The sequence below is a fragment of the Dysidea avara genome, chromosome 13 (genome assembly GCF_963678975.1).
Source record: "Dysidea avara chromosome 13, odDysAvar1.4, whole genome shotgun sequence".
In the NCBI taxonomy this organism is placed as follows: Eukaryota; Metazoa; Porifera; class Demospongiae; order Dictyoceratida; family Dysideidae; genus Dysidea; species Dysidea avara.
Genome location: NC_089284.1, coordinates 9,704,218 through 9,846,250, shown reverse-complemented (window position 1 = coordinate 9,846,250; position 142,033 = coordinate 9,704,218). Strand labels below are relative to the sequence as shown.

Sequence of the window (142,033 nt, the reverse complement as noted above, 5' to 3'; positions counted from 1 at the left end):
AGGCACACTGTCAAATGCTTTACGAAAGTTCAAATAGATAATGTCAGTTTGATGGTTAGTATTTATTACTTGGTTGAAGAGGATAAGCAATTGTTGAATTACAGATCTATTTTTGAGGAATCCCAATTGTGCAGGTGAAATAAATTTGTTGAGATGGTCAATAATTTTATCATATATCAATTTTTCAAGTACTTTTGAGGTGTTACATAACAATGATATAGGATGGTAATTTGTAACTGATCCTCTGTCACCAGACTTAAATATGGGAATTACGGTGTGAGTGCACCATTCTAGTGGAATAACATGTTTGCGAAGTGAAAGGTTGAACAAATAGTGTAGTGGTCTATAGAGAAATGAAGCACAATTTTTAAGAAATTTTGGCCCAATTCCATCAATACCAACTACCTTATGTGGGTCCAACGAGTTACGAGCGTAAAAAGTATCTTCTTCAGAAATATCAATTGAAACTAAATGTTGTTGGGGGTGCTAGAGTCTAGAGGCTTGTTAGGAGGGGGTTGGTTAATATCAGTAGTAGTGAACACGGAGTAAAAGTAATTATTAAACAATGATGCCTTTTGTTTATCATTGGTTGTGCTGTTAATCATTATAATACACAGTGTGTGGGATTGATTGGTAGTAGCGAAGTCATTAATAAGCTTAGATTCATATGCAGATCGAGCAGCTGAGGCTTCCTCTGCAGTTTCAAACTCAGCAGCCTGCAATCGATATTTGATATGAGGTGTGGGAGATTTTGAGTACCGCTTTCTAAGTGAACAAAGACATTTGAATTTATGCTTTAAGCTTGGGGTAAACTATTTAGGAAAATCATTGAGTTTTATCTTGATTTTTGGAACAAACAGGTGAATTGCATCAAGAAGAATTTCTTTAATTAAAGTCCATACAAATTCTACGTCAGACGAATTTAAAGCAGGGAGAAAAGTCAACATGTTAAAGGTATTCATTTATTGAATCAAAGTCTACCTTAGAGTAATCACATAAATTAATAGAATCACTTACTGTTGTGGCATTGCAATTATGAAGCAGGTTAAGATTAAACGTAACAGGGTAGTGGTCTGATTTAAGCAATGGGTTATCTTCTGTGTGAATTTGGGGACTGGAAATATTTTTGTCACAGTTAGTAATTATGAGATCCAATATTTCCTTGGACATGAGTAGAATATTCAACAATCTGGGTATAGTTATACTGAAATATTAGATCACAGATTTTAGAAGTGTTCACGATCTGTTATTCCGTAAATTTTGTAATTTGAAGTAAGTATAAAACTATTAAAGTTCTTCAACTTGTTGACAAGACTTCTAGAATTCCACAAGTACACTGGAATTGCATGGGTCTGGTTTTACTAAATGTCAGTTAGGTTCATTGATACCTTGGTTAAACTCAGGGGTATCAGGAATTCTGATTACCCGCATCGATTGACATAGCTGATGAGAATGTTTGAGCAAGTGGGGAAGTTTGGGCAAGATTTGGTACACTTGCATTCACATTAGTTGTGTTGGATCTTCTTAGTTGTCTTTGTACAATTGAACCATTCTTTATGATCAGGTTTGTTTCACCTTGTTGTCTACGCTGTTTTAATTCATCTACTAGTTTCTTGTGCTTGGCTCTTTCGAACTTTGTCATGTCGGGGGCGATAAATACATGGAAGCAAAGGTAGGGAGCATTAGATAAAACTGTCAATTTGGAATCTTCTGAAGTGAAGCATACTAGCAGAGGTCTTACTCTAGTACTGTCTTTGCGGCCAATACGGAAGATTTTCTGGATATTGAGGTCAACTTTAACAATACATTTGCACAGGTCAGCAAAATTCTGTTCTTCTGAAGATTGTTCGGGTGCTTCTGGGAGATTATAAACTACAATGTTGTTTTTCTTGCGTTCCCGTTCAGAAAGCTCATCTGCAATAGATGAGGCAGTTGCTGCTGTTGAAACTTCTGGTGGTTTTATAAATTTCTGTGTTTCAGATTGAGTGCTTAATAGATCACTGAAACGCTTCTGCAAGGCTACGTTGGCCTGGGAAAGAGCTTCAATTTGAGTGCCAAGTTTGGAGACAGAGTTCTCTAGGACGTTGTGATTATCAATGAAGGTTTGGAAGCTGTGGTGGTCAACATTTTCAGTTGGAGGATTATTTGCCACTGAGGTTAACTGGCTTAGATGGGCATAACATTGGTTTAAATTGCAGCAGTAAACTATGTTTGGAATTAAGGCAGACAATTTATTGAACATTTTGTAATTATCATTCAATACAGGGTTTTGCAGAGTTCTTGCAACTTTAAATTTTAAGCGCATGCGCACTTAAATTGAGAAAAGTCTACTGTTCAAGTATTGCTTACTTTTCTAACACTTTAAGTAAACACACAACCGTTTTGGATAATGGTGGCTATCCAGAACATTGAAATATACAAAATAGGTGTGCTTTCAGACTTTTTAACGTAGTCATTGTGACGAATATACGCATGCGCTAAAATTTTCCGAGTGCAAGAACTCCACAAAACGCTGTACCCCTTCACATGATGCATGTACCCAACTGTAACAAACTTCACATTGGAATGATGTACATTCTTAGAACAAAGTTTATTACAATGTTTACATAATTATTTCACCTGGCAGCTTCTGCACCTTACTTAGCATCTCGTCGGGTGGTGAGACGCCTGGTCTAGGGGGGAGCTTCCTCTTCCCTTGACTAGTAGGCGTTGACATGGTCCTACTAAATTAATCTGCGCAGACAAAAAGCAGAGAACACACAGATTAAAGTTTGGTGATAGTCCAACCTTTACGGGTACCGTTAGAGAGGAAGGCCACGGTACAACAGCGTTAGCGGTTTTGGCGGATGTAGTTCGCTGTCTGGGACTACTGAGATTCTTCCTGCTTCTGGCGACAAACGTTTCCTTGCTGGGAGGTTCGTCTAAAGTGAGGATTGTACAACTGTTGTTGTTATTTGAAGAAGGAGAAATCGGACGAGAAAAATAAGCTGTAATCCTAATCGAAAAGTCATAGTGATGCCTTCAGGGATTTATGGGACTATTTAATCATTCAGTTTTGTTCTGGCATTAATTGTAACACCTAAGATTCGTTAAATGGTCAGGTTATCAAACAATTTTGGGTAAAACTGAAACCCACAGAAGCTATTTTGTAAAATTTGTATGGTTGCTATGCAGTTAATTAAGCTTTCATTGCTATGGCAAAATTCCCAAGGCTGACACTTGTCCAGCAGGTGGAATATTGTTTTAGGTGTACAGGACAATCCAAAAGTACATTAAAATAAACTATAGACCATTTTGCAAACTTCACCCTGCTGTCTGCCTGACTATAACTAATTCTACCGGCTCAGTAATTTTTTTTATGGCTGAAAGCTATTCGGGAATGTTGAGTAATAATTACAGGACTCTTGTCTACATTACTGGTAACTGTAGGACTATAGACAATTACTTAACTTACAGGACTGTGACTAGATTCAAAAAAATCAGAACCATAAAATTTTATATTTTTGTCTACATTACTGCCGGTAACTTGGTAGCTAACTTTCAAGGCTAAATGCACAAAGACTTTATATTTTTGCCTACTTTACTGGTTACCAACTTGGTAACCTGCTGAATAATAAAACTATAGTTTTACCTACAATACTGGAAACTAGTAACTTGGCAATTTTTTTCATTAAGGCTTTACGGCACAAGTGCTGAAGGTCTGTAGGACACCTGGTCCTACAGCCTGTTTAAAGTTATTACAGAAAGTATGTTTGAAAAGGTGGAGAAAGGAGAAGAAATCCATTACTGGACCTAGGCGGCCTCGAACCTGCAGCCATCTGATTAACGCTTGAACACTTACAGGAGTCTGCCAGGCAGTCAGGATGTTTTCTCCTTGTCAGTTTCATGTATATGTATCCAAGGAACTCTAGAGAGTGGCCTATTATCTCAAAGTACCCCATGTGGAACCAAATGGATATTAGTTTATTTATTAAGGCTTTACAGCACAAGGATAGAAGCAGAAAACTTTACATTTTTGCCAACTTTACTGGTAACCAACTGACTTGGTAACCTGCTGAATAACAGAACTGTAAAACTTTATATTTTTGCCTACATTACTGGTAACCTGGTAACTTGGTAACTTACAGGGCTAGAAGCAGAAAACTTTACATTTTTGCCTATTATACTGGTAACCGACTTGGTAACCTGCTGAATAACAGAACCTAACATTACTGTAACCTGGTAACTTGGTAACTTACAGGGCTAGAAGAAAAAAAACTTTACATTTTTGCCTACCTTACTGGTATATTGACTGACTTGGTAACCTGCTGAATAACTGAACCATAAAACTTTATATTTTGCCATAGATTTTGCCTACATTACTGGTATTAACCTGGTAACTTGGTAACTTACAGGGCTAGATGCAGAAAACTTTACATTTTTGCCTACTTTACTGGTAACCGATTTGGCATACTGTATCTATGATTGAAGCAAATAGAAGACCGATCGTTGCCCGATCATTGCCATGGCAATGAATGACATAATTTACAGTTTGCACCAAATTTACCACAAATTTGTATCATCTTGTGCAGAAAAATGGTATGAATAACACTTTAATTCAATCAAGTACCATAAAGTTATGAATACTGGTTCATCAGTATGGAAGTTTATGGTGGCCTGCACTACACACACTTTAAAGTAAACACCAGTGAATACCTACCATCCAACAGTATGTTTTTAAAGTTTCCAACAACATGTACAAGGCTTTAACATACACACAATTTCCATAATGATCAGCATGTGGACAAACCCCATAGCAATTTTCATCCCCGCTGGACTGAGCTTGGATGGTAGAGCAATCCCATGCAAGTTAAACAAGCACCATGCATGCATTATTTTGTGCATGGGGTTCTATTGGGAAATAGCTATATACTATATGGAGAACTTTTGGTGAAAAATCTTGGATGTTGGAATACCTAACTACAGCAAGTACCAACTAGTAAACATGTTCAAATGCATGATCTATTGACTGTGTCACAATGAAAAGTTTTACTGTGGAAAAAATTACCTCATATCTCTAAACATTTCTTGACATTTAGATGAGCAGCTAAAGTTACTGGAGCGCAGGGTGACTCCAAATAAACCTTTCAGAATTTCTGTACAACATGAGAACTTCTATTGAACAAATTATTAACACTGAAAAGTCAAACACATTGTTTGCATTTACAGAAACATAATTAACTAGCCATGCATATGAAGGTAACCATTAAAAAATCCATGCAATGCTAATAATGCCGGAAAAGCAGTCACATAAAGATAGATACTGAGAAATCATGAATCAATCACATGTATAGTGTATGAATAACATGCAGTGATACCTTTTATAGGCATGTAATTATGGAACATCCAGGGAGTACCAATAATGTGAATTGCAGCTGAAAATGTACAGTAGACGATGTGACTCTGTTGGATGACATTTTGCTGCCATGCATATATAGCTGTAGTGATGATCTGATAGACATGCAACAAGGGGTTTTATATGTATATCCTTCATATGTTTTCCTTTGTAAATTATTCCCTTATGTATATAGTGCATTGCATGCATGAATATATATACATTATAGTAAATTCCAGTAACCCATAATGGCTGCAGGTTCGAGGTTGACCAGGGCCTGTATCTTTTCAAACATACTTAGTATAATATCTTAAACAGGCTGTATGACCAGGTGTTCTACAGACTTTCAGCACTTGTGCTGTAAAACCTTTAAAGCCTTTTCACCATTATTATGTATATTATAGAACTAGATATCTGGTAGTTGTGAATAGCTTATGGTATATACTATATGTATATACCTCTGTATAGCTTCACCTTCACAAAATAAACATAATCATACACTGCTAAAACTTTATTTGCTCAATTAATGCCACATGCAGCACATTTGCAGTGGTGATTCTAGACCTGACCTATACAGGCAGGGCCGCCCACAGGGGGGGGGGGGGGGGGGCAACTGGGGCATTTTGCCCCGGGCCCCAGCCAGGAAGGGTCGTTTAAAAGATCGATATACTCTAATAGAGCAGTCAGATCTAAATACTCTAATAGAGCAGTCACAGTATTCTTCAGAGGAGCAGTGTAGCAAGCTTATAGATAAGAAGATATGGTTGGTGATGGGTAGTTATTGTCATTGCCAGCAGATTGTGACCTTTTTTTTTTTTTTTTTTTGGTCTTCACCTTACAACTTGGGTGAAGGGCCCCACTTTAACTCTTTGCCCTGGGCCCCTTAATTTCTCTGGGCGGCCCTGCCTACAGGGGGGCCAAGTAGGGCACAGCACAACTTTTGTTGTATATATATATATATAAAGTAGAATTTCAGGAGAGTCTGGGGGTTGCAAAGCTGCAGGATTTTCAATTGAAAGCTTGAAAACAGCCTAAAATTTATAATAAAAACATGCTATAATGCCGATTAATGCTAATCACAACTATAGCTAGCTACTGCAACTTTTCCCCAAGATTTTTCAAAACTTATTTTTCAGCAGGGAGGGGGGCATGGCACCTAGTCTATGCACATGTGTACATAATAGACCAAAAGTTTGTTTGATGCATCATGGCTCCTTAACAATTTAAAATGTGACATGCATATCACAGCAAAACATTTGTTTTAGCTAATGCACTATATAGTCACAAGTATAACATGTACATAGCTATACAGTCAACCTTTACACGTACATGCACATTTGGTAATTGTTTATAGTGAAGAGTTGTAAACCGACATGCATGTATGCAGGTACTATATACTGAAACAAATGTGCTGAAAATTTTATTTTTATTTTTTTTGCTGTGATAGTATGCATGTCACAGCTAGGAATCATTAATGATGCAGCAGTATAAGTCATATAACTACTAGACTGAACTATGTACAGAACCCTCTTAACTATATCTGAGTAGCTATCCAGTCATCCCCAACTATAGACGTACAAGTCTAAGAAAAATTAGGAATAGAGTAGGGATAGTGTATAGCGCTGCAATAAAAAGTACTGAACCAAGCTGGATCGGAGTAGTATGTAATGTCTAAATACTGCAAAACAATAAGAAGTGAATATCCCTACTGTGCATTGAAGCACAGTGCATTGGATCGGAGTAGTACGTTACGTACTACTCCGATCCAGCTTGTTTCAGTACTTTTTATTGCAGCACTATATACACCACACCGTCCCTATATACTCTAATATAAAATTCCTAATTTTTCTTATACTTGTTTGTGAAGTTTTAAGTTTTTTGCAAGCTCATGACCACTAAATAGCCTGCTTTTCACAATATAGAGTTAATCACAGTACTATAAACTAGATTATGACTCATACAATAACAACTGATCAGTGGGTGTGGCTTTACACAAGCCTGCAGACAATGGATTCGTTCTAACCTATACAGACTGCATAATGAATGGGCATGACTACCATATGTCTACATACGTAATTTACGTAAGTGGGCGTGGCTCACGAAAGAAGCAGGGCTACGCTATGACGTGTTACCACACCTCCACATTGTTATACTAATTAATTTAGCACGTGTGGTCGGTCTGCCATCATGTGCCTGAGGGGACATCGATCTTCTGTACATCATCCCATACCTTCTTGCGTTGATCTGGCCTATTCCGAGGGCAGGCTCAATGCTAATGCCCTCGTGCAATTTATTTTACTGTCGCCGGTGTTATCCAACTGTCCAGCACTCGACAGCCAGTGCTGGGTGTGGTGGCAAGGGCATCCCATCTATAGCCCGGGAAAAAAAATCTGCTCTTGAACGCCGTAATTGTGATTTCAAAGGCAAACATGCAACAAAGCAAATAATGTCCAAGCATTTCTGCAGCGAAATTTAAAACAATGTCCAGCAAATGTAAGGAAAAGATGTTATCTTTCTTTAGTGCAACCCATATTAGAGTATGCTTGCATATGTAGTTTGGTCACCCTATACTATGACTATAATATTGATAAACTAGAAAGAATACAAAGGAAAGCAGCAAGATTTGTATGTAATGATTACTCAATGTACTCTAGTGTCACTAACATGTTTAAATAGCAGGGGCGGATCCAGAGTTTCGAAAGAGGGGGGGCACCTTTCTGAAAAACAGTTGAAGACCAAAAAAACTTGCTGAAAACCAGTTGAAGACCAAAAAAAAAAAAAAAAAAAAAGGTCACAACAATAATAGCTAGTTATCCTTACCAACTATATCACGTCTGTTATGTAAAATAAAATCCTATTTGTAGCTTCATAGGTAAGCTACACTGCCTCATGAACATTGTGACTGCTTTATTAGAGTAATTGACTGCTCTATTAGAGTATCTCGCACAGTAAAAACAAAGTAGTGAACGTCACTACTAATTAGTAGTGAAACCTCTGCCACAATACTCACTATTTTTGTGTAGTGACGTTCACTACTTTTTTGTAGTGAACGTCACTACAAAAAAGTAGTGAATGTCACTACTAATTGTAGTGAACGTCACTACTAACTGTAGTGAACGTCACTACTTGCAGTGCCATTAGTAGTGAACTTCACTACTGTTTTACAGTGAACGTCACTACTTATTTGCGGTGATTTCACTACATCGCATTTGCATCCAGTTTATGCATTCATGCACCATAGAATTCCATTAAAAATAATACTGCATACAAGTAAAAATACATGTATACAAAATGTCAGTTTTTTTGTATAGGTGCATACATGTTAGTCCAGAAATTTCTTGTGAGAAGATTCTGCAGCAGCAAAGATGCATCAGATACTGTGCAGTGTATATTGCAAGTTTTCTCATTGAACTGCAAGATATAACAATATAATACAAACTATGGTAGCTAAATAAAACTTACCAGCATAGCTACAATAGAGCAGATGTACATGATTTATGCTGTGATAAAATAATTGTTGATATGTAATATGAGATAAACATATATGCACTTACCAACTATTGCACAACTGTGCGTAAGGGATGGGTGCATGGTATAACCATCTGATATGTTAGATCGGTTCCTATTAGTAACCACAGTATAGTGGTAGCAAATTGTTTCATTTGCTAGTCTTGCAGTATTCGCTATATCAAGAAACAAAGATCATAAACAATCTCCAATGTAATAAGCTAAAGCATTTACCTGTTTAAAACTGCTACCAATGGAAAGTCATTATTACCTAAACTGCCAAACAACATTTTAACTGCAGAATGGTTGTTTAAAGCTACAAACCTTAAACACTTGCAGACACACAGCAGTACCCCACAGGTATACACCACTGCAATGAATATCCATCGACTACTGCATGGAGAGAGAACCATCATTATTATAAATGAGAAAACATAATAAGTAGAGTTAACTTACAGTATGTGCGACCTAGCTCAGTCTCGTGCAACCACAATCAGATCGTAGTAAAAGATCTGCGTGGGCACGGCAAGGTAAATACAAGAACAAAACTGACAAACATGCATACATACAGAAAACAAAAAAAAAAGTGATTAGCTAGTAGTGGTAAAAATGTGAAGCTCAGATATGTCAGAAAGCTAAAATACATCAGTGTACCCAATCCAGTTTGTAAGCAACCGCCAGTCACACCATAAGTGTCAGTACTCCATCACTCAATTCAGTTACTATGTGCTATACCTTATGGTATATTAAAATGAAAGCCCCAAACTTCATCACCTCTCGGCTCTGGTACTACAGTGCCGGCGCCGGGAAATTGGCGGGCAGCCAACTTTGCTGGCTGGGGTAGTCTACGTGTGCAAAAGTGTAAAACAAATAATTACAATTTTAAGACTTACTTTTCTGGATTGTTAACCACTTGCTAAATGCAACAGCTACTACGTACGCCGAGAGGTACGCAGTGCTAAGCTGCCTAGCCTACTCAGTTGACTCGGGAGACCACTCTGCGGCCACCTGACCGCACGTCACAGTTACGAAACAGTCTCTAGTGAATAGAAAACAGAAGTAAAAGAACAATTATTAGTCTTCCACTTACACGACTACTACAGCACGTAACTAAGTGAGCAACGGTGTTACCAAGTAGATGACGTCATCAATTATATGTGGCATTATTTAGAGTTTCCTTGACATGATGCTACTCGAGGTGCTACCTCTGGTGCTACTGCTTAGTGCTATGCACTCTGTATCTGAAGATCTATAGTGTTTATCGTCTGTAATCAACCGTTCCTGATTAGTCTGTTTAAAATCGTAAGTAAACAAGCTGTAACTGTAAACACACATTTGAATTAATCGGCGTTAGCCAGCCCATAGATAGTATATTCTACGTACAATATACTGTCTATGGCCAGCCTTTCATAATTACGAAGGTTTTAAGATGTTATTACCAGGGCTAATAGCACTTTAAACTGACAAATTACCGGTGCTTTGACTGATTACCAGGGCTCTAACCCTGGTCATCGCCATCCCTGGTATGGCTATAGACCCTTCGCAGGTGAGCTGCTGCCATAGCAGCATCCGCCATCTTGGAGTACAACCAGTTTTGCGAACCTGATAGCATTGCTTTTCATAAGAGTAAAACAATACCTAGGGCTGCTTCTCCTGCATTCCACAGCAAAGGTTGACCATGTAGGTTAAACGTACACTCTCCCCTATGCTATCAGGGTTGCAAATCAGGTTGTACTTCAAAATGGTAAATGTTGCTATGGCAGCAGCTCACCTGCAAAGGGTCTATATGCTACTGACATTATTTATTGATGGCCCGGGGTCAATAGTCTCTCACTATTATTATTATTATATATATATACTTGCATGGCCAGACTACTGACCTGGAAAATGAATTTATGGCATTCTTTTCTTTTCTGAACCCAATGACACATTGCGACTGTGCCAAAGTTTGTGGATGTGCAGGCATTAATTAGGATACTAGCTGCCAGTCCACTGTGCCACCTGCAACTGTGGTCAATGTCAGCCAGACCTCAATATTTATGGAAAGGTTTGTCCTCACTATTGACTGATTTCATGTACTATTTATTCATGTGCTATTTTGGACATTTTGGGACCCAGAATTTTTATCCATTTTTTGCAGGTTTTCCTCTTTCAGAGGTAAAAAATGTATTAACCATAACTGTTGAAACCAAAATTTTTGTTCTTCCCTTGTTATCTAAGAGTTCTTTAAAGGGTCAGAAATACTACTGAGATCATTTTGTGATAACTTTTTTTATGGAGCTCACTCCAAAGACATCCTAAAGAGCTCACTGGTCTTGTAATGCCATTCCCAGAATATGAAGCCTCGACTTTGCAAGTGCTAGAAGATTTTCATTTCTGGTCGAGTTATTTTAATTCAGGTACTGTATAATGTGCCGGTGCCCATCCTGGTCCGGTTACTCTAGCATTCAAATCAGTAGCATGTTACAGAAAACAGGCTGTGCCAATCAGATTATGTTGTTGGTAATCACAATTTTTTTTTAAGTTACCATGCATTGATACTATAGAATTATCAAGAGTTAATAATAGCTCTTGGAATTATGTAATATGTTTTGTGAAGATGTAATGGCTGCTTGTAGTCAACAATAGGGTGTTCTTTAAAAGAACAAAAGATAGAGGTAGAGGGCCATGTAGTTGGAGCTGGTGTACTCGTGATGCCTAATCAATATAAAAACTATTTTTTTGGTTGTGCTTTTTGGTTGAGTTTGTTTAACCTATAACTATGCTTACTTCGTATGGTTGTTAAACATGCCATTCTTGCTGCCATTGTGATCTCATTGTTTATAATTATCTTCCATAGTTGCAACTCTGTAATGCTATAGTGAGAGTGACCAGACCCTTCCTCTTTTTGTGAAGGAGTGGGTGCTGCCAGGGTAGTACTCTTTCTAGTAGGGTATGGGTGGAATCCTTACATTGTGCAACCCCCAGAAGTAAATTCAGAAGTTGTTCTGTTTAAACAATTACTATATTCTCCATATGCTGCTGATGGGACCAATGCAAAAGGGGAACCAAACATCTATTCATTGCTTGACTACGGAGACCAGCCATTGTTCTTGTAGTATTGGTATGCTCTATTAGAGTATCTTGCACCTTCATTGTTTACTGTGAGACTGTCAACCATAGTCATATCACTAGGGTGCTTTTCAAGAGAGAATTTATAGAGAGCCATTTGGAGCATTTTGGCTTCTTGGAATGGAACCAAAGCAATGGCGGATTTAGCATGGGGAATTTCCAGAATGAGGTTCCATGGAACCCTTTGAACTCCCTGGATCTGCCCCTGTGTTTATATTTGACCAGCCGTATTTCCAGTCTGTATTGTATCACTTCCAGTAAATGCAAGTGCTGAGCAAATATTTAACATTTCAATACTGCAAGAAACAGGATGATGCTAAACCTGTTATATGCCATCGGCTTTTATTCAATTCAATTCCATGATCGCTTCTGTATGATAGCGATAACCATTCACAAATAATTGAATTATGCATATAATATGTGATTGCCTGCTGCCATGAATACTCTCACCACCAACCCTACATGAAACACTGCCAAATGATAGTGTCACTGAGACATTACCAGCTTTCTCAGAAGTCTTAAGGGTAAACTCGGAGGTACCAAGAGTTACTTAATACTGTAGCTAATGGAACTCTAGTAATCAGATATAGCAGAGTCAATTATCCACAGTTATAATAGTGAGCGAAAACCAGCTGTTTTTGTATGGTTCTATTTTGCAGTAAAAAAGTATTGAGTATAAAAATATGCATGCTACGTAAAAAATTGTGCATGTTTTAGTTTTTATGTACTGAAACAAAGCACGAATCAATAAAACCTATATAAACCATCAGATTTGCCTTTTCATGGGACAATTTTTATTTCATGTATATACATCAGAAGCCATATGAGTTATGGGTGATGCGGTAAAAATTAAGTTTACCATGGTCACTTCATTGTTGGAATGGTCTTTTTCTTTGTCCACTCCTTTGTTACTATAGATAACGGAGAAGCAATAAAATAGAATCCAAGGAATGGGCGAAAATAACCGGTCTTTGCTCAGCCAATCACATACGCAGTCACAAAATATTTGTAATTATTTCATTATATCTTTTCAGTTTTAAGTATTGTTTTCTATTGCAGATCTGTAATGGCCACTGCATGATGAAAGATAAAAAAGAAGTTGTAACTTGGAAAGAAGCTGGCAAAGGATGTGTCTTCAGGGTGGCTACGTTGCATTTAAAAACAAAACTAGATACTCAGTATTATTATCTTAGATGTTAAGGTACTATAATTTTAGACTATATGTGGTTTATTTACGTAGTATATATTATGGAGCATAAAATACTGTATATTCCTTAGAATATGTTAGTATGAAGTTTACATGAGTACTGTACATTATTACTAATATGAATACACTATGAAAGTACATGTAAATGAATACGCTATGAGAGTGCATATAAGTATGCTATGAGTACATACACACAATATGAGCATTGCCATGAGTACACAGTACTGCACGTTTGTTTATAGAGTTTAGTATCATTCTTCATTGGAGTAGCCTAGTCTCCCCAGAAAAGCAGCCAAACGAGTCTTTCTACCTGGCTTATTGCAGCCAAGGAGAATGGATTCAAGGGCTGCGTAGAAGTTGCTGCAGCCCTCTGTGTAGTGCATATAAAATATATAAAATGCACCCAATAGATGGATGGCAGCCAGCTCTGGTGGCACCACACAAAGAATTGATCTCTCAGCCACAAGAGCGGGCTGTAGTTTGTCCTCCTCATCCCTTTTTAGAACAATACATGGTTGTGCCATGGGCAACTGTTTTACCACATCTTCTGTGCTTCCATCCTTTCAAATGCAACAAAAAATGTCAATAAGTTGGTCTAGCATACTTATGCACATACAAAATACTGAGGGAATGCATTCCAATGTATTTGTTGTAAGACATGTGCTCTAAGTATTAATTAAAATTCCAAAATTATGATTGCATGAAATCTTGATTGTATGTCATCACATGCAGTATTATTGCTTGTGTATATAATTTGACTTACATCAACTACTATGCCACCAATCAAATAATTTGCCATGGTCATATAAAAGAAAAAAATTAACAACCTTGTTTTATTACTTTTCTATATTAAAAGCAGCTTTGAAGGCTTAGCTGCTTGTAAAGGACCAGCTATTTGTTCAGCTGTGGGTTGCAACTCATAGGTCCTTATTAGCACTCTGGATCAACAATAAGCCTAACTAAATTCTGGAAAACCAAAGACAACCATTTAGTTTTGTTGTACAACATTTCAAGTCTATAGATATTCTAGTATGTCTATATAATGCACCCCATCCCAATATAAAACTATAATATACAATTAGTCCGCTGTAGGTTTAGTCCCATTTTTCCTATCCACACACAAAAGAAAAGTACAGTGACCTGGCTATGTGAGACTGTATTGCTAAGGGATACTGTACATAGTAAAGGAAAGGCAAAACTGATTAATACTGTTTCACAAACTCACTAGACATGTACGTACATGTTTTTACAGAAATACCAAAATTACAACTGATGGAGTAAGATATCACAAAGATAAGGCTGTTATACTTGAATTTGATAATAACTTACCGTCCTTTGGGAAGATAATGGAGATCATCGTAACATGTGAAGAAGTATTATTTGTTACATCAGCTTTGCATACAGTCATGTATCATCATTTTCATGGCTATGAAGTCCTTGGTACATCTGAAATAACAGTTCGGCGACAACAAACACACAGCACTTATCATTCGTTGGCAGTATCAAAGCCCTATGGAATGCAACGCAAAACAATGATCTGCTTGAAATATCATGTATTTGACAACTAGTTGTGAACACACATATTCAAAATATTATACGTATATACAACAACTATGACAACAACAATAGAACACATTATAGTAAAGTTTACTCTCAAAAAAAGTCATTACTCTGAGGGCTACAACTATAGTATGTTCACGTTGAGCTGAATCCTGAAAAACGCCTAAAAATTAAAAGTGGATTTTTTCTCAACAGAGTTAACATTTCAGCCAACTAGATGATTATTGGTAACAGCAAAGGTGTCAACAACAGACACGTACGGTTTGGCTCCATTACAAGTTTGGGAAAGGGCTGTATTGGACACTGTACTTATATGGCTTCCCCATAGGAAATGTATTGTGAAAATTTTGATTGACTGTAAATATTATGTCTAACATTTGAACAACAAGATTTTGAAATATTTTTAGCAGGTCAAGCAGTACTACAAATGAGCCAAATTTCAAGATCGTGTGTAATTACATCCATGAGTTATTAAATGTTTTTGAGGGTTCAGCTCAACGTGAACATACTATAGTAGTTGTAATTTGTAAACAGGGGTCCACTCAGTAACTATTATTATACACTTGTTCACTATAAGCTTTAAACTAAGTGCAACCTTCTGACACCTATAACTACAAGTGACACCAGTGAGCCACACTTTCTCTGGTATAGTTCAGCAATAAAAACTTCTTTGTTATAGAAGGACACTCCCCATACACTATATCAGTGTTGTCAGGCCCAAATGTAATCAATCATGTGCTGGATACAATGCACATTAGAAGTAATGCATTACAATTTCCGGATGTAATGTCCATTATAAATTACATTACTCATTGCTTTGTCATGCAGCACATACATAATTACTGCAGAAAGTAATATAACGTAATGCATTACCCCCAACCGGGCTCTGTTAAATGGATTTTGTTGTCTAGAAGGAGTTGAAAAGCAATGGGCTGTTATAAGATAAACAGTAGGAGCTAATACTGAAAAACATCCACAGGTATTTATTTTGCTGATCAGATGATGTCTCTCCAAGGATGGGCTTTCAGGTACATGTACAAGTTCGCTCTTCGATCAGCTGCTGGCACCGCACGTGCCACAGTCCATTTAGCCCGAGAAAAAAATGATTAGTCATACCATGCAACAGTTTATGAGTTGACTTTATATTGTCTCGAATCAATGTGTTAACTATAAAGCTTAGAAATGGCAACGATATATGAGAGGCAAACTCTGCCCAGTCCTGGGACGATACAGTTACATTTACCGTGCTATGTAAGTTACTGAGCAAACTGCACACGTAACTCACGCTTGCCAGTTTAGTGATGGTAATAAACTTCTCGGTTCATACGAGTCTACGTCTAGAGATTCACTGATCTGTTGATACATGGATCCTGTACGAGTATTCTAATACTTTCGTACAACTTTACTATTCTAATAGTTCAGGGCGCAATTGCTGACTTTGGGACATATGTGGCGCCCAGACACGATGCTGGACGGATGATGGGAAACTACATGGGGTGGCCTTATACAGAATCATCATGAAACTTAAGTGTGAGTGTTAGGTGTGTTCCTTCATAGATAATTAATGGTTACTCGGTATGTGACTGGATTTATGAAAAGGGGTCTTCTACACACATCCAATTCTATGAACTCAGAAGTCCATAACTCACTGCTCAAGGAATGTATTAACTTGAAAATTTGTCCATCCACTAAACTATGTTAGTGCTCACTACTGTCCAATTTTGTAATCAATAGCCTTTTCAGTCTAAAGTTATGACAGACCTCTCAACCTGGAAGCAGATCTGGTTGTGAGAAAGCCAGCCACCCATCCCCATGCAGCTGTGAATCCTACCATCTTTGTGCTGGGGCTCATGCACATAGCTACATTTGTTTTAACAAAAAAATGTTTTAAAAGGCACAACTAGCTAGCTATGTGAGTGCAGTACTGCTGTTTACCGCAGCTTATAATATCTCTGTACTATAGTGTAGCCTACTATATGAGAAGAACCTACTATTTTGCTCCATCGTTGAATCACGTGATATCAGTCTTTCAACTCAGCTGATGTACTGGTTCACCAGTGATTCATTGTTGAAATCACCACCCATTTCTTGAGTAATCAGTATCCAGCTGTGGATTTAGTGTTCAACACAGATTTTCCACACAAGTACACCTCACAACAACCGAAATTAAGCAATAAACATTTGTAATAACACAACTGGTAGGATTTCACCTAATTCTTCGCGGTTTCCCATACTTTTGAATATGTCACGATCAAGTCACTTTGCTGCCAAACTCAATGAACTGAGCCCTATTTAAAGGTGAAATCCTTTGAGAAAAGACTCAGCACACTAGCTCAAAATACAGAGGCGCCCCACTATTCTAATTAACTGATCACGTGATACCTTTTGGGGCTTAAATCAAGGAGATTTAGTGTGCCTTAGAAAATTTTATTGGAAATCATGAGATCAACAAGTGGTCGTGATATGAAGGCTGAAATCGTGTGTCTCATGACCAAATTGTGATAGTTAAGAGGTCTGGTTATGAGTCATTAAATTTGGTAAATTAGATGTGTGTGGAAGACCCCTTCTCGCAAATCTGGTCACATATATGTTGTTTGCGGGCACTTGTTCTATATAGTCTAAAGCTGGACAGAAAATACTCCACACACATGCACCTCCACCCAACATAGTTTCACATGCCCAGACTATCTATCTGTGTCAGCTACATATTCTCAACCAGGGAAATATCAACCCACCTTCACAAGTGAACTATTTCACACAGCCTGTTTGCCCCCACCTCACCCCGTATCAGTGGTAGTCGGGGATTACACTGATAAGTGCATAACTCAAGGCAATACAGTATCATGTACCACGGTAGTGGTACATAATAGGGATCAGGCAGAAATTTTTCAAAACACTCTAATAGAACGCACGCCAAAAGCAGCCTTCCGGGCTTTAGATTTTATTTCTAAAACATTCTAGACCTTTCTTTTGTGTTTACAACACTAGCCAACAAGTATTAAAAGTAAGGGAAATGGTTTTAGGTGTTTTTTAAAATTTTGAAAATGGTTAGATTCTCCATCTTCTTTCTTTCTTGTTTCGCGCGCCTACAGCTCGTAGGAAGTAGATATCAGCCCTAAAAACGTATGGCGTATTTAAAAAACATTCGTACCCAGGTCTGTGTGGTATTAAAATCTTCCCTCTCTAATGCGATTGCGAGATATAGAGCAAGAATCACTCTTCGAGACGCCATTCGATCGAGAAGCCATACAGATGATAATATAGAATTGTTTAAAATTCCATTGCTTTAGCTCACAGGACTAAAATGCATCAAGTTGTATCACACTAAACATTAAACATAACTATTGTTCACTGAAACTCGGGTTTTAGACTTCCTTCATTACGAGACAGTGAAGGGGGTGTGGCCCGCACCTCGTCACTTAAACTATTACTGTACGCCTTTCGTGTATACTTTCTATTATATTCTTCAGCTGTTTACCAGCTAAGAGTCGACATAACAAGGTTTGTAAGCTATTGGAACACACTGGTAAATTTCGAATTGAAAAGGGGTGTGTCCCTTCCGTACACGATTGAAAAATAAAAAGCGGGATACTCCGTATACTCAGCACTTTAATTGGAGTTTACCACGTTTTGTCAAGTGTGTGTTTTACTCGTGTTGAGATTTCGCACCGCTTCGTTGCAGTAAACGGTCACACTAGTGGATTTATCTACTCGTCAAAGGAAAGTGGTATTGTTTACTGTATTGTTAACTGTATTGTTAACTAATTGTTTATTAAACTTATTTATGTAATTGTTTATTGCCAGTTGATATTACAATGGGTTTCTTTATTAAACAATCATGTATTGTTGAACGTATATTTAAGAAGTAGTCCATGTGCATGGACATGAAAAAAATCATGAAACTAGTGGGGCAAAAAAATTATTAATTTTCAACAAGTAGAATAGGGATCAAAGATTTGATTTTGAAAAAAACTGCGTAAACAAGAAGTAATAGGGATGATAATCCACAAAATTCTATGCATCATCAGTTCAAAGCAAGTTATTTGAATAGTGTACACTCAATTTGCGATTCCTATTTCAACTTGTGGTTAAATTTTGTTAAAATGTTGAAATAGGAATCGCAAATTGAGTGTACACTATTCAAATAACTTGCTTTGAACTGATGATGCATAGAATTTTGTGGATTATCATCCCTATTACTTCTTGTTTACGCAGTTTTTTTCAAAATCAAATCTTTGATCCCTATTCTACTTGTTGAAAATTAATAATTTTTTTGCCCCACTAGTTTGTATTATAAATTAAAGCATAACAGTTAGACTCTGAAACATTGCATAATGCAAAGGTTCTGGGTTACCATTTGCATGGCTTGCCTTTCAAGTCAAAATCAGGACTTGCAATTAGAGAAGCTTTACATTTTTATTGCCTGGCCAAGGTGGGGATTTGCATCACTGAAAATTATAGTTTCCCACCTACCGGGTAAGTACTGACAATGTAAACCCTGACCATGTCTCGACCTGCAAACCCTAGGAATACTCAGGCTAGAAGGGGATTTGTATGGTCGTGTGACATAATGAGCTAGTTTGAGTGGATTCTAGAAAGCACACATCTTTACTGTCTGAGTGAATTTCCTTAGCGAGTAAGTTTTTCATCCCTAATAAATACAGAACAGGCACATTTCACAAAATGTCTATGTTTCCAGATACATGTACATGATATATTGTTTTTCATTTACAGGCTCGTTCTGCCCGCTGCTGGATGAAAGATGAAAAGAAAAGCAGAAGCTGGTCAAAGATGTGTTTTTGTTACGTATGTACATTATACATATACATATATTCCATTGTTGAACTTAACAGTACGTATAGTTGATGTTATATAATATTTTACATTTACCATTTTGATTACATGAATGTGAAAGTTTAGTGGTTTCATAAATGCAGGTATTTATAGCATTTACATACTAAAATTTATGAGTACAGTTTGACATCAGATTTGCCTAGTTTCCCCATGTCCAGAAAAGTAGTCAAAACTTTTTTACTTGGCTTACTACAGCCTAGTAGAATGTCTGCAAAGACTTCATTGACGTTCCTGCAGAAGTGCATATTGAACCTAATCAATGAATGAAAGTCCTTTGTGAAGTAAATCCTAGCTCCTTAGCATTGACAGCAGCATCCCATACCATATCCCCTTCAAATTTCTAAAGGTTGTCGTGATCTTTCATGTGCAAACTCATAGTATCTTCTTATAAGCATCCTTTTCACATCAATAAATGGCTTCGGGTGGGAATCTTAATCTTCAAATTAGAAATTTATCAAATGTACTTGTAATGAACTCAGACTTTTATTATTTAATCATGTTGTAATTATCAGGTTATTATGTATGACATCATTAATGGTTAACACTTGTATATATAGTGTCTATTGGACTATTTTAGTTTAGTTGTCATATGGTTGTGTTATCAGTCATATTGAACTATTAAGAGTTGTTAACGCGTGTTGTAAGTCAAGGGACTTGCTCACTTAAGTACTTAGAGGGTACATTACACTGGCGACGAGGATAAACTGTTACTACTTATATACAAGAAGCACAACCTGTGAAGATGGCAACTCATGGTGAACTCTCAGCATTTAATCCGGCTAAGGAGCACTGGACAGCATACATAGAAAGAGCTTGTTACTACTTTATAGCCAATGATGTAAAGAGTGATGAGAAGAAGTGTGCTATTTTGTTTTCTGGCTGTGGACCTGAGACCTACCAGACAATTCGCAGCATAGTGGACACAGAGACTTTGAACACTGCTAAATTTGATACTCTGGTGGAAATTATCACAGCTCATTATGATCCTAAGCCAAGTTTCATAGTCCAGCGCTTCAAGTTTTATAACAGAACCAGAGCAGCTGGTGAGCCTATTGCTGCATTTGTTGCTGCACTACGAAAGATAGCTGAACACTGTGAATATAAAGACACTTTGAAAGACATGCTGAGAGACCGGCTGGTGTGTGGAGTCAATCATGAAGGTATTCAGCGCAAACTGTTAGCTGAGAAAAACCTAACCTATGAAAAGGCTTTGGAAATTGCTTTAACCATGGAGACAGCTGAAAAGGGAACAAAAGACCTGAAGGCCAATGACACAACTATGGCACAAAAGGACATCCACTACACACCAATCCAGAAGTCACAACAGCGTTCCACAACAGGAAGATCCAAGACCCAATCTGCAGTCACATGTTACAGATGCTTGGGTGAACACTTAGCAAATGTGTGTAAGTTTCGTACTACTGAATGCTACCTTTGCAAGAAGGTTGGGCACATAGCTAAGGCTTGTAAGTCAAAACAGAAAGGCAAGAAGAGCCAACAAGTTAACCAAAAGTCAAACCATTATGTTGAGGAAGATGATGTAACCACTGTTGCTACAGGGCACAACAGAGACTCTGATAGCTCATATGGCATGTTTACAGTTGAAGGCAACAGCCCAAACCCTATTATCGTTCAAGTAGACATCAACCAGGTTCCAGTAGAGATGGAGGTTGACACGGGTGCATCATTATCTCTCATCAACAAAGCTACCTATGATAGAATCTGCAGCAGAAGCCATACTCAAGCCTTGCAGAAAACAGATGTGCATCTCAAGACATACACAGGAGAGACTCTGTGTATCCTGGGAACAGCCAAAATACAGGTCAAGTATGGTGAGATAACACAGCAATTACAAGTGTATGTTGTTAATGGGAGAGGTCCAAATCTCATGGGAAGAGACTGGTTAGGAAGCCTTAACCTAACTGTTGGTGTAATTAACAGTCTCTTAACACCTGCTGGTTTACAAGAGATATTAGACAAGCATACCACAGTATTTTCTAACAAACTTGGTACCTTGAAAGGTGTAAAGGTCAAGCTACAAACAAAACCAGATGTAGCACCACAGTTCTTTAAAGCCCGTACCATTCCTTTGGCTTTAAGAGAAAAGGTAGAAGCAGAGTTAGAGAGACTTGAGGGGCTAGGAATAATAATTCCAGTACAACATTCAGAGTGGGCAGCACCAGTTGTACCAGTTTTAAAGAAAGATGGCACTATGAGGCTTTGTGGTGATTATAGGGTTACTATTAACAAGGCAGCCAAAGTAGATGCATATCCACTACCAAGGGTGGAAGACTTGTTTGCTGCTTTATCAGGTGGAAAATATTTTTCAAAACTTGACATGTCACAAGCATACTTGCAAGTGCCACTAGATGAGAATTCCAGAGAGTTAGTTACCATTAACACTCACAAGGGTTTATTCCAATATACAAGATTGCCATTTGGTGTTTCTGCTGCACCAGCAGTTTTTCAGAGATGCATGGAAAACCTTTTTCAAGGGTGCAAAGGCGTGTCAGTTTATTTGGATGACCTATTAGTGGCGGGGTCAACAGTGAAAGAACACCTTGAAAACCTAGACAAAGTTCTTGGTATAATGGCAACAGCTGGGTTAACATTGAATCTGACAAAATGCAAGTTTATGCTACGTAGTGTTGAGTACCTTGGTCATGTAATTGATCAACATGGGTTACACCCTTGAGTACCTTGGTCATGTAATTGATCAACATGGGTTACACCCTACCAAAGAAAAAGTAAAAGCCATCAGAGAAGCTCCAGAACCACAAAATGTTAGTGAATTGAGGTCATTTCTAGGCATCATCAACTATTATGCCAAATTTTTGCCAAACCTGTCAACCAAGTTAGCTCCACTGTATGCTTTACTTCAAAAAGAGTCCAAGTGGACCTGGGATCACAAGCAAGTCAAAGCTTTCCAGGCAGCAAAGAATGCACTACAAGGTGATGCACTCTTGGTACATTATGACAATTCAAAACAGTTAGTGTTGGCATGTGATGCCTCTCAATATGGGCTAGGAGGTGTTTTGTCCCATATCATGGATGATGGCCAAGAAAGACCAATAGCATATACCTCCAGAACTCTAACAGCAGCAGAGAAGAATTACAGCCAATTAGAAAAAGAAGCCCTAGCAGTTGTGTTTGCTGTTGGAAAGTTTCACAACTATCTTTATGGTAGACAATTCATGATTGAGTCTGACCATCAACCACTGTCTTACATTTTCAGCAATTCTAAGGCAATTTCACCAACAGCATCCTCTAGAATCAAGAGATGGGCACTCACTCTAAGTGCTTATTCCTACACTATCAAGTACAAGCCTGGAAAGAAGCTTGGAAATGCAGATGCTCTTAGTCGCTTACCGCGAAAAGCTACCACTGATTCCGATTGCATTCCAGGTGATCTTGTACATTTGCTAAACCATCTGTCAACCACCACGACCAGTTCAGAACACATCAAACGATGGACAGACACTGACCCAATTCTTTCAAGAGTTCGACAATACATCCTACAAGGCTGGCCAACCACACAACTAGTTGAAGAATTCAAGCCATTCAAGTCACGCAGAGGTGAACTTACTGTTCTAAATGGCTGCATCTTATGGGGAGCTAGAGTGGTGATACCAACCCAAGGTCAGAAATCTGTGTTGGATGAGTTACATGAAACCCACTTAGGAGCAAGCAAGACGAAAGCTCTGGCCAGATCCTACATTTGGTGGCCAAAGATGGATTCTGAGATTGAAGAAATAGCTAGGAAGTGTTGTAACTGTCAACAGACCAGTACAGCTCCAGCCAAGGCTCCACTTCACCCATGGGAATGGCCTGCACAGCCTTGGAGCAGACTTCATTTGGATTTTGCAGGTCCTTATCTAGGGAGGATGTTTTTAGTGCTAGTAGACGCACACTCTAAATGGTTAGATGTACAAGTTATGGATACAATAACCAGTGAAAAGACCATTGCAAGATTACGCTTAATCTTTTCAAGTACTTAGAGGGTACATTACAGTACTGTATAGTCCCTACCAATAGAAAATCTGAGGCTACAATACATGACTGCTGTTTTCCAGTGTTATCACATACACACACATGCACACACACACCCACACTCACATATGTACAATCGGATATTTTGTTTGGTTTTGCTACATTTAGCCTATACTACTGTGAATACACAGCAAGTTTACATAGTTGTGGTGAAATATGCAGATGATACTTCTAGTGGACACTTTGTGACCATACTGTTATAAAGAGGTTGTCATTTTTCAGAGGTAACATTTTATTTAAAGAAGTCTATCAACCTGCAATTTTGGTTTATAGTCTGTTATGATACCTCAGAAACTGTCCTTTATATACCAATGTTAAATGTTACTGACAGTAACAGTGTTCTTGACAGTAACAGTGTTCTTGACATGCTGTTATATTGATGTATAGTAAAAATTTATAATGTAGTGAAGGTCACTACTTTTTGTAGTGACCGTCACTACATTATGATTTCACTACAACGTAGTGAATTAAAATGTAGTGAAGGTCACTACTTTTTGTAGTGAACGTCACTACATTATGATTTCACTACAACGTAGTGAATTAAAATGTAGTGAACGTCACTACATTGGTAGTGACCTTCACTACTTTGATAATTCACTACGTTGTAGTGAATCTAAAAGTAGTGAACGTCACTACATAAAGTAGTGACGTTCACTACTTTGTTTTTACTGTGCGATCTTGTATGCAATTTCTTGAAGGGGGGGGGGGGGGGGGGGGGGGAAACATTTGCCCCAAATGCCCCATCCTGGATCCGCCACTGAATAGGATGCACTGGACAACATGCACTTCAAGTTAATTAGAAGGAAAAACCTGAGACTGATAATGATCTACAAAATTGTTAATAACTGAATCTTGTTGAAATTGAATGGCAGGGAACTCACTTATTAAGAATAATTTACCCACCAGAGGACATTCAAATAGATTCAAGCAACCATTTACCAGAGTTAATTCATTTAAATATTCCTTCTATCCTGATGTAATTAAACTGTGGAATAAAATATAAATTACCATGCAGACAGCCACTATAATTAATTGTACAACATTACAAAACTTTAAAGCGGACCTAATTAACTGTTAATATATACTGATTTGCACACACACTATACATGCACCTTTATGTACGTTTACACTCGCTTGTCGAGTCCTGTACATTATATATAATTTCCAATTTCAATATTGAGAGGGGGCCCTTCAGCTAAACCATTGCAACCCCCCTGTAGCTATCCGCCACTGTACTGTAATTGGCAGAATCGCACGGTTCCGTTTCCGCTCATAGCTTAGTATTTAACCAGACTGTTTTCAGTCTGTGCATGATCTGCTGTGCCACAGAAGCGTTGGAATACTGCATCGGCATCTTAATTCCGAGTCGCCTGAGAATAACGCGGAATTCGCCTTTCCCGGCAGTCTATAGCCTTAATTTTGACACGGTGACGGAGATAAGCTATAGACTATTAGCTATTGCGGAGTAGCTACAGTTTGACACTGATTGCATGGATGTTCAGCTATAACTCAGGTAAATAACTGATCAGACCTACATGAGTTGGTGAGTTCAATGGTCTTCGTAAACACTGCATACAGGTACGTAGCTAGCTACACCATAATGAGATATGTTGCATGGGGGCATTATAGCTATACAGTACTGAAGGTCCGCTAGCTCTCAACTAGCGGCCTTTAAAGAAAAAAATTGGCTTTCGAAAGAAACTATAGCAATATCAGTCATAAAAAAATTTACATTATTTAAAGGAGTTGGAGAGTATTGAAGCGTTTATGTACAAAATGGTATGCAAGGGTTGTCATGTCTAAATATGTGTCCATAAAAGTTGTAGCTATAGCCTAGAATATCGTAATCCATGGCTACGAGGTGTATTGCATTATATTAGTCTCGCATGGCCAGACTGCATGCTTCTTTTTTTTTCTTTTTCATTTGGTCGGGAAAATCAAGACAAAAAAAGCAGTCTGGCCATGCGAGACTAATATTGCAACCTGACTTTGATGTCAGGCTATCAACCTACATTTTGTTTGGGTGATCAATCACATGTCACCTACCGTGGACAATTATCCTGCAAATAGGCATGACGTCACATGCATCAAATCATATACTAGCGTAATACTCACTTAATTGCAGGTGAGAGAGAATAAACGTCTTAATGATTAAGACAAAATATACATTACAAGCATACAGGGGCCTAGACACAGGGGTACCATGTGCTGATGGATCAGTACAGGAGCCCTGGCAAGACTTACATTAACTAAAGGTAAATTAAATTACAATACACAAAAAAAAACAAAAAAACTATATCTACATATATGTAATACTTAAAGTTTACCTAAGGTGGTCTAAAAGATCCCAGCCCGGGGAGGCTCTAGAATTAAAAATTCTGTAAGAACAGGACACAGCAATGCGAGCTGCCTGCTCAAACAAGGATCTTATGGTTTTCTTTGGCACTTCACAAGCAGTAGCCATTTGAGCAATTGTTTCTGGCAAAAAGTGGCCTAAACAACCAATTTCAATTGGAACAAGATTGACAGTTAACCCAGAAAGCTGGAGGTCATATTGCAAGGAGCTATATCGATCTTCCTTTCTAGCTCTGGCAGCAAGAAGATGTTGCTGGGTATTAGTTGGTACTGTCAATTCGAACAAACAAATGGAATCATTAGAAACCAATACCAAGTCAGGCCTGCTGAGGGTGGAGGAAAGATTGGTTGGGATGGTACTAGGGGGGCTGGAACTAGCTAGATAACCAGGAAGGTCAGCGTAAAGTTTGAATGTTTCAGGTAAATGCTGTTGGAGCCCATGAACAAGGACCTGTAAAACTGAATCATGTCTCCAGGTATACCTGCCTTGATCTAGAGCAGCAGGACAGCCAGTCAAAATATGGTTTGTTGTGGGTTGAGGAGCTTGACAAAGAGCACATCTAGGGTCAGTAATGATGTTCCATCTGGCCAGGTTCATAGGGGTTGGTAGAGTGTCACAACCAGCACGTAGCAGGAAGGACAGCTGTTTTTCAGGGAGGCCATACATCAGTCTCTTCCACAGAGGGCAAGCTTGCTCCAGAGTTACAATATCTAAAAATTTATTTTGAACAGTTAATGGTTCCAGTTTTGACTTCCAATATTCAATGTGAGCAGAGCGTAAGTTGTGGCGAGCATGGTTCTTGAAAGTTGCAGAGTGAATGTTGGCAACTGAAGCCTTAGCAGCAGATAAACAGTCAAGGACAGCGGAAGAGATATCGGATCTGTTAGCTAAAATAGAATGTCGCAGCTCTATAATCAGTGGATCAACTGACCGTTCAATAGCCAGAATGTATGAAAGTTTGGCTGATTGCTTCAGGTGTGGTAAAAAGGGGAGATCCAACACATCCGGGTGGAAAACAGTTCCAGGAGTACAATTTCTGGGGAGGTTCAACCAATTTTTCACAAATTTCAATACTGATGACTGTGCTGAAATAATAGAAGACACGGTAAGCCTCTCAACAGCTAAATGAAAATGTAGAACAGAAGACACAAAGTTTTTTAAGATCCATATCTTATATTCTCCCCGAACAGAACACTTATCGATGGATTGTAAAAATTGTAAAATTTGTTGCTTCATGTTAGCAGAAGCTACCGATCGAGCAATAGTTGGAGAAACACCAATAGTGCGACCCAGAAACTTAGTACAATCCACATTACAGATATTAATGGTATTCCCAGCTGCCATTGAAAATACAGTAGAGGAAAGCATACGATGACCATTAAAGTAAAGGGAAATACACTTTGGAGGTTGAAATTCAAAACATATGTCTATTGCCTTTAGGACAAGTGATGATAAAGCCTGCTGATGAGACTTGACATCTTTGGAGATGACAGTCAAGTCATCAGCAAAACCCTTTGCTCTATGCATTGATGAATAACAAATCTTAGGTAGAGCAGCAGCTGCACTAGTAGAGGTTGATGGTTGGGTATTAGGTTTATCAGAGCGATAAACTTTGCGATATCTGCCTGCATAGCACCATTCCACAGTGTGAAGATCCACAGACTGCTCACTATCACCATTATCATAAACTAGATCACAGGAGCCATCACAATGATAAGAGGTCACGATTGCTCTGTACCAACCAGATGGTGAATCATCCGAGGAATCAGACCATAGCACATAGATTGCAGTCTCAACAGGAGGCAGCCCAACAGAGTTGGCAGCCTGTAGTTGAGCAGAGTAGCCACAATACTCTGATGTGGAGAGATAAGCTAATAATGGATTAATGGCTAAGTTGAATAACAAAGGTGATAAAGTATCACCCTGGAAAACTCCTCGTTGAATAGAAAATACTGACGTGTTCCAGTTCTTGGTAGACACATATGCTGACAATTTTGAATAACAGCTAGTAATGTACGAAATAACAGGAGAAGGCACCTTGATGTAATATAAGATATCAAAGAGGTATTGATGACATACTGACCCAAAGGCATTCCTCAGGTCAAGAAATGACATAACAATAGGATTCGTAGTAGCTCTGGCATTCTCCAATAGTGATTCAATACTGAATATATGTTCCATAGTGCCGTTCACTCCATAGAGAAAGCCTTTCTGGAGTGAGGGGTCTAACAATTTGTTGTTCAAAGCGAACTTCTCCAAACGGAGAGACAGTAATCGATGAAATAGCTTGCCAAAGACTGAGGTCAATGTGATGGGACGAAAGTTCTTGGGATAGTTTGGATCCCCTTTCTTATATTATACACATAACTTACCTGTGGTTTGGGGTCTACATGCTAAATATATACACCTGGTGGTTTGTTTGAAGTTACATGATCATGGTATATTAACAACTCTTATAATGTGGCCCGGAATGCTTTTATGGAAGAGCATTGGGCTTTGCTGAATAATGTATAGGAGTTTAAAACCATACAATCAATCAATACAGGCACATGGATCAGGATCATTGCATGCACTATAACTAGTTTTGCAGCTTAATAAATAATGATTCTGTCATTAACATTTTCCAAATTAAATAAGAAATCATAATTTTTGGGTAAAGTGCAGGAAGGAATTTTACACTTGTGTAGAAACATGGTTCCTACATGTGTAGAGCTTTATTGAGAATTTTTGCAGAATTTTGTAGGAATATTCCCATGCACACTGTTGAATTTTGTAAGAGAGATTCCTATACATTGAGCAAAGTGTAAAACATCTTGTGGTGTAGGAATAATTCTCACAAGCATAGGAATCATTCCTACAAGCGTAGGAATTGTTCCTACAAATGTAGGAATAATTCCTACACTTGTAGGAATTATTCCAAATGTCCTACACATTGTGCTATGTGTAGGAATCTTTCTTCCAAAATTCAACAGTGTGGGAATATTTCCCACTAAATTTCTAAATATAGCCCTACACGTGTAGGAACCATGCTTCCTACACAAGGGTAAATTTTGGTACATCACAGAAATGTGCTGTGTTTTTGAGAAAAACTTGCCACAACTTAACACTTTGGCTTCTTATTTAGTTTGGAACATGTTTCATTTTAACAATCATTATTAGCCACCTCAGTCAGATGCAAAGTGGCACAATGTAGCGATTAGCAATATCAGTTGTATATATGTAATAGTTATACCATGGGCATGAGTGCGTATATACAGGCAAAGCACGAGTGCCCGTTGTATAACTAATATGTTCTACTTTAGCATGTATACCCACCTAATTGGCAAAATCTTTAGTTGCTCTTATATAGGGAACCAAGTAAGCTGTTTTTGTGGGATTGAATTTTGCCAAACAAACTGTGATTGTGGGATTCAATGTTAATACATCAAACAGTAGTTTGATTTTATTTTTGCTAATATAGCAATTTTAAGAGACTAGTGTTAATTATGTTACTTTAATTGCTACATTTACAAAAGTAAAAAAAAAAAAAACTACTGTTGATGTATTAAAATTGAATCCCACAATCACAAGTTGTTTGGTAGAATTCAATCCCACAATCACAGCTTGCTTGATTCCCTATATAAGAGAAGAGTATAGCATGATGATTTCTGGATTATAGTGTGCACTCCTATTAGGTGTGAAATGTCTCAAGTTAACGAGATATATGCACTGCCACATGCACCAGTGGCAGTGCGTATATCTTGTTAAGGCAGTGTGTAATGAGATATACGCACCGGTAGTGGTGTGTATATCTCGTTAGCATTTTGAGTCAGTGCGATATGTGATATATATGCAGTGGCTTTCCTTTGATCTGAGGTGTGAAAGTGGTACATACATATATATACATGCAGATTTTTGCTTTGGTGTTTAAATTTAGATCATGTATATAACATAACTCTTGCATTAGGAAGCTACCACAATTCGCTTTTTTTCCTTTTCTTTGCAGAATAATTTTCGTATGTAAAAAATTCTTATTTTGAAAGTTTACAAGCATCACCTGTGTGATTACTGCCATATTTAGTTGATATAGCTATACTGTAACTGTAGCTAATGATTATAGGACACAATAAGAATTGAGAATGTGCTGTATCTTTTTTTACCATGGTAGCCTGTACAGGTGGAATGTAATTAACAGCCTTGTGGGTTCTATGCATCATTAGTATTCATGAGCATCATATCCTGCAACAGATCATACCTCACTAATGAAGTTAAAGGCTGTTACCAAGAATGGTAAGAAGCCACAGTCATGTGGAAGAAGCCAAATCAATTTTGACAATACTGTAGTACAGCTAGTACTGCATCTATTCTTGTAGTTTGCACAAGTGTTATAATATTGATACAGAACAGACCGCCACACCTGACTAGTAGTTTCCAATGCTACAATACTCTAATAGAGCAGTCATTCATGTAAAATAATTTTTTGATTCAATGTAAATCATACAAAAATGCAAAATTTTAACATGAAACTTTTTGCATGAAAATTAAGTGAATTACGGTATACAATTTGTTTGATCAAGCATTCCACATACTATATACTTGATTTAAGCACTGTTTCCATATGTTAGCACCATGCAAGGGTGTAGGGAGGGAGACTTCCAAGGGTTTCAAAGAAATCTTGTTGAAATTAGGTTTCTAGGTTTCTAGGTTTATAGTAGGAACCAAACCCACTATTTTGTTTGACAGCACAAAAATGAAAGCACTATGTATGCAGTACAGCACAGCATATGCACACGAGCCTTACAGTGACATAGCCAGAAAAACATTTTACCGAGGCAAAGTTTATACATTGACCTAATTGAGAGGGTCTACTTCTGACTCAACTGATTCACAAAATTACTTTCAAGTATGGGTGGTACAGCATTTGCAGGTTGACTATTTGGTTGGATGGAAGAAAAATTCTGAGTGTTTTTCTACGTGCCATAAATAATGCCCCAGCTTAGATAATGAGTATAGCTCCCATGCTTCAATTATTAGACTTGTTTGATTGCATTTAACACAACTTACTCCGGAGATATTTTGAGTGATCAGGTCATCCATGGACAGCAATGGAGGTCATATAGTTATGCACACCAGCTATACCTTTTATTGATCTGATGTTTAAGTCAGACTTTCATATGATGCTCAACTGCATGTGCTAAGCATGTCAAGCTAGGGCATCTGGAGGCATGCTCCCTCAATGAAAATTTTATATGATTTGAAATGGCTTGTGGAGGCTACATTTTTGATTGCAACTGCTAATGCATAATTATGATATATGCATGACCAAGCAATGTAATGAGAACAGTTGCTATAATCTGTACTGAATGCACATCTTCGTCGTATTATGTTTGATGCTTCATTTTCAGCTAAGAACATTGCGTACAAGTGCCTTGTGAGACCCCATCTTGAATATGCCTGTCCTGTTTGGTCTCCCTTTACTTCTTCTAACATTAAATTGATTGAATCAGTGCAGCGCAGAGCAGCACGCTGGATCTGTAGCACCTGGAATCCACAATCACATCAGTGGTCCAAATCATTGGATGACTGAATTGCAATGGCCATCCCTGCAGTCTAGGCGGCAATTCTTGTCACTGTCAATTTTGTATGATATTTGGAAGGGGCGTACTGGAATAAACTTTAGTGATTACTTTGAGTTCAATACGCTGTGTGCAAGTCCCTAACTTTAAAAGTGTTTTCTTCTACTATCAGTGCTTTCTGTTATTGATTTTTGTGTCCATAGCATTCTTGTGGAACATTATTCCTGAGGACATTTTGGCCTGAAGCCAAGTTAAACATTTCAGATCTAGATTAAAACAGTTTATTTTAATGTGATTGTTTAATTTTGTACTTGTATTGTGTATGCTGTTCTGTTTTTGTAGTTGCATTTTTGTAACTGTAAGGATTGTATGTAAGGGTATCACCTTGTACAGGCATATGCCTTTTGCGTATCCCTTTAAACAATTTGATAATAATAATAATGCTCTATTACAGACTGTAATAGAGCATTATTATTATTATCAAATTGTTTAAAGGGATACACAAAAGGCATGTTTACAGTATATTATGATGACTGCTCTAAGAGTATCTTGATCTTTTTACAACTGAATTCAACTGAGTAGCTGAAAGTGGTCCAGTACCGTGTCACCATGGGCTTCAGCCCTGCTTAGTACTACAGCCATAGATTCTAATATGTGTGGTACAGTAATGCTGTCTAGTAATGTTTGAGTAGAAAATCTGGGGTGCCAAAACTCAGGCCTGTTCAGCCTGTTGTTGAGCATTTTTACTGAGGCAGCTGCCTCGTTTGCCTCAATGGTAGCTACGCCACTACCTTAAAAGGGATGGATCTAGAAAGGAGGCTCATGCATGCCCTTTAAAAATTGAGATATTTTAATAGAGCAGTCAAGTACCATACATCAGATCATCATTTTTTTGTTGTTGCTAAAACAGCCTCCAGTGCAATTGTGAAATCTGCCATGTGAGACATGAACAGTTTCTTGATTATTCTATGCATTTCTTTGGATACTGTGGCAAAGTTATGAAAACTTACCAATACAATACACATGTGGTTTAGGCATTCTCATTATAAGAAAGTTCAATCTGCCAGTGGAAATTTCCTCAAATTAAACTTTGATTCACAAATTTCACAAAAGCAAATGGTAGCTAATCCGTATAGCACATAATTATTCATGTATACATCAACAACAGATTTATAAATATGATCTGTAGTGATGAGTCTACAGTTTCATGGAATTTCAAGGTTCTAAGAATAGTCACAGTTGTACCATTTTATGCCATGCAAAACTAAGTATGAACTTATAAACCACTTGACTGTCAACCTGTTTAAATATTTGTTGATTTATCTGCCTGCTACCAATCATGTGCAAAGGTCTTTGATTTTATAGCAACAATGGTATATATCCAGGGGCGGGTCCAGGAGCTGGCAAGGGGAGGGGCACAAACAGGGTAAATTGTAGGTGGTTGGGGAGAGCCATGCAGATTCTCTAGTTCAGTGCTGCATTTTTGAAGCAGCAAATAATCACCTCTTAGTAGTACAGTATCTTACTGTTGATTTTTGCCACTTTGGCCTTTTAAGATGATTGTGAAGTCTTAAAAACTGTTTAAAAGCTCTGAATGTCTTAAGCAGCAACACGATAATTATTCTAGAGGCACTTAGTACGGACGAATTTGAAGGTACTGGGTGCATTTTTACTCATTCGCTTTGGTTTCAGGTGAATTTGTAGTAAAATGTACATATTTTCATGAGTTGATAAGCTGATCTGGCCTGACATAAAGTTTAGTAGCTAGCTATTTTAATCATAAGCATGGCTGGCTCCTCCACAAGGTGATGAGGGGGAGGGGCATTTTCCCCAAATACCTCATCCTGGATCTGTCATTGATACCTGTGAATGAAAGAGGGGCGTGAACTTCTAGTCAGGAAGCCCTCTTTATATATAGATTATTTAAATAACAGTGTGCATTGTCACTTGATTAGTGTTACACACTGAATGATATTATTGACATCATGATAATTGAAATACTGTAATACTGGTATCGATAGTGACTAAAAGATACTGTTGCTGTTATCGTTAAAAGGCACATTTTATTAGTACAAGACAGGGATGTATCCGGGAGTGTAGTGAGTTATTGGTTCAGGGGTCTGAGGGGACATTTTGTACATTAAAATGCTTCAATATTTACTAGACTCATGCTCTATCAATATTGTAAACTATTTTCAATAAAAATTATGTGCTTGTTAAGCTTTGTAGTTAAGTGCCAATTATGGTCTATAGCTGGACAGGGACATTATGATCTAAATTATATATCCTACAGTTTTCCTGATTTTACTACTAGCTAGTCTGATATTTTAGTCTTTAATACTCCATTTAAATTGTATTCTGTTTTGAATGTTCTATTAGAGTATGTAGTTTTGACTTCTCTGTTAATACCTCTGACTGCGCTATTAGAGATCTTGATCTCTATTAACATTGTCCCTTGTAGTTTTAATTCATACCTTTGTTCTCCCCTTAATCTACTTTTGAGTGAGTTTCCTATTGCACTGTAGCTATACTGCCCTGAGTGTCCTTCCTTTTTCTGTATGTTTGTACAGCTAAACCTTCTAACTAGTGTTCTTGCTGCAAACCCAAAGGGAGCAAGAAACCCCCCAAAATGTACCCCTATTAAAGTATTTTTGGAATTTGAAATTGCTGTGGTCTTTTAGTAAAATATTAATACCTCCATAGTTTTTATATACCTCCTTGCTTCACTTTTTTTACTTTTAATGTCTATTATAGGTGTACATGATTGCACAATACAAAAGGAAAACATTATTCAATAACCTCAGTGACATTGTAAGAATTCTCAATTCTTCCCATCACTACACTTGATATATATTTGTTTTTAGTTGTAATGGCAAGACATATCAACTTCACACTTATCTTTCTCTCTTGTATGACTGTCATTTCTACGGGAGAAATTATTTTAGTAGTGCGAGTCAATGGTGACCATCTACCTTCTATCAATTGCACTGCAAACAATGTAACCAGTCCCGGTTGTAGTTGTTTCCATAATGACACCACTATAAGATGTTCATTTTCGTCATTTCAATCTGCACTTAATCATCTGAAAAACAACAGTGTGGTGTACATAAAAACCAACTTTGTTACATTGCAGTCAAAAGTCATGTTGAACCATCTTTACAACATTTCAATTGTGGGGATTAACAACTCTACTGTAGATTGTGACAATAAAGGATGTTTACAGTTTGAATCATGTGATCAGATATCGATAGAAGATGTTGTCTGGAATAACTGCAGTTGTGGAAATGGACCAAAGCCTCTAACAGCAGGAATCACTGTTTGGAATTCTAAAAGGTTAGACATTAAAAGATGCACATTTCAGAACTGTCTGTTAACTGCAGTCCGTGTGGAAAATGTGTATGAAACAATAAACTTTGATCAAGTCAAGTTTGAATCAAATAATATTATGTATTCATCACGGAATAAACCTACTTCATCTATTAATAGTGCAGCAGGGCTTGCCATAGAAATTTCTAATATGACTGACTGTGATACAGTAAACATTTCAATTGCTAACAGTTTATTTTCTGATAACCGAAACATTAACTGCACATTGTGTGCCTATGCGGGAGCATTACATATATATGTGGGAGCAGTGAACCATCTAAATGTCTCAATAACAAACACAACCTTTACTGGAAATATAGTGGAAAGTGGCACTAACTCTTTATTTAATGGTGAAGCTAGTGCTGTTAGAATTTGGTTACGTGATGTTGCTAAACCATTCATTTTGTTAGCTTTTCTCCATTTTTCATCCAACCATCATAATAGTATGAGTAAAGATCACGTAAATGTTCTTACTGTGTCCAATCAGTACAGTGAAATTGAAAGAACACCACATACTAAACCAGGAACAGTTAAATTAATATCATGTACATTTAGAGAGAATACAGCTGATATAATTGCATTCTTCACAGGTTTTGTGAATGCATTAATGCAAGATTGCAGCTTCTCAGGTAACAAAATTCTGACTAAATCAAACCATGTTCCTCTACCACACATTCGTGCTATTGTGATTATGATAATACAGATGTCTTATGCTGGTGAATCATACCTTAACATCAGCACTAGTAATTTTACAAATAATGTGGATGGTTCTGCCATCATGATACTTCCTAATCAATATAGCAGGACTTCAAATCAATTCCCATTTATTCATATTTCATATTCCAACCTGCTGGTTAAAAACAACACATTTTCTTCAAAGGAACATTCTCCTGTTGGATTGCTATCATTTCTATTTGTGTACATATTCTCAGTAAACATCACAGATGTAATAATTGTTGATAATCATGTTTTTGGCAACGTGGGTGGAGTGAACTTTAATAATGCTTTACAATACAGTTATCATGGTACAACAATTGTAAATATTTTAAACCTTGTTTTTGAAAATAACACTATGACGAGGAGTCATGGAGCAGCCATTTGGATATCAGCTACAGCATTACCAGATGTTCATTATTTGATTGCAAATAGTACGTTTAAGAACACTGTTGGAGCAAAAAGCATAATTTACAGTTTTGGTACTATTACACTGGCTGGAAATATTGAATTTGCCAACAATTCTGGAACAGCAGTATACATTACTTTGGGACAAACATTAAACATTACTGGAAATGTGACATGTGAAAACAATATATCTGAGGATGGTGGAGCTATTTACCTTGATGATAGCTCCATTGTCCATTTTTCAAAGTTTTCTAGAGTCATGTTTACTAATAACATTGCTACAAGATATGGTGGAGCCATATTTGTTTATGTTTCTAACTGTTCTACAACTAGTATAGTTGATCAATCAAGAATGATTAGTTTTGGTGACAATAATATAGCTGTTTTAGCTGGTGATGACATATATTACAGTATATCCCATGCATGCAATCATACTTACCAGAAGCTAATACTAAAGAAAGAAAGGACAATTACTTCACCAGATAATTTAGTACCAAATGCGTCAGTGGCTACAAAATTAAACAATACTACATATTATGTTATTAATGACTTGATCATGCTGGGACAGCAAGTCAGCATTCCAGTATGTCTACAGGACATGAATGGAAATGCTACAGGATCAGTTTCATTCAAAATTAAGGTTTTGAACAGTAACTATTCTATTGATGGCACTGATATCATAATGGTGGGTTGTAAGAAACTACATGGAGCAGTTGATTTTATGCTTCATGGTGATACTGAACCTATTAGCAATGTAGGTACTGAAATTCAGCTGACTTCTCTATATGATAATACGTTTGACTGGAGACCCATAACTGTAAATTTGCTGGTTAACGTTACACAATGCCAATTAGGATTCCATTTTGACTCACGGCAGAAAAAGTGCATGTGCTATACAACTAATGGGATCGTTTCTTGTTCTGGTAGTAATTCAAGTATTGAAAGAGGATATTGGTTTGGTACTGTTAGGAATAAATCAACAGTGACAACTTGTCCGTTAAACTACTGTTACTTTACTGCTTGCAGTATCAACACCGAAATATGTCCTCTGTACCATCAAACATCAAAAAACAACCAATGTAGGGAACACAGAATTGGCAGCGCTTGCAGTGAGTGCAACAATGGCTACTCATTATCTTTTGATTCAGTTGAGTGCATTAATGATGACAGATGTACCATAGGACAAACAGTACTGATACTGATAGTATCATCACTTTACTGGATTGTCATTACTGTTAGCATATTTGTAATAATGCACTTCAAAATTTTGATTGGATACTTTTATGGCATTACGTTCTATTACAGTGTAATAAACATCTTGTTAGGACAAATTTTCTACTTTTCTGATTGGCTACATAATTTAGTAATGATTATTTCTAGTGCTGCTAAACTTATTCCACAATTCTTAGGAAAATTTTGTTTCATACAAGGCATGAGTGGGATTGATCAGCAGTTTATTCATTATGTACATCCACTGGCAGTTTTGTCTATACTAGTAACCATCAGTGTGGCAGCAAGATTTTCTATCAGGCTAACATCATTTGTCAGCAGAGGAGGAGTAATAAATGCCATTTGCTTTATTCTGTTATTATCATACACATCGATAACATCTACATCACTGCTACTATTGAGGCCACTAAAATTTACTGAAATTGATCAATTTTATACTTACTTATCTCCTGATATTGAGTATTTCCATGGACGTCATGCAGTTTATGGCGTTATAGCTATTTTATGTGAGGTTGTGATTGTAATTGGATTACCACTATTACTGCTATTACAACCATTTCTTAACCACAAAATTAACTTCATAAGAATTATGCCACTACTGGACCAATTTCAGAGTTGCTACAAGAATAAGTTCCGCTGGTTTGCATCTTACTACATGGTATGTCAGCAGATCATCATTGCTTTGGCAACACTGAATGTGGCAAATTACTTCACGCTGTACATGCTGTTCATTGCCTGCCTAGTAATGAATCTAATAGTTGTTACATTAAAACCTTACAAAAGTAATAAGTTGAACATCTTTGATGGTTTTGTTCTTCACATCATGCTGTTACTAATTGTACTACAAACTGCTAGTCATGTCAATAGCTTTTCTTCTGTTGCTATAACAACAATGGCATATATCTTGGTACTTTTACCATTCACCGTTTATTTAATGGCAGGTTTAGCTTATGCATTTATGGTTTACGTCTCCAATTACTCTACTAAAAGTGACATCTACGATGATCAAAGTCGTTTACTTGGAGAACATGTGCACTATGGAACATGCTCTACGTGAGTCTTTAAATGAGCATACATAAAGAACTTAATGTGTAGTTGCATGTTTGTAAGTTAATTCTAAAAAATTAAATAATTTAAAGAACTGTTAGGCCCTATTGTACAGTAGTACCTATTGGCTTTAGCCCTTGGCAATTAATAAGGAGTCAAGCAGTATTAATGCAGTGTATCACTCAGTACAATTGTAGTTGCATTTTGTATGTCATAATACTTAGCTTAATAACACACATGGGGATGTGTTGATACAAGATTTGTATACAGCTATGTATATAGAGGTCCAAGCATATAAATCAGATCACATGTAGTAGGGATAAGAAAATAGTATGCATGTCAACAGTAATTACCCTAGATGCGTGCCCACAGCCTGGCTGTGGGCACACACCTGGTTTCCTGATATTGTTTTCAAAAAAGCGTGTGTGCATGCTTGTTTCTTTGTTTTCCACACCCATACTTGTGAAGGTTTTTGATAAAAGTAGCCAGAGTGCTGACTCTACAGACCCTGTACTGAACTTACAGGCTGGTAAGCTTTACTCTGAAAAGTACACCTCTTATATACCAGTTTGAAATACGTATACCGGTATATGAAATTAGTTTTTGAATGCAGTAGAATAGCTTTCCCAGTAGGCTGTACAGTTGTGGGTTGGTAATGACCACAAAATGATAGCATGGGACTTGCACTAGTAGGTTATCAGAAAATTGCTTGAGTTGAATGCAGGGGCACGTTCCTCTTGTATGCAAAAAAATGAGAAGAGCAGAACCAAGGCTTTGTCAAAAGAATTTTTGCAAAAATATACCACAAAAAAAACCTATAAAACAGTTAAGAAGACAGTTCTGAGTGCATGTTGGTTGTGGTTTAAAATGGTTTGTTTGGGTTAGTCCTTGTCACCCAGATCTTGAGCAGTGATGGATTCTTGCTGAGGTAGTATCTAGGTGACAACACTAGTTACACTATATAAGTTGAATTACACTTCTTTAGCCACAACAAAAAAATAATGAATAAATTTACACAAAACATGAAATTTACAACACCATGGTTAGTTTTAAAATCTATATTTTGGGATCAGTATTAACTGGGTGCCTGGGTGTTAGAAGCAGAAGAATGTCAACTTGTTAACATTACTTCTATAATGTAACTATTATAATGTAAACATGTGTTTCTTCCCACAATAGATCTATTGGTGTATATCCACGTGACTCTTTAGAGTCCTTGATTTTTGACAATAACTATACTGATACAGTGTAAGGAAGAATAATACATATAGACATCAAGTTTGAGCAGTTATATTATTGTAATAATTTTGGAACTTTGTATTAATGACTGTACTATAGCTGCGCATGTATTGCTTTTAATTATATTTACTCAAACAATTTCTATTGCTCGCACATTATTGTCTCCCCCTTCACTATAAATTCAAACTCAAATCTTTTGGGTTGTCTTACCTGAATTCAACCAATGCTATGGGTAGCATGATAATAATGATATACATACTTGCTTATTTTAGCATTAACCATATCTCCCATGGTCTGTTTCCACCTCTAGATGTAAATAAGTGGTTGTCAACATCAGTCATTTTAACCTATCACGGGTGAAATAAAATAGTCTTATATTAATCATTAGGGGACTGTAAATCTTGCATACAATTGCTTTGATTTTTGTACTGGTATGTCTCAGTATGTAACTAACTGTCTGTGTATACTCTGGAATGGAAAAACGGTCTTTGCCAAATTCCAAAGCTATATAAAACAAATAAATCAAATTGAAAGCACTTAATAAGCTTTGATAATGAGCCTGGACATTATGTGTGTGTGTGTGCGCGCGTGTGTGTGTGTGTGTGTGTGTGTGTGTGTGTGTGTGTGTGTGTGTGTGTGTGTGTGTGTGTGTGTGTGTGTGTGTGTGTGTGTGTGTGTGTGTATAACTCCATAAGGGTAAAGATTGTGCTCCCAACAAGCTTACCCTAGGTCCTGGCCATGGTGTACTCCATTATATAAATAATTAAAAGAGCAATGTACATGCATTCGAAATTATAATAGACATTAATTGGAATATTTCTGTGGTTTATTTCACACAACTTTGCAAATGCAATGATCAATTCCTTTTACTGGCTTCTCACAGGGAATTGAATGTGCATGTATGGAGCACAAGTCTTGCAGCACATAATGATAAAATTACGTAGTACAACTTTAATTCGTTGCCTGTACAAGTTATATGTAATATGTGATATGCTAACTTCAACGAGTCGGACACACATTTCAAATCATGCAATATAAGCATGCAGAGTGTTCTTCAAAAACTAAATTATTTTCTTAAATGTTGTACCAGATTGTCATTTCAATCGCATGACTTGTAGAGTATATGAGTGATAAAGAAGAACCTGCTTAAGTATGATCAATTTGAAATTGACCACTTACCTAAATTCCAGATTATAGAATTTATTGGTTCTTAAAACTTTTCAGGTGTGTATGCTTAATCAGCAGGTTCCTTCCACAGAATATTTAATACAGATTATATGTAATCTCATACATGCACACTCTCAGATACTTATGTAACTGATCAACTTATAACAATTTGTCTCCATTAGGGATATATACTATTACTAACTACAAAAAAAGATAGAGGAGTTATCAGTCATGTAGTGCAGAAGAGCCTTTCTGTTCACACTGACTTACGTGCATGCCCTGTAGTGTATAATGAAGTACATGCTGTTGCATACAAAGTGGTGACTTACTATAAGTTGAGGGAGCTGGCACAGGAGTTGTCCATTGATGATGTGGAAACTTTCTTCAAGGGTTGAACATTAAAAAGGCTTTGTTGTGCAGCTGCTGAATTATGTTGCGTGGTGGATGTAACACAAGTTTGTTCTTCTGTGTGACGCGCTACACATATCATTATACAGTATTATTGCAAGATACAAGCACTACTAGCTATTAGATACGTACATATAAAAGTATTTTCATTTTCTTCTCTTTTTTAACCTACTTTTGACTGCTCTATTAGAGTGTATCTATCAGTCTGTCATTTGGATCATAGTGCATACCACATCAAAGGCTATAGCAACAGTGATGAAATCATCTGTAAACTGTTCTCCACCTACTCGTAACATTTTACTATAGCTAAATTGACATCAATACCACAACTGTACAAACATGGAATGCTACTGAAGTTTCATCGCATATCCAAGGCCTGCACTGTAGAGATACAACTTGTTGCCAGTAAACTCATACATTGTTATAGCAACTACCCCAGATCCATGTTGCAAATGGACACCAATCACACAATATACTGCAAAACAGTTCATTAGCCATTGATTTTGTCCACACAGCTTATAAATATGAGACCATGCTAACTTGGTAGATGATGAAGCATGTAACTATCCCACATGCTGAAAAGTAATGAAACAGGAGATATATTGATATAAATATGTGGGAAAGTCTCTCTTCATGACATTGCTCAAACTATAACCATCGAGCCATTGTTTCACTACTTTTCACTTAGTAGAAAATGAATCCTTACTTCTTAAAATAAATACTTTACAAACATAATTTTATTTGTTATGATACATGTGGCAGTTCTGTTTAATAACAGTTTATTAAAATAACACCAGACTGTTGTATTAGAGTGATTGCTTTATTAGGAAATCACAATTTCTGTTTGCTATAAGTAACTGGTGGTGTTCCCCTGAAGATGAATCACTAACACATGTGAATATGGCACTATTCAGGGCCACTGACAGGTAGGGGGTGTGTGGACATTAATAATTACATAGCATCAAGAACGAAGTACTCTAATAGAACAATCACCCTAACATAGCAGCCAGGAAAATATTAGATGTACTCTTAAAATCTGTCACGCATTTATTTCAGAGGTATTCGGCAGAAAGTTTACTATAAAATTTAAGCTCTAGATACCCTAATGTAATAGAGCAGATACCCTAATAGAATAGTCAAATAAACATTAATAATTATACTCTGAAATCCCTCTCAGAGGGTAAAATTTCCTGCCACCAGACCCCCCACCAGGTTGGCATGCTTTGCATGCACTAACGTTACCTAGCTACAACAGTTATAAGGAGCCCCACATTCTTGATTTGCTCCAGGCCCCCTAAATTATCTCGGCAGCCCTGGCACTATTTATTCCCTTTTGCAGTAGTGTAAGCACGTATACACAATTGTAAGAAAAGGTGTGGATAGAAACAGTAATGGTTTCAGCTACATGTATATGGTACAAGAAAGATTAAGGCTTTGGAGTCCACTTGTTCCTTCTGGCATGCTACAAGTGACTTGAACTGATGTGATCTTTAGCTCCCATTATACTGTATTTCCTCGTCTAAAAAGAAGCCCAGGCATTTATTCTTATAATCCATTCATGAACCAGCTAAAAAATCTTGTAGCAACTGCTGTTGACATACTTTAGACAAGTCATGGGTTTCAGTAGTTATAGTAAGGCTTGTTCTACAAATTACGCTATTGTAATCTCGTCCTACTAGTTGTTAGTGTTGGGCGATATATCGATATTATATCGTATCGTTTGATTTTTTGCTGATATCGAAAAGTATCGATATATTTTTCAAAACTCGATATTTCGATACGATACATCACGTGATCTGATTTAATTTTAAAATGTCTATTTTAGCTTATTTAATAGTTAATTGTAGCTTTCCATTACCTTCAGCAATTTTCCAATTACTGTTACTCTTGTGTATGTGGACAGGAAATCCCCATTGTGTATAGCCATAGCTACCTAATATCAAAATATGTGAAAACTAGCAATTTACACGTGCAAATTAATGTTACAATATCGTATCGAAAAGTATCAATATCGGTCAATTTTAGTCAATATCGTATCGATATCATATCGTTCTGAAAATCCTGGTATCGCCCATCACTACTAGTTGTATTAAGGTAGCGCCCCCTGGCCTTCATTTAGGACCAGGAGTTTATTTGGATGTGGTTTTTATATGGGTAGTTTTAATTGTTTACGTACTTATTTGCTCACCAAGTTACCTTACCCTGATCTCTGACTTCAACCTTTGCATGTATGAAAGAAATCACAAGTGTTGGATCATCAGAATACACAGTTGCAGTTTTACTGCTTGACAAGAGTTCTTCCACAATCTACGAGTATACAGATGATGAACCCTAGAATGTGTTTTGCGGTGTTAGAACTAACCAATCGTTGCTGTCTCCTCTCAGCTCGATTTCGGATTGTGACCGGCTTATTGGAAGGTTAGTACTGGCCTCTAGGTAGTCCACAGACCTCGGACCGTGTAAACACTGCAGGGACAGCATCTGGCTTTAGTCGGCGTTTCATTGTGGGAATGCCCATTTCACTACGATAACGAACCCCTTCAGTTACAAAACAGTCTGCTTCAAAGTGTTTGGAGCACAATTGAGAGCTTGAAGATGGGCCATTCCAGTTACTCCTTTGACGCTTGACTGCCCGCACCCACTTCTTTCGAATTTTCTCATCCTTTGGAAATTCGTGTAAGCTATACCCCGTACCATCAGTGGTGCTGCATCCTACTGCAATACAACGTCTAGGCATAGCTCTGCATGCTTAGTCCCAGTCAGGGCCGCCCAGAGAAATTAAGGGGCCCAGGGCAAAGAGTTAAAGTGGGGCCCTTCACTCAAGTTGTAAGGTGAAGACCAAAAAAAAAAAAAAAAAAAGGTCACAACCTGCTGGCAATGACAATAATTACCCAGCACCAACCATATCTCCTTATCTATAAGCTTGCTACACTGCTCCTCTGAAGAATACTGTGACTGCTCTATTAGAGTATTTAGATCTGACTGCTCTATTAGAGTATATCGATCTTTTAAACAGGTATTCAGGGGGCTCTTCATGCATGGGGCCTCCTGGGGCCCCTTTCAGGCTGGGGCCAGGGGCAAAATGCCCCAGTTGCCCCCCCCCGTGGGCGGCCCTGGTCCCAGTTTATCTATACGCGGCTTGAATATACTGGAGTCACGGTTAGGTATTTGTACTAATCACGTGCCCAGCATCTGGTTATGTGCAGACTCGTGCTTTCATATCTAGTACTGCTTATTTACCACATACAAGTATTACCTATATGCATCTTTACAGTAGTTATAATGCACATGATTCGACCAATATATGTACTGTACCCACAACCAGAAAATACTTACCTGTCTTCTCCATTATTTACTCTTGGTATCACGTACAAATTATTATTTAGCTCTTATAGCTAGCTACCTAGCTAGTTACCAGTCACCAAACCAACTCAAGGGATAGGCTAAGCAAACTAGCCGCTACTTTTGCATGTGAATTGAAAACTTATGCATGTATTTTGTGCTCTAGTTGAGATCTCTGAAGTCGGTAGCTATACATTGGCATGGTTTGATCATGCCTATAACCAATAGTACTAAGCTGTCATGAAGGAAAAGTGAGGCTGGTTTTTGTGGTGATAATCACTGATGGGCATGAATGAAATTCTATACAGTAACACTGTATGATAAAGGTGCTTGAATCTCTTGCGCCTGGAAGTTCAGATGTCATGCAGATAAGGGAATTATGATGTAAAGACAATATCAAGCTGTACTTGCTTTCTTCATTTTACATGTTACTGATGATAGTGATAATTATTTAAACTAAACTGATGTAGAGACAAATAATTAAATGATATATGATTAATTCAATGCTATTAACTAGGTGCCAAGTAATGCAACATCAACTTAGGAATTTTCTATTAGCTAGCTGACTGATCAATTACTGTAGCTAACTAACTACCTTTGGTTTAGTCAAACCTTTAGGTGTGTATACTCATACAAACTGCAGTTTGTTCTTACTTACAACTAATTCATAAATCTTGCAAAATATATCAACTTAGCAGCAAACTGAAAAAAAGTTAAGTTCCTTTTGTATATAATACTACAGCGTCAGTACAAAAAGCCAACCAAATTGCTTCAGTGTTGTATCTGGTCAGACATTCTTGGCACAGGAATCTTTGATTTGAAGTTAGCAGATAAGAAGATGATGTTCCAGACAAACAAGACCAACAGTATAACCATGCATATCACATTGATGATCTACAAAATAAAATTACTTGATTTAAAATATGGTTTTGTGGTTTACTCACAGTTACAGCAAGCACCAGACGATATATCTCCTCTATCTGTGCACATGCTTCGTTATTGTCCGGATTATAAGGATAATCATCACAATAATAATCTAAGTCATCCTTGGCTATTGTACTCTCTACTCCAGTGGCAACACAGCCAATAAACAAACAAATACCAGCGATGACACACTTAGCAATATCCTACATGATATAGGAGAGCACATATACCTCAGTAGATAGTAACAATTAATGATTCCTTACCAAACCACCATAAGCTGCGTAGTTGTTATTGAAATGGCTGGGGTTCAGAAAGTGCAGCAACAACATGATAAGTTCAGTAATCAATGTTACTGAAGCAATAAATACTATCCAGCCACTAGCTATTGTCCAACCAGTTGTGTCTGTGTAAATTTCCCCATCCACAACTTCCTCTTTCTCCTTGTCAATGGTAACAGCTGCTACACATATCAGCAATAGCAACATAACCTATTAGGAGAAATCACATACATGACTGAAGTTTGGTGGTACATGCATGCATTGATCAACTTTCCGCAATATACAGCGAAACCTTGTCTAGTGTCCATAAACAAGTAGGTCCAAACTCCCAAACACAACTACTCATTTTAATAAGTGCATTTCATGATAAAGCCCACCTAAGTCTGCAGTTTTTTTCTATCTTATGCAAAGGTGGCCTTGATGCACCAACCATGTTACACTCAGGTTGGACAAGGGGCAAATGAAAACAGTGATGGTTGAAAACTGAAATAGAAATTGGTCAAAATTCCATACGCTATTGTTTCAGTTACAAAGACAACCTCATAATTGTGATCATGTTAAGAAAGGAAAGTCTCCAAAGTGATAATGGTGTACTTTTATATCTTGTCCATTAATGAGGTTACAGTGCACCACACAGTACATAACTTGCATAAATGAAGTTTAAAAACATACTGTGATACCTTACATGATGATACAGTATGCTACTATGCACAAAACCACATGCCTAATGCCATACACATTACCATACTGTGCTACCCTGCTTGAAACAACACTGTGTTACCAGCATGATACTATATGGGCCACTGAACTGCGTCCAGGGTCTAGATGGTCTATATATAAAGTTTTGACATTTTAGGCTTTTGGTTTTTCCATTTTCCATGTTGACTTCTCTTGTTTCCCTACTTTTTTTCTATCATGCCTAATCAAACTTAAAATTCTTAATTTTTCTTTGTTTGCTTTTTTTGTACCATTATTATGACTGTGAATCAATGCATACCACATCAAAAGAAAGAATGGTGCCAAAATTAATGTTCTCATCAAACGCATGTCCCAACTATCAAATATTGCTTCAAAAGTGCAGTGGCCATTATGCTTTGCTTTTACCTACGGTACTACCCAAGTGCAACATCGCACTCGCTCATGCACGTAATTTTGCTTGAGATTTTAAAAATCACTAATTAGGGGTGTGGCAACTGTTTGCCATGCTGTCTTGTGAGTGAAACAGTTACCACACCCCTTAATTAGAAAATTTTTAAATCTTGAGCAAAATTGCATGTGCGATGTTGTGCTTGGGCAGTACCGTATGTTCAGCCTGTTACATACATAGCACTACAAACAAAAAACAGTAGAAGAAGTGCCTCTGCAATCAATCCAGTCACCATGAAAATATGACGATTTGCATGCCCCAACTATCAATTACTGCCTCGAAAGTGCAGCAGTCATTACACTTCGCTTTTAGCCTTGTTCAGCCCGTTACACAGTGTTACAAATGAAGAACAGTGATAGAATCGCCTCTGCAATCAATCCAATCACCACGAAAAGATGAACGATTCCCATTTATAAACATACTGTATGGAAGCCATGGATCACACTACTGCAAATCAACACCTTGAGCTGTCGGCAAAAGGAAATGGGACGCAAAGGAGGACAAAGGTAAGTCAATGATGTGTGTATTGTACATACTGCGGTATGTCAAAAGGTATGTCTCGGGAAGAAGCAACGTCGAACAGTGAAAAATCAAGCCCATAGCCTCAGCTATTATTGAGTTACGCTTGCCTGAAGGCATCAGGCAGGCAGTTAGTCAGCAGAAAATAATATATATATATTTTTAATTTTGTAACAATTTATTGGAAGCCTTTAGGATCATACTGAAGGTAGGTTATACCTAACCAATACTGCCAAGGTGCCAGGATGGTACTGTGAAGCTGGTTTTTGAGTGATTTTTTTGGCCAGAAAAACCCGAATCTCCATGATCTCTAATATACAATATTGTACTTTGCGTGGGAGGATCAAAGCGATGCCGCTTATCGCATTGTCCATATGGTACTAATCAACTGCATAACTGTACTATATGAGTCATATAGTACAGTTATGCAGCTAATTGGGAAAATACAGTACGGTTATGCGCTTGATTGGGCAAAGACAGCACACTTGGGCAAATACAGTACAGTTATCTGGAGAATTTATTTAAGGAATGTTACGTTAACAACACACTGTAAACCGCTAAACCAGCCAAACTAATCCTACGAGTTCATTCTACGGCTAGGAATAGATTATATAAACAATTACTGATCGTCTGATCATGAAGCCTTTTAGAAATGACTCCACTAAGACAGCACGATTGATCACGTGTGTGACATTGTAAATTGCTAAAACTAGCCAAACTAATCCTATTAGTTCGTTCGACGACTAGATTAAACACTTACTGATATCCTTATCAACGAAAATCACAGCGGTTTGAGTACTAGAGAAAATCGCTCCGAGCCAAATGACCAGGAAGTACAATATAACACTTAAAGCACCGCCTTGCTTGTGTGTATGAAAAATACAGTACTCAGGGGGTGTCTCAAGGCAAATACAGCACTCGGCTTTGCCTCGTGCTGTATTAGCCTCTCGAGACACACCCTCATACTGTATTTTCCGTACACACGCGTGGCGGTGCTTCAGTACTACCATAAAACTGTATGATACAAGTAGCTACAAGGCAAAATGAGAATTTTAAGTTTGATTAGGGATGATAGTCATAAAAAGTATTGAAACAAGGGAGGTCGCCTGTACATTAGAGTTAAAGCACAGCCACACGTGTGTACGGAAAATACAGTACGATGGGGTGTGTCAAGAGGCTAATACAGCACGAGGTGAAGCCGAGTGCTGTATTTGCCTCGAGACACACCCTGAGTACTGTATTTTTGTACACACAAGCAAGGTGGTGCTTTAAGTGTTATATTGTACTTCCTGGTCACGTCTGGCTCGGAGTGATTTTCTCTAGTACTCAAACCGCTGCAATTTTCGGTGTAAGAATATCAGTAAGTGTTCATATAATCTATTTCTAGTCGTAGAATGAACTAACAGAATTAGTTTGGCTAGTTTTAGTGATTTACAATGTCATGCACGTGATCAATCATGCTGTTTTTGTGGAGTCGTGTTTAAAAGCTTCGTGATCAGACGATCAGTAAGTGTTTATACAATCTATTCCTAGCCGTAGAACAAACTTGTAGGATTAGTTTGGCTGATTTTAGTGATTTACAGTGTGTTGCTTACGTAATATTCCACAAATAAATTCTCCGCATAACTGTACTGTATTCGCCCAATTAGCTGCATAACTGTACTGTATGACTCATACAGTGCAGTTATGCAGCTGATTAGTACTGTATGGACAATACGATATGCGGCATTGCTTTGATCCTCCCACGCAAAGAACAATATCTGCAGATATACTAGTGATTGTTCATCTATGATATAATATCCTAGTGATTGGTTGTATAATAGCATTTCGATTATGTGTATATCGTAACATGATCATTATCTCACTATTATATGACAACACCCATTTGGTATCTATATCATGTACATGCAGAAATCCCCATGGTTTGCAATGAGATACCTATTACCTTTATTGTATTTAGACATAGTGTAGCCATGTAGGTATAGACACAAAGTAGGAGCTTGCAAAATATTATAGGTATTTTAGGTGGGTCATAAATCCTATCATAGGTAATTACTGTTGTGGTGTAAGGAAGCAGTGTATGTGTAGTAATTACAACATCCTGTGTAGGAGTGTGTACAAAATATTTTGGGTAATATGTACTAGTAAGGTACTACAGTACCGCTCCTCTTGTGAGAGTGCAAGCGATAAAAAAACGTGCCAATTTAAAGGCGTGGCACCTGTTTTGCTCACAAGTATGTTTGGGATGATCATTCACGGGAAAAATGGTGCTATGCCCTTAAGCTTTTTAATTGCTCGCACTCTCGCAAGACAACATTGCATTTGAGCGATACCGTAGGTTATGACCATGGCATCTTCCACTAAGAAGAAATGAAGGTTTCAATATCAATAATACTGGCATGGCAATATTTTATCTTGACCTGTGACTACGAGTCTTTTTTCAATGTGTGACTTGTGATGAATATTAATTTTTAATTTCATCCTTGGCTGATGATCCGGTAAGAATCTCATAGATCCTTTACACAGCCAGGGTAAAGGTCTCCTCATATTTGCTGTACTTATAGTGCTAGACTATCAATGCCTGTTTAATAATAGGTTCTAACCGAGTAGAACCATAGTTCTATTGTGAATTTAATGTCTTTTTGTTTTTAATGATTTAATGACTATAATGGGTACCAGCAACAAAGAGATAACAAGTACAGAAACAAAAATCAGATTTAAAAATGACAAGCATAGCTACTACTTTTTAACTAGCTAAGACTATACAGCACAAGTACTGAAGGACTCCTGGCCCTATTACCTGTTTATAAAGTTGACTCATAGATGTCTATGTAAAAAGGTGTCATCTTCTAGAGGTATGGAATGTGTTTTAAATAGACCAGTGTAAAGGATCTATTTATGGATTTATTATAGGGCAGACAGACAACTTAGGCCTTAGCTAACAAGTTTAAATACGCGTGCATACATGCACATATTAAAGGTATGAGTACATTAAACATTCAACTACTACAATCATAGAGACTCACCGCTAGAGACACACGTATAAGTGTCTCAATCACTCCAGGAGCAAATTTACAAAAAGCGAATCCCGGGACGATGCCAGGTTGCTGTGCATTAACGCTCACCGTCTGTACCAGCACTACATTCTGCATAGGTACTTGTGAAGCAGTCACGACCATGGTATTCTGTTGTCCTGCGTACGCCGGTTGATAAACTTGTGGTTGTACTAGTACCGGCGCCGGGTTTAGCACGTATGATGGAGGCGGTGGAGGATTTGCGCCCATCGGCATCCAGGTTTCTCCCTGTTTTCCAGTAGCCATTGTTCGTTCTACTGTATCCGGTGGGTTTCCTTCCCTTAGAGATCACGAGATACTCCATGCAAGGGTAGTCTCGTGCCCAGCCGGGCTCGCGTTAATAGTATCCGAGGTAGTATCTATGGCGCGAGGCACAAGACTGCAAGGGAGGATGTAAGCCCCTCCCCACAGACACAGACACACAAACACACAGACACAACTCAACACACATAAAGACTTGTGACCACTGCCAGTGAGTAGTCTGGCGGCGCCCGCCACTCTCGGGTTATGGGAGACAGCAAGATCGATATACCTATACTCTACTACAGCAGTAATCACACTTCAAGAATGCAATCATTTTTAAAAAAAGAGCAATCAATGATAGAAACGCCACACTCTTATAAGAATCTCCTCCTCCACTGTTTAAGCTATGGAACTTCCTTCCCCCATCTGCAATTACCTCCCCCATCTGCAATTACCTCCCCCATCTGCAATTACCTCCCCCACCCTTAGTCAGTTGTGTAATGCACCTTTTTGTTATAATCTCTTTTGATTTCTGCACAGTAATAGGAAGTGGCTACTGAACTGAAAGGTTTTTTATTTACGTGTTTAGTAGCTGCTCCGAGTATTCATAGGGGATGTGCAAAGTAGTATTAGCGTTAGGTTAGGGTCGGGTTCAGCTTTGGTTTCTTCTTCACCGTTAGCTAGGTTATGTTCTTCTTACTATATAGCTACTGGGACAACTACTTGGAGGTGGGTAGCTAGCAGCGGTAGCACAGTGGTTAGCATGCTTGCCTAACTTGAAGCTGCGGTAGTCCAGGATTCGAGCCCCGGCTGAGTTTTGTGATGTGTTTTTTTCTCTCGTTTAGTGACCCTTTTTGCCTAAGATTTACTGTCAGTTCAATAGCCAGTACAGCTTATTGAACCAACTTTCGGTTCAGTATCCACTGCCCAATAAAATTAATATGAGTGGAACAACTTATCGACATTTTTCCTGGACACATGTACAACTGACTATGACATTTTCTCAACAAATTTACAATTACTCTTAATCAATAATTAACTGTACACATTGAATATGTTAATTCTGAAAATTTGTTTCTTTTTTCATGGACTAGTATAATAGATAAACACCCGCTACATGAATATAATCTCTCTTTTGCTGAGTATGAAAATTGCATCTGTAGCAGCACTATCCCATGACCACATTTAGATTCCTAGGATTCCTTTTTGCAAATGAAATGCACATGGTCCTTCATATGCTATTCTAGCTATACGACAATTTTACTCTATAGAGGCTTCAGTCCTCATGGCTGTCACTGATCCCTACAACTCTTGATCAACACAGAGAAACAATTAATTACTATGATTTGTGCACAAAACTACTCTATATGCACCGAAAATTTCAGTACTGAAACATACAAGATACCTATAGCTTTTGGGGGGCTGTGCCACTCCCTAGCTCCTATCCTGGAGCACTCCATTGCCAAATCCTACATCTGACTCTGTTACTGATATATCCAATACTACTGGAGATAATATATATGAGTGCCTCAGTAGGGGTGACTCAGACTACCATACTCCATAGCTAGATATTATAGCCATAAGGCCTTGACACAAATCTAGTATACCTGAAGGAATTAGGCAATCAGACGACAAGTGAAGGACCTTATAGCTATATAGGTATTTGATACCTCTCATAACCTCAGTGTAGCCAACTACGTACATCATGATTACCATAATGCCAACTTGAATGACATGATCAGTTCAAGCTATAGTTACTGGCCACCTATAGTGAGTGTTGTATTCACTTGAGAGTGGTCAAATTTATTGTTTTTGGATCACAGTAAATAGCTACTAAATTGTGTTATAAGGTCACTTGGCATTTGCACAACTTTTAATAGTTATGTAAAATGAACCCTGGTAGCTACAGGAGTTTGGATAACTATAAGGTTCCACAGTGAAATATAAACAGGTATAGCTATCAGTAGTTATATCATCTGTATTTGCCTACAGTCTAGATCTGCGCTTGCATATGTGCATGAGTGTAGCTCATATTCACTTCAAACTACATTGTAGCTACGTGGCAGCATTGAATCAAAACACACAACTTTTATAGTTACAACACCGTGAGCATTTTCTGTTTGAAGTACCAGATAGCTGGACATAGCCTGCCTTGCAATGAGTAACTAAACCAAAATAGCCTGCATGCATTGAGGTACATATAATTCATAAACTTGTACCATGAACACTTCTGTACATCATTCCTCTCAGGCCACATGATACATTACACAATAATTCATGTGATATAGAATCAACAAATCTCTTATTTGGTTATAATGTGGTGCATGCAGATCCATTAATTGTTGTCATACCGGAAAAGAACTGTGTCATTTTTTTTCTCCAGGCTGGTAGCTACACACTGGGTGATAACTTAATTAGTAATCAACCAGTGCAGGTGCAATAAATACTGGGATCAATGACCTAGAACTTTTATTGTTACAAGTACAAGTAAAAATTAGGAATATTAAGGGATCAAGAAATAAAAGTGAAACAAAAGTGGTTGACTTTGCCTCCTGAAAATATACTAGCAGTGAACATTTATCTATGACTGAATTACAGATTATATGTCCACTAGTATATCTTCAGGTGTATAGGTGACGTCCTTTGTTTCACTACTTTTTTATGATCCCTAGAACTCCTGATTCCTACTTGCCAAGGTAAGTATATTGTTTTCGTCTGAGCATGCCCCCCAACTATTAGCGAAATGGCTTATACGCTTTGCTTTCAGCTACCAGAAATTTCAGTTTTGTTTGTACATAAACAAATTCCATAAACAAATTCCTGGGTAAGGCCACCAGCTAGCCATTAGTGATTAGCCTATGCATGATATTATATTACATTCAGCAATGTAGCGTGTATGGGACTTGAGGATCAAACAGCCTCTCTGTTGTCCTATACACAGCTTGCTATAATACTAATAAGACTGTTAGTAGGTAATACTTTAGAAAGCATTTTTTAAACCCGAACAACTGTTTTGTGTGACAGGCCACAGGTAGCTTCTCTTCAATGCATTAAAATTCCAAAGGATATGCAATAAATATAGAGTTGTGTGCTTGGTGTTGAACGCAAAAAGAAAATTCCAACTATCTTAGTGCATTTACAAGATGGTTTTAGTGGACCGCATTCACTTTAGAACACTGGCATAACTACTAACTAGGATTGTATTAGGTAGTCCAATAAAATCATATTAGTCTGCTACCATGAGACTACACTATTTATTAATATTAACCCTAGAGCATTATTATATTAATGTACACCACAACCACTAAGCCATCAAAGTGTTAACCACTTATGTTTTCAGTTGTGCCTAACTATATACATGCATGGCTTCCTGTTATGATTGTGAACTATTTGTAAGTCTTGCAATTAACCATGCAATAAGGCACTAGATTAGCTTTACAGTAGGCTTACCCTTTTGATGCTATATGCATTCACCCAGCTGTTACAACTCTAATACTGACATTATGCTACCACTTCATGCTGTTATTCAGTTCCATGTAGTGGCTATTGTTAATGTAGCAGCTCACATTCCTGACTCCCACATATACATGAATTGACATTAGTAAATTGTGTAACCCGATATTCAATGCAACCATGCACATATCAAGAATCGTTCTTCTGTAAAATATTATTATTCCATGTTTCTTGTCACTGGAACGCTGATATATGCTGATACATACGTATCAAACCTTATTGCTTCATAGCTTTTGAATTATATTTTGCTGTACTGGCCACCTAAGCCAGCAGTCTGTCCCTCAGCGAAAGTATATAGGCCTGTATGCATGGCATTTATGATATGCAGCTGACTACAAAACATGATGCCAAACTGAATTAAGTGTAAGTATATACTTTAAGTTGGGTTGTGTGCATATGGGTTGTTAGTAAGTAATGTAGTGCAGATTAATTTAGAAACATGGTATATATCATATGAACCATGGCTCACTTCGGTGTATTTCGCCTCGGCGTTTATCAACAGTAAACTTCCTCTGACTTCAGAGTTGGTTCCTCTGACTTCAGAGTTGGGATGTATATAAGTGCAATACACCTCGTAGCCATGGTTTATATATTACATATATATACTATGACCTGATGGTAGGTGTGACAATGGACATATTCACAAAGTACTAAACAACATTAATGTATCTCACATCATACAGATACGGCTAGGATTAGTATTGTGTTACTGGCGTTGTTGGTCTGAAACTCTTGGCACAGGAACCTTTGAGCTGAAACCACAAGATAAGAATACAATATCCCAGATGAATAGGATCAGCAGCAGGAACATGCATACCACATTGATGATCTAAATAACAGCAATAATATGTAGTGTTTCAATAAAATTAATTATGTTACTTACAGTCATGGCAAGTACTAGACGATAAATCGTTTCTAATTTCTCACAAGCTTCGTTGTTATCTGTATCAGCATAAAAGCTATCGCAGTGGTCGTCCAAGTCTTCATTAGCTATTGAGGTCTCCACTCCGGTGATAATGCACCCAATAAACAGAGCGATACCAGCCATAACACACTTGGCAATATCCTATGTATAGAAGTGTCTAGAGTATCATATTGAAGAGAGGTTAATAGATTTCTTACCAATCCACCAAAGATTCCATACTGATTATTGAAACAACCAGGGTTCAGGAAGTGTAGCAATAACATTATAAATTCTGTGATTACGGTCACTGAGGCTACGAATACTACCCATCCAGCAGCTCCAACCCAACCAGTTGCATCAACAGTGATTCCACGATCTGTAACCTCATCTTTCTCCGCGTCTATAGTGGCTGCTCCTACTGCAATTAATACCAGTAACATCATCTATGAAGAACATTGTCTTCTAAGGCTTCACTTGAGTACATGGGTACTCACCGTTAATGGCACACGTATAAACGTTTCGATGATCCCTGGTGTAAATTTACAGAAAGCAAATCCTGGTAGAAGGTCTGACACCTGTGGGTTATAGGACCTTGCCTGTACCAACACTACATTTTGTACTGGAGCTCGTCCAGCCGCCACGAAAAAGGTTTGCTGCTGTTGTCCCGTCACTGGATAGGCTGCGCCTTGTGGTGGATATCCTGACGCGGAATAGGTTGGCGGATACGCTTGTTGCTGTACCGCAACTCCCTGTTGATTAGGTGCATATGGCGGGGGATATGCTTCTGTCTCCTTTGCTGGAATCTCAGCGGTCATTGTCACCTTGCTGTAGACAAATCCTTAGAAGGCTTCGTTAATTGTTATTATTCACGTGATTACCACCCATTGTGATCAAACCATCGCGCAAGCGTTTATAGCTCGGTTTCGAAAGGTCTTTCAATGTTGGCCTACGCTTGTTTGAGGAACAAAAGTCTTTCAAAGGTTGCCACTAGAGCGTTGCCTTTGCTTTCAAGAAACTTTAGTAATGGCAGCAAGCGACCTCCAGTATTCGAAATGAGAAACTATGAAGTTCCTCCAGGAAAACTTGGCGACGTCATCAGCAGTGCAACAACGCGAGTCAAACTTGAAGTGGAGATGGGATCAGTTCTACTAGGGTTCTGGGCTACTGAAGGATTTTTAAAAGATGGATTAATTACCACTGAGCTGTTTGCATTGTGGGAATATGGTGAGGATTAACCTTGGGATTAATATGACCTAGTTAGTCTGGCGCCGCCCGCCCCTTCGCAAAAAGTAAGGGTCTGGTGAAATACACATTTCAAAATAGACAGCTCACGTAATGCTTGTTACGTCAGATGATTGCACTTCAATTCGAACAAAAGCATTGTGTTGCCAAGGCGATTTCTGTGTGAACGTCATTGGCATGCACTAATTGGCTAGCACTGAATCTGGGCGCTAGAAATGATTTAGTATCTGTATTTCATCAGACCCTTACTTTTTGCGAAGGGGCGGGCGGCGCCAGACTATGACCTAGTATGACGTGCAATGTGAGAAAAGTGTCCCATCTAACTAAACTGATTTTTGTGCACTACGATTTTTCTTGAATGTGCACTTTCATATAAGGCCACTCCAAATAAATTCTCTGTTTCCCGTCCACCGCCCGCATCTGGTTACTGCCAGCTCTAAATGTTCCATTATTCTGTGTTCTTCCATTATTTTCCGGTTATTCTTGCATACTGATAGGCTCAGTAAAAGCGATCTTGAGACAGTGTCAGCTCACGTGCTATCAAATTTCACGTTTGAGTTATTTTTGCAACTTACAAAGAAAGGAACAAGCTTAAGCATGCTTTTATGCAGCCTTTCTGGCTGTGCCAGGTAAATAATGACTTGAAAAGCTAGCCAATCTTATAATGAAATAATGGAAATGGACCGCCCGCCCGCATACAAATATGCCTGAGTCCAGGACGGGAAACAGAGAATTTATTTGGAGTGGCCTAATAAGCATGCTTTGCTCATGTGCATTACTTAAAGAAGAAACTTTAGCATTGAATGGATAATTCTGTGCAATGTTTTGGTTGCTTATAACATAAAGTAGATTACCGTAGGCGGGAAAAGTTACGCGAGAGAAAAGTTTTGCAAATTTTGCGATTGCAGTAACCATCGCAAGACTTTTACGCTGGTTGGCTTGCTGGACTGTCTACATGCTTGTATTTGTACAGTAAGAAATTACTATACACAATCAGTACTGTGAAACTTTTCCGCCAGTGTACAGAGTAGAGAGCCATTCGCGTAACTTTTCCCATGCGTAACTTTCCCCGTCTACGGTAATTGACGTAGTGAATTAATTTAAGTTTTGACTCCCTCATCTGAACAATTATATGTGTCCCCCTCATCTAAACACTTACATGTGACCCCCTCATCTGAGCACTTACACGTGACCCCCTCATCTGAATGCTTATGTGTGACCCCCTCATCTGAACACTTACACGTGACCCCCTCATCTGAACACTTACACGTGACCCCCTCATCTGAACACTTACATGTGACCCCCTCATCTGAACACTTACAGGTGACCCCCTCATCTGAACACTTACACATGACCCCCTCATCTGAACACTTACATGTGAGTGCCTGTTTTTGTCACACACTCTACACCCTAATTACAGATGATGGATCTAAATCTCGCACACTACTCTACATGCACACATCCTAATGTCTTTGTGTGTGTTATTTACATATTTGATGTAATAAATATAGCTATCTACTTGTGTAGTGGTTTATTACATAACATGCTAGTAAAGATTTGTTGCTTTTGTTCTCTATGCAGAAAGCTTTGATCACAGAGACTCACAGTTGGCAAAGCGAATTAAAAATGATGACTGGATTGCATCAGTGAAGATAATGCAACCCCTAATTAAAACTAAAGTGTGTACTCCTTTATTTTGTTTGTGGTGTGTGTGTGTGTGTGTGTGTGTGTGTGTGTGTGTGTGTGTGTGTGTGTGTGTGTGTGTGTGTGTGTGTGTGTGTGTGTGTGTGTACGTACAATAGATAATTTGCATACCGACTCAATCATTTACATTATCAATCACCAAATTACTACTACCCACAACTAGTGTTATTTACAGGTGATTGAATTTCATTGTTAGTCTTTTTACTGCCTTTTAAACCCAATAACCACCATATGATGGAATCAACTATAAATGCCCATAATAGTATCAATTTATTAGCAACTTCTGCTTTATGTTTTAGTAGCCACTATGCTTATGGATAAACTGGTCGCTTGTGCACCATTGTAGGTAATATATGATGTCATTTTTTTGGTGAATGATAATATGCATTGCTAGTGGGGGTGGGTGATGTCTTAAAAAACATTTTTTTGCGCATTATCTCGATAACTACTAATATTGCAATATGTCTCTTGAATAACTCATATCTAGTCCATATCAACTGACCTACCTGTCCAATTTGTTTTCAAATTCCAAGAAAGCTGATTTATTGCGGTTGTCAATACCTAGTATTCAGGGGTGGAGGAAGCATCTACAAGTTCAGTAGGCAACTGTGAGACAATGCTTCTATGACCATAGCTAGTATCATACTTGTGCAAGCACAATCAGCATTTACAGCATGCTTAGACTAGCCCCAGAAATATTTTGCAAAATTACTTTCTGACGTTGAATCTAGAGACAATTTCACATATATTATAACTGCTAAAAATATGCTCTAATGGAAAGAATAGTCACTGACTTATCTATCAGGGTATCGCTGACTGCTCTATTAGAGTATCTCATGTGACGATATCCTAAAGCAATCCTGGCAACCAGACTGGACTTGGAATGTGGCTCAATATACCACTAAAAGTTGAGTAGGCATTTGCCTACCCAGTTCTGCCTACCCGGTTCTGCCACCCCTGGTATTGTATGCCTGAGCTGTACCCATAATGCTTTTTCTGCAAGATGTTGCATCATACTTACCAAGGTAACAGCAACTATAGCTTGTTACAGTGTATCTCAATGTCATTTTTGCACATCAATATCAGTAAAATATTATTTCTCAATATTGAAATATTTCCCACCCCTAATTGCAAGCAATCCTTTAAAGTAATGACAAATAGTTCGAGTGTTTATTCGAGTTCTTACTATTTGCATGCCTAAGCCATTTTTCTTGTGTTTGAGTATTTAAACTGGTAAATTAAAAGTGTTAAATCCTTGATATTAATCTCCACGTTTACATGGTGTGTTATTGGGACTGCTTTAATCTTTTTCTGTGACCAGAAATTTCAGAAAATCAGCAAAAAATATTTAGTCATTGTGATTTGGATTTGAATGTTTTTGAAGCCTTGTTCATTTGCAGTCAAAGGATTTAGTTACCAAGGTTTGTCCTGGTCCTGGTGCTTACGTGCTCCTGTTGCCGCAAACTAGTCCTTTACTGTTACATGCCATAACTTGTTTATCTTTACCTGAGTTGACAGCAATATCAAAGAAAAGAAATATCCATTATAGCAGCCATGTTTAAAAGCTTGTTAAGTACAGTGTATCCGCAATTATCTGGATACCTCAATTATCCAACCACCAAAAAAGTGACTGTTCTATTAGAGTATTTGTTGATGATGTCATGTGTGTTCTATAAAAGTATTTTCATAGTATTCTGTCAATGGGCTATTTATCCAAACAAAGAACAGTTTTGTCTATAGGAACAATGGTGCTCAGATAATTGAGCTGGATCCATTGTACATACTTTCCAATAGTAACAGATGTAAGTAAAATTGTATCTGAGTAGGGGCCATAGAATGAAAACAATGAAATTAGGGAGGTTTAGTCAGTCAATCAGTAGCTAAATAGGAAGTTTTACAATTCCATACAAACTTGTTGGAAGGGTTTGGGGTCCCTTTAAAGGCTTTTTGAGCTTCTAACCAGTTATACCAAGCTGTTATGAAGGAAACCGTAAGGCTGTTAATTGGTTGTTTTTGATTTTGTTTGGGGTGAGAAAGCCCAAACTTCCATAATCCTACCACCATACTCTATGATATAATACAGTAGACCCTGACCTTCGTTTATCCGTACTCTTGTTTTACTGAAATTGGAGGTGACTGTTCTATTAGAGTATTTTGAGAACAGGTGTATGTTCTATTAGAGTATTTCAACAGAGCAATAGATATAAATGTATGGGCTTCAGTTATCTAAATTATTCACTTATCTGAACACTTTTACCATTGCCTGAGACATATTGGGGTTTGGATAACCGAGGTTCTACTGTGATATTGTAATATAATGTTTTATACTGCAATATGCATCCATACTGAGAATATATATTTTGGTCTGTAGGTAAATACACCTTTTGCCTTTGAAATAGGAAACCTATTACCAACATATTAACAGGCTAAAATTCTTAATATCCGCAACAGGCATGCTCCTTTGTAGACCTTATTCACTGAATTAATTTGATAGCGCTTATAGCCCGTTGTGAAGGAGTTGTCCGCCAATATTCGCCATTTGCAGTGCCAAAACCATAGTAACATCACAGTTCTCTGCCAAATTTGCCATTTGCAGTACCATAACTATGGTAACATGATAGCAACCGTTATGCTCGTCCAGTTTTAGAACTCAAAATGGTGTCCAAAAGGCCATCACCATGACAAACAGGACACTTGTATGGCTTCGCATGACATCAGAGGGCGCTAAATGAATAAGGTCTATTAGAGCTTCAATCCTGCATATGTTTTACTTTCATTGTTAATGTTTGTGTGTGTTTTGTTTTGTTACAGTCAATAATATTGTGGAACCACTTCAGCTTTGCTCCATTACTTTTGGAACCTAGAACAACAGGAGGTAACCTTTTATGTAGCATTGATTGCAAACTTGTTCCACTCTTTCTCATCCCCTTTTTAGGTTTACATGCTTTTACTAATCTATTGACTTGTTTCCCTGCTTTAAGCTTTAGCATACTTTTTGTAGTTCACAAACAAACTGGAGTGATGTATTTATCCCAAGCTTTGTAGGTATATATGTCTCCTGTGCATAGAGTAAATTTATTGAAATGGAAATTGCTCACATTTCACATGCGTATTGATAGACCTAAATGGTACCACTGTATGGAGGGGAATTTTGGCAGAGGGAAACCCTTACCAAATTATTCACTGAGTATAATAAATTTGGCAACTTGCTAATAGGCAAGCATGTCCTGCAGCTATTGTTGACTATCTGCATGGGACATTTAAAAGTAGTGCTAAACCTGCTTCACAAGTCAAACCTACTTCACAAGCTAGGTTAGTAGTACTACTAGCAATGCTTTTACAGTCACAGTTGTGCCCCTCATGTGGCTATTCGCTAATGCATTTTGTGCAACACAACCAGTTCCCACTCCTGAGTGTCTCATTGTAAAAACAGTGTACCCGGGACTGGGCACCCACGAGTATCCAGGAATTTTATACACTTCCAATATTCTATACTTGTACTATATACCTCTACAAGCAGTCTTGCATGGCCAATCCACTTTTTCCCCATCACAGTGTCTCACAATGTTTAAACCAATTAACGCCTCTGAAAAAGTGTCTGGAACTGTGACTGCATTTATAGGCCACTTGCCTGCCACACAATGAGTATAAATTACTGGTATATTGTGTCTCCTAGCTATAAAAGTTTAGAAACATTGTGCAAACGCACCACGATGTATGCGGTCTGGTTGTCAAGCTGCTGGACTGAAACTTGCTTAGCTAATAATCGCTACTTTTCCTGAATATTTGTTTGCACTATGTGTCTAAACTTCAGTAGCTAGGCAACATACTAGACTGGTATTCCTTTGTACAGAAGGCGAGTGACCTATAAATGCGGTCAGCGTCAGACATTTTCTCAGAGGTGTGTTAATTTCTAATTACTTTAAACATTGTGTGAGACACTGTGATGGTGAAAAGTGGATTGGCCATGCAAGACTACTTGCAGAGGTACCTAGTACAAGTATAGAATATTGTGAAGTGTATAAACTTCCAAGAAGAGTTGAATCCTCGTGGGTCCCCTGGTCCCTGGTCCACTGTTTTGCCTATCCAAAAACTTGGTGAACAAAAATTGCTTGCCAAATCTATTGAGTACCATACATGGTTGACTCAATGCATCACTTGATATGAATAAAGGCTCTCTTTGGTTGATAGCGTATTACCCTGTGATTAATGATTGCACGTAGAATAACATGGATATTTCAGTAATTGTTTGTTTTATGTTAATGGTTACTGTATTTAAGTCAGCCACTAAATACAATAGTGTTAAAGTGAAATGGCTAATGTTAGAGATCTGGTACTGCCAAGTAAATCCCTGAAAGCGTGGCAATACACTTGTTTGTGTCACTGCTTTCAAGAGCGAGCTGACGTCCTTACTACACTTTCCTTGTACAACAACTGTTGAATACTTTGTTGAATATAACTGGCGTACAAAGGCCCTGTTACCTTGTATGTATTTCAAATTATTGTTTAGTGGAAATATCTGTGTTATTCTACACCATTATTAATCATGGGGTAATACTCTTGGGTTACTATTATACTCTTGCTATGGTATAATCTGTAGTGGGTACTTAAAATGAACGTTTATTTCAGGAATATTTGAGTGGCGTAACTACAGGCTTCTTCCTGGAATGATTCCTGCATGGCAGAAGAGATTTAGTGTCACCTTTCCAGAGCGTGCCAAATACTCCAGCCCCATTGGAATTTGGTTCTCAGAAATTGGAGGACTGAACGAAAGTAAGCACAACTGGTAAAGTTTGATGAGGATGACTAATGTTCATGTGTTGAATTTCACATTAGAGTATGAGCACTTTCAGCTTGATACTAAACCTCTCTTAATAAACTCCCCAAATTAAGGACACAATAGAAAAACCTCCATAATAAGGACAAAAATTTTGGTCCAACAGATCTGGTTAATACATTTTCACCTCTGAAAGAGGTTTAAAGGGGGTTTCAGGTTCTCTGGAGTTGCAACTTCAGCCTATAGCTGTAAGTTGAAGACCAAAAAAAAAAGGTCACTATGTGGTTTTGAACACTCTGAAGTAAAAATGGAAAGAACTCTAACATTTTTACCTCTGTATTACAGCAAAAAGTGGCCAAAAACGCTGGGTCCCAAAATGTCCATAATAGAGAGGTTCCACGGTATATTGTATACAGTGTGTGTCACTCCTTATTGATTTTATTGTTTAGTATAATTTTTTCTTGGCTAATTGCAATGGTCACACCCAATTTTTGTGGTTGCTTAATAGTCTTGTAGTTAAGGAAATGGTTTAATGATTTCAATGTGTTATGCTGGTATTAAAAAACAATTTTGCAATCACCTATTGCTCTCTCTGCCCCTGGTGACTATACTTAACAAGACCAGCCATAATTTGAGATGATATGGTATATGATAACTAATCGAAGTCACAGCATTGTTATATTGTTCTAATGTAGTAATGCATATTTGGCCATACAAGTCTATGGAAGACCGAGCATCAGTCAGAGCTGAGGCATCTCAAGATGCTGAATGGTCCCAGTGTGGTAAGTGTTACGTAACTAAAAGAGTTAATATATCATGATGACAATTTTTTTTAGTTGCAGATACCATGCCATTTATGCAGAAGATGCAAAACAAGATTCTTTACCCCACTCCACTGTCTCCCATACAGTGAGCTGGTTGTTACAACTGATAGAGGACACTAATAAGCTGATGTGTTATTAATACTATTTGGTACTAGTGTGGTAGTGTATCGAAATATTTATTGAAGTACATACACTAGGTGTGTGGTTATCTGATAAAGTGTGCAAAAGATTTTTTCATACACTTTAGTTATAAGCTTTTCAACAAACTTATACCAGTCCTCTCTGATCAACGATGATCTCACTGATAATGCTTCTTAATAGCTTCTACTGTTTCATTAGCCATTATTGCCAGATGAGATTAATGGCTCTTTTGTTGGTCAGTATCCTCCTGCTGTGACAGTCTGGAAATGTAATAGGGTTCACATTATTTTTACTTAAAAACATGACTCCATTGTACATTTTCACAAGCATGCAATGCAAAGTGAACTGTCTGCATTCTTATCCTCTTAAATTACCAGACAGTCCGTTTTCTACAGTTGCCAATTGAAGGATCAGTCAAAAAAGGAGGTAAGTGCCAAAAGACCACTCTACATTTATGGGGTCATTTCAAGATCAGTTATAAATAGTACAATAGTTTGTTTCCTTATTGTGTTTTTTATTCAGCACATGTTAGTACCTTGTAGCAACCGGGGTAGTTTGCATGCAAAATATCAGACCAGCCCGGCATAGGCTTGATTTCCACCAAGTCCAAGGGCCTGTAACACCAGTCTGTTGTATGCTTAGCTATGCCAGATACAGAACAAACTTAATGTTTTGCTTACTGCTTATTATTATCCACCTCATCTTGCTGGGGTTGAGTGGATATTTATAATAGCACACAGTCACTCAATAAACAGACATACTGTGCTACAAGCATCAGAGACTCGATGTAGTTCATTTGTTTGGCAACAAGAAGTATATGACAGTTTTGTGCCGTAACAGTTGTTAGCTACTTTAATGTCATTTATTTTCTGTGCATTTTTGTGTTGCTTATTAAGATGTTTGTACCTGCATATGCACATTGCTTACTGGTAGCTCTCAGTTGAATTACAGTTATTTTCTGTATAGCATATATCAAAAAGCATATAGCTATAAATAATTGTATCCATGCAGTATCACACATCATACTGGTAAAGGCACATCCTGTATGCCAGCTAAATCAGTGCAAAAATTATACAAAAGCAACATCTAGACTGCTAGACAACACACTGAGACTCTATTTTTACTTGTCCTACACACTGCATGGGTCACTACACTATTTGTTAGTCCACATCAACAGCAACTTTCATGTACTTGATCCGATACTTTTCATCATGTTCATTCCGGTACATCTCAAGGTACAATCCTTTAGTGAGTTAAAGTTGACGTTCATAATTAACAATGTTAGTATATCCTCCATCATTCTCTGTATGACAGGATCCCCACTTTTCAGTGGGTCTAATTTGCATCTTTGCCTCACTAGTAAATGCCCGTGAACTCACAGTAGGGCCATTAGGTGCAATTACATTTTTAAGGAATATTCCATTTTTGTTGCCCTCTATGTGACGACATGGTGAAAGGTTATGGTAATTAGTTTTATCAGTCTGATGTAAGCCAATGAAAGATGTTCCATCACTTATGCCAAAAGACGGATCGTGATCTATGCTGTTAGCAAGTACTGTGTTCATGGCCACTGTGATAGTCACAGTGATATCATCAGTACTTGCCAGGATACCAGGTGGTACCAGTTGAACTTGTAGAGCACGCTGCCAGTTTGCTCCAGTAGTGGGAAGGATCTCAAAATATTGAGGGTAGAGAGCATGAGGTCCGGTTATGGTGGAGTATTTGTGTATCCATTTGGGGGTCATCAATTGATAGTAGGGTAGGATAGTTTGTACCACTTGAATCTGTTGGAACTGAAAGTATATTATGTAAACACATACGTGCACTGTATGGCAAGCATATCACCATAGCAGGATCTTTATACAAACACCCATATTCTACCCTTTTGTGACAATTGCTGATTTTAGTACTCACATTTTTGTTAGCCTCAACTCCGATAGATAACACAAGGATCACCAATACTAACATGATGCAGAAGTCTGTGAAATCTAAGCCGAACAATATTCACATGTATAATATGGACAGCTATGCAACTGTGTGGTCTTTTGTAGGAAGTACTGTATTGCATGAGTTGCATAAAAATGCATGTGAAATCATAACCACTTTGTCCATTTTGAAAATTAATTTTACTGCTTTATAGATTGGTGGTTTACGTGCAAACGGTGTGGTCTTTTGCAACTGTGTGGTCTTTTGTAGGAAGTACTGTATTGCATGAGTTGCATAAAAATGCATGTGAAATCATAACCACTTTATCCATTTTGAAAATTAATTTTACTGCTTTATAGATTGGTGGTTTACGTGCAAACGGTGCAATCATCATCATACAGCTAGTACAATCAGAACAATTGAACAGGGAGATTCAATTCTATGGTTCTACCAGCTTGTGTGGTAGTAGTTACTGTACAGCTATCACATACACCTCACTTAGTATGCATACCAGCCTATGCATGTGTTGCTAAGATTATTAGGTAATAAAATTAAATTCTTGTTATTACGATGATCAAGCTGAGGTAGCTATGAATTCAGACGCAAATACTACTTAATTTTATGAGGCACCATTATTTTTTTGATGGCCTGAGTATGCACAGGTTCACCAGTCATGCATATTCAAAAAAAGCAAGCACAAGGTAATTAAGATGAAAGTTGAGTTCACAGAGTTCAGTTCAGAGACATATGTGCACCTTTTGGGAATGCATGTTGCTGCTTGTAGGCCTATAGCATACATGGAACTATGTCCACTTATCAGGATTGTACATACTGCATGTACTAGTGCATGTACTAATGCATACTGCATTTGCTCCATGCATCAAAGAAATTCCTATATTTTAAAAATTCCCTATTTTTAGGGAATTTTATATACTCTGGACATCTATGGTGCTAATTAAGGCATCTCAAGATCCGACTGAGTTGGCCCAGTGTGGTAAAATAAAGTAAATGATAGTTGCAGTAGCTACCATGCCTAATTATGCAGAAGATGCAAAAGTTGTTTTTGTATGTGTCACCTTGTCTGCTTGTCATTGTACTTTTATGTGTAACCCTGTATGTGTGTAATGCTCCGGTAAGGAAGAAGGCTATGCCGATTACTGTAAGGTTAAATTAAAAATCAATCAAAATCAACAAGAATGAATTGGTAGGCTGATCGGAAGACACAAACAAGGTGTTGTTAAACTAGCTATAGTGTGGTGTATCAAAAAGAATTAAAATATTTATTGAAGTACACTAGGTGCATGGTTCACTGTGGTTGGTTGAAAAGTTGCAGCACACCGGGCGCCTATATAACACATCACGGATTGAGTCACGTGCTAAACTTAAGGGTGTTAACATCAACATACATAGGCGTGGCTGAAATGTCTTTAAGAGAAGTTAACGTTCCCTTAGGGTTCCCGGGCACAGCAGAAGACCTCAGCAAATTAGGAAATACTATCCTAGAAGGCATCGTGTATGGAACGTACAAAGATGTATTGTTGGGCGAACAGGAATACGAGACAGATGCGGTGGTGTTCATATTGGGGGGAAATTTAATGCTCAGTTTCACACCCCAGTTTGCAGGCCTACACACAGGCCGGATATTCTCAGATGGACACGAGATATGCAGGCCTGTGGTCTTTCGCATCACACTGAATGGGAAAGTGGTTCGTGCAGATGGTACCAGTAGAAAAGACTCGGCGAATTTGTCTCCCCTTCGTCAACCCGTTTTACCCAAAAGCATCAGCGGGACATTCAGAGACAGCGACCTACCTGGAGATCAGGATGATGATAGTGTATTTACCCATACTTCTTCAATTAGTCACACCAGATCAGCTTATTCTGATACAGCACTGATGAGACCAAAGCTGGGTCGGAACATCTCAGGTATCAATCTACTTGGACCCTCAGGAATGCCTGTGTCTATTCCTGAAGAAGGAGCTGCCCTAGACTCTCCTCTACATTGGGGTACAATGCAGCTCACTTCATTCAATGACCTTTATTCTCAGAAGTATACCGGGATACCGCATGCAGCATCTGATATTGAATCAACCAGGAGGGAAATTCTTACCTCAACACTCGGACCAGGCAATACACTAACTCCTGAAACAATAGAGTTGTTGGAAAGGGATGCTAGTCTACGAGTTAAGAAAAAGGCGTAAGTGTTTCGGTACCTACATGTGGCCTAGCTAGTGAAATTGTAGCTACCAAGGGTACTGCTGTCTAGCTGATAACCTTGACAGTTGGAATCTTCTAGTGTAGCTAAGAATACATTATAGATATTTATAAATCTTGGAATCTGCTTCAACAACTACTGACTACTGTATTAGAGAATATCTCAATTGAGATATTGATACTTTCTGTTAAGCATATAGCCATTTGTGCATTCTTCTCAGATGTAAAATAAGTATATACAATTTATTGAAGTACATGTGAAGCACTGCAACTTTACCGACCTGATATACTTTTGTAGTCATATATCAAGTGGGGACTACAGAGGTCATTGTGTACTCTACCATCTGTAGTGGTACCAGTAGTAATGGTACCACTACAGATGGTAGAGTACACAACTGGTAACACTACAGATGGTAGAGTACACAACTGGTACCACTACAGATGGTAGAGTACAGTTTCAGTACACAATGCCCTCTTGTGGAATGAAACCATCGTCTGAAGCACTTGTAGTACTCAACAGTTCCAACTAGCTAGTGCATGATTTCTGGAAAACTGTTTGCATGCCGGCATGTGAACTTGTGCTGAGTGGTACTGTAATTAAAAAGTTTTGTCACATATTTTAGTTGTGAAATCTGCACAAAGAAACAAAAGTCTGAAAGGAGTATTACCATGTGGGGCTTCAGCTTCTGCAGTTCTTGTTTTAAGAGGCAGTACTTCAAGCACAACACCATCGAACACTTCATGGTAAGTGATATTGTCTTTGTCTCAAAGTCATGTCATTATATTTTGAAAAGCATAATAACATGCACTTATGCCTCTGAGTCAAGAATTACAGACAATGAATGGATAGTTTAAACAGCTAGAAATTTGGTGTTCATTTCAGTGGTATTAGAAGCTACGAATGTGGAGGAAATTGAGTCCTTGCAAAGAGTCAGGACCCTGCCCCATTTAATTATATTATATTTGCTAGCTGTATTTAACAAGTATGTGTTACAGCTTCAGATTCTTTTCATATAAGTCTTTAATTCTGGATTAACCTCTAAATACTATGGATGTAATGGTGTTCCGCATAAAAATTGATGTGTGTAATTTTAGATTCCGACTATAAAACAAGTCCAAGTTGAAATTCCAAGTAAGTTTCATAACTGCTCGTGTATAGTCATGAACACTCATGCTAGTAAATAAGAAGTTTGGAAGACGACCTCAGTACATGGCAGTGATGAAGTGCTTACCCACAGTTAACTTACGAGGTTAGCAGCTACTTCTGTTGACTTCCTTGTATGAAATTTTACTTGTCAGGTCTAAAATTAGACATGGTTAGACAAGCTAAAGTAGAATTTCAGCGATTTTGCATTACCAACGATGGTAAGAAATATCTCTTCTTGACATTTTTATGTTTTGAATTTGTCACTCAGGTTGGATTGACAAAGCCTTCATTTTGCCAATGATTAAATCACATTTTACAGATGTTCATAATCTCACCGATCAGCAAATAACTTTTCTGCTCTCTACAAAGTCATTCAATGCAATGGTATTACCACAAGTAGCTATAGAACGTTAATGTAGTGATACTGTATATGTGTTTTCAGATGGAGAGTATGGGATTACTGGATCGTGACCGAGTTCACGAAGTGGAGTATTTAGCATTGCTTGCATTTGTTGCGCGCGAGAAACACCTCCTTGGTCCCGACAAATCATCATCAAAATCAGACTTCACCACGAGAGATTTGGCTGTTGTTTATGCTGTCAAAGGAACTTTATCACCATCTGTTGAAAGTACATTATAATGGTGTGATAATTATTGCAATCACTTTGTAATTTTAGGCTCAAACCGTTTTGCACGGTCATCTCAAAAAAGATCAAGTGAAGGCTTTTCACTTACAATGACAACAGGTATATATATTTACAGTGCGAGTGGTCTCCCCTTAATAATTCTACACTGAGTGTATACTGTAATAATTTTTTCTCTCATGTGAAACAGCACTCTATTTCAGATCAGGAGCGAGGGACACCAGTTGGTGGTTTGGCAAGAAGCACAGATGAAATGCGTCCTAAAAGAGTATCAGTCGATGAAGACACTAGAGTGAAACATGCTGGTGAACTGACAAGAATCACAGATGATGCTTCAATGATGCGTCCTAAAAGAGTTTCAATCAACGAAGACACTAGAGTGAAACGACTCAGCAACATTAGCAGTCCAACTGACCAGCTTAGTAAGTTCACACAAGAGAGAACTGAAAGGAAAGAGATAACACCAATTCACCGTAAGAAGTCTACAACAGCAGAATTGGTTAGTAACATGGGTATACATAGTATACTGTTATTGACTTGTTTAACATTCTTAGATGGATGAAATGAAGCTGACAGGCAGCAGTGCTGATGGTTGGATGCTTTACTGATCATTAACTGACAGCAAATAAAGTATTATATGAAGTGCACTTTAAATATTGAGCATTTTACAATGTGTGTATACACTATTCTTCTGAAAGGAGGACAATGTTATTAACATGTCCATGATTTTTTAAGTCATTGTTATGTGGCACTATTTCTTCATTGTTATTCTTTAATCTAGGTGGTGGCAATTGCTGTTGTTGTGAAACTTCTTGTGGTCTTCTGCGGTGTTTCTTTGTGAGTGGAACGATGGTAACATTAAAAATAGCCCAGCCAATGATCACAAAAAACAAGTAGAATCTCACGGCTACCATAAACTGCAGTATAAAATGGTACACAAAGTACAGGTGTTTAGTATTTATCATACTTTCCAGCAGTATTCCCAAGTTAGCAGGCAGAAACATGCCACAGGAAAATATATGATGATATGTTTCACCAGAAAAGCTAAAACAGTAATAGGAACTGACAGAATTGATGGCAAGTCATCTAATGTCCGACGAGTCATTGATTTCAACCATGAAAATAGCTAAATAAGCAAGAGTAAAATTAAAGACATCCATAAACATTTTTTAGCAGAGCAGCAGATATATATGCTATACACTTACTTGTCTTTCCTGCACTATCAGAATGAACTCCAATGTGAAGGTAATAAAATAACCAGGCCATAGGCCATGCCACATGGCCAAAAACAACAATGTAATGAAATGTGACAATGGCTTAGACCTTAGCCATTTTAGTCTTGTATATACATACCTACAATACAGTAAACACATACATAGTATAGTTAGGCACTGTAGTGTGAGGTTATTTTGTATGTATGGTGGTGTGTAACTCACTGATATGTCCAACGGCTAGAAGTGATGTTGAAAGCATCTATTACAGTCTGTCATGAAATACAGAAAATAATTTAATTCTCACGATATAATTGTTGGTAACTACAACATAGTCTGTTACATTAACCGAGCACTTGTCTGCTAATATAAGGGCTTAATTTTATATTCTATTTCATTGACACATGTTGTTTGTGTCCCATCTCTGGTACAAAGGTGTCAGTTGAACAATTGCTGGAAATAAAGCATAAATGAACAATGACATAGTCTGTCAGAATTCATTTGAATAACATGTTCTCTAATGCCAATAGTTTTGTATTGTAACATGCCAATGATATATTATTCCTGTCAATACACTGTGTATAGTTTATAAGAAAAATCATAAGTTCACTTGTAACAAAAGGGCAGTCTGCTGTTATAAATGTTTAAGTGTTTTAGTAACACAGGCTTTTTATAGGTAGCTCGTGCTACTCAAGAGCATATAATCGCTCCTATCTTTTTTTTTATCAAGTATAGACATTGTGCACCTATCAATATTATCCTCTGCCTGGGCATAGTGGGAGAAAAGGGATTTGACTTTTTGAAAAATCACCCTTGGGGGAATGACCAGTGGTAAAATCCCAAGCATGACTGTATACAATACTCCTTAGGACACAAGTTACAGTTGGTAATCCCAGGAGGTGGGTAGTGAGGTTTTATATTGATAGGTACATTATTATTAGACAAATCCAAAACTACAATGCACCAGTAGGTTGTGTCTACTCTATTAGAAAATTTAATCATGAAAGCTTCTTTTGAGGTGGTTGAAATGTTCCTACTGCTGAAAGTGGGTAGCAAACAAAATACATGAAAGTTGAAAAAGTGTCTCAAATCACATGATTTGTTGAGGTCTACTCTTTTTGGTATATAATGCAAAATCAACAGCACACCTGCAATGTATATGAAGACTCAAATTTCAGAACATGTATATTAGACACTGCTCCCCATTGAGGTGCTCCACTCTCATCCACACCATCATAGCTAATGCCAGTGATAATACAGGCACCCTCCTTTAAGTCCAGAATAAAACACAACATGGACTATATACATATTCAGTAAATCTGGCTCACCACTAGGATCCACACACTGGTGTACATCCATAGATACACTCTACCCCAAACCAACAAATACATCCACTGATATACCAATGCAAGATTCTGTATTGAGAAGGTATAATAGTGTTCTATTTAGGTTATAACTCTTACTGCGTACTCATCGGAAACAAGATATTTGGAGGGAAAGAAGTGACCCAACAGGCCATAGCCTGACACAAACATTATACCAGTCAAACATCGTACTAATCCTGGAATCATGCTATATTATATAAGAACTACATAACATATAATTTATTGTATAAGCATTATAGTACCAGTTTTGAGTTTTCTTTGTGTCATACAGAGACCCAGAAGTAAATGCAATGTATCTCTTGAACGATAACTATGGTGATAAATGGACACAAATTGATGTTGCTATGGTAACTTGCTCCTCATTACCTGGGGTCCTATAAGTACATTGCCAAAAAAGCAAGAAAATCCCAAAAACTAAAAAAGAAAACAAGAATTAACAGGAGTTCTAAATCACTTTACTGTACCTCTGGTAAAGTTGGCAGTTGACTTAAAGCATTGGGTTGTTGCTTGTCGTCTTGCTAAAAATAGATAATTATATTATCAGTATCATAACATGTAGTGAGGAGCACATCACACACAAGTACATGAGCAAATACTGAGGAGCAGAGAGGTCACTGAGATTATTCCAGAGGCTGACTTGGGCTCTACAGTCTTAAATTTATTATCTTTTTAGTTGTGACTACGTACCTACTCTCCAAATTGTACACACATATAAGTAGATGCTGTTGTATGTATATAGGTGTAAGATTAAACATTTGGGATGAAAAGTAGCCTATCATGCTTGGTGCACATGAAGAACAACCCCCATGGTTATTCAATAAACAGTATCCCATGCTGGGTAGTATACAACCTCTCTAGGTGCGGCGCACAAGCCAATGTCATTTTGTCAATAAGGCTTAAAGTACAGACTATGCTACATCAGCAATTGATTACTCAATAATTGTTGTAAGTGCTAGCCAGTGATATGAGTTGTCTGCAGCAGTTTTTTTTGCAAGGATTGACATTATTGCATCTCCACAAAATTAACTTGAATACATTATTATATTATCACCTTTTTCTTTGCTCCATCATAGATATCTGTTAATAGCCCTGTAAAGCAAGTTTAGCATGCTGACCAGTAGACACCAGGATGACATGTCATCAATACCTACCAACTAGCTTCATCAGTAGCACACACTGTGGAATAGTCCAGTTGAGTGGATTATGTACACTACCATTAATGCACTGTTGGGTATAGCCAGCTAATGTGTGCGTCTGGAAAAAAAGAATTACAGCACTGAAACATGAGATGATATTTTTAAAAGTATTTTAGAAACTCACTCCACATATTATCCATGTCAGTGCTATGGAAAGTCTTGAGCCAGGCCACAGCCTCAGGACGATATACACTAGCACGATATCGAATAGAAAGTGGAGTGCAAATGTTCCTAAGTGAATATCACAAATAGATAGTTTTGAACTATTCAGAGAGCTCACCAGTCAGATAGTGCACCATCCATGGTCCAGTCAACACTGAGAGGCCATGCTGGTCAGGTGGTGGAAACCATCATAGTTGCCATAGTAATGTTAACACTTGCTGTTCACTTACCAGTAGTAAGGGATTTGGTTTTTGAAGCCTGAACACCAGAATGTGGTAGAGAAACGCAACCGGGTAGGCTAAGGGAAATAAAGAACTTATTCATCTTTGTGCAGCACAATTACATCGCGCTGGCCACTTCTTATTGCAGTATCGTGCACAACTCACCGCTTAGTAGAGCTACCAGCATTCGCAGGGCTGGCTCCGGCATACCAAGGAGATCACTAAGAATGAAGCTGACGCCCATATTCCTTAATTTAGGATAGCACAAAGAGGTTACTTTGCGTAATAGAAACCCTTCAAGGTTTGCCTGTGGGCAGGGCACATAGCAAAACCAACCTTTTTTAACGTACGCACAGCTGTTTGCAGTACACAACAGTTATATAATAACTCACTTGCTGTGATCTGTGAATGAGCTGCAAAAAAATTGGTGTTTACAAGGAAAACCCAAATAATAGCGGCACGTGATCCTTGAATGCAGTTATAACACGGTTCTATTTAACGCCCAGTTATGCCGACCATTAGCATCAGAAAAGATTTGCTGTTCCAGCAGCTTGGCGAGAATTTTAGTGAGTGGCGTAATTGATTGATGTGCACGTCACGTGTTGTATTGATAGGCGATGTTGAGTTCGACGAAATATGTTTTAGTTTTGGCATCGAATTAGATGAAGTGGTACGTACGTAATCTACATATGTTGCTCTAGTTCTATGTTATAACACGATTCTGTACACTTATTATTGATGGACTTATGCTATAACCCATGCAACGTCCCAAATGTACGTTGTCAGAGCTCTCAGCCTGTAGCCTTTGCCAGGAGTGAGATCAACAGCCATCCATCCCATACAACCTGATGGAGAGAACAAGCACAACATACATAAAATGTGCCCTTAGGCTGATAATGTGTAGTTGTACACCTATGCTTTCTACCTATCCACCTGTTTATGCAGGCTTAGTTGCCGAAAAAAAGTATCTGTACATTCTGCCACTGCCACACACTAGAACACAACTGGAATATCCATTGAATTCTGGCAGTGTACTTTTATCCTTTGAAGGCACTGGCATGCATCTTTTAGTGTTCAGCCACACGTAGTCGCTTGTTCTCTAAATTTCGTCTTGAAGTGTATCCATGGCATCACGTGATCATTTTATGACACATGGCCCAGCACATAAGATAACTCCAATAACACTTATAAGTGTCAGATAGTCAAAACATTTAATTACATCTCACTGTTGGTCCCAGCCATGTCTTAATCCAGTGCTCTGATCCAGCACCATTTCCTCTTTAAATACCAGGAATCACATGAGAAGACACAAGCTGTGTGCAAATACAAAGATTTACCTCGAGATTTACAGACTTTATTAATTCTAATACTGAAGTTAAGTTACATTGCTTGTAGGCGTGAGATTCAATACCTTGGGCGTGAGAGCGTGAGATTGCACCTCAAATTGTGAGAATCACGCTGGAGGCTTGACAGTTGAGAGGTATGACATTGGTTGCACAAATGAACCAAAATGGATTGATGTTGTAATTAGGTGAATTTAGTCCATTTTCTGGCAAAGTTACAAAGAATTTGACTAGCTGGTCAATTTATTAATCAGTTAACAGCTGTAATCGCCCATAGCATTGAGAAATAAGTCTAGCTTCAAGGGGTGTCACGTAGGTATGCTCTGTAGGTAGATCTGCAAAAAAAAAATACCACGGTCAAAGTCTTGACCCGCTGGAATTTTGCTGTGACCTTCGACTAAGCCTTTTTTAATCTTTGACCTATATGTGACTTGGTGATGATAATTCGGTACTTTTTCGATTGTGGATTGAAACTTGAATGTTGACTTTGCATGATCTTGATCTGTGACTTAGAGTTTGACCGCAATCACTACAGTGAGTGCTTGTGTGTCACCCCCTTATAGCTTCTTTACAAACCTTTGTATGTTTCATAGCAAGATGTACTAGTGACATACCCACAGAGTTCCCATTTCTTGAATGACCGTTTCCTTCCCGGGACTAGTCGTGATTATTATGTAATTGTGGGTAAGTGTTTGTTGTTAGAATAGGCAAGTTAAATTGAACTACAAAGAAGACGTTATACAATGATGGAGATGACCCACAACTTGTTTTATTTCAGATTAGCATGGCACACATGTAATAGTTGTAACACAGGCATGAGGGCTTTGCCTGATATGCCTGCCCGAGGGCAGAGAGCATACATATCAGGCGAAATCCGAATGCCCCGTGTTACAGCTAATATGTAACACTTATTAGGCTGATAGCTTGTACAGGGTGATTAATCACCCAAGCCAATACGATTGCAGCCACTGGATGTATTATATATGCATACCTAAAATTTTTGATTATGGGTCAGCAGCTAGTACGTTCTGGTTACATTCGATTATGAAAAATGGACTTATCCTAGAGATATAACGGAGAATTTCCATTACGCTAGTTTAATGTTTTAATCAGTGCTATTGAATCATTTGTGGATAAACTACGCAGTTCACTAAAGGCCTAGACAGGTAAGCTTGCTTGTAGAGTGGTTACTCCGTACAGAGTGGTAGCTGCGTGATGGGGGCGTGTCCGTATTCGGAAATGTGCGGAAACAATCGATAAATAAGCTATAGCACTAGTTTTCACCTTAGCCCAATGTTTTTCAACTCGTAGAGTGGCGAGGATAACAAAACACTCTCTACCTGAGTCGTTTTCATAGCGAAATCCAAGTCGTGCATCCTAATCACGTGAGTGTTGATCAATCCCCACAATCGATTTCAGCATCAACGTCTATATAATCACTGCCCAGTTGTAGACCGGCTACATTTTGTATATACGTAGCCCGGCTAGCTGGGCTACATATGAAATGTAGCCTGGGCGGCTCCTTTGATCTGAGGTGTGAAAGTGTTACATGAGTATCTGTATACATGCACAATACTAATTTGGAATAAATAACAAAGAAACTAGCTAGCTATGAAATAGGTAAGTAAACTATATAGAGTAGTTCAATGGAATGTACACCCTGTAAGGCATCTTTGTTCTGTTGTTTGGTACTATGGATTTTATGTCTGTTTGAACATTGTGTACTACATATTGCATACTGCATTATAATCCATGTGATTTGTGTAATATGCATTTCAGTATTCCTATGCACACAAACGTTAACTTGTGCTGTTTCATGTTGTGAAAATTATAACATAAAAATGCTTTCAACACCTGTATACATGCTGAAATATCCACCCCCAGTGACAGTGTACTTGTACTCCATATTTGCAGGTGTTAGAAAAGGCTGATCCTGGAGAGGAAAACTCACCTGAAGTGATTGTCTATAAAATTGAAGTACCAGCTAACAGGTATGACTACTTGCGTCCATGATAGTCGTTACACAATATTAAAATTCTATAATACAATAATAGTTTTGATGTTGGTTAGTTTATGTCAGGAGTGTATGCACATTTGGCTGCAACATTCTCTCACATGATATAAAATTACATGTTGGGAACAATATTTTACTATGACAAGTAACCAGGGATTTTACCAGTAGTAACAGGTGCACTTAAATGCTGTAGTGCATTTTGGACACCTTGTTTTACTAGCAAAGTTACTGTATGTGTGATCTAATGTCGACCATGCTATATTACATGACTGACGTTTCTATGTCATTTCGTCCCTATTGTTTGCATTGTAAAGTAACTAGTGGTTAACTGAATACAGTTGTTGTATATGGTGTATTGTTGCTTGCTAGGTATGACCTGTTGTGCCTGGAGGGACTCTCTAGAGGATTACAAGTCTTCTTAAAAAAGTATGTCATGAGTTCATGTCATGAGCTACGTAAGTGTTTGTAGCCTATTTTGTTAGTGTGTTAGCTTAAATGTTTAGATGGTATTTGTTTGTTGTTTTGCAGAATCAATGCACCGCACTATAAAAGTTTGAAGCCACACGGTTCATTGGAAAGGTTCATAATCAAACCAGAGGTACATTAAGTGAATTTGGCAGCACTACAGTATTGACAGTATAAATTACTTAGCTTACCACATACACTAAACATGCATCTGTAAAATTCTTATAAGGGTACTCTTACTAAGACCGCAGATTTTCTTCTTTTGTCTTTTGTTTATAGACTGCACAAGTGAGACCATACGCTATTGCTGCTATTCTACGAAACATCACCTTTGACAAGGTATATACATGTATATGTACATGTGCACAATACTTAACTACTGTACTTGTTCTTAGTTGCATGCCTGTAACCTGTAATGTTTTCCCTGCATCTACACGCAAGCTATAGCCATGTATGTAGATGATACGTATGTAGTAAGGTAGTTAAGCAAGTGAAAAAACCCAGTTACTGTGCATGTATATTCATTGTGATTTGGTGTATCAAAGACTTTCAAAGTCACTAGTTTTTACATATGTACTTGCTGTCCACATTTTAAACTTTTCAAGATCAGCTATTGGTTAGATTCTGTTATGCACTTGTGCTGTGTAAAGCATGAATGTGTTATTGACACCTGAGTTAGATATTCTCCGTTTCTAACGAAGAGAAAACCTGATAAAACTAGGGAGATTGCCACTAACTGAACACGGGGGTCTGTCCACAACTTCTGTAACAACTCACTGGGATTGTTTCAGACTGTTTTAAAGAATTTATCTAGATTTGGATTTTATTTTCCATATTGTGGTATTTAGTTTGTAAAGTTGGGCTTTGGTACGTACAGTTATCTTGGTGAACATTTGTAGTTCCTACTATACAGTACATCACTACCTGTGTGACTGTATGATTTGAAATACAGTTTTAAACTCATTGTAGTCGATAATAGCTGTAAAGGAAACAAACATAAGTATAGTTCCTTGGTAGTATAGTGGTGAGCATCTCTGTCTGTCACACACAGGAAACCAGGGTTCAATTCCCCACCAAGGAGTGGAATTTTTATCAATTCTTTTTTTTTCATTACATGCTACATGGTACTTTTTAGTATGTACATTTGTAAATGCATCCCTACGTATTTATGTGTCCAATTTTGTGCTGTTCTCTTGGGGTGTATATGTAAGCAGAAGCAACAAATAACACTATTGTGCAAAACCCTCAGGGAAATTGAATAAACATATGGATGTACTATCTCCAGATCCGTAGTGCCAGGTGACAACATGTGGATCGGCTTTGCTGTTTTGTCCTGTTTCGGGCCACAATTATCACCTCGGTTGGCACAAACCAGGAATAAAATGCAATTTGTACCTAATGACAACTTACAGTAGCTTTGGCTTCAATTTGCACAAAACAAACAACAGCAAATAGCATAGTAATTTAGTCTTTGTGTGATAACACCTCGGACAACATGTGGACCATAATCCCGTTATAGGCATTAGCCTTTTATAGCGCACTATATTTTTACCATATAGGGCTACCAACCAGGTGATCCGTGAAGGTTCATTAATTTAAAGAGCCAAGAAGCTTCTAGTCTAAATCCGAGGGACTCGCAAGCAAGAAGCCTGGCCTGACATTTTGTAGGTTGCTGGTAAAATCTGGACTAATTAACGACGATAATTAAGATCTTATAGAAATCTTGAACACTTTAACTGCTGGGTACTTCATCCATAGGTTAAAATGCTTCTCTTGATGAGTTTAACAAATGAAACATGTGGATTGTTCCACAAGCACTTTATTCAAAAGTTATGGCGATATTTGCTGTTTGTCTTGGCCTTCCTCGTTTCTTGATGAACTCTCGATGTACAAAAGTGATAGCAATAAATTCTTTTCAACCATAGTAGTGTATTACATCTAGCGATTCTCCACTGATTCAGATGAGGGATCAACAAAACCAGGGATGAGATTTCAAAATCTTTAAGATTGGTAACAACAAATTCGCACAGCCGCACAAGTCAACTACAGTAATCCTGAGTGCACAGCGGGGAAAAAAAATTAAAAAGCACTCCTTGGCGGGGAATCGAACCCCGGTCTCCTGTGTGACAGACAGGGATACTCACCACTATACTACCAAGGAACTGCGTAAATGAAACTTTCAATAAACACTAATGATACCATACACACTTTTTTGTTTGGTGGAAGTTTAAATACTGTGAGTTACGTAGCAATTTCCGTCCAAATAGTATCCCACCAATACATGTATTTATCGCCATATCAACAATCTCCACCAATAAAACTTCCCAATATACTGTTGTTGCTGTCACGTTCACCGAATGTGATTCTAGTGGAAATGACCTGCAAATGCAATCTTTTAAAACTACCGCTGTGAACTAGGTAGGATACACCTTGTATTTGTGTGGTATGACTATCCTAAGGCTACAAAAGTAAACAAAAGGTCCCTTACTAAAACCTTGGGCTCTGAACTTGCAATGCTATTATAGTATAGTGGCTATGTACTATAGATTTAATTAATGACGGAGTTTAGGATGTTCACTGCATGGAAGAGTAAGTGATGGACATGAAGTGAAGCCAAGTGCTATTTATCATTTCATCTTGGGCTTGGACATTAGAGCTATTTTAGGTGATTTACATATCACATATAGTTTTCTGTGTATCCAATTTGTGATAGTTTACAAACTATTCTCTTGTAAGGGTGTGTATGTAAAAGAATGAAGTTGTGAAACTGAAGAATCATGGGACAAAGTAGTGGAAAAAATAAAAGAAAAACACTCCTTGGCAGGGAATCGAACCTCGGTTTCCTGTGTGAAAGACGGGGATACTCACACTATACTACCAAGGGACTAGTGAGTTGATAAGTGAGTGGGTAAATTCCTGACGTCTCAATAAAGCGCCACCAATATTTCTGCGACTTCAGTCATCCAATGCTCTGTGACTGGATGAACCTTTTAATTTTGCTATATTACAGTACCGGTGTATATTGGTCCACCAATATGATACCGATTCCCATCAATCAAGCTGAGTGCTATTTGCGATTTCAATGGTATTGATCAACAAATGAAATGAACCAGGACACACCTTGAGTTGGTACATACAATCTGGAGGTCAAACCAACAAAAATGTCCACAGCTCAAGGTTTGATAGGTGTTCTTTTTGCTTCCTTTTGGGCTCTCAGGACAAAAAAAAATTGGGTTTAGGAATTGTGTGTGTGTGTGTGTGTGTGTGTGTGTGTGTGTGTGTGTGTGCGTGCGTGTGTGTGTTTAGCACTTTTAGTGCCAAGATTCTAACTGCCAGGCTGTAGTTTTCATAGCAATTCCAATTAGTGCAACACATTATTGACTCCATGCAATAGGCTATCAAATGGTGCGTAGTTTACCAAAGAGTTTTTTAAAGTGGTGTGATGGTATACAGGGGTATATATTTACCTTGTAAATGTGTGTTATTGGTAGTAATGTATTTTACTCAGTGGTAATTGGTGAAGATGCAGTATATTGGTGGTATTGTGGTGAGTCACTATAATGTCACCAAGGTACTGTGCTGCACTTTCTGAGTATCCTTGTATGTGACACAGGAGACCGAGGTTCCATCCCCTACCCTATGATAAGTTTTAGTTACAATTCATTTTTGACAAAGTGAAATTTTCTTCTCAAGAAGAATATGCACAGAAAGGTACATTAGAAGTAAAAGTGAGTAACCATGAAGCAGTTCCTTGGTAGTATAGTGGTGAGTATCCCTGTCTGTCACACAGGAGACCGGGGTTCGATTCCCCGCCAAGGAGTGCTTTTTTTTTTTTCTTTTTTTTTCCAAAAAAAGTATTCTAGAGTACTAGGTATTTTTAAGACTTGCGGATTCATCAAACAATTCTATGTGTGCATAAATACACTGACTCATTGCTAACAGTTTTCAGGCATAATACTTTGCAAATGTAGGTAGAAATGCCCCTGTTATTTAGCAATGCATGAAAGTTGTGTTTGCGTTGTGCTCAGCCCTTAAGTACTTTTAAGTTGTTTCTTTTCAAGCTGTTCTTGAGAAACACGTACAGCATTTGCCGCCTTGGTCCACAAGATTACAATGTTCGGTCAAATTATTACCTTTGAATGAAGACTGTAGTTGCATGTACATTATATTAGTAACCCTTCAAGACGGAATTAATTTTGAATATGAAATAATGTGTAAGTGTGTACTATAGGCAGAGCGTCAGGCTTCTATTACTGCACAACGGGATATTCTTATACATGAAATAAAACTTTATTTCAAGCACTACAAGAACATGTAAACAGTTTTACACAACACTAAAAAGTACTTTTGATACAAAGCGATGAATGGCAGACATTGTCTTCACCAGAACTAGATGGCATTTTAATTGATACTAGTTTTCATTTAAAAATCACGTGATCTATTGTATACCACTCGATTCAGTAGTGCACGAGGATTCTAATGGCGCTTAGTTTAAGGCCACAGCATTAGGTATGACGAAGATACGCCTTGATTAGTGAACCAGTGTACGGCCATGGCGGACATTTGATGAAGAAGGCTCTTTTCTAAGTGGTGTGATGAACGGCGTTTTACTCAAATTCTTTGATGCTTGGTGTCATTTTATTGGAAAGTTCATAGTAAGTAACGTGGTGACTGGGATCTTTCTGTCGTTAATACCTGAGAAGTTATTTGAGTTTGTATAGAGGCATGCGTCAAAGCCTAAATATAGGCTTATGGTTGTCAAAGAGTAATTAAAATTTAATGCTGGAGCGTTTATTACCTTAGTTTAAAATCGATGCGACGGCTAACGTGATACTCGAAATTTAAGACAATCGATTGTGGCAGTACTCACGTGCAGCTACTATTGAAGTGTTTAAACAAGCATATAGTCTACTATTGACATCTTTCCTGGTCCTGGATAAGATGAAACTTGGTCTGTTTGCTGCAAATTACATATACAAGTTGCCTATTGGGGCACTAATTGTCTAATACTGTCTTGTGGGTTTGAGGGGGCAAATTTATGATTCTTGTGAAAGTTCTCAGAAATCCCAGTGCTTAGCTGCATAGTAGGTAACTACATATATGGTGAATGTGTACTGTAATTTAATTGACGACAGAGTTTAGGATATTATTTTCACAGAAAAGAGTAAGTGAGAGCATCTAGCATGAAGCCAAGTACAGTGTACTATTTTTATTTTATTAAAAATTTTAATTTATTAAAGCTTTACAGCACAAGTGCTGAAGGTCTGTAGCGACACCTGGTCCTTTTAATTTTATTCCATGGGTGGTCCTTGGGCTTGGGCATTAGAACTATTTCAAGTGGTGTATTTACTACACACTTCTAGTTTTATTGGTGTCCAATTTGGGAATAGTGTCACTGTGCAAGCTACGTATATGTGACCGGATCTGCAAGAATCCCATATGTTAGCACAAGCCTATATTTTACAGTGGAATGCAATAAATGCAACGGGAGAAATATTTACAAAATTAGAAAAAATCTGTAAACTTTTTGGGTGCTTGTTTCATTATGAAGGAAGTGATAACGGCATAAATTTTGGTAGCATTGTGATCCCCAAAGCAAGAGGAGTTTGAAAATCTTTGTTTCGTGTTAGTACTCCCAAGGAGATGGAAGATATGATTGTTAGTCTGCCTCGTGTTGGACGAGTGATTCACTGTCGTGTTTTTTTTCCTTCATGTTTTTGCCTTCGCCCTGGTCATAGGAAGGGCCTGGAAGACAAAACTTACCCAACAATAGATCCACCTATTCACGGAGAACCTGATGGTGTAAGTTGCATTTTCCCAATGGTGTAAGTTGCATCTTGGTAGGTGACTGCATTCATACCGTATAGTCTAAATATTTCGAGGGGCAAAATTTTCGAGGTTGAGCAATGTAATAATAAAATTTTCGCGGATTTGCAAACAACCCTATATGTAATATATGGAGGTCTATTTTTTCAAGGATAAAATTTTCACTGTTAACTCCAAAAACCTTGAAAAAGCGAAAATTTCCCCCCTCAAAATATTTTGCCCATACGGTAAGTTATGACTGTTTAATTAAGCACCTGTAGTTTATTTTCCATATTGTCACTGTACAAATTGATTTTTCTGTTGTTGCCACTTTGTAGCGCTCTATCTTCATAAGTTCAAGAGCTGAAACTTCAGTTGACCATTCCTTTGGCTATGTAGATAAAGAGAATGTAATTCGAAAAATGTGCTAAATTGTGGGATTGGTCACATAGTTTCTTGCAAAGGTGTACAAGAAAAAATGCAATTGAATAGTCACAAAACAGTGGAGAAAAAAAAGCCCTCCTTGGCGGGGAATCGAACCCCGGTCTCCTGTGTGACAGACAGGGATACTCGCCACTATACTACCAAGGAACTGTGCACGTATTGTAGATATTAACTGCTAGTCTATTTTTCTGTTGATATGGTATGCATACTGTATAGTATTAACCCTGCCACTATCAAAGTTTGGGCTCTGCCGTTTTTTTTCTGATGGTTTGATCTATGATTTAGTAGTTTTAGTGCCAAAATTTTCTAACTCCTTGGTTAGCCCTAGTGGATAGCAATTCCAATAAAACTGTTAGTATATTTGCTCCAATATACTATCACAGTAGGGTAATACTGAGTACATAGTTTACTGATTCATTGGTACTTTATACAGTAATATGTAAATGTGCTGAAACGATTATTCGGTTATTTGACTATTCGGTAGGCATGACACTTTCTGATTCCTTAACACACTATTCGAGTAATTGTTAGCACTTCACACTGTATTCAGATGGAAAAGCCAGCCTTGAAACTTAAGATTGTGAATGAAGTGATGTGTCTATGCTGTAAAAATTCTATTTTAGAAAAGACAAATAGATCTTAGGCTTTATCTTGTTCCCTAACAAAAGGTTTCAGTACTTATTCAATAGAAGTATAAGCTTAAAAAAATAATAGAAAATTCGGTCGTTTTCTTCACAACTATTCGAATAGTAAAAATTGCTATTCGTTTCAGCATTAATTGAGAGAATGTATAACTCCAGTAAAGTTCATCAAAAATGACAGCCACAACTCCACAGGTTTCCTTGAATTTACTGGAAGGGTGTTAATTTGTGTACACTAACTTTCAAAGGGCTACTCAAAGTCACCACCTCCTAAAGTTTTAACTCACTCAATCAACACTTATATCATAAGTGTGAATTTTAAACAACTAGAATATATAGTCCACAGCACAGTATCAAGAGTTAATAATAAGAGAGGAGAGTGTCTAACGCCTTATAGTCCTGTAATAGATGATTGCGCAGAAGTTAAACGGCTTCCTTTCCGCGACTGGCTAGTATATTTTCGCATTTAACCACAAAGACTATCCCAGACACAAGGGAGTGCGTTCAATGTTCAAGTTCACCATGAAGAGCATTGCTCTGCTGTGTAAAGAAGCGTGGCTGTTAACCTTGAACATAACTCTGGGGGAACGCGTCTGATAAACCAATAACACTGAACTGAAGCTAGGCGGAGTATCGCTTCGAATTTTCACTGCGCCCTACCTCTGAGCATTCTTCAATTGAAGGAGCACTGTTCTCTGTACGTAACAGCTCAGTCTTTGGTTCAGAATTCGAATATTCTCGAGGATTCATCACGATGCGGCTAAACTAATTGCGGTAATGAAACGAAAAAATACTAGAAGCTTATACGTTACACGGAAAAGAAGCCATTTAACTTCTGCGCAATCATCTATTACAGGACTATACAGCGTTAGACACTCTCCTCTCTTATTATTAACTCTTGACAGTATGGATATTCACTTCCTTTTGTGTTACAGTAATTTGCTGTTATTATACTAACTCAAACTTGTTTCAGTACTTGTTATTGGTACACCATATTCTCCCCTATTCTAGTTTAAAATTCCTAATTTTTTTCTTATACTTGTTTCTGTTCTGTTTATAGAACTGGTGATCAATCTATGTGACTAGTTTGTTTCATAAAGATGAATTGATGTAGCAATGGAAAGTCAATTAAAGAATATGCCATCAATTTTTTCATTGAACATACACTGTAATTTTGTACATATGTAGATTGGTGTACTGATATTCTACAACAATTGATTTAATTGATTGATTTATATGCCTTGTGGTTTAAGACAAGTGTACAGGAAATAATTAAGGGACCTAGACGCAGGGGTATCAAGAAGCTTTAAAGCAGCTGGAGCCCTGGCAAGGCGAACACACTCACACACACACACACACACATACACACACCCACACACACATACACACACACACACACACACACACACACACAAAACAAAACACACACACATCAACCAATTATTAGTTAAATTAATTAGTTTAACAGATCTGACAGATCCCACAGTTCTGAGGAGCGAGCATTGAAAATTCTGAGTAGGATATTGCAATTCTAGCAGCTTGATTAAACAATAGCTTAATAGCTTTGGATGGTGACTTGCATGCACGAGATACATTGGTCAGCGTTGCAGGTGTAAAGCACCCCAAGCACCCAATCTCAATTGGGCATACAGGCCAGTACATTAGTGTTCATAGAATGAAATACCTGGAAACGCCTGTACAAAGAACTTACACAGCAAAGTAGAAACGAAAGTAATTATACCGTGCCAACTATAATCAACACGTCCCTGTTCTACTTAGCTAAGACACTAATTCTCTTTGAGTGCTATCCCGCTAGGGACCTTTGAGAAGGCTAAGAATGAGTTCTTCATCTGGAACAGTCAGTTGAACTCAAACACACGAGACTAATCAGTACGTGCTTGTTCTAGCTACTTTGCTATGAATGAGTTCTTTTCCAGCCGTCGCCTGGAACAATCAGTTGAACTCAAACACACGAGAAACAAATGTACTGGCCAGCATAGGAAGTTGAGCAACGCGTACTAAATAAATTATTAGCATAAAGCCACTAATGCGCTATCGCGAATAGTGAACACTTTGCGTTGTCAGTGAAAAGAACTGGGTACAAAAGAAAGTCCGTATTGTACATACAAGGTACTGCGTTTGGTGAAAAGGTACATCTCGGGACGAAGCGACGTCGAACAGTGAAGAAATCAAACCCGTAGCTATATCCATTGTTGAGTTATGCTTGGCTGAAGGCATCAGTTAGTCAGAATAAAATTCTGTTAAATAGAAAATTTTTAAAATTTTATAGAAACTTTTTGGAAGGGTTTAGGGTTGGTCTGAAGACATTTTTGGGCTTGGCTGTGCCTAACCAATACTGCCAAGTTATCATGAAGGGAAATTGAGGCTGGTTTTAGGGTGATATTTTTGGCTGGAAGCCCAATTCTACATGATCCCTACTATACAGTACTAGCGTACTGTATGATATCCAGAAAGACTTGTGGCACTCATTATTGTTGGCCACACATGGAGTTAGACACTCTTTTATTATTTACTCTTCAATGGTGATCAACAAGATGTGCAGTGATTCCTGTAGTAGTGAGTATCCTTGTCTGTCACCTGGGATACTGGGGTTCAATTCCCTGCCTAATGGTTTTTAATTGATTTTTTACCTATCTCTTTTTCACTTTGAAAATTCAGCTAGATTATTTATTATCATAATGGTCTGTTGCTAGAAGAATGTGTAACATTTATGCATGTAGAAAAGATGAACTAACAGTTTAATTCCATAGCAAGTATACAGTTCCTTGGTAGTATAGTGGTGAGTATCCCTGTCTGTCACACAGGAGGCCGGGGTTCGATTCCCCGCCAAGGAGTGTGTTTCTTATCTACTTTTTTTGTTTGCTACATACATGGAAGATGGATGTTGCAAACTACCACAAATGTATAGTGATTGGTAGTAATCATTTTGGCTAATAATTTCCACTTACTTTACTGACAGAGTCACTGGTGGGATTGGTGGATATACACTGTAACAGTAGTTCTCCGGTTAAAATCCGCACCAATTAAACCACATAGTATATGGGCTTGCTTTTTGGAGGGAATCAAGCAGTATTAATACTGATGTGTTAGATGTAACATATCTTTTTATCACGGTCAGTACAATATATGTAAGTAGAGAAGTTCAAACGCTGGGCAGTACATGTAAAGTAGAGATGTTCTAACACTGAGGGGCTATATGAATAGAGTATGTTTGGTATGTTTGGTACAAACTGTGTGTAAGTGTTTGCTGTATATACTTTACAGGTGTCATACAATAGCTTCATTGATTTGCAAGATAAGCTACACCAAAACCTAGGCAGGTATGTACATATGTACATGTACATGGTTTAGTTCTGTGTATCTTTAAAGTGTTTACATATGTAAAAAAATGACAGCAATTTATACTGTATGTCTTATAAGGGCATTATCTGTTGCTTTACTTGTTTTACTGTTGGTGAACAGGCGGCGAACACTGGTTTCTATGGGAACCCATGATTTAGATACTGTTGAAGGACCATTTACATACGAGGCTCATCCTCCAGACCAGATTAAGTTTAAACCTCTTAGCCAGGTGGGTGTAGTGTAGTGTACAAACACACGGTGCGTGCGTGCGTGCGTGCGTGCATGCATGTATGTATGTATGTGTGTATGTATGTATGCAGGTGAGGGTGTACTGTGTGTTATTGTGTTTTGCGTGCCTGTGCTACATGTGTATTGGAAATGTTTATTGCTATGTGCTATATCTTTTTACAGACCAAAGAATACACAGCTGCAGAAATGATGGAACTATATTCAGTCAGTTACAACAGTAACTACACACACACATGTGTTTGTATGTACGTATGTACCTGTAGGGAGATAGTCACTTGAAGCCTTACCTTCCTATTATTCGAGACAAACCTGTCTATCCTGTTATTTATGACAAAAATGGAGTTGTATTATCAATGCCACCAATTGTCAATGGTTAGTTATTGCCTTTATACAAGTCTTATAGTCTTTATACAAGTGTGAATTTTTGCTTTCTTATGTGATCTGATAAATTGAGCTAGAGTTAACTTCTTGTTGTAGTTTTGTCACAGAGTTTTTAGGGCTGTACTAAAGGGTATTCTACAGTGTTCCTTCATCATAAAGTACGTACTTTAATAGTTTCTACCAAAATAAAATCTTAAGCTGTTTTGAAATGGTGTGTGAAAGTTTTTGTTAATGTCTAAAGAAAGCAAAAGGCTTACTTACATAAAAGCAAAGTGAAATTTAAAAAGAAACTCTCCTTGGCGGGGAATTGAACCCCGGTCTCCTGTGTGACAGACAGGGATACTCACCACTATACTACCAAGGAACTGTACATTTGTGTGTTGTATTTTGCTGCTACTGAATCATTCACAACTAAAATTATGTAAATATGTACAAGGGCAATGACAAAAATTTACTAAATAGTATGTGTGTATGTGTACGTAAGTAAGTGTGTGCGTGTGTGCTTGAATTGCGTACATGCATGTATGTGTGTGCGTGTGTGTGTGTGCGTGCGTGTGAAACACATGCATTACATACATTTCATTGTGTACTCGTGTGCAGGTGAACACACCAAGATTACACTGAACACAAAGAATGTACTTATTGATGTGACTGGTACTGACCTGAACAAGTGCAAGATAGTGTTGGATACCTTGGTGACCATGTTCAGTTATCACTGTAGCAACCAGTTTACGTGAGTTATCATTAAAGTTATACAGCTTATGGATGGATATAATTCTTTTGTATACAAGTGTATTGAAAGTATATGTGGATCTTCCAGTAGTTGTTACTATTGTACAAGACACTAGACAATAGAAAGTTTGTGTAAGTCTCAATAGGGAAATTTCTCTCTATAAATGTGTATACAGCTAGTAGCTTAGTTGTGCCTTGTCATCTTGCTTAAAATTTGATCTCATTAGTTGCAAAGCCCTATGATGTATGTATGTGTATGTATGTATGTATGTATGTATGTATGTATGTATGTATGTATGTATGTATGTATGTATGTATGTATGTATGTATGTATGTATGTATGTATGTATGTGTGTGTGTGTGTGTATGTATGTATGTATGTATCTGGTAGGACTGAATATGTTGAAGTTGAAAAGGAAGGAAGAGTAGAACTGTATCCTGTAAGTACCGGTCGTTTATTTATTTTGTGTGTACAGTATATGAATGGACTTATCCACAATGACGTCACGAGCACAAGATGGCCACGTTATTTGGGGTACTAATGTACAGGCGCCTATGGAGAAATTGCTTTGATCGATCATATTTCACCCGTGAATAAAGATACCGACCAGTAGCCAACAGGTATGGGTATAACATAACAAAAACCATTGCAAACAAACGTTATCTCGAAAATTTTCCACCGTGTGATTCACATCGTTTATTGTGTTGTCTTGTACCCATACCTGTTGCTTAGAGCTCGATATCTCCTTCCCTGGCTGAAGTATGATCGATCAAAACAATTTCTCTATAGGCACCTGTACATTAGTATCCCAAATAACGTGGCCATCTTGTGCCCGTGACGTCATTGTGGATAAAGTCCAGGAGTTTAAAGGTCTTGCTTCAGTAAAGAAAGCAACAAACAATAGAGATACTATACAAATATAAAATTAGTTTTTGTTTACAAAAAGAAGGAAAATATAGCACTCCGTGGTGGGGAATCGAACCCCACTGCCTATCTGTTACAGATGCTAGTTATCTCTCTGTGCTTACAATTTTACTGCTTTTTAATGTAATGACCATCCATTTACGACATAGGACATATTGTGGTAATAAGTTTGAATTCTTATAAAAGCACTCCTTGGCGGGGAATCGAATCCCGGTTTCCTGTGTGACAGATAGGGACACACATCACTATACGTACTACCAAGAAACAGTGCAGTCCTGTGGCACTTTTGAAAAAGAGACTAGTCAGTCCACATACTATATACTAGTTTTATGTAGGTTGTCCCCTGTTGACCACATTTCTATTTTTGTCATTGAGTCAGGAAGAAAAAGATATAATGAATACAGTATAGCAGTTTTTGTTGTGGTTACCCCCTGATTTTGGTGGGGGTTCTGGGTGGTATCTCGTTGATTGGTGGAAACCACCTAAGCAACAACAACAACAAAAAAATGAATCTGGTTGTGCAAGGCTAATTCATATTATGTATTAAGTACTGTTATGTACACATATATCTACTGTATAAGTTACATGTTTACATGTTGTGCATATTGTTAACAGGAGTTGAGGTACTGGAAGAAGGAAGTTGAAGTGGAGAAGATTAATAAGAAAATCGGTATCAACATTACAGCACAGAACATTGCAGAGTTGCTCAGCAAGATGTGCCTCCAGAGTATTGTAGATGTTAGCAACAAGGTTGTCCTGGTCACCATACCACCCACTAGAGCAGGTAAGAAGCAAACAGTGCTGTAATTGGAGTAAGGCTGGGAGATTATATCAATTGTGGTGATTGTCTCTGAACATCATGATGTTGATATGTAATATAAACATTTGTGATGTTGTGACATCACATATGCTGCAAATGTATGTTAGTAACTTCAAAATGGTGGTGCATACTGTTGTGGAAGAACACGATCTGGAAACAAGTCTACACTTCTGAGACAGTTCATTGTGTAAATAAATCTTACTACATAGTTAAAAGCTTACCTGTTAGAAACCATTAAATCTTTCCGCTATTTGTATTAAACTGTAACTGTCTATGGCCTTAATTGTGTTGAACAGTTGTACACAATTTGACCTTGTTTTGTTAAAATAATTAAGTTATGCATACACAATGGTATTGATGCATATAAATTATAACATCATGATAGTTATCATAATCGTAATATGTTGCATACTACAATCGTGAAAGTAGCAAAATGTCATAATCGCTCAGCCCTAGAATGGAGTACAGTGTCATGTAGGGATGATGTTCACCAGTCTTCATTGCCTTTAGTATTCAGGTTACAATACAAACACTACACTTGAGCTCTTTATCAGCGCAACAGGTCATTTCAGATAATACTACTAAAATGGGAACTCAAGTGCAAAGGACCTTGTTATGCCTACCTTTCCAATCACATAACATGGTTTGTGGAATATATTGTAGATTGAAAATGGGCTGCTGAAACATTAGAAAATATTATTCCTGGAAACCTGCCCTTTCCTACTGTACTTCTGCCACCATAAATGTAGCCAACATTTCTAATATTGGTAAGTAATGATGAATACTCTGGGGGGTGTATTGTTATGTACCTAGATCTATAGTGTATGAACTCACTGTGTTGTCCTCCATCAGATGTTATTCACGAGTGTGACATTATTGAGGATGTTGCCATTGCTTTTGGCTTCAACAATATCGCCAAGAGGTTTCCAAAAACCAATACAATAGCACAACAGGTGATTATGATGTGTGTAGTCTCATTTTTGTAACTATCGATCTACACAAATAAGTGTTGTAGTTACGTACATATATACTACAGCAGGAGTAGAATATTTTAGTTATTGAAAGAGTCGAGGCAGAGTGAATCAGAGGTAAAGTGGAGAACGAGTATCAAAAACTAAGATATTCTACAACTGCTGTTATATACCTGCCTTCTACTGGTATTCTTATGTAGTAACTATTTGTAGTGACTATTTGTAGTAAATGTATTCTCATTTGTGTTCCATTATATATACATCTCCTTAGCTTCCAATTAACAAATTATCTGATTTACTACGTGAAGAACTGGCACAAGCAGGATACACTGAAGCATTGACTTTCGCTTTGGTACGTGACTTGGTTTGGTTGCTGAAATTTGTTCCCCAACAAGAATTTTACTGTTTTCTGTAATCTTTTGCTGAATGATAGGTGTACATAATCAGTAATAATTCACATTGAGTGCTTGTGTGTTGGTAGTGTTCAAGAGATGATGTTGGTGTGAAGTTGAGGAAGAGCATTGCCAAGATCCCTGCTGTGCACATCAGTAACCCGAAGACTGCAGAATTTCAGGTGCAGCCATGTACATTACCAGCATTCCGTGAAAGATTTTTGCACGTTTAGTGTATAAACTTCATCCTCTCTTAGTTCTTTTTTGATGTTGCCTTTAGTTATTGTCATTGTTTTCTAACAGATCGCTCGTACAACACTCCTTCCTGGTATTCTCAAGACCATCAACAGCAACAAGAGCATGCCATTGCCTCTTAAATTATTTGAGGTCTCCGATGTTATCCAACAAGACCCTGAAACAGGTATGCATGTTATGTAATCCTGTGACAATATGCATAATCTGATTATTACAGATGTTGGCAGTAAGAACTTCAGAACACTATGTGCTGTGCACTACAACAAGACACCTGGGTTTGAGGTATATAGTGATGGGGTTACTTCTTGTGACTACTTTGTTAATGGTTGATATTGGGTGACAGGTGATCCATGGTTTGTTGGATAGAGTGATGCAATTGTTAGATGTACCATTTAGTCCTAATAAGGATAAGACTGGATATTACATCAAAGCAGCTGATGGTAATGAATGCATGCATTATGGGTTGTATACAATCACTGGACTGGACTAGTGGACTGGACTGGTGGACTGGACTACTGGACTCAGATTTTTTTTGTTTGTTTTTCATTTTAGCACATATTTGGGCAACTGGTCGTAGCTATTGCTACATTGAATGTAAAATATGCAGGTGAATCTGTCTACTTGGCACTGTCTGTTATCTTAGAAATGTGTGTAATTCTCTCTCTCTCTCTCTTGGCATAATCTCTATTGTACGACTACTATTTGTCTTATCATGAAGTACAAACCATGCATACAGTACATGTGTATGTAGTGTTGTAGTAACCATGCAAGTTATAGTCATGGAGTCAGCTAGATTAAGTGGCGACAGTTAACTGTCTTGCTATTCAATAGCTGATAAAAAAGGTTCTATAGTTTTTGCATGACGGCAATAACAAGTGAAATCACATGCACAAGATTTCAACCACTCAAATTGATTCATTTTGAATTGTAAACTATAATTACCGCATGTGACTTTTCTGTTTTAGATTTGTTGACAAACAAGAACTATTAGAACCTCTGTACATAGCTGAAGCTGGGCAATGTTGACAAGTCTGGCATGATCACACCTTTCTTTTGTTTGTGTGTGGGGGAGTGGTCTAACTACATGAGACTAACATACTTGCAACCAGTTGTCCAAATATTTGGGTAAAAAAGGGAAAATACCTAAGTCCAGTAGTCCAGTCCACCAGTCCAGTCCACTAGTCCAGTCCACTAGTCCAGTCCAGTGATTGTATACAACCATGCATTATGTGTGCGTGTGCGTGCGTGTGTGTGTGTATGTAGGTATGTACATACCTACATACAATCATACATACAATACATGCATACATACATACGTATGTACGTATGTGGTGTATGTATCTGTATGTAATGCATGGTGTAACAACATATGTGTTAGTTTAAGACAATGCTCGACTTTCTGTCACTTTTTCTGTTTGCAGCATATGGAGCATATGGGTTGTTTTTTTTTGCTTTTTTAGATCCAACCTATTTCCCAGGAAGGTGTGCTGAGGTGTATGTCTGGGGAGACCTAGTTGGCAAACTGGGGGTACTACATCCTGAGGTGATCACCGCTTTTGAGTTGAACATGCCAGCAGCGGCCATGGAGATCAGCCTTCAGTACTTCTGCAGACAATAGTGTCATTATGTAGTTTTGAATTGTTATTCAGTCAATTGTAGGAATATAAATGAATTTATAAAATGTAAAGAAATATGATCTATGAAACTATTGAAAAGTTTAATGACAGTGGAATGGTTTGCCATGGTTTATTAGTAGCAATACTTGTCCAATATGGATTTGTGTGTGCAGTGTGGTTGTGTTTATTCACAAAGGTTGTAGGCTGGAGAATATGTACGGTCAAGGTTTTTGTGGGAATGTTGGCAATAAACACATTTTAGCTATGTGCTTCACCTCTGCTAGTCAGCTGCAGGAGATATCATACAGAGCACCTAGGTAACTGAACGTTGGCATATACTAGTAAATACTAGCCACCACAGTGGCACTGATTACCAAAAGTTAGTGAAAACATCCATGCGTTATTGACAGAAAGATACATGGGCAGTAAAAATCATCTACTCTCAAGCGGTTCCTTGGTAGTATAGTGGTGAGTATCCCTGTCTGTCACACAGGAGACCGGGGTTCGATTCCCCGCCAAGGAGTGCTTTTTTTTCTTCGTTCACAAGTACTTTTTGTTACACCTTTTTTTACGTCAACATAGCCGGGGGTACTTAGTTGTATGCCGAATTCTAAAAGAACAAAGTTAAATATTAATCTAAGCGTGGAAGATAAGAACGAGGGGTAGGTAACGAGCCAAAATCATCTACGAAATTTCAGATTCCGAAAATTTTCGTTACTTTTAAAAAATTTCGTTTCGTTGTTTCAATCGTCAAATTTCATCTTTCAAACTGCACAAATTTCAGGCATCTTAGAATTCTGAATGGACCCTTGATTGATCTGACTGTGGTCGCACGAGACCGAGGAATAATAATGTATTGTATCATCATAATTAAATTTTATTACTAATGATGGTTTTCTCCCTTATTTTTTGTAATTTTTTCCTTGCCACACCCACTCTTGGAGCATAGCCCCGTGAGTGGCACTGTGGCAGTATGTGTCCTCACATTACTGCTGTTGTATACGTAGCTAACACTCAATTCAGTTTCATCAATAAAATGATGGTCTCTCTCTCTAGAGGTGATCTACAGGTCGTTACCTACCCCTCGGGTAAGAACTAGTTTTTGTTATACATGTACAGCGCTATTGTCAGCAATAAACACATTTTAGCTATGTGCTTCACCTCTGCTAGTCAGCTGCAAGACATACAGAGCACCTAGGTAACTGAACGTCGGTATATACTAGATACTGGTCACCACAGTGGCACTGGTTACCAAAAGTTAGTGAAAACATCCATGCGTTAGTGACAGAAAGATACATGAGCAGTAAAAATCATATACTCTCAAGCGGTTCCTTGGTAGTATAGTGGTGAGTATCCCTGTCTGTCACACAGGAGACCGGGGTTCGATTCCCCGCCAAGGAGTGCTTTTTTTTTTCGTTCACAAGTACTTTTTGTTACACCTTTTTTTACGTCAACATAGCCTACTTAGTTGATAGTTCTATGCCGAATTCTAAAAGAACAAAGTTAAATATTAATCTAAGCGTGAAAGTTAAGAACGCAGGCTAGTTTTTGTTATACATGTACATATGCTGCCAGCCACTGGCATTCGACAGTACCCTGGTAGCTACTCGCCGGCACGCCAGTTACTCCGGCTGGGATACAAAATTTAATAGCTAACTAGTTTCTGGGAGATTTAAAGTGCGGCTGTTCCCCGAACAGAAGTATCAGTAAATCACTGGTCTCCTGTTTTTGTAATTGTCCACTGGGACGTCGATCAACCTGACATAATTCAAGGCAAAAGGAGCCATAGGTACAGCAAGTGGTAAGGCATTATGCATAGATGAGCATAATAGCTACATAAATGTCCACGATTAGAAACAATAGCAATGCAGCTATAGAATGTTATACATAGGAAGTCTCCTCGAAAATCTCAGCACACATATAGCTATAGCTTGAGACATTCCTTTCGAACAGTGCATGCATGGAATTCCGTGTACTAAGTCAGTTGGATCAGCAAATCATTCAAGTGGTCCACATTTGTCGTGGTCAAAGTACCCACTTTAGAGCCCAGCATCAGCCCGCAGATTGGATTATACAAATGGCACTCAAGAAACTCTCGTACATTCTAATTAAATTTAATATTTTGTTTTGTTATATTACATAGCTATAACATTTATTGTTTGCCAATCCAGCAAGAAATTTTGGAAACATGATTTTAGTATTGCAGCTATGTATCTACATGCAATAAAACTTTGCTTAGCAGCCACGCATGGAGTTCTTTAATATTACTATAATGGCAACCCCTCACATATAACATCATTATGAATAATGCCATCATGTGTGATTCAGTTTTACAGAGTTTATTTTACCATTTTTTATTTGCAAAATAGAAAAAAGCACTCCTTAGTGGGGAATCGAACCCCGGTCTCCTGTGTGACAGACAGTTGTACTCACCACTACACTACCAAGGAATTGCCCATCAGTTACTGCTGTTTAACTACTACCAAATCTTTCTGTTGTCCATGTGATCTTTGTTGTATGCAAAACCACACACCATGATAAATAAAACCAGAGGGCAGTGGGTGAGATGGTGATATGAGTATATATAGATAATACGTACTACACAATTGCAGGTGACCCATCTATTTTTTGGTTGAAATACAATTGGAACCTCCAACTGGATATACACAAACTAAGGAATCAGCTGAAGCAATGGAAACACAAGAGGACAAAAATTATGCATACATACATTAAAAATAAATGCTGCTTCAGAACAGCATACTACATTTATTACATTTGTTCCATTAATTCCTTTTGTACTCAGTTGGAAAACATGCTAGTTTAATTGGATTTAACACAATTACAGCCAAAATAGAGAAGTCACCTCTTAAATTAACATTATTGCTATCAATAATAGCAGAAGAAATTCCATTATCTCAACCATGTATGTGCCCTATGGTATGTTGCTATACTTACAAGAAAGATTGAACATCAGAAGCACTAACAAATGTGCAGCTCCTTGGTAGTATAGTGGTAAGTATCCCTGTCTGTCACACAGGAGACCGGGGTTCTATAATTCTATTCCCCACAAAGGAGACTCTTATTTTAGCCTTTTGGTACAACTGTTCAGAACACCATGTACTGGAATGAAAACCAGGACTTCATCTTATATACAAGATGGTAGATCACAAGCAAAAAGATGAATGTAGAATGAAATAACAATACAACTACTGAGGCTGTTCAGTTTTTTGTGATTTCACATCTTTTGATACACGTTTTTTGGTGGCTGCTGCAGCTGCTGCTTCAGCCTGCTTTTGTTCCTGTAAAGACAAAGCATCAATAATAAGGAAATCAACTCAAAATGAATTATACATTAACTGAAGACCCAACTGCTTAAACTATATAGTTCGGACACAGAGACTGTAGGATTCAAAATGTGCCATGAATACTCACCCTAAATTTCATCCTCTCTCTGTGAGGTATCACACTTTTGGGTGAAGCAAATAATACATTCAAACGACGAACACCTACAACTGCGTCTTTTGTTTTTTCCAGTGCCTTTAATGCCTCTTCAGTGCTTGAAAATTCCACATAGCCTTGCCTATAATAGAAGATTTATTTTAATACAAGGTAGTGGTACAAAGAGTTGACATACTAAAATGCTTACAACAAAAACAACGTGGTATGCGTGTGTGGTCACTAAGGTGTGTGTGTGTGTGTGTGTGTGTGTGTGCGTGTGTGTGTGTGTGTGTGTGTGTGTGTGTGTGTGTGTGTGTGTGTGTGTGTGTGTGTGTGTGTGTGTGTGTGTGTGTGTGCGTGCGTGAAGAATGAAAACCTTACCAGTAACCATGTGTCCACTGAATGTAGTAAGTAAATATGTATCAATCAATGGCATGGATTTCAAACTGAGATTTAGAGGGAGCCTTGGGAGGTCTAAAGATTTCCCCTTCAGGGTGAAGGTAAGAAGTAAACTACACAGAGGCTAATAGAGCAGTTACAAAATACTGAACTCTAACAAAGTAATCAGACAAAGAGTCTTGTGATAATTGCACACATTGTACACAATAGCATACAGTGTGAGTGGAAACACTGGTAACTACAGGATAGCAAAGACATTCCTAATCCTGTTATTGTTGGGTCATGGGTACGTCTGGTTAGTATTTGTAGTTTTTACTGTGGTGACAGCATTGTTCTTTTGTCGTACAGGAAGTTGTAGTTAGCTAGATGCATATAATTATTAAAATAGCACTTGCGTAAATAGCGTTTTATGTTTCCAGCAAGTTAGCTACATACACACATCATGCACTTTAAAAATTTCCAAAGCATTTATGTAGTGAATGTTACTTAGATGAAGCCATATACAAGTGTAGCGTGCAGAGAACACTGAATCTTTGTACATAAGGGGATACCCCTGGGACTTTCTTCACCCAGCCCAGAGGGTCTCTACCATTTATACATGATTGACACTACACCAAGAAACATGACCACTTTACATTCATTTAAATGATTGTACCTACCTTCCCAAACCTTTGTCATCATCGGTTAGTGGTTTCCACCTACGACCTTTAGTTGGATTTCTTTTAGATACCACCACCTTCCTCATTTGTCCTTGGTTGAGTTGCTTTGGCTTTTTCGGTTTTGGTGTCTGTTTTGCTTTCTTTCGGACAATGCTGGCTGCAACACAACCTGGAAACAGTCTCTTCAACTCAAGTGTGGTCATGGTGTAAGGAAATCGGCTAACAAATAGCACAGGTGAAGGTGAACCTATAGAAACAGGTTTCTTGGAGTGAACTGTGCTGCATTTCAAATCAACATATACAATTTTAAGTTTGATTAGGGATCAAAGTAGTGATACAAGGGAGGTAGTGTCCCTACTCCAGACTATACCCATGACTGAATTACGGATTAAATGTCTTATGTCTACTAGTATATCCTTAGGTATAGGTGACCTCCTTTCTCTGATCCCTTAACTTTTCCTACTTATTTGTTTGCTTTTTTTTTGCAACGTGTGCATACTGCAAATGAAGAAAGAATGGCACCAGATTTATTGTTTTTGTCTGAACGTGCATCCCAATTATCAATTACTGAAATAGCAAAGTGGCCACAATTAATACGATTTGTATTCAGCTATGTAGTTCCGCTCATTACACATCGTTACAAGCGTAGAACAGTACAAGAAGCATCTCTCTGCAATCAGTCCAGTTACAATTGGAAATATGGGCAATAAGAGTGATAGCCACAGTAGTCACAGGGATGCTGTATCACGTAATCACGAATTGACAATTTGCACTGTCAGTGAAAAAAACTGGGACACAAAGGGGGACAAAGGTAAGTCTGTGATGTGTGTATTGTATGTACTGCAGTTGGTGAAAAGGTACGTCTTGGGATGAAGTGACATCAAGCAGTGAAAAAGTCAAGTTGGTAGTTATCCATTGTTGAGTTATGCTTGGCTGTAGGCATCAACCAGTTAGCAAAATTCAGTTAAATAAAAAAATTCATAGAAACTTGTGGAAGGGTTTGTGGTCGGTTTGGAGACATTTTTTGACTTGGTTGCGCCCAACCAATACTACCAAGCTGCAATGAATGAAAAGTGAGGCTGGTTTTTGGGTGATATTGAAGTTTGTGGTAAAAGGAGCAGTTCTCAATGATCTCTAATATACAGTACTGCTATACTGTATGATGATTACCGATAGTAGGTAACACTACATGGCCTAAAAATTTATTTATAGCACAGTGGGAAAACCATATTAGTGTGCTTGACTGTAAGAAATGGGCAATAATTGTTAAATGTTTCACTACCAGATGGCAGAAAAGCAGATAGAAAAAGTACCCAGGAGTCAGTTGGTGTTCAGGTAACCACGTGCACAACTCTGAAAAATCACCTTTAAATTTTAGTTTGGTTATGTGAAAGTATAGCCTGTAAATGAGGGTGATGAGGTTTGACAAGTAGCAACCTAATGTATACGATCTAAAAGATGAAGCTTTTTGTTGCAGTAGGTCAAAGAACAAACACCACTGGTAAAGTAAACTTCTGTTGCGATATTGGGGTTTCCACTACATGTACTTTAAGTTAGGGGTGTGCGATATCAGGATTTTGTTTTTGATACGATATCGATAGATAATTAGTAAAATATCGCGATATCGATTTGATTTCGATAATTGATTAAATAGTGTGGGCGGCCAATATTTATAAATATGCTTTAAATACAATAGATCCACTAAAACCATTACACAGTACTACCAACAAGCCTAGGAAACTGGTAGATAAGCTTTTAAGGCCCCTATTTGGTGATTATTAGTTTCTCATTCACCGCCCGCATCCTTCTTAAGCTACCGCATGGTAAGCCATTATTTACTCTGTGCATGCTCAGAAGAACACGTGATACCAAACCGTTATAATTTTTTTACCTGTTTCACTGCCCATGCAAAAGTCTCAATAGTAGCAGTGAAATTTATCCCGTATTTCACTGACAGCAGTGAAAAAGTTGTAATTGCAATTTCATTGGCTAGAATTTATGTTAACAATGTAGCACCAATTAGTGTCAACGCGTGCTTAATACATAGTGACAACAAATTGCGTACATGGCAACGCTAATGCACAGCATGCGCATATGCAGCGAGTATGGTATTAACTGGGAATAGCATGGGTAGCAGTGAAATTTGGGATAAATACCACTCTTGTTGTATTGGAAATGGTAAATTTCACTCGGCTTTGCCTCGTGAAATTTATCCCCATTTCCAATACAACACTCGTGATATTTATCCCAAATTTCACTGCTACCCATGCTATTACTAGTACATATATATGGCCAGGAGAGCTGTTGTTTTCCTTAGCAAATTGCTGCAGTGGATCCACCCAGTTGCAATCGTGTTCTTCATCAAAGCAAGCTATCAGTTAACTGTTGAAAAACAGTTGGCGATCACGAAAAGTAGATTCAGCTGGTGAAGGAAAAGTTTGTAGTAAGAAAGAAAGACAATTTGGACAAGGTCTGTACATCAGTGTGTTAATATTATAAAATAATGGCATAATGGTAATACCCTCCTGCCCGCATCATAATAATTAGAGAGACTGGATGAGAAACTAATAATCACCAAATAGGGGCCTAAAATGGCTAGAATGCACAAAACTGACCTATATTTCTAGCGCGATTGTGCAATCATAGACCAAAATGCTGTTACTTTATCTAAAATTTCTCGATATATCGAGTAATCGATAAAATACCACCGAAATCAGCATTTGCAATATCGAATTCGATACGATAAGGAAAATTATCGCGATATCGATAATTTTTCGATATATCGCACACCTCTACTTTAAGTGCCTCATTTATAATTTCTCCACGAATAGACCCCCCCCCCCATTAAAAAGCGGTTGTTCAACTAGAGTATTTTGTCGCCGGTGTGCATTCTATTGGAGTAATGCATTGAGTTCCATTTCTTCCTAGTACAATTGATTGTTTATGGATAACAGTGTATGACTATAGCATGTCATATGATATGTGTTTACCTCTCAATCTGTGCTTCATCTCACCAATGTGCGTTCTATTAGAGTCTTGAACAAAGCTCAGAAGACCTTGTAGTAGCACACAGAGTGTCCCGCTTGACGCTTGCAGAAAGTGCTTGTTTGCAGATTTATTTAGTGTAGATTAGGTGAAGTGTATGTGTGTGCGCCCCTTGAAAGGAAAATTTGTTACAGACATTCCAGAACTCTCCTTTTATACTGCAGTGCATGTGATAGCACACACAGCACACTGGTACAGTAATTCTCTAAAGTGGATGGCTAAAATAATGAAAAAATGATTGATCTCTTCTATCTAGATACACTACTACATTTTGCCCAGTTGCTGTTTTATACAGAATTCTTGATGGATCCATAGAATGTTCTGCTTCATAGACAGGATAATTTTCATGCAAATTTCTACATAAATTCATAGAAAAAAACTTACCTAGGAGATAGCATGAGGAACATTTAACTTTCATGCATGATTCATTGACAAAATATCTAAAAGCGAAAGATAATGATGTCATAGATTTCCTATTAGCAACGCATGTATTAAACGAAATGAAATTCGATGAAATTCTATGAATGTTTAATGGCTATTTGCAGAGAAAATTAACAAAACCCTCAAGTAAGCCGATACAGTTAGAGAAATGAAATTATCTCATGATAAATTGTTCTGGTGAGCTAGTAGGCCTAGAGAGTTTGAAGCAAATTGAGGAAGAACTGTAGGAGTTTGTGTTTGAAATTGTTTGTTATAGGCCTTAATTTTCAGGCAGGGCAAGATGAAGCAAAGACAAAGATGGCACCATAATCAGAGCCTCCAGTGTGGTCCGTGGCTTTACTTAGGAGCAATTGTCGTTTTAAGCCATTAATCTGAGGAACAAACTGTCACCAAGCCTTCACAAAAGGATGCACCTTTCAACATAGATTAAAGGCGTACTTTTGCGAAGTGCATCGAAACTAGAACAGAGAAGCTATGTTTAAAAACCTGTGTAAGGGCATCACTACTATATGAACATTAGAATTAGGTCAAGCACCACTCTCAAGGGTCAAAAGCATACATTTTGACTGATTTTGATTTTGTTAATCTCATAGTAGTTGACAAGCATACTACACAATAGATTATTTAGGCAAAAGTCCTTAGGTGAGAGTACAAAATTACAATTCATTACAGTTACATGTAACAGGTGCGGCAGCAGCGAGAGAATTCCACCAAGAAGTACCACATGATCGGAAGAACTTATTGGTGGAGGAGAGATGACAAGTCTGCAGGTTATCAAAGCTGTCTTTGCAGCATGTGTGATAGCTATGTTGTTTGTAATCCAACCTGAATTGGTGGATCAAGAACAAAACATGGTTTAGTGTTGTAAAAGCAGTGAAACATGGTACAAGTATATTTTGATCAGATATAGACAGACGATGGATGATGCAACAGTATGGTTGTATTTCCTTAACCAAACAGAACTGATAAAAAAGCAGTCATGAAAGTATATTTACTGACCAACATAAGCTCACAGGGACTTAAAACTAGTGTTAATTGTGCAGAGGGGTAGGACAAGACTATGTGTACTACAAAGTGCAAACAAAATGAAAGTAATGGATTGTGCAAAAATGATCATATTGAAATAATTATTGTTGATCACTGTTGGCATGAAAATCATGACTGCCTTGCATCGTCACACTACCGACCCTATAACAAGCATTTTTAGTGAATCACAATATTGTAAACAACCATGTGGAACTGTATATGTATCGCGCCCTTACTCTACTTTTTGCACAGAGGCTATTCAGCTCATGTGAAATATTTTCAGTACTTGTGCAATATCATTGTGCACATGGGCTTGTCCTACCCCCCCTTGCAATAACACAAATCATGTACACACTACGACAATTATGTGTGAAGTTTCAAATCACAAAAAAGATATACATGATTGCAAAGGTGTCGCACCCCTCAGTGCACACATAGATATTATCTATGGTGCACAGTATGGAGTGTCACGTGTCCACAATCTTAGGATTTTCCTCATTTGTGAGGTTAAGATTTTCAGGACTGAGTTATTTTTGAAGTGTTAATAATACATAGTCTACACCATACATACGTACAGCTAGTAATTTCGAGTAATTTACCTTGTTGAGCTGGTGATGCATGTTGCAGCCGAGTGCTGAGTGGCGTGCTAACTGCAAGCGCCCTTCTAAACACCGGATGCTTCACTAGAAAACCGGTTCCCAGTCTGATATTACAAAACAGTGACATCCTAATTGCATGAATGATAAGGCGCTTCTAATATTAATTTGAAAGAGCCTGTGCTGTGCTTTATAAAGAAGAAATCGGTGTTTCTTCACATATTTTCGTATACTAATAATACCAATTTTTTAAAGGAAAGCTGAGATCATGGAAGGAAAGAAGGTCGAGGACAAGACGCTAGATCAGCTCTTGTCCACGTTTGTTACTAGTTTGGATGTCGACTCGGTGGTAGACGATTGTGTCTCCGCTGACCTGATCACAATGGACGACCTAGAGAAAATCCAAGCAAAAGTTAAAAGTGGAGATAAAAAGGCTGCTATTCGAGAACTCATATCGCAATTGAAGAGGAACGCTCCGGGATATCTAAAGAAGTTTCACGAAGTTTTAATGGGCAACACTAGCATGTCGTTTCTGGGAGACGAAATTGTAAAAAGTAAGAATTGTAAAAAGGGCGCGGTGTGGTGCTTGTGTGCATGTAGGACACATGGGCGGCTTAACATGATCCTAGTGACACTTCTAGTCTAGAATATTACTGGGATTGCAATGAATTTTAAATTTGTCACATCTGTTGGCACCTCAGGGATGAAACATTGAATAGTGTTAACTTGTACAAGTGCTGCAATTGATTGTGTAAACCTGTTTGTTTGTTTAAAGTATTGTAAACCTTTTGTGACCAGTTAATCATGTTCTGTGGTGCATTGGTTATTATATGGGCCAGTAGAAATGTGAAAATGTTACCTGCTGTGAAACTTCCTATTCTGCACACTTGGTGTCAAATGCTCTAATTGATGGGTCTTATTTATGCTTTAAATAGCACATTAACAGTCAATGCTATTGTTCCTTTGGATGTGCACAAGTGGTTAATAATTATACTAATATCCCTCAGTTCACATTGATTACCTGCAATGATTCGTGTGTTAACTTTTTTATATTAAAAAAAACAAGATGGTATATCACAGATAATATAAGTGGTTTTATTTTAATTGGAACAGTATTGAACTTTGTCACATATACATACAAGAAGTGTTCACTTGCTTGCTCCATCACTTGCCCACTCACTGTTGTGGTTGGGTCATTGTTAACTTTTAGGTGATATTGCTTACACCATGTCTGTCATGCTTGTGTACACAAATACATTCAATTGGATGATATTGAAACACAATACATTCTTCACACTGTATTCCTGTTGTACATGATATACAGTAGGGTATGTTTTCATATTGTGCAAGTTTCCTAGTGCTTTAATAGCAGCCAAATGGCTGTATACAGATTTTTCTTTCTCTAATGCCTGTGTTTGTCTTTGTGTATTTGAAAACATTCACTGTTTTTCTTTCTTATTTTCTTTTTCTTTTCCTTTGCTATCTTGCCTTAGTCCTGGTCCTGGTGTACATAAGCGAGATTGTTGAATTGTTAGAGTAAACAGTTACACATACCACTGTAATTGTTTATGGTCTGGGGGGATATTTTGGCATCATTAAGTGATGAATATCCTGATGGTGGAGAAATTACAAAAATGACATTACCCATGTGGATCACACAGATGTGCAGTGTCATAGTCATGCATATGTTTAATTGCCATTGATGCTTATAATTGTGTAGATAGCTATGTGCTTACACAGAGACATGCATGCTGTGCACATGCTAAACACACACTACTCACATGCACACACAGAAAGCAAAGCCTCCAGCAGCTGTGCAAAACACAGCTAGTGCCACCCAGCGAACCAGCACTGGGATGCCTACTTGAGTTTTGTGCAGACACACACATTACACACTCTACTCTAACTGCACGTATGTGGACAAATAACATTATTCATGTTTGTTTCTCATTTCTACTTAGAATACACTTCAATCCTTCCAGCAACAGGTGAGTAACATAGGATGTGTATTTGCAGAATAATTGTTCATGGTCTGCATGAGTTGTGCAGTCACCATAAAAGATTATAGAAGTAGCTGCACTTGACTTGTAGCTTTGTAGTATTTGAAAAATAGTAATATACAGTAAGAAACAACGGCATAGCTTGGTAAACTGGGTTTGCTGGTTCGGGTGATAGTACAATTGTCATGTGACACTTTATTTTCAAGTATTTTGTGGTGAGACTGCTTTAGCATGATGGCTTGCTTCCCCCTATAGATGCAGTTTTATAGTTTTGTTCACTAGTGAATATTAAATGAAATATGCTCCTTTTTTAGTTCCTAGCATCTTTGCAAAGCTAACAGCACCACCACCACCACCAACTGCTGCTACTGAACCCAATCCTCCAAGTGAGTTACTAAATTATTATGTATTGTACTTTTGTAAATATTGCGTTTAACACCTGTAAATCTTGTCATAGGGAGACCATTGGTAATGCCCTCACTAGATACAATTGAGGGTAATTCTAGTTTAGTTGGCGATGGAGAGAAGTGGCCCTTTGAAAGATCACAGCCATTAGATGATGGATCTAGCATAGAGGTCCCTGCCCCTCCTACATCACAAGACCTCACTGATGCCCGTGGCCTACCTGAATACCGGATGAAGGCAAATCCTCGTGGTGTTGGTGTAATCATAAACAACAAGGTGTTTACTTGTGGTATGAAGAACAGAGAGGGAACAGACAGAGATGCGGCCGCTTTACAGCGGTTGTTTACACATCTGGGGTTCTATACTAACCGCTACAATGACTTAAATGGGTCACAGTTGAGGCGTATTTTTAATGAGGTGGCTGCCATTGACCACAAAAAGTTTGATTGTTTAATTATAGCCATTCTTACACATGGCATTAAAGGGAAGCTTTATGGCACAGATGGGGAGCTGATACCCGTAGAAGACCTTACCAAGCTGTTTAATGGTTACCGATGTCCTTCACTAATCGGAAAACCCAAAATTTTCCTGCTACAAGCCTGTAGAGGTGGAAACTTTGACTATGGTGTGGAGCATGACATGACAGATGGAGACGAGACCAAAATTGATTTTGAGCAGGAATATGAGGAGCAGTTTCCAACTGTACAGGAGAAGACATTTACAGATGAGGCTGACGAGACAGATTCTGGATACACAGGTATATGTCAGCTGAGTTCTGTCAGTGGTGTGATAAAGTCATGAATATTGTGTAATGTAGTCTGAATATCCCCTTAATGATTGTTCCATTGCTATGGGATATTGCATTCAATAGTTAATTGATAGTGCTTCCTGTTTAGTATGTATGTTCACCCCCAGGGACTATTTGCCCATGTCATATTTTGTGATTTAATATAACAGTAGGTAATTCTTAGAATTGTTATTGCAGTGACCTCCCCAAACCATGATATCATGGGTAATATGAATATTTTTTATTGTGGCACACAGGCACTCTACCAGCTGAGGCTGACTACTTGCTAGCTTATGCTACCATACCTGGCTATGTCTCCTGGCGGAATAATGAGAATGGTTCCTGGTTTGTGTCAGCAATGGTTAATGTCTTTATGGAGATGGCTGACAAAGAGCACTTGATGGATATGCTGACGGAGGTCAATAGGAGAGTGGCCGAAGAGTTTGAGTCAAGGTCTGGCAAGAATAAACAAGTACCAGAGCCTGTGTCTAGACTCCGGAAAAGGCTCTACTTCCGACCTGGAAAATCTTAGAGGAAAATAAAACTTATCTGTAATTTAATACATTAGGTAGATTTTATTGCAGCTTGGCTGTGTTGCCCTACTGCACTTATTATATTATCAACACAAGTAGTATATTGATTAGTGTAATGTTGTATTGTGCCTTACTTAGCTACGTATGTAATTGTACCAATTAATGCATGCTTAGATGGCACTTATATTATTTAACGAATTGCACAATTTTTTTTTGTCACAGGTGTAGTGTAAACTAACTAAAACTTAAGTTTAATTTTTGTAAACACGAAGAGTTGAAGCAAATATCTTAGGTATTGAGGTACTCCCAGTATTAAGTAGGTATTTAGGACATCCCACAAGTCAAATACACTGTTTGGATAGTACCTTAAGATTACAATTTGTTAGCTACATAAAATGCCAAAACATACACACAACTAGTATATTCTAGACTACAATAAAGGGTGTGGCAATGCAGTTATTTCTGCTAGGCATTTCTTGTAGTGTTTCTCATACTCTTGATTCTGTTTAATGAGCACCATGCTAGTGGGCCGCTTGGTCAAAGCAGCACTGCCAAGGTCATACCGAGATGGGATGAACACATACGGAACTTTCTGTTCTTCACAATAAACTGGTATATGTGAGATTACATCCAATGGAGAAATATCACCGGCCAAAATTGTAAACCCCTTCTCACCTTTCCTCAGACTCTTTGTGACTTCTTTGACACCACGACGCAGTGTCTTTTTCTTAGCAGCTTTTCTGACAGTTTTGTACAGTCTACTGGCTAGTTTTTCACTGGCAAGTGGTTTAGCAATAGGAATGACCCGCAATGCTAGTTCTGCATAACTAGGAGTGTCTGTTACAGTGGCTTCATCCTCGACTTGTATTGTAACTCCTTCACTTTCACTCTCTACTTTGACTTTCTTTTTAGAAGGCTCTTCATCTGCTGCTTGATGTTTGTGCTTCTTGTGTTTCCTATAAAAGAAGAAATAGTGAGTTAATTATGTGGTATCATAAAGCACCATAGTTGCAGTGAGCTTGTTAAAAGACACTGCAGAAAATTTCACTAAAGCATGAGTACCAAAATCAGTTATTTAAGTGCATGTAATTTAAGGAATATGATCATAATTTAAAATGACCTTCAAAATTAATCCTAATTGCAAACTCAGAGTTTATTCTAAGGATGATGGGTCATTCATAGCACTGCATAAATTCAAATATTTATGTTCCTTCTGTATATAGTCTCTATGTGGCTCGTTTTCAGTATGGTTCATGTTTATAATGAAGTAGCCAATCAAGATTCACAAAGAAAGAAGTCACTGAAATGCAAACCAGTGGAGTATTCTTCTGGAGAAGTGTAGATAATAATGGTGCTTACAAAAACACAGTATTCTAATACTGAAACAATCACTACTACCTGATTGCTCTATTAGAGTTATTGACTGCTCTATTAGAGTATATTGATCTTTTTTCTCAGTAAAGCATTTTCACATGTAATTTTCATAGATCAGTAATTTTGTTGGTAGTTAGCTATTAGTGTTATACTTGATGCTTTTAGGCGTCCACTGTGCTAGTAAAATAAGCAAGTACAACCAAACATTATTTTATTCTCGCACGTGATAAGAATCGGTATCTGCAACAATATAATGGCTGATTCCGATACTTCATAAAAACAACAGTATCAGCCCGATACCAATACCAATGCTAGAATCGGTGTAGCCCTATATAATAGTACTGTATAGTAGGGACGATGAAGGTGTGGGCGTGGTCCACGAAGAAAAATCTACCCAAAATCATCTTCAGAAATCCTCCATGGCCATTTCACAGTATTGGTCAGGTATAAACAAGCCCAAATATGTCTTCAGAATGACCCAAAACATTTGCGACGAGGTGCTACGAAATTTAAAAAAATATATTTTAGCGAATTTTCTACTGCCTCACTGCCTCACTGATGCATTCAGTCAAGCGTAGCGGGAAACTGGCTATAGCTACAGCGTTGCTTCTTTGGCGGAAACGCTTCAAATTTTGTGGAGAAAAAACCTTTCACAATATTAAATACCTACGATGTGCACTACTGTCTTACTGTTTTATCTTTGATCCTTCTTTATCGTGGCCATCTCTCATGGGTGCGGCTTCCATCAAAGCACGCACACCACACAACCCCAACATATTGGAATAAACGTGTAGCATAATTGTAGCAAGCACGTGATTTTAATGTTGGGATACACCTTGGGATAAGCTGCTGCCTGTTCAACATCGCCACTACACGCGTAAGGATTAGAGTGTTTGCTTTGGCTCGAAGGTGGTTTCTTTTCCGAGTTTAAAAACCGGTTGTATATGGTGCCTCTCTACAGTCTATGGGTAGCTTTCCCAGAGCACTCTATTCAGGCGTGCTACAACTGAAAAACACCGTAGTAGGCCTCATAGGCTCGCAAATCTCGTCGTCTAGAAAGTGGGCGTGACCTGTACTTACGCGAACTAAAAGTAGAGCAGCCCTGAGGCTTTGTTGTGAGAGTTAGTGGAAAATAGTACTGTAGACACACTATAAAGCAGTTGAAAAGATACTTCTGTGGGTAATGTGTTGTTTAAAGCGGTTTGTTAAAAATCCGCATCCTTAGGAACGTTTAGCCATGTATTTCGAGAATTGGGGGGTGGGGGGTGGGTGAATTACTAAATATGGTTATTCAATAAAATTTACAAAAAAACTACACAAACAAGTGCAAGAAAAAATTAGGAATTTTCCATATGAGTAGGGACTGCAGCAATAAAAAGCACTGAAACAAGCCGCTGAGACAAAACACAACTGAATAATTGCATTTTAATCCCTACTTTAGCCTGCTATGGTTAAAGTAGGGATTAAAATGCAATCATTCAGTTGTGTTTTGTCTCAGTGGCTTGTTTCAGTGCTTTTTATTGCTGCAGTCCCTACTCATATGGAAAATTCCTAATTTTTTCTTGCACTTGTACTGATAGGAGTTTTGCAGACTGGTTGTAGTAGCTATAAGTGCAGTATAGGAAAGAGTTCTACTAAACTAGTACATAAATACTCCAGTACTGTTAATGTGTTTGTATGTGGCAATCTTTCATAGTCAATATGTGGTAATATAAGCTAGTATCAATCTTTTTATAATGTAAGAAATATTTATTCCTGAAAGTGAGGGACTAGGTGTTACTGATAGGGTCAGGCGATATTGAAAAAGTGCACCACGATATATCCTGTATGTATTTATCACGACATTACATACAAATTAGAAAAACCATGTAATATTAATAAGTGCAAGTTTTTCTATAACTCGTATTGTTATATCCATCCAAAAAAAAACAACCCTTAAGCTATAATAATTACATACAACCATATATTAAACGTAATTGGCTACATTTGTAAGACAGCTACATTAATGATATTTCATTTTGTAAGCAATGTATCATGATATATCATGAACTTGATATATCACACCATATAAAAATAGCCTCGATACAGTTATCATCTCATCCTTTTATCACGATAGCAATGATATATCATCATATTGCCCAACCCTAGTTAATTCAGATTGACAGGTTATGAGGTGAGTTATGAATAGCTATGGTGTTTTGACTCAACTTGAAAGGATGAAGTAGACACAAAACCCTATTGACTTTGATAGGCAGTCAAAATAGTGATTTACGGTTTACATTACCACCTCAGCGATCCCTTCTTGTTTTGTGGTTTAATCAGCAATTCCTATTTGCTTTTTGAAATTTTCATAATTCAATATTTTACATGTTTAATTTCGTAATCAGTCGCCTTTTGTTTGAACCACATGTAAGAGTAGTAAACAGTGAGCCAAATTGGTAGTGAAATACGTGTTTCACAAGGTTTATAGTGTGTACACAATGCTCTAATGATGTGATGTTGTGTATTGTATAGTGTGTATGTGGAAGGAAACTAAAACCCACAACCAAATGTTGAAAGTGCTTGTATAAAACAAATCAGAGGTTTCACACAAATTGGTAAAGGATGAATAAAAGTATACAATTTAATACAAGTATACATTTTTTGGAAAGGGTTTCAACTTAAACAAGTAGATTCCCTTGTAGCACCTGGTTACTGAATGGTGATGTGAAAAATGGTCTTGGTTAAAGAGTTCTATATGGGTGCAGTACATTGCTAATGTTTACACATACAAACACATTGAAGATACAGGAGTATCTATGTGCTAGTTTAGTAGAACTCTTTACTATACTGCACTTGTAGCTACAACCACTCTTTTATAAGTATGACTGTAACTATATTTGTCACGGTAGTAGCAACTGTATAATGTGGTACCATTAATATGGGTGTCTGGTTTTCTTAGTTGGAAGTTCAAAGATGCTGCCAGTGTCATACTCTGCACTGCAGAATGCAGCAAGTGCATTATAAATATTTCATACATCATTAATATTTCGTACGTCATTAATTATTTTGCAATCATTAAGTTTTAGAGTATGTAAAACTCTATGACAGGCAGTCAAAATAGTGATTTATGGTTTACATTACCACACTAGCAATCCTTTCTTGTTTTGTGGCTTAATCAGCAATTCCTATTTGTTTTTTGTCAAATTTCAATTTTTAATTCAGAATTTTGTAATCAGTCACCTAGCATGGTGAAATATGTGTTTGACAAGGTTTAGTGTGTACACAATGTTCTAATGTAATGTTGTGTATTGTATAGTGTACATGTGGAAGTTGTGGTAGGAAATTAAAACCCACACTTGAATGTTGAAAGTGTTTGTATAAAAAAATCACAAAGGTTTACACAAATGGTGAAGGATAAAGCATAAAAAATGTAAATTTTTTGGAAAGGGTTTCAACTTAACCAGTGGATTCCCTTGTAACTTGTGCAAGAATTGAACAGTTGGTTACTGAATAGTGATGTGAAAAATGGACCTCGTTCAATGTACTGACAGTACCATACAGATGCTACTAATGACAAATATGGTCATACCTGATAGGAGTTTTGCAGACTGGTTGTAGTAGCTATAGGAAAGAGTTCTACTAAACTAGTACACAAATACTCCAGTACTGTTAATGTGTTTGTATGTTGCAATCTTTCATAGTCAATATGTGGTAATCTAAGCTAGTAGCAATCTCTCTATAACGTAAGAAGTGTATTTTATGTTGGTTGAGCTTGCGAATTAGATGGAAAATAACCTCTTTCCGGAATACGTAATGAGGGTGCATATGCCATGTGGAGTGTGTATATAAAGACAGAGTACAATATAACGGTTGGCCCTCGGCCATTTTCTGACCAAGCGATGCTGTTGACCGATCAATGTAGCTGTTGGTCGGCCATTTGTGCCGATCAATTTTTTTACAACTGTAATTCTTTATTATTAGTCTTTATAACATGTAATATTATAGTTACTATTATTGTCGTATCGTTAACTTTCCTTACCGAAGCTATTTAATCACTACGTGAAGTCTCGATCCCGTCGAAGCATCGACTCAATGCGCATGCGTAAGCTAGAGCACTGCACCTAGTATTTACCCAAATTATCCATTGTGGGTTACTGTCGATGTTGTGAAGAAGCAATCACTACACTGACTACACGAGTGGCGCCTTCCAAAAGAAGAAAAGAAAGTAATGCTTGCGAAGTGGAGGTATGATATTAAGTATAAGATGGCCATTTCGTGGTTATAACCTGTAGAGATGCACTGGCTGGAGAAAGTGGAATGAAAGTCACGTGATAAAAGTGTTCTGCACACGGAAAGTTCGAGAGTAAGTTTTGATCTATTGCTATTCACAAGAGAAACTTTAGCACTAGCTAGTTCAATTCAATATGTGCTGACTCAACACCACTTGTAACAAAGCATTTAGCCTGTACAATACATTGATTCATAATTCTTTTTTTGTAAAATATGTATGCAGCAGCAACACAAATTTTGTACATGTATTACTAATAAACAATTAATTCTCAGTAAAATGCATGTGCATAAAGTGCAGTGATAAGTAGCTGAAAGTGGTCTCAGATTCAATCTCAGAGTGATCCTTTTCCAAAACTTTCCTGGGGAGGCATGCCCCCAGAAGGCTTGTGCTTCGCACTGCGGGGTGTGCTTCACACACTAGGATAGTACATCTCTATCTTATGGCCATGCAATTTCAGAAATGGCCAATCAAATTTACTTTTGATTGGCCATTCCGTCCGAGCAATAATTTCCCTTATATTGTACACTGAAAGAGTATGTGTGAACGCATGTTTAATTCTATGCTGTCATTTTAAGTGTAGGATAATTCTAGTGTGTTACATGATATGAACTGGTAGCCGCGCTTGGCAGCTACACATCTCCAGTTGTTGTGTGGGTATGGTGGTTTTATGACATGTATGAGGAAAGAGATATTTATTCCTGGAAGGAAGGGACTATATGTGTTACTGATAGGGTTGGGCGATATTGAAAAAAGTGCACCATGATATATCATGTATGTATTTATCTTGATATTCGATGTTATCACAATATTACATGTAAATTAGAAATACCATGTACAGTGTATTTAAATATTAATAAGTGCAAGTTCTTCTATAACTCGTATTGTTGTATGTACCACTCTGCGTGGGTTGCTCAAAGGCACTTCCAGTGCCATAATTTGTATATGGCACTGTTACAGACTGTAGCGAGTGTATTATCATACAGTACGATAGTTCTGTGTAGTAGGGCTAGGGACCACAAAGGAGTAGGCGTGGCCCACGAAATAATATCACCCAAAAACAGCCTCAATTTCCCCTGATGATGATGAGGCAGTATTGGTTAGGTAAAACTAAGCTCAAACAAGCTTTCAGATCGACCCGAAACACTTTCAACAAGTTGCTATGGTATTTCAAAAAATTATTTAACAGAATTTTCTAGTGACTGACTGACTGACTGAGTAACTGACTGACTGATGCCTTCAGACAAGCATAACTCGATAATGGCTAAGGCTATTGGCTCAATTTTTTCACTGTTTGATGTCGCTTCGGCCCGACAGGTGCCTTTTGGCATACCGCAGTACGTACAATGCATTATTCATGGACTTACCAGTGTCCTCCTTTGTGTTCCATTCATCTTTGCTGACAGCGATTTGGCGATAGCTTCCCTTCGTAATGGAAATCGTCCGTATTTGTCATAGTGGCTATTCCGATAGCAGAGGTACTTTTCAAACAGTTCTTGATTCATACTGCTGTGTAACGGGTTGAACATACGTGTAGCCAACAACAAAGCGTAATGGATATTTTACTTTTCAGACGATAAATGATATAACTGGGCACACAGCACCATTTCTTTTGGTATGTGTGGATTGCAGAGGTGCTTTTGAACAGTTCTTGATTCGGAATGCTGCGTAACGGGATGAACATAGCTGACAACGAAGCGTAATGGATACTTCACTTTTCAGAGGATAATTGGGGTGCACGGCGCCATTTCAGATGCAGCATGCGTGGGTTCACCAGTCATATATAATAATTATTTACAAAAGAAGTTAACAAACAAGTACACAGAAAAATTTGGAATTTTCATAGTAGGGACCATAAACAAGGTGGAGTAGTGCACAATATTAAATCACAGTAAAACAATAAGAAGTGCTATATCCCTAGTTCCCTACTGTGCTCATAATGGAAATGTACAGTAGGGATATAACACTTCTTATTGTTTTACTGTTATTTAATATTGTGCACTACTCCACCTTGTTTCAGTACTTTTTATCGATGTGCTATGGTCCCTATTCTAGTTGAAAATTCCAAAATTTTCTGTGTACTTTATATTATAATGCACAGGTTGCAAGACCGCAACGAGTGCATTATAAGTTATAATGCACCGACTGCAGTGCAATATACAGATATTGCACTGGCTGCAGTTTGTTCAGCATTGCACAAGTGCCGGCAGCCGAGACCGCTACAACACCTCACCTAATAGGTGAAAAGGGGAGCCTGTATTCTGCGGAATACAGAATAGCGGAATAAGCGAAAATCACATTCTAAATATTTTGTTATTGTTTATAGCCTCTATTATATAGTTATACAACGGCCACGAGTGCTCTGCCTGATATAAACGCATGAGCCTGAGGGCCGTCAGGCCCGAAGGCAAGTGCGTTTATACAGGCAGAGCACGAGTGCACGTTGTATAACTGTTATGTACCATTCACCTAATAGGTGGGGAGAGTCTCACAAGACAGCTGTAACACTTATAAAGGCCAGGTTTCTAACATCGATTGTGGGTAACCAAGCCTGACGTTGCGATGACGTTCCCCCTGCAGTACTGCAGCCACCTGAGATATTGAAAGCTAGTACGCTATGGGATAATTATATCACTAACCTGCATTCGCTGTTCCACTCTATCATGTAATGCTCAGCATGCCAGCGTGCCATATAGACTAAGCACCAGACTAATCGCCATAGTGATTCTCTCGAGCGAAAAAAACAGCTAAATAGACGGTTTAAGTAAACAAAACCTAGCTACTAAACGATACTAGTCTAATTCTTACTATTCACACTGGCTAAACTCGAATCTGGTGGCATGACAAAACTGGTTACCACAATCGAACGTAAAGGTTAGTATTATTTAGAATATATTTGTTTTATTGAGTCATTGTCGAAGTGGACTACAGTTTAATCTCTTTTTCGATCGCCATTGGCTGCTTGTAAACATTATACGTATTGGTGACGTTATGGCCCACAATCGACCTTTACATGTCAGGCTATAAAAGAATTCGAGTGATCTGTGTAGTGTCTTTCCACCTATTAGATGAGGTGTCGTAGTGGTCTTCGCCACCGGCACTTGTGCTATGCTGCACAAAACCGCAGCCAGTGCCATATCTGTATATTGCACTGCGGTCGGTGCATTATAACTTATAATGCACTCGTTGAGGTCTACAAAACCGCAACCAGTGCGTTATAAGTTATAATGCACTCGCTGCGGTCTGCAGCAGTGCAATATACAAATTATGGCACTGGCGGTGCCTTTGAACTGCCCACGCAGAGTGGTACATATCGTTTTAATATACATACCTCACCTCGTAGAGAACACAATCACGATGGCACCGATCCTCTGGGCGATTTTTAAATAGGATATGTACAAAGATATTCACTCTAGAACAATCTAACTAAGCTAAACTACTGTTAAATACACTTCCCTACATTATCGCTAGAAAACTAGAAGTTCTTTTTGTTATACTTGCTCATACCAGCTGTCACACACGAGGAGCTAGCTAGCTAACTGTCCGAATAGTTTAGGACAAAACAATCCACCCCCTAGGTAGCTACCCTGCATGCATGGAATAATCTGACCTTTAACTCTGTTACCATTTCCTAAAGTGTTTCAAATATATTCGGAGGATAATACTGCTTTCAGCTCTTAACATCAGAGCTCTAACCTCGTCCCTAACACTTCGTATATAACTCTAATAAATTCGGGCAGTTACTCGTGTGTGACAGCTGGTATGAGTAAGTATAGCACATTGAACTTCTAGTTTTCTAGCGATTGTGTAGTGAAGTGTATTTGATGGTAGTTAAATTGTTATAGAGTGAATATCTTTGTACATATCCTATTTAAAGATCGCCCCGAGGATCGCAGCCATCGTGATTGTGTTCTCTACGAGGTGAGGAATGTATATTAAAGCATTATAGAGGCTATAAACAATAACAAAATATTTAGAATGTGATTTTCGCTTATTCCGTTATTCTGCTATTCCGCGGAATACAGGCTCCCGGTGGAAAGGCACCTCACAGATCACTCAAATTCTTTTATAGCCTGACATGTAAAAGTCAATCATAGGCCATAAGGTCACCAATACGTATAATGTTTACCAAGCAGCCAATGGTGAATGAAAAAAGTGGATTACGGTTTAATCTGGCACCACACTATTAAGGTGTATAAGTACGTTTATATATATGTAGACTAGAGTTGTGGCCACCTCGTTGGCTTTCAACAATGACCTAATAAAACTATTATATTCTAAATAATACTCACCATTACGTTCGATTGTTGCAACCAGTTTTTATCATGCCACCTTGAGTTTAGCCAGTGTGGATAGTAAGAATTAGACTATGTATTGTTTAGTAGTTTACTCAAACCGTCTATTAGTTGCTTTTTTTGCTCTAGAGAATCACAGGCAGTCGAGTGATCACGTATGCTGAGCACTGCACGATGAGAGTCGAACAGCGAACACAGGTTAGTGCTATATATATATAGCACATAGCATACTAGCTTTCACTATCTCAGGTGGCTGAGGTATTGTAGAGGGAACGTCACCACAGCATTCAGCTGTCACCCGTAATCGATATTAGAAACCTAAGAGGTGCAGCTGTCTAGTGAGACTCTCCCCACCTATTAGGTGAGTAGTACATAATAGCTATACAATGTGCACTCGTGCTTTGCCTGTATAAACGAACTTATTTTCGGGCCTAATGGCCCTCAGGCTCATGCATCTATATCAGGCAGAGCACTCGTGCCCATTTTATAGCTACATAATCCATCCCAAAAACAACCATTAAGCTATAATAATTACATACAACCATATATTAAATATAATTTGCTGCATTTGTAAGACAGCTACATTAATGATATTTCATTTTGTAAGCAATGTATCATGATATATCATGAACTTGATATATCACACCATATCAAAATAGCCTCGATACAGTTATCATATCATCCTATTATCACGAAAACAACGATATATCGTCATATTGCCCAACCCTAGTTACTGATATCAAATTCAGATGGATTGACAGGTTGTGAGGTGAGTTGTGAATAGCTATGGTGTTTTGACTCAACTTGAAAGGATGAAGTAGACACAAAACCCTATTGACTTTGATAGGCAGTCAAAATAGTGATTTATGGTTTACATTACCACCTCAGCGATCCCTTCTTGTTTTGTGGTTTAATCAGCATTTTCTATTTGCTTTTTGAAATTTTTACAATTCATTATTTACATATTTAATTTTGTAATCAGTCGCCTTTTGCTTGAACCACATGTAAGAGTAGGAAATGGTGAGCCAAATAGGTAGTGAAATATGTGTTTCACAAGGTTTAGTGTGTCTGCAATGCTCTAATGATGTGATGCTATGTATTGTATAGTGTGTATGTGGAAGTTATGGTAGGAAACTAAAACCCACAATCGAATGCTGAAAGTGTTTGTATAAAAGAAATCAGAGGTTTCACACAAATTGATGAAGGATGAAAAATGTATAATACAAGATTTTTTGGAAAGGGTTTCAACTTAACCAGTAGATTCCCTTGCAACTACTGAATGGTGATGTGAAAAATGGTCTTGGTTCAATGTATTGATGGTACCATGTTATACAGTCATACTGATAAAAGAGTGGTTGTAGCTAGTCTCGCGTGGCCAGACCCTTTCCGCGCAGCCGCTTATCGATAGGAAATTATAAGCGCCGCGCTACAAGGGTCTGGAATAGTTCATGTATTTAAAAAAATCTACAATCCCCAGTGGTTGGGGAGTGTAAATTGGCTCACGCGATCCCTTAATCGCCAAAGTGATCTGATTACTGAAGAACGAGCTGAAGAAGGCCTCTGGGGATGACGAGTATCGACCCGTGTAGATTTTTCCTTCTACCCACTACTGAATCTTCAACAAGTACGGCTGAATAAAGACAAACAAGCTCAGTTCATCTCGAGTTACAAGGAAAGTAGGCGGAAGGTTTTAAGCGGATTTTCCGATCAAAACAGACTATAGATTCAAGGGAACACACGTTGCATTTTGTACCTTTGTATCTTAGGTGTTACCCAATCAATCAATTGTCACCAATAACGTGTCGAAAAATTTCATGTTCGTGAACTATTCCAGACCCTTGTAGCGCGGCGCTTATAATTTCCAATCGATAAGCGGCTGCGCGGAAAGGGTCTGGCCACGCGAGACTAGGTTGTAGCTACAAGTGCAGTATAGTAAAGAGTTCTACTAAAACTAGCACATAGTATCTATCTTCAATGTGTTTGTACGTATAAACACTAGCAATGTACTGTACCCACATAGAACTCGGTGTCTTGTTTTCTTAGTTGGAAGTTCAAAGATGCTGCCTAAACAATGTTCACCCGTATATGTGGAAAATTTGATATTAATATTAAATTGGTGATTTGACTGCATTAAAGTTGCTTGCTAAACGTATTGATGATGGTGATGTTTGGTGATATAATGTACCCCAAAATTACATTTTAGGCTATAAGAATCCAGGTGAACTACATACAGGTGAAGTGTCTTTCCATTAGGTGAGGTGCTGTGTCTTAGCTGCCAGCACTTGTGCAATGTTGCATAAAACCAATATACTGTATATTGTACAGCAGTCAGTACGTTATAGCTTAAAATGCACTCATTGCAGTCTACAAACCACAACCAGTAGGATTTTTTTTACAAACTATAGTTGGTAGGGACCATTGACTATCAGACCTCAAGTGCAACATAGTACTTTGTGTAAAATGATCAAAATGCCAAAGATCAAGTGCTGTATTACAGGGTTATTAGTTACAGTAGATCCATGCAGTGCAGCCAAGAATTCACAATATTAGGGAAGCAACCCTTAACACTGTATATTAGTCTCTCTCTCTTGTATTTGGGTAAGGAAAAATCTGGTGTAATGCCAATTACCATTTCGTAGATCCTGAGGATCATTTGCATTGTTGCAAACAAGCCACAAACAAAGTAAAAATTATGTTTTTTTTGTTTCATGCACCTGTTGTAGTAATTAATTCTCAGTAGTTGCAGCTGGTGTAAGGAACAACAAAACATTTTGTTCACAACTCTTCACAACAATCCCCAGAATCTGGGGATTCTGAGTGAGATGACTATTGAAGTTTATACACCAGACCCTTTTTCTTCCACCTATAAAAGGAAAATGCGGGTCTGGGCACGAGACTAACTGTATAATATGAGATCTTGGCACAGCTATGAAAGATACACCAATTTACTTATGAGTGCACTACACTATGATTATGTTAAAGTGGTAGTATTTTCATATTGTTGGCTAGAGTTAACAACTTTATCAAGAATCAGCCAATAAACTAACCTGGGTGTTTCTTCATCAACGACTATATGTTCAGCCTTTTCTTTTTTTACCACTGTACCCTCCTCGTTGTCGCTGTCTTCGTCCTGATGTTTGCGCTTACCCATCCCGACTAGCCATGCACGATGAGCATTATATAGAATAACACTGAGCATGCGCAGATCTTAGAGCACTGGTTTACGCGGTGGAAAGTGAATGGCGTGCAACCACGTGAATTTACAAGCATTAAGAAGATTTGCAGTGGAAGGCAACATCGGTATTGAGCGGACTCCACTATGGGTAACACACAGTTTCATTAATGTTTTATAGCCGCTGGAAAGTCGACATTCCTTGAGTCACTGAGAAAGTTCTATCCTGAGGCAGTCCTAGTGAGTGAGCCCATTAACAAATGGCAAAGCATTTCATCTGACAAAGAGGTATTTATATTATAGGCAGTGTCATTTATCAGCATCTGTGTGTAGCTTAGTCTCGCGGTGCCCGACCCTAAAAAGAGGGTCTGGTGAAACTCTGTACAAAAAGTTTGAGCTCTGGAATGTTTATTGGATGACGTTTTACGTGTTACGTACGTGCACTGTTTACGTCACAACATCCATTCAACCAGATCTGCTTACAGAATCACCAAACTAATAGCGCTACTTTTATTTATTCAACATTAAAACGAACCCAACAGAATTGTATGGCTGTTTTCTCAATGAGTTTAAGCGGCAGAGTCACCGGATGTAATTAACCGTAAGCCACGAATCTTTTGAAATGTCCGCATTGCGCCAAACTTTGTACACAGTTTCACCAGACCCTCTTTTTAGGGTCGGGTGCCGCGAGACTATGTGTAGCTAGGATGCAGACACATCATGCCAGCTATGTTATACTGAAGGGTCAGTCATTCTGAATAATTATGTCCATCAAGCTTCATTCCTGAGTTGCATTTTTTTATTCTGGCCGTACCTATTGGATTTCAAGTTGTACAGGTTATACCATTTCACACTGTGAGTTTTACATATACAGTCCCACAGTATTAAAATGCAATGAAGGTGGTCCTATGACTTGAATATTGATCCCCCATTATATGTACTATAGTGGCCATTTATACACTGGGACTGCATTAAGAGTGGTTTTAGAGATGCTTTAAGCAATGCATTAATTGAGTAGTTGTGGTTTTGCAGTTTCATAGTTTTATACAAGCCTAGAGTTATAGGTTTATAAGACTGTGCTTTGGTAAGCTATTGTACTTCGTTTTTTGAAAGTTCTTAGTATGAAGGTGAAAACTATGAAGCCTATTTCATGCTTGACTTTCTAGTGGTATATTAACAATTTTGTTTCGTCGTCCATATGCTTTCTGTCATCATAACACTTGAGTTGGATGGTTGGTTAGTTAAAGAACTATAACCTTGTTTGATGTATAGTGTAACTTCTCTTAACAACCTCCCCAATGTAAGGACACAATAGAAAAGACCTTCATGATAAGGACAAAAATTTTGGTCCAAACAGGTCTGGTCGACTCATTTTTTTACCTCTGAAAGAGGAAAACTTTTATTAAAGCGAGCCTGAGCAAGCCCCACACTAGTCAGTAGTCAATGTTGGTTGTACGAGCGTCGCGTGTCTGAAAATTTCCCTTAGAAACACGGAAAGCCCTACACTGTGTAGTAGATGTTGGTGGTTGTACGAGCGTTGCGTGTCCGAAAATTTCCCTTACAAACACGGATAGCCCCACACTGTGTGTAGATGCGGGTGGTTGTACGAGCGTCGCGTGTCCGACAATTTACCTTACAAACATGGAAATTGGTACGGCATGTGGTTCCAAATGTTGTTCAGAAGCAGCTGACACTATGGCCAGCAATGAAGATTCTGTTAGGCAAGAAAGACTAAAGAGGAGAAGTCAAGGTCTATAAACTGGGCAATTACATGTTAGTGAAATTTTGTTATATAGACTGGCCAGACGTAGAGAATACGATAGACGTAGGCGTGCTGCTATGATGCCAGAACAACACCAGCAGTAGAGAGAAAGGCGTCGGGCTTTAAGTGAACAGACTGGCAGTGTAGAGAGGAATGATGTACTCAGCAGGAGAAGGCAGAATTATAGACTAAGGCGAGACATGGAAACAGATGAAGAAAGACAATTGAGGTCAGCCAATTTCCAGGCTTTGACATTTTTGTATACCATACCAATTATTATGTTGGTGATACTTCATAGTTTTCTATTATCTTTGCCTCTTTGACTTCACTTTTATGTAGGTTGGCTAGCCGTAGACAATATGAAAGTGGACGATATTTAGATACAGTGATGCTTCAGGGTGAAGATATCCAAGAAGGTCTAAGGATAACGCAGGATGCTACTCGGTCATCTCCATCAATGAATATTCATATCCCAAACATTACAGTTGACAATTATCCTGACATAATTCATAAAGTGAAGTAATTCCATAGAAGTCTTGCGACACTACAGAATGTGTTGTGTAATGTCTGTTTAGAGCAATTCCCCAGCTTCATAAGCAATACTACAGAAATGTGCTGATATCTGGCATCTTCAATTTGTGTTTTCAAGGTGATTTGATTCATTGCTTATCCCAAAACTATAACCACTCCTCGTAACCCAAAGCATTACAAAGAACTTATTAATGCGTACAATATGCTGCTGGCTATATATCCAGCAGTACGTGGTAAACACCTCATACAGGCTCAACCTTCTGTGTTCACCCTCCAGTGCCAAACTGGTAAAGTAGATAATACAACACAAAACAAATGTAGCCCCTGAAGTCAGTGGTCTCTGTAAAACTTGCGATGACAGCAATCTGTAGCTGAAGAAGTGTCCCATAACCTATATGAGAAGAAATGTATATAATCAGTACAACACTTAACTATAGTCTACTAAATATTACAGGTAAAATGGTTTGAGCTGAGTAGTCTTTGCCAATTAATCACTTAATTTGCTGGTTCCAGCTGACCGCATATTTCCATTTTTGAGGCAAACTTCCTCAAATAACAAGCTTGCGATGTAGTTACAATGTTACCTACAATCATCATACTACAACACTCAGGCTCGCCCCAACATGCTTTCAGCATCTGTCTAGTATAGCAGCAAGGAGTGGCCAAAAATTCTGGGTTGTGGTATGCATGTACAATCACTACATAGTGGTGACTAATCTGCTCTTTTTTTTTGTTTTGTTTTATAAGTAACACTTTAGTAACAGTTGTTTTATCCCAAGTGGTGTTGTATCATTTTATGGGCCAACTGTTTTGATTGGCTCTGACAGAATTTTGATACTGTCGACGATAAATTGGCAAACATTACAATCCACACGAGAAAAAAAATTGGCTGTGCTCACGAGACTAGTGGAAACCATCCTGTCATATATAACTTGCATGGGATTTATAATACCAATAGTGCTGAGCAGTTTCTATTTGTGATAAGAGGTGCAGTACAATGTTGTCAACTTGATATTGTGGCATATCTAAACTATTGGCATATCTTAGTTTGATAATATGATGATGCAGAAGTAACTTCCAACCATCATCACTAACAACAGAATACTAATTGCAATATATCCCTATCTACTCAATAGGATTTCTCCATACAGGCATATATATACTTTTAACTATTATACAAGAAATTTTTAGAATCCACGGTACAGTGTACTGCGGTAGTCAAAGCAGTTGGACGGTATCAAAGTAGATACTGTGGTTTAGCTAAATATTGCTTAGCAATATGTATAATGGAGTACAATTAACAGTATATATGCTGTTTACATAAACCGTATGTATTTAGGATATGAGTAAGCCAACTGAGCATTATAGCAGCAACTTGCTTGATATGTTCTACAAAGACCCAAAGAGATGGGCCTACACATTTCAGGTAAATTAATTGTGTTGTGGAATTTTGTGTAGGTATATGTTAAATTTTATTTTGTAAGTACCACTAGATATTTGGAATATGCTGATGCAGTGTAAGGTTACTTAACGCCCAAGTCTTTAATAAGATTGTTTCATTAATAGTGGCCTAGGTCCCTAACACAGTTAAGGTGTGCTTTAATCAGTCACTTCATTGAGATCATATTTTTGGTGCCATTATACTGCCATAGGTGGCAATTCATGGTATTGAGTTATTATTTTACATCAATTATAATGTTGCATGGGATACAAGTTGTGTGTACGTTTATGTAGTGGAGAGTAAACTATCCAAACTAATGCCACGTAAAGACTATTTCTAAAGAGTGCGTAATTGATTAAACACTGTTCTGTATAGGCCAGCTCAATTGTACAAAGTATCCAGGGAAGCATATTTGGTCTACAATGCTCTAAAAATATTCTACAATGCTCTAAGGATATTCTACAATGCTCTAATCTGTCCATTTACTTTATTAAAGCATTTTACTTACTCTAATAAAACAGACATGTGCATCGATATGACTTTTAGCCAATATTCTGGTAACCGATATAAATTGTTATTATCAAGCCGATAAACAATGCCAATCCGATATGGTAGCATGGACATTTTCTCTAATAATTTGTGCTCTAAATTTAGTTACCATATAACAGATTAATTTTAAAGGGGAAATTTTTAAAGAGCAGCTGCTATAATAAATTTCAACGGTTTAATTTTCGAATATTCTACCTTCGTGTGTAGTGCCTCTAAGATAACTTTGTAAATGCATTATAAAATTAAGTGATGACAGCGACCATGTGTAGTGGTACAATAGAAATTGAGACAGTCATTAGGGAATTATTGAATTTTTATTTTATAAAGAAATATGGATTGGGAAAGTTGGTTTTGCCAATACAAAATGAATAGTCTTTACAATCAATTTACCGTGGGTGTGGCCACTGGTTGTGGCGTTACTAAAGAAAGTTAAGTTGTTGGCCAGGTATGGAATGAGATATCTATTCATTTTGTATTTCTTCTACCCGGGACAATAAGATGTGAAGTTTCTGTTAGCTAGTAGACAGGATTCGTCAGGCCTAGGACAAGGCAACTTTATATTCAAAGAGTTAAATTTTCATAGAAGCTGTGTTGTTTGAATAATTCGAAAATTAAACTCCTTTGAAAATAACCGGTTATACAGTAATAAGAGACAGAGTGGGACTGTAATCAACAGCTGACATTACATAAATTAGAGCACAAGTACCCATAAAGGTTTATGTATATCTGTATCTGCTGCTTGTTTACACATGTTACCAATCTGATACTGATATACAAAAACAAGGCCGATAGCTGATCCGATTATCAGTACACCTCTAATAAAACACACACCTAGTTCTAATTGTTGGTCAGTCAAAATGTTTTTAATGTTAGTAAAATTGACTCTTCTATTAGGATTTTAACTAGGCAGCATTGGGGGTGCTCTGTGTTTTGGGATAGTTTTTGTTTTGGTGCAGTGGAGAGTAGGGCTGAGCGATACTGCCATTTTAGTATCACGATCGATACTAAAGCCACTATTCACGATACTGAATAGTTCACGATACTTACAAATAAGTCAATCATAGCTGGTGCCACATAATGTATTGCTTAGCATTCCTGCAGGAAGTCCTTATAGGTGATAGCAAACTATAGCCACTATCATCCTTGTTTACAGTAAGTTATTGTAACACATGCTTTGAGGTTGTTATGGTGTTCACACCTCTCTGCAGGGGAAACCAGATGGGTGGTCTTTATCATTTACAAGGATTCTTAGCCAACTACTGCATAACAAATGGATTTTTAATGATAGTAATGTACAAGCATGGTATCACGATAGTTAATAACAAAATATTGCGATATCGATTCTTTCAAAATATCGCTAAAACGGTAGTATCGCTCAGCCCTAGTGGAGAGTCATTTTTACGAACTATTTTATGTGGGAAAGGGTGTTTGTATAACTGACAAGTACGTAAAATCAGATAGTCATTCATTCATAAACGTATACAGAGTTGTGTTCAATTACTCTAGTAGTACACATGCCGGTTGACATAATACTCAAACATAATACTGTAATAGCCTTTTATCACTTGCATTTGTGTCAATACTGTAGACGTATGCCTGCATTAGTAGATTGAGGGCTCAGCTAAGGCCACTCTCACCGGACCTGATCACAAGTGAGAATTCTGTACAATTTTTTGAGCGATCTGTGTACAGTGACAAGTAAGTGATCATGAAGACTATAAAGTGGTGCGTATGATTATTACAGTGGAACCTCAGTTATCTGAACCTCTTGGGACCAGGGTGATCCGTTAGTCTGAAAAGCCCATATCCCTGAAACTGTGTATAAACAACCTTAAAATAGCATAAGAACATTTTTAAAAATTTCAACAACCCTAATAGAGAACAGTCACTACTCTAATAGAGCAGTCATTTCTGTAGTTGGTTAACTGAGAATCCGGATAAGTGGGGTCCAGATAACTGAGGTTCTACTGTATATAGTGCGTATCTTAACCTTCTGTTGTGTGATTGTTGTCAGGGAATGATTTTGGTGTTGGGGCATTGCAGTCCAGGCCAAAGTTAATTATCACAGGAAAATCAATATCCTACTAGAGTAGTCAAGCAATCCAATACTAAAAAAAGTGTTAATGTGACATCTTACAACCTGTCAGAAAATTTTAGGTGGCCTGTATTGCTTCCTATTCCTCTGTCCAATGGTTTGTTTGTTAATAATTACAAGAGGAGTTTCATATTGTCCTTAGTCTCTTCATTGGAACCACCTCAGCTTGACACATAACTGCACTTGCCACGTATCCCATCATGTGACTTTTTATCTTGAGGTTGTAGGTACAAATACTTTGTAAATCCCTTCATGTTTTGTGGTTGAGAGGAGTAGCTAACATTCATGTCAATTATAGTTTATCAATTCAGTAGGGTAAATCCAGTAGGGTAGTTATCTACAAAACATTTTGACTGCTCTATTAGAGTATTTTAATGTAGGCGACTGCTCTATTAGAGTGTTTTGATTGCAATGCTGCAAAGAATCATTGTGCTGTAAAATCCAACCTGTATATTGACATAATGAGCTTTATCAAACATTTTCACTGGTTGTTCTCATCCAGTTTCCATCTTACTAGAATTCTACATACCTGTTCATTCTATATATAGTGTCTATGTACTGTAGGGTCATAGGCAGATGTTTTAAAACACCTAACTGAGCCCACGTAATAAAACTATCTTATATGTGCAAATCTTTGAAGTGGAAACTTTAGTGATCATGAATCTGGTCCTTAATTTTCCTGTGCAGAAGAATTTTTCTCCCATGCTGCATTCTATTTTGTTTATTATGATTAGAATATAATGCACGGCTTTAACAAAAAGTTGATGTACAAAACATCTACTGAAGAAATTTCAATTAACCATTTAATTGCAGTCAACAATTTGGTTAATTCATTTATTTTCATAATATTAGAATTCACAAATTGCCAAAGTTTAAATAAAGAAAAAGATGCGCAGAAGTGTCTTTTTGCTGTTTTAGTCTCTGGACTATACTTCCAAGGCTGTTTTGTTCCATATGCATACTCGTATGAGCATGACATATGCCCATTCCAACTTGAAAAAGCTATTCGGTAACTATGAAACCTAAAATGTAGTTTTCAAACTGATAAACCCTTGTAGAACTCCATGAGGGATTCATTCTCAGAGACTTGTTACACCAATAACTTATTGGTGCAGAAGTTCATTGCAGTGTCTTGTAGTGCTATTGTTTCTCTCACACTGACTGCTTGAGTGTATTTACATTATTTTGTGATTTAGACAAACGCACATGTAAGCACACACTTGTGGTTTTTAACTATTAAAGTGAAGGGTCAATAAATCAAAATACATTCAAATATATTATGTTCAATTACTCTAGTAAAACATACACCTGTTATTGCTTAATAAAACAGTCATTTTGATGTTGGGATTATTGACTCTCTACCATACAGGAAATCAGAAGCCCTATGGCTGGCTTTTGGCTAATGGCAGGGCGTGTTCTAAAATAGCACAATTACTGGTTTTTAGCAGGGTGATTATAGTACTCACGTGTGTGGTGCTGAACCGATTAAGTCCAGCTGTACCAAACAGTTTGTTTCAACCCACGCGTTTAATAAGCTATTTTAGGGTGGCCCAAAACTTTGCTAGTGCACAACTTAATGTATGCCTAACAGCTGTTGTGATACTTTAGTTTAGCACACAAAGTTTTGTGAAATAACACTCCTTCATTTTATACCTATATAACTCTGAAGTTTCAAATGGATTTTACAACCAGGTGCTAAGCCACTTCAGTTCCAACCATTTCTCACCTTGTAAAAGAACTCTATGCTTTCCTTTTCACTGATAACAACAACATGGAAAGTAGTGAAAATGTTCACCTGTGGACTACAACATTGGGCAAAAACTCCATCAAGCCTGAATTGGAAAAAATTAAGCATACTATTGTAGAGCAACACTTACTCGATGTCTGTACCTTTGAGGGTCTGTGGTATATAATTTTGAGCATGAATAACATTAGTTGTGTCAACAGCAGTAGCTGGGTGGTCTGACAGCTGGGTGGTCTGACAGCTTGTTCTGTTAGTCCACTGAGGTGCTTCGCTGTGGTATATGGATTTCTGCGCTTGTTCGCGCATTACCACAGGAATTCCATCCAGCTAACTTTGTATGGCTACCATTAATTGGTTCAGCACCACCTTAACAAGTCTTTTGAGTTAGCGTTGACTTGTTAATACATGTTGTTAACCCTTAATCAGGTTTTGCTTTGCAAGGAATTGCTACATTAGTGGACTGTTCACTAAGACAGAATGGGATGTCTATTGTGACTGGCACAAGTTTCTTATGGATACACTACCATTGCACTTTGATGGTTTTATCTACCTTCGAGCATCTCCTAAGGTACAGAAAAGTAAAGCCATCTGCCATTTTTTTTGTGTATTTGTATTATTGCTACTATAACATGGTATAGGGTATATTGTAACTAATAAAAATCTGCTGCATTTGATGTCAAGGAGAAAATATCCCGGTTGCCTGGCACACTTCTGTAAGTGTTTGAGCGTTAATTGGATGGCTGCAGGTTCGAGTCTGCCCAGGTCCTGTCTTGAATTTTTTTCCTTTCTGCACCTTTTCAAACATACCTTATATAACAGGCTGTTGGACCAGGTGTCCAGCATATCTTTTGTTTGCATATATTCAAATACACGTGAGAGGTCACTATGGCATGTAGAAATGGACTTTGCAATGTTTTTGCATTACATACTTTGATTGTTCTATTGAAGTGTGTTGTAGTAAGTATAAATCTCACCATTTTACAATCTATAGCTACTATTCCCACAGTGCTTGTTTGGAGTGTTTGGTACAGTGTTAATAATACACATTTTTTTGTGATGTTTATCTGTTTGTGTTTTATTTATTATGGTAGAAAAGCGACATTTTGGTGATGAGATCTTTTGTTTCGGTTTATTGTGTTGTTATGTACGAAGATATCCTTTAGCAGTGGCGGATCTAGATGGGTTTCTGGGGTTTCTGTCGAAACCCCCTTTTAAATTTAGCTCAGTGGGATTCTAAATACATAAACATTGTTGTACTGACAATTTGTCATATCAAGCAACTATATACCATTGTATTTCAGTGGCATGCATGCAGCTGCACTTAACTCACACCATTTATAGCTATTAAACCCTCAGCAACACTTCACTTTCATCTCCCACTGCATTAAAAATGATCAAGATACTCTAATAGAACAGTCAAACAACTACTCTAATAGAGCAATCAATGCTACAGCTTATAGTCACCATCTTTGCCCTATAGTTAGCTATGCTATTTACAGTTTAAAGCATTGGATTTATTGCAATTGCTAACTAAAGTAGCCTAAAATCCAATCTCAGAGCTTCTAAAACCTCAAATTTTTCTGAAAAAAAAAAAGTCATCTGATGCCTTATTCAGCTATACCAACTTTCAGAAACCCCTTTAAAAAACCCTAGATCTGCCACTGTTTAGGTTCAATACTTGCCAGAGCAAATGTGACCAGATTTGCAAAACTCCAACATAATCACACAATCTTAATTTTACAGTATTGCTTACTATGGGTAAGATACATGTATATTATTTTTTAAGTGCTTTGTTCTTTGTGAAGAAAGAGGCTAATAGTAAAAACTCTTTATTTGCCTACTAGCATGTGATGAATCTTTCTTCACTGTTTCATCTTTGTTTATGGTGAAGAAAGGTGATACAAGAAAAAAAACTTACCAACAGTGCCGAACATGATGGTGCAAGTCTCAACTCAGTGTATTGTTGTGTTTGTAAGTTAAAACTGTTATAGTAAGTGCCTGTAATTTTCCTTTACTTGCTGTACAAATTGATCTTTCTATCATTGCTACTTTGTAGAGCTGTAATTCCAAGACATATGAGGCTGATACTTTACCAGAGCATGTACTTGGCTAAGTAGGGCCTACTTTATTCCACAGACTGGACTGGACTGGACTCGTGGACTGAGCTGGAAACAGCTTTTAACAATAATCCAAGAATTATCCATTTCTTGCAACACTGGAGACACCACTATCGAGCTACAACTGCTGCTGCCTCTTCCTTACAAATCAAGACACTAGCACATGCACTAATTAATTAGAATACACATATGATACATGCCGTACTAGCAGTGATACAGCGTGATAAAGGCTATTCTTGTAGCGTAGATGTTTTCCTTTGTTGTTTTAGCACTAGTGTTACAGCTGTATAGATGAGCCAGTAAGCAGGTAGCTAGGTGGCACCACCAGGCAAGGTTGCGGTGATGGGGCTATGCAAATAATCTGGCTCATCACTACAACCCCAACGCTGGTGTTAAGTACTGAAGCAACAAAGGAAAACATGTACGCTACAACAATAGCCTCTGTCATGCTTTATCACTGCAAGTACACGTGTATCGTAAGTGTATTCTAATTGATTAGTGCATGCGCTAGTGTTATCTGACTTGCAAGGAAGAGCAGTACCAGCAGTTATAGCTCGATATTGGTGTCTCCAGTGTTGCAAGAGATGGATAATGCCTGGATTATTGTTTAAAGCTGTTTCCAGCCAGTCCAGTCCGCGAATCCAGTCCAGTCCGTGGAATAAAGTAGGCCGCTAAGTAGATATATCAAAGAATGTGCGATTATACTGAGTTTTGGCAGATGTGGTCACAAATTATCATGGAAAAGCATGGAAAAGTCAAGTACTCTAATGAAATATTCTAACATAGCAGTCGGTTATTGTAGTATTGTAGTTACCCATAGTACAGTATATACCATTCTGCAAGACTAATTTTATTAAAGGTATAAGGTGGCAACTTCACAGCAGTCTTTAGGTACTTGATAGGTGTACATTTGCTTCTCCAGGCCCTGACTTTGACAGCATTTAGCAGTAGTTTGGTAGGTATGTGGATTTTTTTTAGAACTCAACAGTATGGTAGTACTGTTTATTAGGCTAAACTGAATGATGCCAGCCAAAATGCTGCCATTATAAACCATATTAGAAATATCATACTATGGAATAAGGAAATATTATGGAATAAGTCTTTGTGCATCTATCATCAAATCCAGCATTGCAAATAAGAAAACACTTACAGATAGCTGGACATTAAAATTTTAAAAATTGACAAATCCCGATGTTTGGCTGCCTGCCAACCTGTACACAGTTGCTAGGCTGGAAGCTAAATGAAGCAGTGCACAGCCACCATTCACTCCATAATAACAAATTAATTGGTGGCATGTACCTTTACTGGTGCCAACAAGTGTCTGCCTTCTGCACTTTGCTTTTCCATTTACCTTCAGTTACATACATGGTTGTCTTCTTCATGCGAGGAAATCATACCGAGGCGTTAATTTTCTGTATCGCCACTTTCCTTAGTTTAGATGCCACAAAACTCTTTGAAGTGCTTAGGCTGCTGTAGGAAGAACTTATTAAACATTTGCATCCGACCACGCCCTTAAATTATTAGAACATACCAAATACGCTGCCATTCTCTTAACTATCACAGCTGAGTGAATACGCCCCTTAACGATCTAGCTGCAATCAGCAGCTATTTTACTGTAGAGAATCAGACATGGTGTTGAGTCATGCCCCTAAATAATTATGTTGAGTGTGTAGCTCAACAGCGAGATACTCTAATAAAGCAGTCATAGCCACATACAGCTATGCTATAACAAAAATGCAATTAAAAACATTCATACAGTATGGTAGTGGTGTATATTTAGGGATCATGGAGGTTTGTAACCTCTCACCAAAAAATACTAACCAGAAATCAGTCTCACAATATGTTCGTGGTGCCTTGGCGGTATTGGTTAGATATAACCAAGCTCAAAAGTGTCTTTAGTATGACCTGAAATGCGTCCAATAAGTTGCAATAAAATCACATATATATATATATATTTTTTTTTTGTGGAATTTTCTGCTGGCTGACTTCAGACAGATATAACTCAATAACTGCTAAGGCTACGGGCTTCATTTTTTTACTGTTAAATGTCACTTCAGGCTGACAGGTACCTTTTGGCATACTGCAGCACGTAGATTGCATGGGTTCACCAGTCATCAAAAAATAAACAAGTAGAAGGAAAAAAATGTCTACTAGTATATATCTGCAGGTGTAGGCAACCTCCCTGGCTCCCTTGTTTCACTACTATTTAAAATTTTTCCTTCTAATTGTTAATTTAAAAATGAAGTAGAATTCCAGCAATAAAAAGAATAAATATGAATGATGGTAGCTATGTGCCTACTTTGGCATTGCTGATGGTGGTGGTAACATGCCCATGTAGAATTCTTCCCACCATCATTCATATTATTATCTTGTTTCATTATCTTGTTTCATCACTGGAGCCTTCTTTCATTTTAAATCACTTTTTATAATCACGGTAGTGTAATATGCTATGCAGGCCTAGTTAATGCTTATTATGTACACTATTTTAGATTTGTTATGACAGACTTCAGAAGAGAAAACGTGCTGAGGTACACATAGTGGAGTTATCATTCGCTATGCGTTAGTCTAGCATAACAAATAGGAAAGTACTGTGACACGAGATTATTTAGAAGCTCTACATGAAAGACACGACGAGTGGCTAGTTAGGAATGAAGTAGCGTAAGTCAAAATACAAATGTATTTACAGATTTGACTTTTAACCTGTGTACTTAGAATTCCTAACGCACCACCTGTGCTAGTCTTAAACTGTGACCAGGAGTTTCATGATGATGAACAAGTAGGCAAAGAGATGGTAGAAAAGGTATGTGGATTTCACAAATTTATATATTGATATTCTGTTTTTGCTGAATAGGTAAAAGAGTTTGTCATGAATTCAAGAAAAACGCAGTAGAATATGGATAGGGCTGTTTATCAATTAAATTGTCTTAATGTACATATAATTATTATGCACTTTTGTTAATATTCTCTTTTAGTGTTGAAATTATGTTGATGTTATCCTTTTATCTAAAGGATTCCTGTGCAAATCCAGAGCTTGATTGCTTTTGTTTTTTAAGTCATAGTTGTGTGTTTAGGTTAAAACAGTCTGACGAACCTTTTCAGGTCTAAAATATTATATAATGCTAGTGCTACAGTAGGTCATCATACAAGACAAAGCTGATATGGCAATGTAATGGTGTGCATGCAGACTTGCATGGACTGCTCATACGATTAACACCTTCATCCCTCAGCTTAATGACTTTATGTTGATAGGTTTAAAGAAACAGCATCGCAAGTGAATGAATTATAGCTACAAACATTAGACTCCATTAATACCTCAGGGCTACCAGGTGTTTATTTTTCAATCATGCTGAAACTCCCTCCCCTGGCTTATAATCAAGACAGGCATTTTTTCATATGTGGCTTTTATATGAGTAAATACGGTAAGTAAGTCTGTTGGAAAAAATTCCACCAAATATTTCATAGCAACCTATCGGAAGTGTTTTAGATTGCACTGAACATACTTTTGGGCTTGGTTGCCGAGTCACTTTGAAGGTGTTTCCTAAACCTTTGTGAGACAGAGTAATAACAAACGCTGACTGGAGGCCATGCAGGTCTGATCTTCCAGAAATGTTAGTGGCTTGTAACTAGAATGCTTTATTGGTTTGCTGTGTTTGTAGATAATTCGGTATTATTGGGTATTGCTACTGTTTAGTTTTCTCTGTTCCTTTTCATGCCACCCTTTTCTATGTAGTGCACTTTCTCATATGGCCTATTTTCTCTCTCTAAAAACCTTTGTCTTTACCTGTATCTCAAATAAGCATTTTGTGTTCAATGTTTTCTTTTCCAATATGGTTTTGTACTTATAAGTGCTGCTATTCACTATGAGTAAAAAGTGCTGATAATAAATAGGTAGGATATCAGGTAAAGTATATTGGGTGTAGTGTAAATATCATTGAGTCGGCTTAGAATTATACAGATGTGTCGTGACTCTGCATGTTGCATTTTGTGTGGGAGTAGTTACTAGGCACAAAGTATAAGGCAGCATAGCCAAGTGGCTAGAGCATTGACCTGGTAATTGAAAGGCTCCAAGTTTGATACCTGATTATGTCAAGTTGCTGTTGTTGTTTCCTTGAGCAAGAATATATCCAGCTGTATAATGGGGATCTGGTAGCATGGTATCTACTGGGGAAGCAGCCCACCCAGCTGTAATATCAGTGGGTAACTGGAGAAGCAAATATCCAACTGTCCTTGCCTTGCTTAGTGGTGTTGGGGTAATTGTAAAACTTCGGGTGTTCCATGGCTTCTCCGTAAGACCTGGATGATCCTGCAGACTACTAGTTTCGCTCCAGGAGGATTTGCTTGCACAATGCTTGAGTGCCTAAGTGGTACACAGGAATCTCAGTATTGGTTTGCTGGTTAGTATTGGTTTACTGGTTGGTGATGGTTGTACTTCACATGACAGCAAACCAACACTGGGATTGAACACTTTAAATAAAGTGAAAACTAATATTATTTCTTTATTACTACTACACTAACTGGCATTGCTGAACTGGAAGTGTGTAATTTAAAAAGTACATAAAGGAGGATATACCATATTTACTCGATTTGTGCTGCACTATTTGAGGGTCTTAACCTTTGTTTCTGAAAATAATTTTAATTGTACCACACTTCGAATAGTACCTCACTATACTTTCTTTACTAGTGTTCTAATACCTTTAGTATTAATCTCCATCTCAATTTAAGGAAGGCATTGTCCTTAAATGGCTGTCACATAATCAAAAGTCCGGATATTAGTTAATAAATTGACCATGTAGCACGACGTGTGACATGGTAAGGACTTGAGTGAAAAAAGATCTTGTATAGAAGTAAGTACAGTAGCAACATGTTGTGATTGTTTTATAAAATGTAATGCCATTGTGTCATTTGTTTTGCTACTATTTGTATTCATTTGCTAGTTTGGTTACTTTTTTACTTGGCATAGCTATGATATGCAAGTATGACTGTTCTAATAACAATACTGTAGCTTTTGTACTGGTGCGGATCATAATTCACGACTGGAACAAGGTACAAAGTTGGCTCAATCTGTTCACCATAAATAGGCAAATCCATCAAGGTATAGTTCTTTTCCTGTATTCCTCACATAATAGGGTAAGTTCTACAATGCATGTAAGGCAGGTTCCAAGCTAGTAAATGATTAAACAAAATTTACACACTCCATGGATGCAATTTTTGTTCTTTGATGTCACAAATGCAGGGCACATATTTAGTGAGGTCTGTGATGTTGTATGGGAGCAGCAAGTGCAGTTCAGTCTTTAGCTATAGTGTACATGCTATTCTTGAAAGTCTAATATTATTGATCAACAGCTTCCCATTATCTGTTAATCAGTTTCTGACTATTAGTCAGTTTCTCCTCATGAAAAGGCTAGATATGTGGCTATAGCCCGCCACGATTGTCCGAAAATTTGCCAGCTGTTGTCTTGTTGGCTGACCCACTTGCTAGCTTAAGAGTTAGCAAGTTACTTACTCCCTTATTCATTCACTTCAGTTATTTACACCTTTCATTTTATTTGCTTGTTAAGTCACTCATTACACATATATGGATGTAATATTACTTGTACTTGTAGCTGGCGTGACCAGTAAAATAATAGGTGGAGCAAACTACTGGTGTCAAATTATGTGACTGCTCTATTAGAATCTTAGACTACTCTATTATTACGACCTTTTGCAGTATTAGACGTTCCTTCAGTCAACTTAGCGTCAAAGCACAACAGCTGCCACAGTTAACACAATGGCAATTATTATGTACACAGTATTAATACAATGCAGCAGCTAATGCAGTGTTCAAAGCTTTGTGTGTGGATAAACTATATTAACTGTTTCTGTGTGTGATACTAGTTATGATAATCTGATCCAATTACTGGCTCACGATACTCTTGATAGTTATAAGTGACATCAGGAATATTGTGGTTGAGAAGGTTGAAGTGTTCAGTTTCTGATTTCTGTTTAAGTTTAATTGCTCTTATGCACACGTTTATCCCTGACTGTAATCTTTCACTGATCACTCCTCCACACATATAAGTGATGATGTGGTACATGATGATCAAACTGAAATGAAGTACAGCCATAGCAATCATTATGTTAATAGCAATCATGTTGACATCACCTTGAGAGGATAGTGTAAATGTGTATAATAGAAGAAGATTTATAATTAGAAATAGTTCTTGATAATTTTTAAACTTGTTTTTAAATGGTTTACAAATAATTTGAGCTCCTTCAAAGAGGCTCAGCATAACAACAACAGCAGTAAGGTTGATGTTAACATCAAGGGATGACATACCAAAGAATGCTACTCTGATTACAAGTTGTAAACCAGTCCAGTAGTAGAACTTGATTTTGTATGGTCCTTGATAAGCATCTAACAGTGGCTTGAATTTGTTTATAACATTAAACCTTGATAATGTTCTGGTGAACAACAATATGATGTTAAATGGTATTAGCAACAAGAAAAGCCCTAAGCATACAATGAACAGCATAGTAAACTTCACTCCAAACAGAGGAATATTAGCATCAACTGACCACACTTGTGTAGTATGTTGAGAGGGTAAGTGAGTGATTGATGAGTAGAAGAACAAGACACTGGACACAGTTCGTAGAATCTTTGTATAGGACAATAGGAATAGTGTAGCAAGTACTGGTAGTGCTCTGTTTGCTGTTAGTCTTTGTATTGTAGTGGAATAACGACTTGTTATGATGAGTAGTGTAGCTAGGAAGATGAGGTAGAAGGGAAATGTTAATTGTAACCACATCTTAGCATAGTCATCCATACCATTATAGAAACATGTTTGAATACCTAAATCAAGGTTAGCCAATGAGATGAATATGTAAGCAGGTGAGACAGTATGTTGATAAGGAAAGAACACTGTACTATTAATACTGATGATGTTGACATAGAAAATGAATGCATTAATGGATCCATCAGTTACTGTAAGGTTTAGAAGAAAGAGTAGTAATACTAAGAGAAGACCAGCTATTCCAATAGGTATAATGAGTGTTAGGTATAAACTGGAACATTGTTTACAGTAAGAGGAACCAAAGACAGTACTTAGACCATGTTGACAATGACCACACAACAGACCAGATCTATTAAACTGACACTGTGAATCAGGAGTGGACAAGTTGAAATGAGAAGGATATTGTAAACAGTAATGAAATGGACAGTGTTTGGATATGTAATATGAATTGTTATTTACAGCAGATATCCAAGTATTTTCAGGACGTAGTATAGTCTGAGTATTAATATCACAGTTGGTAATGCCAAACAGCTTGAATGATGGATAACACTGACATATTCCATTCAATTTTATAAAGCCAAGTGGACAAGGAAGCTGTTGTATATAAAATGTGCTATATTCTAGTGGTATAATGTGAGGGAGTTTTAAAAATATTTCACACCAGTTATCAGTAGGGAATGCTATTGTATACTGAAGTTTATTACAACCACTACCAACAAGTTGTTTGTGTTGTTTTGCGTTGTATACTGTACATGGAGTAAAGTGAGTGTAGTTGGTATCGATTTCTGCTATCACTTCCACTTTGAATGTGAAATTATAAACCAAATAAACTGGTAGAGCTAAGGTTTGTCCTGGGTACAAAATACCCAACTCTTCTCTATAACAATCAAAATCTTTTTCAGTCTTGCAATAACAGAGTGTTTTATTTTGATTTAGTCTTGGAAGCCAGTTTGAATTGTTTGTATATTTCACCATCTTTTTGTTAACATTAATCGGAATAATGCCAATAAATGCTGACTGTGGTAGCCAATAGCAATGAGTAACATGAAATTTGTAATCAAAAGCATTATCTGAAATTAGGACATCATCGAAATACACTATAAAGCGTTTATACTTATTATTGTCTACAATAATATGTTGATCCTTGGTATGATAATATTGGAAATAGCAAACTGGATAGTTAAATTTTGGACTTGAAGTTTGTTCAAATTCAGCAATGAAGTATGTACTTATCGTATTAGATGTAATGTTAATTATTGTACTGCCAAATATACTGAAGTAAAAACAATCTAGCTCCTTTATGCAGATATGATAGATGATACTTTTCATGCGATTATTAAAAAACTCGATATATCCTTGAGCAGAAATTTTGCTATTGTGTAATTCGATTACAGTTTGATACTCAAGTGCATTCTTCCACCATTCTATGTCAAATATGTTTCTTTTGAATTTCACTGGACCAATTAATATTAGTGTGGCATTTGTTATGCAAATTAAACTATATAGCGTGATGTTGTTATCAGAAAACGTTGTGTTCTGTATGATGACCATTGCATTGTTAATGTATTTATCTGATACTTCTATATTTATTAATTGACTTGTGATAAGATGGTGAAAGTTGGAATTCTTAATTATTACATGTTCACAAGTATATATGTCAATGATGGGTAGTAGACCATTTGTTGCACCATAGCCATAAAATTCACAGTGATTAATTTCAATATGAAATGCTCTCATAGTACTGATTGCTACCTTTGTAGAAAAGAGTGAACTGAAGACACAGTTATTGAAATGTACACTTAAATGAATACCTATAAACTTAAATGCAGTAGTAGTGGAATGTTTATCTAGAGTGCGGTCATATGTTTGACAATTAGTAATCAAGATCTTATCTCGATTAAATACTCGGAAAAAATTAGCAACCAAAAAATCACTTACTGATGATATGCGAGTGTTCATCACTTGTAATGTTAGTTTATTAGTGCAATGTTCAGACTTGCTTAACAAAATGCAAATCATTTTTCTCTGAATAATGGTATGAAAATGATCAATTACTACTGTACTTTGATTGTTTATATCCAAGCTTGTTTTATCGTAATATAAACTTAACGTATCACATGTGATATATACCAAACTAGAATCTCCGAATATGTTAATTCCCTTGAAAGATGATATATTTGTGTGTCTTATTTCAATGAGGTGTAGTTTTATGAAGCTACACCATGTTATCAATAATGCTATATTTGATACTGAATGTTGGTCGTATCCAGCTGTGCAACTTTTAATTACCACATTCTTTATTACCAATGAAGTAATGTTGTTCATTACAATACCAACTGATGAGTCACACTGGATGACTGTGTCTGGTGTTGTACCATTTGTTGTACTACCAATGAGTGAAATGTTGTGAACATTTTGTATGATGAGGTTAGTATGAAGGTGATGTAGTCCTGGTAGGAAGAGTAGTTGAGTGTTAGAGGTGAAGTATTTGGTTGTATTGAGCAGGTAGTGTTGTAAGTTATGACAATGATGACATGTGGTATCATCAGGTGTAACATTGTAGATGGTACAAGTTGTGATAACCAGCAGTGATAGTGATATTAATAATTTGAGCATATTGTGGGGTAGTTTTCTTCCTTTATTGAACAAAGAAGTTGTGATGAAGTAGAGGAAAGGTGTGCCTTCAACCACATATTTTTTAAAAAAAACTGTAAGTTAAACACTAATATTTTAAATACCGTAGAGTCTGGTTGTTAGGTGCATCTGCTTTATTAATGTTGGTCACTTACTTGCTATTCTTGTGCCTGGTTGTTTATCAGTCTCTGCTACTATGAGAACTCTTCTCCTACCACAAGCTGATGATTGTGGAGGTGGTTTGGTACATCTCGACTGCCTTTTTGTGGGTACTATTTGAGGCCAATGTGGAAAATTGGTTTTGATTTGAGACAACAGATACTCGGGTAAGGAAGAATTTGTTGTCAGGAATTGTTTCACTTTCACCAAGTTCCTCATACTCAAGCCACAACCATGGATACAATTTATGCTTATTTGCTGCCATCAAAGGTAAGACCCCATACTGTCACATTCGCTCTATCAGGAATGGAGATGCTGCATAACAGCCAGACCTACTGTTTTTGCAGAAAGGAGAGCAAGCCTGCATTTGAAAACAGTGTGCCAGAATGCACAGGTGTGCCAGAATGCAGGTGCATCACCTTTGGCCTTGTTGAAACTAACATATGTCTATAAAGCAGGTGGTATGTTGGTGCTCCCAGTGTAGGGGGATACCATTTGCTGACCTTCGCAGTGTGCTGATTTCTGCTACTATTTATGTTTCTGCAAAGGGCTATATGTGTTGTGGCATGGTGGCTGTGGTAATCTGGTCATGGTGATAGCCCAGCAGTTTCCATGATTTGTTCTGCAGCCTGATCCTCTGCATAGGTAGAGAATACAATACAGCAGGGAACACTTATGTGGCATAATAGTAGCTAGTGTAGTGAGCTGTGTTGTGTAACCTCACATAAAGGGGGACCACTGAAGGAGAGGTTTTCAACCAACTAAGCTGTTGTAGGAAGGGGGGGGGGGGGGGGGAGTGTGTGGTCCTTGTTATGTAAACATGCTGTTGCCTTCCTGCAGATCAGTGAATTCACTATCCTTAGTGTAGACTTGTATGATTCAGCCTGTCACCTATCCTTCAAGGCAAAGCCATTGACAGCAGGAAAAATTATCAGGTCACCATAAAGCAGTCAATGACTGATTTGAGGTATACACATCTACATGAAAGCAACTGATAGTTATCACAATCTAACAGGTCATAACAGGGGGACCTTGATCATGAGTATTGGGTAATCACAAATGGGGAAGATCAAATGACCCAAAGCATGACATTTGCATAGGATGGTTTCTTGTAGGAGAAGAAAAATCTTGTAAAGATCTAGGTAGTGTTTGGAAGCCATACTCTGGAAAGATGAGTGTATGCTTCTTGTCTTTTAATTCCTTTAGGGTATGGTGTAAGCTGTTGATTGAATTCGTTGTGCAAGTTCCAAGGATGTGTATGTGTCAGACAGCTTTGAGGTAGACTTTGATGGAGGTGTGTAAGAAGCTAGCACTTTGAGTATAGGTGTATGTGTTACTTGCTGCAACTGAGCTGTTATTCCTGTTAATTCCCTCTTTCTGTATAGTGCTCTCCTTCAGCTAGCACAAATAGGTTTGGTGTTCTGCTCTCTCCATTAACAGTTTACTATGTAGGGACCCGCCGATTATGCTGGCATAATTTTGAG

At 37.7% G+C, this 142,033-nt stretch overlaps 12 protein-coding genes, 6 long non-coding RNA genes and 8 other non-coding genes across 34 annotated transcripts; 13 read left to right on the top strand and 13 right to left on the bottom strand.

The window, feature by feature from the left end:
• Positions 1–8,577: 8,577 nt before the first annotated feature.
• On the bottom strand, positions 8,578–10,422 carry LOC136243215 (uncharacterized). 3 transcript variants are annotated; one of them, XR_010694789.1, is made up of 9 exons: positions 9,972–10,422; positions 9,775–9,920; positions 9,536–9,726; positions 9,338–9,393; positions 9,206–9,274; positions 9,116–9,157; positions 8,929–9,057; positions 8,837–8,874; positions 8,578–8,785 (listed from the first exon to the last, which is right to left on the bottom strand). It is a non-coding gene; the product is annotated as an uncharacterized lncRNA (long non-coding RNA). The 3 variants fall into 3 exon arrangements; XR_010694790.1 differs by having other exon boundaries at positions 8,579–8,785; positions 9,116–9,152; positions 9,617–9,726; positions 9,972–10,420; XR_010694788.1 differs by having other exon boundaries at positions 8,579–8,785; positions 9,617–9,726; positions 9,972–10,419.
• Positions 10,013–13,337, top strand: LOC136243214 (uncharacterized). The gene is made up of 2 exons (XR_010694787.1): positions 10,013–10,183; positions 13,052–13,337. It is a non-coding gene; the product is annotated as an uncharacterized lncRNA (long non-coding RNA).
• Positions 13,243–16,184, bottom strand: LOC136243216 (uncharacterized). The gene is made up of 3 exons (XR_010694791.1): positions 16,045–16,184; positions 14,529–14,709; positions 13,243–13,759 (listed from the first exon to the last, which is right to left on the bottom strand). It is a non-coding gene; the product is annotated as an uncharacterized lncRNA (long non-coding RNA).
• Positions 16,185–24,411: 8,227 nt separating this feature from the next.
• LOC136243196 (uncharacterized) lies at positions 24,412–39,716 on the top strand. 3 transcript variants are annotated; one of them, XM_066034716.1, is made up of 3 exons: positions 24,412–25,176; positions 34,329–38,345; positions 39,519–39,716. In XM_066034716.1, exons 2-3 carry the CDS (start codon positions 34,444–34,446, stop codon positions 39,589–39,591), a joined length of 3,975 nt encoding a protein of 1,324 aa, XP_065890788.1. In that variant the 5' UTR covers positions 24,412–25,176; positions 34,329–34,443; the 3' UTR covers positions 39,592–39,716. The 3 variants fall into 3 exon arrangements, with proteins under 3 accessions (XP_065890788.1, XP_065890787.1, XP_065890789.1); XM_066034715.1 differs by having other exon boundaries at positions 24,412–25,206; XM_066034717.1 differs by lacking the exon at positions 24,412–25,176 and having other exon boundaries at positions 33,475–38,345.
• Positions 34,255–43,477, bottom strand: LOC136243197 (uncharacterized). Of its 2 annotated transcripts, none has more exons than XR_010694783.1 (4): positions 43,355–43,477; positions 41,075–41,222; positions 34,547–34,656; positions 34,255–34,498 (listed from the first exon to the last, which is right to left on the bottom strand). It is a non-coding gene; the product is annotated as an uncharacterized lncRNA (long non-coding RNA). The 2 variants fall into 2 exon arrangements; XR_010694782.1 differs by lacking the exon at positions 43,355–43,477 and adding an exon at positions 41,326–42,134 and having other exon boundaries at positions 34,257–34,498.
• A 1,661-nt stretch (positions 43,478–45,138) lies between these two features.
• Positions 45,139–50,748, bottom strand: LOC136243019 (uncharacterized). Its single transcript, XM_066034540.1, has 4 exons — positions 50,390–50,748; positions 45,683–45,907; positions 45,440–45,622; positions 45,139–45,389 (listed from the first exon to the last, which is right to left on the bottom strand). Exons 1-4 carry the CDS (start codon positions 50,681–50,683, stop codon positions 45,267–45,269), a joined length of 825 nt encoding a protein of 274 aa, XP_065890612.1. The 5' UTR covers positions 50,684–50,748; the 3' UTR covers positions 45,139–45,266.
• A 4,063-nt stretch (positions 50,749–54,811) lies between these two features.
• LOC136242452 (uncharacterized) lies at positions 54,812–55,991 on the bottom strand. The gene is made up of 4 exons (XM_066033876.1): positions 55,592–55,991; positions 55,316–55,540; positions 55,077–55,259; positions 54,812–55,022 (listed from the first exon to the last, which is right to left on the bottom strand). Exons 1-4 carry the CDS (start codon positions 55,910–55,912, stop codon positions 54,900–54,902), a joined length of 852 nt encoding a protein of 283 aa, XP_065889948.1. The 5' UTR covers positions 55,913–55,991; the 3' UTR covers positions 54,812–54,899.
• Positions 55,975–63,890, top strand: LOC136242453 (protein NipSnap homolog). The gene is made up of 6 exons (XM_066033877.1): positions 55,975–56,321; positions 57,921–58,018; positions 60,855–60,918; positions 62,673–62,816; positions 63,516–63,602; positions 63,657–63,890. The coding sequence occupies exons 1-6, from the start codon at positions 56,036–56,038 to the stop codon at positions 63,731–63,733; spliced, it is 756 nt and encodes a 251-aa protein (XP_065889949.1). The 5' UTR covers positions 55,975–56,035; the 3' UTR covers positions 63,734–63,890.
• An 831-nt stretch (positions 63,891–64,721) lies between these two features.
• On the bottom strand, positions 64,722–65,855 carry LOC136242454 (uncharacterized). Of its 2 annotated transcripts, none has more exons than XM_066033878.1 (2): positions 65,700–65,855; positions 64,722–65,578 (listed from the first exon to the last, which is right to left on the bottom strand). In XM_066033878.1, exons 1-2 carry the CDS (start codon positions 65,751–65,753, stop codon positions 65,039–65,041), a joined length of 594 nt encoding a protein of 197 aa, XP_065889950.1. In that variant the 5' UTR covers positions 65,754–65,855; the 3' UTR covers positions 64,722–65,038. The 2 variants fall into 2 exon arrangements, with proteins under 2 accessions (XP_065889950.1, XP_065889951.1); XM_066033879.1 differs by having other exon boundaries at positions 64,722–65,569; positions 65,700–65,828.
• Positions 65,856–67,076: 1,221 nt separating this feature from the next.
• On the top strand, positions 67,077–70,484 carry LOC136243206 (uncharacterized). Its single transcript, XM_066034724.1, has 10 exons — positions 67,077–67,908; positions 68,549–68,669; positions 69,021–69,057; positions 69,104–69,175; positions 69,225–69,290; positions 69,341–69,456; positions 69,515–69,701; positions 69,750–69,818; positions 69,920–70,215; positions 70,271–70,484. Exons 1-10 carry the CDS (start codon positions 67,133–67,135, stop codon positions 70,322–70,324), a joined length of 1,794 nt encoding a protein of 597 aa, XP_065890796.1. The 5' UTR covers positions 67,077–67,132; the 3' UTR covers positions 70,325–70,484.
• Positions 70,333–74,386, bottom strand: LOC136243208 (lysophospholipid acyltransferase 5-like). 3 transcript variants are annotated; one of them, XM_066034726.1, is made up of 17 exons: positions 74,284–74,386; positions 74,057–74,198; positions 73,901–73,968; positions 73,789–73,837; positions 73,633–73,739; positions 73,464–73,566; positions 73,364–73,401; positions 72,777–72,830; positions 72,679–72,726; positions 72,555–72,622; positions 72,391–72,499; positions 72,256–72,342; positions 72,076–72,195; positions 71,153–71,199; positions 70,922–71,069; positions 70,684–70,842; positions 70,333–70,633 (listed from the first exon to the last, which is right to left on the bottom strand). In XM_066034726.1, exons 2-17 carry the CDS (start codon positions 74,133–74,135, stop codon positions 70,400–70,402), a joined length of 1,518 nt encoding a protein of 505 aa, XP_065890798.1. In that variant the 5' UTR covers positions 74,136–74,198; positions 74,284–74,386; the 3' UTR covers positions 70,333–70,399. The 3 variants fall into 3 exon arrangements, with proteins under 3 accessions (XP_065890798.1, XP_065890799.1, XP_065890800.1); XM_066034727.1 differs by having other exon boundaries at positions 74,057–74,227; positions 74,284–74,383; XM_066034728.1 differs by having other exon boundaries at positions 74,057–74,139; positions 74,284–74,354.
• On the top strand, positions 74,355–94,412 carry LOC136243207 (phenylalanine--tRNA ligase beta subunit-like). Its single transcript, XM_066034725.1, has 20 exons — positions 74,355–74,457; positions 74,506–74,561; positions 77,149–77,225; positions 77,618–77,674; positions 77,777–77,846; positions 77,993–78,052; positions 87,889–87,944; positions 88,087–88,195; positions 88,378–88,419; positions 88,479–88,587; positions 89,197–89,329; positions 89,720–89,768; positions 90,869–91,037; positions 91,926–92,026; positions 92,316–92,396; positions 92,526–92,618; positions 92,740–92,857; positions 92,909–92,973; positions 93,035–93,131; positions 94,152–94,412. Exons 1-20 carry the CDS (start codon positions 74,400–74,402, stop codon positions 94,307–94,309), a joined length of 1,758 nt encoding a protein of 585 aa, XP_065890797.1. The 5' UTR covers positions 74,355–74,399; the 3' UTR covers positions 94,310–94,412.
• On the bottom strand, positions 79,803–79,874 carry Trnad-guc (transfer RNA aspartic acid (anticodon GUC)). Its single transcript has one exon. It is a non-coding gene; the product is annotated as a tRNA-Asp (tRNA).
• Positions 81,462–81,533, top strand: Trnad-guc (transfer RNA aspartic acid (anticodon GUC)). Its single transcript has one exon. It is a non-coding gene; the product is annotated as a tRNA-Asp (tRNA).
• Positions 84,038–84,109, bottom strand: Trnad-guc (transfer RNA aspartic acid (anticodon GUC)). The gene has a single exon. It is a non-coding gene; the product is annotated as a tRNA-Asp (tRNA).
• Trnad-guc (transfer RNA aspartic acid (anticodon GUC)) lies at positions 87,387–87,458 on the top strand. The gene has a single exon. It is a non-coding gene; the product is annotated as a tRNA-Asp (tRNA).
• Positions 88,889–88,960, bottom strand: Trnad-guc (transfer RNA aspartic acid (anticodon GUC)). The gene has a single exon. It is a non-coding gene; the product is annotated as a tRNA-Asp (tRNA).
• A 346-nt stretch (positions 94,413–94,758) lies between the features above and the next one.
• Trnad-guc (transfer RNA aspartic acid (anticodon GUC)) lies at positions 94,759–94,830 on the top strand. Its single transcript has one exon. It is a non-coding gene; the product is annotated as a tRNA-Asp (tRNA).
• A 397-nt stretch (positions 94,831–95,227) lies between these two features.
• Positions 95,228–97,217, top strand: LOC136243218 (uncharacterized). The gene is made up of 3 exons (XR_010694793.1): positions 95,228–95,395; positions 96,677–96,868; positions 96,920–97,217. It is a non-coding gene; the product is annotated as an uncharacterized lncRNA (long non-coding RNA).
• Positions 95,637–95,708, top strand: Trnad-guc (transfer RNA aspartic acid (anticodon GUC)). Its single transcript has one exon. It is a non-coding gene; the product is annotated as a tRNA-Asp (tRNA).
• Positions 96,686–96,757, bottom strand: Trnad-guc (transfer RNA aspartic acid (anticodon GUC)). The gene has a single exon. It is a non-coding gene; the product is annotated as a tRNA-Asp (tRNA).
• Positions 97,218–97,411: 194 nt separating the features above from the next.
• LOC136243213 (uncharacterized) lies at positions 97,412–104,110 on the bottom strand. The gene is made up of 4 exons (XM_066034732.1): positions 103,915–104,110; positions 98,804–99,050; positions 97,740–97,887; positions 97,412–97,606 (listed from the first exon to the last, which is right to left on the bottom strand). The coding sequence occupies exons 1-4, from the start codon at positions 104,039–104,041 to the stop codon at positions 97,514–97,516; spliced, it is 615 nt and encodes a 204-aa protein (XP_065890804.1). The 5' UTR covers positions 104,042–104,110; the 3' UTR covers positions 97,412–97,513.
• Positions 104,111–104,112: 2 nt separating this feature from the next.
• On the top strand, positions 104,113–107,855 carry LOC136243209 (caspase-3-like). The gene is made up of 5 exons (XM_066034729.1): positions 104,113–104,465; positions 105,873–105,899; positions 106,226–106,297; positions 106,369–107,073; positions 107,361–107,855. The coding sequence occupies exons 1-5, from the start codon at positions 104,180–104,182 to the stop codon at positions 107,633–107,635; spliced, it is 1,365 nt and encodes a 454-aa protein (XP_065890801.1). The 5' UTR covers positions 104,113–104,179; the 3' UTR covers positions 107,636–107,855.
• Positions 107,856–107,989: 134 nt separating this feature from the next.
• Positions 107,990–120,781, bottom strand: LOC136243212 (H/ACA ribonucleoprotein complex subunit 2-like protein). The gene is made up of 2 exons (XM_066034731.1): positions 120,623–120,781; positions 107,990–108,592 (listed from the first exon to the last, which is right to left on the bottom strand). The coding sequence occupies exons 1-2, from the start codon at positions 120,772–120,774 to the stop codon at positions 108,067–108,069; spliced, it is 678 nt and encodes a 225-aa protein (XP_065890803.1). The 5' UTR covers positions 120,775–120,781; the 3' UTR covers positions 107,990–108,066.
• On the top strand, positions 120,743–133,997 carry LOC136243211 (deoxycytidine kinase 2-like). Its single transcript, XM_066034730.1, has 9 exons — positions 120,743–120,875; positions 120,929–121,035; positions 124,380–124,466; positions 126,619–126,728; positions 129,296–129,437; positions 133,476–133,514; positions 133,568–133,644; positions 133,699–133,786; positions 133,838–133,997. Exons 1-9 carry the CDS (start codon positions 120,815–120,817, stop codon positions 133,874–133,876), a joined length of 750 nt encoding a protein of 249 aa, XP_065890802.1. The 5' UTR covers positions 120,743–120,814; the 3' UTR covers positions 133,877–133,997.
• Positions 121,952–123,134, top strand: LOC136243217 (uncharacterized). The gene is made up of 3 exons (XR_010694792.1): positions 121,952–122,497; positions 122,544–122,738; positions 122,849–123,134. It is a non-coding gene; the product is annotated as an uncharacterized lncRNA (long non-coding RNA).
• Positions 133,998–142,033: the final 8,036 nt, after the last annotated feature.

Bases quoted from the DNA above. Each gene is read 5' to 3' on its own strand.
- LOC136243019 (XM_066034540.1), bottom strand. From the start codon at position 50,683: ATGGCTACTGGAAAACAGGGAGAAACCTGGATGCCGATGGGCGCAAAT. The intron at 45,908-50,389 runs GTGAGTCTCTAT...TTCTCCTAATAG, and splicing joins TTATACGTGTGTCTCTAGCG to GTTATGTTGCTATTGCTGAT. The intron at 45,623-45,682 runs GTAAGGAATCAT...TATATCATGTAG, and splicing joins ACGCAGCTTATGGTGGTTTG to GATATTGCTAAGTGTGTCAT.
- LOC136243211 (XM_066034730.1), top strand. From the start codon at position 120,815: ATGGCGTGCAACCACGTGAATTTACAAGCATTAAGAAGATTTGCAGTG. The intron at 124,467-126,618 runs GTAAATTAATTG...TCAATACTGTAG, and splicing joins GATGGGCCTACACATTTCAG to ACGTATGCCTGCATTAGTAG. The intron at 133,645-133,698 runs GTAAGTCAAAAT...CTGTGTACTTAG, and splicing joins CTAGTTAGGAATGAAGTAGC to AATTCCTAACGCACCACCTG.
- LOC136242452 (XM_066033876.1), bottom strand. From the start codon at position 55,912: ATGACCGCTGAGATTCCAGCAAAGGAGACAGAAGCATATCCCCCGCCA. The intron at 55,260-55,315 runs GTAAGAAATCTA...TTCTATACATAG, and splicing joins ATGGAATCTTTGGTGGATTG to GATATTGCCAAGTGTGTTAT. The intron at 55,023-55,076 runs GTAAGTAACATA...GCTGTTATTTAG, and splicing joins GTCTAGTACTTGCCATGACT to ATCATCAATGTGGTATGCAT.
- LOC136242453 (XM_066033877.1), top strand. From the start codon at position 56,036: ATGTTGGCCTACGCTTGTTTGAGGAACAAAAGTCTTTCAAAGGTTGCC. The intron at 58,019-60,854 runs GTGTGTACTCCT...GTTTTGTTACAG, and splicing joins AACCCCTAATTAAAACTAAA to TCAATAATATTGTGGAACCA. The intron at 60,919-62,672 runs GTAACCTTTTAT...CGTTTATTTCAG, and splicing joins GGAACCTAGAACAACAGGAG to GAATATTTGAGTGGCGTAAC.
- LOC136243212 (XM_066034731.1), bottom strand. From the start codon at position 120,774: ATGCTCAGTGTTATTCTATATAATGCTCATCGTGCATGGCTAGTCGGG. The intron at 108,593-120,622 runs GTTAGTTTATTG...CTTCTTTTATAG, and splicing joins GTTGATGAAGAAACACCCAG to GAAACACAAGAAGCACAAAC.
- LOC136243206 (XM_066034724.1), top strand. From the start codon at position 67,133: ATGTCTTTAAGAGAAGTTAACGTTCCCTTAGGGTTCCCGGGCACAGCA. The intron at 69,176-69,224 runs GTTAGCAGCTAC...TTTACTTGTCAG, and splicing joins ACCCACAGTTAACTTACGAG to GTCTAAAATTAGACATGGTT. The intron at 70,216-70,270 runs GTTAGTAACATG...TAACATTCTTAG, and splicing joins AGTCTACAACAGCAGAATTG to ATGGATGAAATGAAGCTGAC.
- LOC136243207 (XM_066034725.1), top strand. From the start codon at position 74,400: ATGCCGACCATTAGCATCAGAAAAGATTTGCTGTTCCAGCAGCTTGGC. The intron at 92,027-92,315 runs GTGATTATGATG...ACATCTCCTTAG, and splicing joins CCAATACAATAGCACAACAG to CTTCCAATTAACAAATTATC. The intron at 92,858-92,908 runs GTATGCATGTTA...TGATTATTACAG, and splicing joins CCAACAAGACCCTGAAACAG to ATGTTGGCAGTAAGAACTTC.
- LOC136243209 (XM_066034729.1), top strand. From the start codon at position 104,180: ATGGAAGGAAAGAAGGTCGAGGACAAGACGCTAGATCAGCTCTTGTCC. The intron at 105,900-106,225 runs GTGAGTAACATA...CTCCTTTTTTAG, and splicing joins TTCAATCCTTCCAGCAACAG to TTCCTAGCATCTTTGCAAAG. The intron at 107,074-107,360 runs GTATATGTCAGC...TGTGGCACACAG, and splicing joins GACAGATTCTGGATACACAG to GCACTCTACCAGCTGAGGCT.
- LOC136243213 (XM_066034732.1), bottom strand. From the start codon at position 104,041: ATGTCACTGTTTTGTAATATCAGACTGGGAACCGGTTTTCTAGTGAAG. The intron at 97,888-98,803 runs GTAGGTACAATC...CTTCTATTATAG, and splicing joins GATGACAAAGGTTTGGGAAG to GCAAGGCTATGTGGAATTTT. The intron at 97,607-97,739 runs GTGAGTATTCAT...TTGTCTTTACAG, and splicing joins GAGAGAGGATGAAATTTAGG to GAACAAAAGCAGGCTGAAGC.
- LOC136243196 (XM_066034716.1), top strand. From the start codon at position 34,444: ATGGCAAGACATATCAACTTCACACTTATCTTTCTCTCTTGTATGACT. The intron at 38,346-39,518 runs GTGAGTCTTTAA...TTCCCACAATAG, and splicing joins CACTATGGAACATGCTCTAC to ATCTATTGGTGTATATCCAC.
- LOC136242454 (XM_066033878.1), bottom strand. From the start codon at position 65,753: ATGTTAGTATTGGTGATCCTTGTGTTATCTATCGGAGTTGAGGCTAAC. The intron at 65,579-65,699 runs GTGAGTACTAAA...ATATACTTTCAG, and splicing joins GAGTTGAGGCTAACAAAAAT to TTCCAACAGATTCAAGTGGT.
- LOC136243208 (XM_066034726.1), bottom strand. From the start codon at position 74,135: ATGGGCGTCAGCTTCATTCTTAGTGATCTCCTTGGTATGCCGGAGCCA. The intron at 73,838-73,900 runs GTAAGTGAACAG...CCACCTGACCAG, and splicing joins AACCAAATCCCTTACTACTG to CATGGCCTCTCAGTGTTGAC. The intron at 71,070-71,152 runs GTGAGTTACACA...ACTGTATTGTAG, and splicing joins TCTAGCCGTTGGACATATCA to GTATGTATATACAAGACTAA.